At 46.0% G+C, this 120,807-nt stretch overlaps 2 protein-coding genes across 2 annotated transcripts; one reads left to right on the top strand and one right to left on the bottom strand.

Annotated features, from left to right (window-relative positions):
* The first annotated feature begins 2,320 nt into the window (after positions 1-2,320).
* Positions 2,321-102,866, top strand: LOC144955813 (integrin alpha-11-like). The gene is given in 31 exon segments (XM_078886005.1): positions 2,321-2,425; positions 2,427-2,520; positions 13,648-13,771; positions 34,371-34,483; positions 36,046-36,137; positions 41,874-41,988; positions 44,611-44,738; positions 49,473-49,621; positions 58,014-58,164; positions 60,377-60,542; positions 61,182-61,255; positions 62,192-62,336; positions 63,307-63,455; positions 64,849-64,992; positions 66,241-66,444; positions 68,261-68,391; positions 69,739-69,905; positions 78,500-78,645; positions 80,725-80,835; positions 90,092-90,177; positions 91,962-92,103; positions 92,847-92,948; positions 93,896-93,972; positions 95,743-95,832; positions 95,949-96,051; positions 98,550-98,657; positions 99,396-99,506; positions 99,947-100,060; positions 101,311-101,406; positions 102,202-102,315; positions 102,718-102,866. Coding segments are annotated over 31 exon segments (3,732 nt in total). The 3' UTR covers positions 102,799-102,866.
* Positions 102,867-105,630: 2,764 nt separating this feature from the next.
* On the bottom strand, positions 105,631-120,154 carry RNF115 (ring finger protein 115). The gene is made up of 10 exons (XM_078886004.1): positions 120,032-120,154; positions 116,505-116,566; positions 115,936-115,993; positions 113,796-114,061; positions 112,943-113,008; positions 112,668-112,737; positions 111,010-111,103; positions 110,278-110,393; positions 108,684-108,749; positions 105,631-107,791 (listed from the first exon to the last, which is right to left on the bottom strand). Exons 1-10 carry the CDS (start codon positions 120,128-120,130, stop codon positions 107,777-107,779), a joined length of 912 nt encoding a protein of 303 aa, XP_078742130.1. The 5' UTR covers positions 120,131-120,154; the 3' UTR covers positions 105,631-107,776.
* Between the last annotated feature and the right edge of the window lie 653 nt (positions 120,155-120,807).

The following is a 120,807-nucleotide window of genomic DNA, read 5'->3' as shown; positions in this document are numbered from 1 at the left end:
TCATCGTATTCCTCCAGTGTAAATGAATATTCGGAGTCGTATGCACGGGTGGGTTAGAGTAAATGCGTGTAAATTCAGTCAAAGGCAACACACTTATGGCTGTTACAGATATCATATACAAGCTGTTGGTAGCGCAATACAGTAGTGCCTGAAGAAGTCAGCATGTCGTGGCAGTTGTCAACGTTGTCACCGTTTGCTGTGTTTCAACCACCGCGCTATGGCCAGACAGCCCACCATAACATCTCGAACCCCGGCACACGGAATCCAAGTACACAACCCGGCACTCACAACCCACCACCCTTCCTCACTCCACCCCCTGCTCCCCCTCCCACCATTGGCACAGTGGCTACTGCGAATGTGGCAGGCTGCCAGCCGGACATAATATCTGGCAGCCCGAAGAACGTGCCATTTTTTCCCTTTAATTCATTCCTGTTTTTACAATTTTTTTCCTTTATGTTAAAACCCAGCCATATGGAAAGTGAACGTGGGCAGATGGAACGTAGACGTAGGCTGGCTCAGGAGAGTGCATTGTCAAGTCTCTATGATATTAAATATAAAGCAGGCTTTATTATTATTATTATTAAAAGCAAACAATCTCGATGGAGCTGCTGTGGACCAACTAAATTATATGTCGCAGCAGTGTCATGTGGGTTAGGTTAGCTTTCACGAATTACTTCTGCAAATGGATCCGTGGCCATACTTTGTAAATATGCACGTCTAATAAGCCAAGCTTTGTTAGTGGTTAACCTTTGTTGGCCGATGCTCTTGTTTCTGAGTTTGCTTGTTGATGTTGTTGATGTTGTTGTCGAGATTGCACAGCAGTGTTCTCCTTTGAGGGGCTTTCACTTCTTGGAGGCAACGTCAAATTGGATTTTATTAGGGCGAGCGCTTCCAGAGTCCACAAAAAATAATTGTAATGAATAAACCCTTCTCCATATGATCATGACATCACAGGTGTGACACCACATTCTACCTCGTTTATATATTGCTACTGAAATATCGTAAAACATTTATTTAAGGCTGGCAAGTTTATTGACAGCAAATGGGCCTGGGCAGGACACGTCGCAGGAAAAGATTACATCATGACCGGCAGTGAAGATTCACAGCATAGGCCAATCAGTAAAAAAAGGTGTCGGTTTTGTTGCCAGATAGAAGGGTAAAAAAACAATTATCATATTTTTTACTGGCAAATGAGGTTCCAATGGTGAGTTTCAAAGAGGCCAGAAATTATCAGAACATGTTTGTTTGCATGTTCACCACAAGCACTGTGGTTCATGCAAACTTGATTCCTTCCAAAAGGTATCTATTTGTTGTTTGAACATCGCAACACTTGTTTTATTGCCAGAAAGGGTATAACCCATTCTTATTTTTCAGACAGAGTGGCAGCCAAAGACGGGAACACGGTCATGAGATCAGCTCGCGTGATGTATTGTTGCTTCACAGGACTGTGAGAAATGACGACAGCTTGGGCAGACCTTCATCCAGCGATGGATAGATTATAGCTTATGAAAATGATGTAGTTTTGTTTTTTTAAATAAAGGTTAACATCGGCAACAAATAAAGGGTTTGCCGAAACCCATGCATTTGACCCAGAAATAAAACCACACCAACTGTCCTCCCCCTAAACGCCGACGATTACAATGTGACGGGCGAGTTTGGAGAAACTTTAACGCGTTGCTCCTCCGCCGTCCATGCATGAGACCAAGTCGCCGGAAAGACGGAGATTAAAATAACATCATTTGAATGACGCATTATCGATTACACCTTCGTCTTAAGCAGTCGGCCTCGCAGCTGCGACAATCCAGCTGCATCTGGAGGTTTGCACGTGTTCGTGCGATCCTTCTTTGTGTGCATCCCCTAACTCTCCCCCCCCCCCCCATCATTGATGTCTTACTCCTAAGTCTTCATCCCTAATATCTTCATAACACCCGGATTCTTTCTTGCAGAGCTACGCTGGGGGTCGCGGGCTGACAGGGAGAAGCTCAGAGAAGGGGTGGGCCAGGTGGAGAAGTTTTTCTCAGACATTTCTTGTTGCTGTTGCTGTAGAGGTGGAAACAAAGTTGGGGGAGGTTGTAAGTGGGGCGGTGAAGGTGGAGTGGAGGGAGCCGGCTGAGACGCACGGGGAGATTTAGGAATGAAGCCACGGGGTTTCTGCTGCTGCTGTTGCAGTGATTGGGGATTGGTGGACGGTCGAGAGAGGGAGTGGAAACTCGAGCACATGGCTGGCGGGGAAGGGACGTTTGCAAAGCCTCAGCTGTGCAGCAGCGTGCTGCAATTGGCCACCAGAGCCCCCCCCCTACCCCATCTCCTCTCTGGTATTATGGGAGGCACCGATCCAGGCCGGTCTGGCGGCGCGCAGTGTAAACATCGCAGCATTGCGGCTGCTGCAGAGACGAGAACGAGGAAGACCACCGCGCGCGACTCCTGACAAATCTCGGAGAAGTTGGGCACCGGATGATTCGGCCACGATGAAGATGCACGGAGGGAGCGTGGCGATTCGGCTGGCGATGATGATGCAAGGTAAAGGGACGTTTTGCGATCGGCACTTTTATTTTTCTGGCCGCTTCTCAAAAGTGTACTTGTGGAAACAAATGGCAGATCTGGGTCTCCGTGGCTCTTTAATTCCAATGTGGGTCAAATTAGTGAAATATGTTCAAGTAGGAAAAGATAAAAGCCCCCAGTATAATCCGACGTAAGCATTGCTTAATTGTGAGTTACTACGAGCTTTGCGTGACATCCAGTTAGCTGTCGACAAATGAGAACGTAAACAAAGCGTTTTGCTTGGCCCGACATTCGGACACGTATGTGTTCCTGTGACATGCGAGAGTCGGTAGATCTCACGTGTGTAAGAGGAGAGCACGTGAATAATTTAACAATGAAACAAAGTAAAAGTGACCTAATGTCAAAATAAATTTCGTAACTTCATGTTATAATCATAATAAAATGCAATAACGGCATCGGCGTTAGTGGCTACTGATAGACAAAAAGAGAAATTTCAATAAAATTGTAATGCTTTTAACATATTGTTTGATTTTTAACATTTTAACCGTGCCTTTTAAACCTTAAACTCTTAAGATATTGAAGTTACCATGAAAATAACAGGGCCAGCGCCTGAATTGTATTGTTAAATGTCCTAAGTGTTGGTGTTTTAAATGATGGAAAATCAAAACGTTCGCAAGCGATGAATCATAATATATATTTATTTTATTCTGAAAAACAAGTCAAATGCCGGGTTGAGGTTTGCTTACAAGGATGCGGCGGGAATTCAACGTCTAAAAATATTCCCGAATTCTTGGAGTAAACAGAAGAAAGCCGGCTTGGGGCATGAAGCGAGCTGACAAGTGGGACGCCATCTCGCGGGGAAGAGAAGGCAGTGCTGCTCAGCACTTTCAATAGTGGAGGAGTGAAGGGGGGGGGACAAAACAAATATTCAAGAGTGGCTGCTGAGTGGCCCAAGAGGCTAATGCTATGTCCGTGTAAGAGAAGCCTGAGCCAGAAATGTTGAGATCCTGGGTTTAAATCTTCAGGGTCCCCGACCGACACAACACCCAAGTTTCCATGTGAAGCAAGTTCAACTCGTCTCATCATGCCCAGCAGTGTTTGCATTAATAAATAACAAAAATCATCCACGAAAAAATGCAATTATTTCAGTTGGAAGAATAATGCGTCGCAGAGGCAGCGGTAGAAATTGCCGCTCATCTTCACAGCGTATCCTTTGTGTAATCCAGTTGCCAGTAATACCAAACAAAACTTCGATTTTAGACAAATCTGGACAAAGCTTAGAATATTTTCCCAATAGCACGTGTCTCTCTCTACTATTGTATGGCATTCCAGAAAATGAAAAAAAACACTCACCCTTGGCCTAAATGCTGATGACGTGTTTGGGGTATAACTGGTTTAAAAAAATATATGGAAAAGAGTTACACAAACGAAACAACAACTTACTGTGTTGTGTCACCATCATCACCGTGATAAGATGTTCTATTTAATAATCACCATGCCACTATGATGTCTCACGAAGCTTTTGTTATATTAAAACGACATTCGTGACAATAAAGACATTTATAATTGTTGTCAACCGATCATTAGTCAAAAATTGTGATTGTACTGCACTGCCCTCTGACTGCCACCATCGCTCCCGCAACAGCTTATAACACCCAAGCACTTCTAGCCATTGTTATACTGCACTATGCTCTAATGGTTGTGTTCCCCGGCTTCACCAGCCCGGTGATCAAATATGATCAAATAGTGCCCGCGACTGGAATAGCGTAGGTAGGAGGCTCTCATCTAGCAGTGGATTATCGAAACGAGCTGTACGTGTGCAATCTCGACGCGCGTGAAGAACGAACACACGTGCACACGCCATCTGCTGTCGAGTTAAGAGCCGTAACGAGGCCCAAAGACAGGAATTTATAGAATCATTACGTGGAGGCTCCCCCCTTTTCAGCTTAAGAAAGGATTTCATTTTTATTGCCACAAATGCTTTTTTCTCTCTCTCTCTCCCTCTCTCTCCGAACCAAACGCTAAAATCGAGCCTGCTCTCCCACGACCGTCTCCTATTCCGCACGTCGCTCTCAACCCCCCCACCCCAAGCAACTCCTCTTGCGCCGTTTCCTCGACTCTGCTTGGCTCACGACGCCGCGAGCAGTCCTGCACGTGTCTGAGCGTCCGTCTGGCGTTGAATAGGCAGGCATGGCGCGCTCGTTTTAACTCTTTGCAGGCAACGCAGTCAAACTTTTTCTAAGCGCAGGAGAGCGGCCGGCGTATCGTAAAGATCCTAGATTTGAAGCTTTCGTGACTGCAAGGATTCATACTCTTAGGTTTTTTCGGTAAAGTCACTTGATAGAGTAAATCTAGCTGTGACGGTCGTCCCACCTGATGACGGAGACTTGTGTTGCCTCCGAATCGTCGTGATTTATTATTTTATTTTATTTCTATTATTACGTTTATTAATTTTAATTTTAATTTTATTTACCTACGTGACTTTACCGATAAAACCTAAGAGTATGTATCGTAAAAAGTCATCCATTTCCAACAACAACATAAAAAAAACTGGGGCACGCTACAAAAAAATTCCAGGCGGGGGGGGGGTTTCCTAAAATGTAGTCCCTTTAAATTTTAACTACCTCCAGATTTGCCATCGGCTGCAATGGGGTCCCACCTTCACAGGCCGTTAAAGCATCTCGTATTAGTGCTGCTTCAAAGTCTTGTAGATATTAATCTCATGGTAGCAGCCTACATTTTTGAAGTTCAAGAATATGGCAAAGCAGCTTTCAATTTGTTTTTTTGCTCGCCTGACTTACGCAAAAAACAATTGCATCATGGTTTTCTTCGCTCGCTTGTGAAAGTGTTCCTCTGTGTTCGAAGTGAACGAGATTTGTTTCTTGGGAATAGCGATTATAAAATGGGTCACATTTCACCGTTTCATCGCACAGGAGGGAGCAGGCACGACGGACTGCTGAAACCGAAGACAGGCGCCTAACGCAGCGCTCCTTAAAGAGCCCATAGCGGACTCGGCATGCTTTTCTTTTTGAGCCACCTGTCAAATCCATCGACCAGGTTCGTGTGAAAAGAACCACCAACAGCGGTGTCTGCGGTGAAGGCCCAGTGCAATATCACGGTGAGCAGAAGAGCCGAACGCGCCTTTTTTTGTTAGGCTCAACGACTCCCTCCAGGCTTTGACGGTAACGCCCTGACGTGGGACACTTGTTCACATTATCAAGCAGCTCGTATGTGTGAGCAAGGCCAGAGGGCCCACGGAGAATCTGCTGATTGCGTAGAAAGATTCGTTTACAAAAAATACACACACAGGTCGGCAACCGGCGACGTTGCTTCACCGCCTACAGACTATCGCCTACCTCCGCAAGTAGGTGTTTTCTTCGCACGCACGTTACAATATCTGCGCGTGGTCCACCAACCCCCCCCCACCGCCTCCAAGGCGCTCGACCACAGAGACGCTGTGAGGCCTCAAGGAGCACGTCACTTGGACTGCATAAGCCCCGCGATGGTCGGCAAGCTGGCTGTAAATTGCTTGGCAGCCAATAACCTCTGATATATTCCAGTCTCCTAGCGGGCTGCTGGACTGAAAGAAGTTCTCTTTACTGACTGTGCACTCAGCTCTTGACACTCGTCAGTTTGCTTTTGTGGAAGTATGGGCCATTTGGTGCACGGTGAAAGGGTGAAGATACATCATGGCACCACCCAAGACACCTGACGGGTGCCGCTGTGGCTGACAGGGGCCCCACAAGCACCTGCTGGGTGCTGGAGGCGAACCCACTTGGGAATAAAGAGCCCCGACTGCCACTGCCAATCCTTGCATCCAAACAACCGCATTTCTGGCAGGAAGGGGGTTGGGCGGGGATGGTGGCATGCCCTTAAATTACGTATTCTTAGGTTTTTTCCGGTAAAGTCACGCAGGTAAAACATCAAAATCAATGAAAATAAAATAAAAACAAAAACCAAAATCACGACGTTTCGGAGGCAACACAAGTCTCCGTCATCAGGTGGGACCGTCACAGCCGAATTAGCTGCATCAAGTGAGGCAATGATTCAAGAAGTAATCCCTTATAAGCAAGTTGAAGGGGGGAGGAGAGGGGGGGGAGTTCATCAGAATGTGGTAGCCAATGAATGGAACGTATCGGGAGGGAGGGGGGCGGGGCTCAAAGACAGCACGGAGCGCCAAGCACAACGCATCGGGAGGGGGAGGGGGCCAAAACAATGGACGACGGCTTGGACGCGGTTGCCGCTGCACACGCCAACACAATGGACAGAGAGGGGGGAGGGGAGGTCTGTTACACATGATAGACAAAAGAACGAAAATGCCCATGCCTACACCAATGCCGGCTGAACAATGAAGAGAGCACTGCCAAAAACAACTGAGGATGTTAACACTCGGTAAAGTAAAGTAAAATAGTGCCTGTCAGATAAGATGGTCCAAAAAAGTGTAATTAAGTATTTTTTGCGTGGTTGATAACATCTTTCCAATGATTACTAAGTTTGTACCCATCATCACGGTTGAAATTATGTCTGTGTTTGTATATTTGTATGGCTTCGTGTACAAACCTTTGATGGTAGCCGGGAGGTTTGCAGAGAACCTTGGTCTCGGAAAAGACAATTTCATGAGAGCCCACCGAGTTGTAGCAATGATCGGCAACGGCAGAAGAATAATTTCTGCCGTGTTTCAGATCTGACTTGTGCTCGCGGACACGATCAGAAACATGACGTTTCGTTTCTCCAATGTAGCAATCACCACAAATGCAACTACATTTGTAGACTCCAGGATACTGTAAGTCAGGAACGACATCCTTCACAGATGGAATCAGATCACGGATTTTATGCACTGTACTGAATCGGACTTGGATCTTATGTTTGATTAGAATTTTGGAGATCTTTTTGGTCACGCCTGCTATGTATGGTAACGTGATGGTTTTGGTCGGAGTTTCAAGTGGCTGTTTCTGTGTGGTGGGAGAGACAGCTTGGCGGATAGTACGGTCAGAGTATCCGTTCATCCTGAGGGCCCGATGTACATGTCTTAATTCACCGGTCAGGTGGTGTTTGTCAGAAATGCCATGGGCTCTGTGGTATAGCGTTTTGATGAGAGAATTATTTTGAGATGGGTGGTGGTGGGAATCCGGTTTAAAGTAGGAATCTGTGTGGGTGGCTTTCCTGTAGACAGAATGTCCCAAGGATCCGTCAGGCCTCCTCTCAAACAGAATATCCAAGAATGGTAGTTTACCGTCTTTCTCCACTTCCATGGCGAATCTGATGGATGGGTGTCTAGAATTGATGTGGTCCAAGAAGTGGTTCAATGCTGGGAGGCCATGTGGCCAGATGACGAAAGTGTCATCCACATACCTCTTCCACAGGGAAGGACGCAGGGTAGATGTCTGGATGGCGTCTGATTCAAACTTTTCCATGAACATGTTGGCTATAACTGGTGACAAAGGGGAGCCCATAGGGGTACCCTCATTCTGTTTGTAGAAGGTGCCATTCCAGGTAAAATAGGTGTTGGTGAGGCAATGTCTAACCAGCGCAGGTGCATCAGAATTCAAACACAGACATAATTTCAACCGTGATGATGGGTACAAACTTAGTAATCATTGGAAAGATGTTATCAACCACGCAAAAAAGACTTAATTATACTTTTTTGGACCATCTTATCTGACAGGCACTATTTTACTTTACTTTACCGAGTGTTAACATCCCCAGTTGTTTTTTGGCAGTGCTCTCTTCATTGTTCAGCCGGCATTGGTGTAGGCATGGGCATTTTCGTTCTTTTGTCTATCATGTGTATCAGACCTCCCCTCCCCCCTCTCTGTCCATTGTGTTGGCGTGTGCAGCGGCAACCGCGTCCAAGCCGTCGTCCATTGTTTTGGCCCCGCTCCCCCCCCCCTCCCCCTCCCGATGCGTTGTGCTTGGCGCTCCGTGCTGTCTTTGAGCCCCGCCCCCCTTCCTCCCGATACGTTCCATTCATTGGCTACCACATTCTGATGACCCCCCCCCCTCTCCTCCCCCCTTCAACTTCCTCATAAGGGATTACTTCTTGAATCATTGCCTCACTTGATGCAGCTAATTCGGCTGTGACGGTCCCACCTGATGACGGAAACTTGTGTTGCCTCCGAAATGTCGTGATTTTTGTTTTTGTTTTTATTATATTTTCATTGATTTTGATGTTTTACCTGCGTGACTTTACCGAAAAAACCTAAGAATATGATTCCTTGCAGTCACGAAAGCTTCAAATCTAGACTTAAATTACGTGTCGTAATGTTGGCAATTCTTTATAGGTTTCCTTCTGAGCCGTCACAAGGGGGAGGGGAAAATGGGCCAGCTAGCTGCAGACACACGTGGCGGCAACGTAAGTGTTATTTCTGGGATATATCTGGCATCTTGAACTCCAACCTTGACTCTGCTTTCATATCGCCTGCAGCAAAGCAGCGGGCCACGGAGCGTAATGCCACATTTTGGTTTGTTGATATAGCAGATACGCTGAGCTGGCGTTTTGTAAAAGTGCCGCCTCCCCTTCCCTCTCACCAACGGAAGCATGCAAATGTAACACATCCACGGTCGTATTTGCTAAACCGAGGAAACGGCGGGATCTAAAATATCATCTCGGTCTCAAAATAAATAGCGTTTTGGTCGGCGCTACGGAGTCCGTTCGCCTTTTTTTTTCTTGGCGGGACGGTGCGATGGGGGGGGGGGCTGGTCCCCGTGTGAATAGCTGCGGTCAGGGGGAGCATTGGCGCGGCTGCTTGCTTGCAGCTGTGTGTTTAAGAGAGTCTGTGAAGAATTGGTGGCCCGCTAATATCAGCGCTCCCCGTTCTTGTTAGGCTACAACAAAAAGAGACTCTCTGCTTGTACGAGTGGCATAATCACCGCCCTCTCGGCCTCATCACCGTGTGTGAAAAAGGGTCGTCGTCGTGGAACAACAAATGGAACTGTTGATTTCAGGCTTGCGAGGAAGCAAAAAAGGCCCTCTCTCAGCGATTAGCACTTTCACTCCTCCTGCTTTTGTCCATGGGCCATAGCGGAAAATGGTTACCACCTAAGGTAGGAATACTTTAGTTTAACTGGTTTAATTATATGGCAAATCCGAGTGAATTACTTGATAACCCACTCCTTTCAAATGGTTATCACATAATTCACCGGTGGGGGTTGTACACCATCTCGGGTGGTACCGAGCAGTAAAATGTCTGGTTTGGCCTCGAGTATGTTGAACTTCTTTCTCACTGTACGTAGCCAACCGTGATAATTGGAGGACTCACGGGCTACTTTCAGCCCCATTCCCTCGGGCCACGCTGTCAACCAGCCAGGGGTGGACTCTGAAGAGAGCGAGGAAGAGCAGAAGCATCCCCCTGCGATTTCCTGTCCAATGTGTTGCTGCTTGACGGAGCTGACTAAACTAAAAATATTAAACGAAACTTTTGACATCGCTCTTTTTCGAAAGCGACCAGGCCACATATGAGAGCCCAACGCAATTGGCTTATCATCATGTGGACATTTATAGCAGCCACAAATACTCTAAACGCACGTTCATTCTAAATGTGGAGGGAAAAACCGGAGGACCCGGAGAAAAGAACCACGTGACCAACGGGGAGAGATACACGCAAAATCCCAATATACAGGCGTCGAACCCACGACCTCCTTGATTACCAGGCGAGGTAGTTAACATCTCGCCACCGCGGCGCCCATCGACTGATGGGCCGTCAGTTAACCTATCCACGTGACTTTACCGAAAGACCAAAATAATATGAATTCCTGCAGTCACGAAAGCTTTAAGTCACGATGGGCTTGTTTGATGCATCCCCCAAGGAAGTAGCGAGAAGAAAGGGGCGGGGGGGGGAAATAAATGCCAAAGTGCATGCGGCTTGAAAGGACATCAATGGGAGCGTGGGGGGATTGTCAACAAAGCAACGCCTGTCTGTCTGACGGAGGCGCCCAGTAACTCGCGAGAGATTACATTAGGAGAATTAGCAGAAGCACAAAATTCCGCCGAGCCTTGTCCGAGCCAAGGCACGGATGTTGTGTGCTTGCGCGCAAGTTGCGTGGTCAAAGGGCTCTCGGAAATCTGTGAAAGCAGCAATTAGTGCAAGAAAATCGATGATGAAGCCCGCAGCAAAGATGAAAGTCAGCATTCTTTATTTTATGCTTGAGTTAACACATTTTTCTTAGTCGTTGCACGATACATTGATGTCTAAATTTACATAATTATTTTTTATCAATTAGTGCTCTCAACGAACACAGGTTACAATTAAATAGGTTCATACTGCAAGGCACTATGGGCAAAACCCATGATGCATTGCAACCTTGCCAAATCGTGAAAGTTGCGTCGTCATCAGTTTATGTTTCCTAAAGTCCAGTACGGTCGTAAGAGCTGTAAGATTGAAAAACTTAGCGTATGTGGATGAAACTCCCAAGTCCTAAACCAAGACAGATAGAGTGTAACAACAAGCATTAATTCCTCCTCCCCGTGCATTAAATCGGGAGCACGACAGTCTGCATCAAGAGTTTAAAAAATGACATGCAAAGGCGTACATCACTTTTAACACACATTATCGCGTTATTAGATGTGCTGGAATCTTATTTTTGGCACATTTATTTTTTTGGTTGGGGGGGAGGTGGGGAGGTGGAGGGAGATTATAAAATGTTCCACGCCGTCGCTTCTTCGACATCAAAAGTACACCTCAACTCAGGAAGAAGCGCTCGCAAATTGTAAAACCACCGGTGAATAATACTCAACGAAGAGAGGAGAGAGATGAAGTCTTAAAAGTCTCGACAATAATGCCCGGCCGAGAGTTGTGAACCACCAATAAAAGTGAGAAAGTGTCGAAGGGGGGGTGGGGGGGGCGGATTGGATGGACGAGTGGGTGGAGGAGAAGAGGAAGAGGGGACGTGGAAAGCCAATGGTTTGATGGTCTTTGCCAAATCCCATTAAAGTCACCCAACCGCCTCGATATAAAAGTGCCTTCAAAGGGACCAGAGAATTTCAGATCGCAGGCATAACTCGGAAAGAATTCACTCTTGGCATTCCACTTCATATTAATGGCAGTGAATGCTTTGTGTCTGGGCTGTGCAGTCGCTACGTGAATGAAAAGTTTTTGTGATCTCATCTAACTCCAATCGACAAAAAAGACAGAGTGTCGCAATACAAAGGAATTGAATGTGATGAAAATATTTGTTTCAACGTATGAAGGAATCGTCAATCGTGCAAGTTCAATATTCTTGGAAATCGTTTCACAGCAGAGCTGAAACAAACAGAAACGAAACAATCTGGTCTGGGTGCATGCTATTTGTTCTAGACCCTGGGTGATCGCGCCAACTTGTGCATTCCTTGAAACAAATCCCGTCGCTGATTTTACAACGGGCAACAACAATTATCATCATCATCGTTTTCATCGTCACAAATAGCATTGTTACGAAAACATTGACGCCACTGCAATCACATCAGCGCGTGTTGTGTGCCCCCAGGGTAGATGGAATGCCAGGTCCGCTCGTTTAGCTTACCGACTGGGACCGTGGCAAACACTATTGTAAGTGTTGACACGGAAAACAACAACAACAACATGAATAAATAAAAATATCTAGCAATTTGTCAACCGATTCCACGAGCGTGAATTTACGGGAGCAGTGTTTGGCGGCGAGGGCACCTAACAGACTGCTATGAATGTCATTTCTCTCCCCAACGCAGTGGGTCTCAGGGTGAACTGGGTTTCTCAATGAGTTTCACGGGCATCCTTTGTTAATCTGTGCTAGCGCTCGACCAGAGAGACCTGATCTGTTTCTCCAAAATACGCCTGGACAAAGCATACGCATTTTTTTGGAAAAGTGATTATCTGATGATAGCTTTTTAATTTAATGTATACATTGACAGCCGTTTGTAAACCTACTGCTGAATGGAGGCTTCTCCTTGCCATGTCAGCCATGGGGGTTGTCTGACCATATTCCTCCACGCTGGTCAATGCAGATTAGAGATGAAGAGGGCTATATGATGTCGGGTCTGATATCACGTGCCACTGATTGTAGCTGTAGCAGGGAATCGAACCTGACTTACTGAGCACGTGGCTCAGTTCGTGAACCGCTGTGCCACTGCTCTACCCCATTTTACCGTTTACGATTGAGACTTGGGACGCGATGCTAACTGGCACCTAATCCTTCACTCGTGAAAATCACCATGTGACGGAGTGTTTCGTGAGCGCAGTGGATGTGTTATTAGGCAATTTCCCTGCACACATTTCGATGTGGCCGTGGGAAATGGAGTCGCGCGCACTTCGTGGAAATATGGGGCCCGGTGGGAAGCACGCGCACGAGATGCTCCAGCTGCCCGATCGCCGGGCTATCAAATCCACAGGTTCCATGAAAGACGTCCGACGTTTCATTCCGTGTGCTCGGAGCATCTCCGGGCAGCGTTTTGTCGCCACATTAATATTAAAACATCGCCAGATTACGCGGGGCGACCCGTCGGCCGTAACGCCGAGCATCGTTTAAGTACAATTCGAAAAGGCATTGGAGAGCTTTCCAGCAAAGACAAAGACCCCCCGTATAGCCTTACAGACTGTTGGGGCAAGTGCTGTTCGCGAGCACCTATGAAGGCCGGCACGACACACGAGGGGGTTGGTGGCCAGCACCACACCCGGCCGCCTTTGTTTCCCTCGTAACGATGTTTACTACACACCGCACCAGGTACTAATTTTAGGCTGAGTCGACCTAGGGGAGGCCCGGTTCAACTAATCGTCACTGGTGTTGTCCGCGAGCGGGAATCTAACTCGGGTGGCCGGGTTCGTAGGGCAGCGCGCGAACCACAGCGCCACCGCTCCTCGACGAAAGCTTACACAGCACAACCACGAGATCATACGCAGCGGTGAAATCCCAACATTCAGTCCCACGGACCGGTGGCCCCCGGCTGGACAGACCCCTTCCGTCTCGTTTGTGGTTTTACAGTCGAGCACTGTGTGAAGATCAGCATTCCACTCGGGCAGAAAATAAGTATCTCGATGTTTTAAATTATTTACATTTTATTTTGTCATATATGGAGACCATTACAATTTGAAGGCATGTTTAGAAAGAAAAAAAAACACCCGATGTCAACTGCGGTAAAACTCGTGTTATAACTCTTTAACTCTTCTCCCTCCCCGCCCCCCACTCTGACGGCAGGATTTTGCCAGCTTGGCCGGGCGTTCAACGTGGACGTGAAAAATGCGCAGATTTTCTCCGGCTCTGCCGAGACGCAGTTCGGCTACACGGTGAAGCAGCACGTCGACTCCAGCGGGGAGAAATGGTGAGGGGACACGGCACCTCCCCACCACCCTCATATGCGCTCAGTCCCCCCCCCCGACCATTTAAGGCCCCCCCCCCCCGCCCCTCTATTGAAGCCTGCCCGTTGCTTCTGCGCTCACGCGCCACGGATCTCCATTGTAGAATAGCCGGGGCAACTGGCTACATGGGATCCTTGCCCGTGTAACAAATCAAATGAAACTCAGCCTCCTTCCCAATTCTTACGCTCGATATGCAAACTGTCTTTGGTAATTTGAGGGAGCTGGATTTTTGTTGTTGTTGTTACAATTAAGCGATGGGGCGTCGCAGCCTTTCCTTGTTTACATAGAGGGAATGAAGAGCCAGAGCAGAATTCCTGATCGACAAAAGCGGACAGAGTACCAATTGCTAATTCCGTTGAGCGTTTAACACGTGTTCAAAGTCTGTTTGACATTGACGCTGTCGCGCCCGCCTAAGTTTTTGTCCCCCTCCCCCCGAGGTCACGCGACGCGGTTGCCCTTCTCCCACTTTCTCCATTCGGCTTTACCCGTTTGTCCCACTGCGAACGATCACGTCCATTGCTTTGACTATCGTTAATAGCACTGGGTAGTTTAACACGTAGGCTTTCGCGGCCAATATCATCCTTAATATAGGGGTTTTTTTTGGGGGTTAGATGGCGTCAATATCAATGTGTCGTTAAACCCGCCACTACCCGACAGAGACAATTAGTAAGGTTTGTCACGTAAACAGAACGTGCCAATTAGTTGCTACTTAAGCACACCGGTGTGTTGGAGAGCAAATCCACAACATCTGAGCGCGACGTTTCGCCAGTAATTACAACGAGCATCATCAGGCGGACAGCCAAATTTGTTGAGAAATTCTCCTGTTTCGTTCCTTAAACAGAGGGGTAGATGTGATAACGCCACTTGTGAGCCCTTCACGTGCGAATGGGGGTGGGATTAATGAATGCATATAAATTACAATGGGAATCCATTGCCGGCTGGGTTATTTATATGGTAATCAGCGTACATTACGCATGCACATTATGCATGCACATTGTTTTTGTACCTCCTGTCGTTTGCATGCACTGCGTAAAGGTAATCCCCATTGACGTATGGTAACACTGGGTGCCTTGCGCTGTGCATAGGGAGAGGTGTGCATTCGTCTAAGTTTGTCTTGAAGGCATTTAATAATACATTACCACCCAAGATTACATACTTTGCTAACCTTACACGCAACTTAAGACACCCTTCGACATTTGATGGCACCTTCCAGCATGAAGACGAAACTTGGCCAATTTTTACTTCATCTGCGATGCTCCTCGTACACGGAACAATATGGCATCTGCTGTTAATTTAAAAGCCATTTCCTCAGTCAGGTTTTGATGGGCGATTCAAACAAAATGAATACAATAATTTAGGGCTGATACCTCACTTTTTGATATTTAAAATTCAACTTTTAATTAATTCACGAATCATTTGTTTTTGGAAAAGAAATGCAGCCCTATGCTTGCTGTATTACATTTGTTTACTCTGCCATTGCTGTGACCCAGAGGTCCCTTGAACAAAAACAAAACCCATCTGATCTCAATGTGTTCTCTCGCCTGCTTTTTAAATTAAGGTCTCCATCTATTTACCTATGAATATGTCTGGCCGATTCACAATCTCGCCACCCGGTCACCGCACTTCCCACAGGGAGATTTATTTTCATCTTGACCTTCGTTTGCTGCCCTTCCATTTCGCAAGCTTAAAGCTCACCCACGCGGGTTCTAAAGCTGCTTTTTTTGAGACCTTCACTTCAAAGGGACGCGGAACCAAGGCGGTTATTCGAACACAAATGTTTTAAACTATATTTTTTAGGCTCGGAACATTTTATTTGTGTTCAAGGTATGTACGCGTGCACATTTATGATAACGGAATGCAAATCGTTCGTCAATAAAATATAACACCAGTCAGCATTTAAGGTGACTGAATAACAGGTTAAAGTAAAAATAAATACGTCAATAAGTGCGTCACGTAGATGGAAACAAACGAGATGTTGGCATTTTCTGTCAAACAGATCGCTGGAACGGCAACAATTTACGTGTGTTGACCTTTGACCAACGTAAAGCTGCCATTAGAGCAGGAACGTGAGCCGAGCGTTCACCGTGTTATAACTCAGTGCCGTTCGACTGTGTCTGTTAAAATCCGGCGCTGGAAGACTACAGAGTCGGGTTCCATTTGCATGAAACACTCATCTGCATGGGGCTTTTTCCGGTGTCCTCTGATATCCACGCACTTACAAAAGACTCAGAGTGGAATTGGTCAAACGTTAAGAGCAAGACCCTTCTGCAACAACAACAAAATTAACCCGTAAAAACTAAGTTTTTCACTATAAATCCTTTATATGCGTGGCATCGGGGCGGCTAGAGTCCTCTCGTCCTCTGGCTTGAGATGGCTGCCACCTATGGGTCAGATGATTGTCTGCCACCATTAAGAAATTGGTAATTAAATATTTATTTATTTTCCCCCTAAACAGTGTAAAATTTGGGAAAAAAATTTTCACGAAAATTTATTGTCACGCACAACGAGTATGTGTGCAAAATGTCAGCTCGATTGGATCACGGGAAGTGGGTTAAAAAACGACCGAAAGATTTGCACGGTCGTAAGCAAGCAAGCAAGCACGCAAGCAAGCAAGCACGCAAGCAAGCAAGCACGCAAGCAAGCAAGCAAGCGAACTTAATATAAAGGATTTAAAAAATCCCCATTCTCAGCCGGGCATTCTTGAGAAATAAAAAAAGAAAGCTTATTATCTTATATCCCCGAGCCCTGCAGGTGTGCGGCTGCCTCAAGCTGCAGGAAGCCCGAGGCACTTTGCTTCGGTAGAACGTTGAGTTCCAGGCGAGCAGTCTCTCGAGACCAAAGTTTCGAGCCACTGATCCTGAAAAAGTGGCCTCATGTTGCAGGGCTTCAGCTGCTTCCTTGTTACACGATCGCCTCTGAAATACCCACTGCGCCCCCCCCCCTACCACGCCTCGTCTATCGGCTACTTGCCCCCCCCCACCGTCACTCTGGTCTGGTGCCGGATTGACCGGCACCGTTCCCCACCGGCCTCTCCCTCCACCACCGACACAGATGTGTGGCCTGGCATGTGTCTTGCCTTCCGGGTAGCTCGCACCGCCACTGTAAATCTCGCAAGTGAGCGCCACAGCAGCGAGGCCGAATTAAGCGATTGGTTTTGTTGTTGTTGTTGCTAAGGGCAGGCCACCTTTGAATTGAACAACATGAAAAAAATATATATGGACGAAAACTCAGGCACGGGAATGTCACACATCAAAAGATAAGTGTTGGAAAAGAGAGCTTGCTAGCTTCAATTGGCCTTCCCTCGAGATACAAAAACATATATACAAGACCGAAAAAAAGTCATATATCCTGGCAATTAGGTTGTTTGGGACAACAGCAGCAGTGTCACATCCACAAAGCCATTTAAAGAAGTGAAAAGAGAGTCAAAATAATACTGAGGAGATCTCTGCTGCAGGTACCGCTCATTCTAAATATGTATGGGTGGTAACCCTAGATTTTACTAAGGATATGCCGATGCTGATAAGTTACTGTTCGTGGCTTTGCTCGTTTAAAAGTGTTCATTGGAGTCGTAAAGATGCATCGGTTCAAGCATTTTCATATCGATTTCATAAGCTCGTGACGCACACATTGAATTGCACGTCAAATTGGATGTTCGTCGATTATTTTATGTTGTAATGGGTTCACGTGAGCTCTGCAGTGACGAGTGACTGCTACATTCACCGCGATGTTTTAAAAAAAGAATCGATTCCAATATGGAATCGCTGTTCTACATTGTGACGTTTAATTGAATCACGGTTTGGGGGTACTGGGAGGGGAGGTAGAATCGTGACACTTCTATAAACCAAAAATCATAGGCACAATTGCTATTTGTATATGTATGTATGTCGAAATTCTTTCGCACCGTACGTAGTCAACCGTGCTAATCGGAGGTGTGGACCTATTAAAACAGATTCTGTTGAACCAGCATATTCACGTTTGTGTAATTGGTTATAATTTAGCAGAATCTTGAACACAGCTGCGATTTAAAATCCCTTTGAGGTTTTTAACCAATATCCTGGCAGACATTTTTACTTTGTAAAATGGCACGCAGTCTCCCGGCTCCTCGTTTTGGTTGTGAGATGGGGCCAGCGATAGCTCAATTTTCCCATCCAGAATGGTGATGAGACTGCTTTAATCAAAAGCCCCTTTCGGTTGTGGTTAAGATTGGTGTCCCGCTGGATTGCCGCGCGACGCAGGAGTTGTTTTTTGTTTGTTACATTTTATAAATATATCTTTTCATGGTTGATTCACATGGGCAGTTCTCTGGGGCACGGACAAAAACAGGAGCCTGGAATTTTTTTAAATAAATTGCTTACAAATGGTAATTGTAGCCATCAAGGTCCAACAGTGCTCACCCATAGGAGGCCCCAGAGTTTGAGATGGCGGTGATAGGTTTGCTTCTCATTGATGCAGGCCTACGTTTGTTTATTTGCTTGGAGGAGGGTAAGTACATGAGGATTATTCGATTATTGTCCAGGGTAAACGCCAAACCTTCGTAAAATGTGAGAAATCCCTACAGCAGAAGTTATTTTGGGACCGATTACGAGGAATCATCTTGCAACCAATGATGGTTTTGGGAGTAAAAGTCTCAATAAATATTATAATAAAGTTATTTACAGTCATGAAGGCTTTCCTCATACCGTGTCAGTCATGGAGGGTTGTATAGCTATACTTCACCATGCCGGTCAGGGCGGATTGAGGATGGTCGCGGGACCAGTTCATATATCGCTCGCTTCTGATTTTGGCCCTGTCTGAACTGGTCCTGGGCCTCTCCTCGGTCGACTCAGCCTCAAATGAGTACCTGGTGCGATGTGTAAACACCGCCACTGGGGGAGACAAAGGCGGTCGGGGCGTGTGTTGTGCCGGCCTTCATAGGTGCTCGCTAACAGCTCTTGTCCCAAAGTCTGTTAAGGCTTTACGGGGGATCTCTATTGTATTGTATATTGACCAAACTACTGCACCATCACTCCATCATCATCTTCTTCATGAAGATAATTCATTGCAGTGCTATTATTCTTAAAATAAAGTGCTTTGTTAACAATACAATACAGTAAAAGTTTTTGTTAATTTATATTTCCATCATGAAAAAAATAACATGATAGATGGTTCAGTGGGTTGGGAGCGGAATGCCTCCGTCAAACTACTGAGCCGATACCGCTGATATCCGGGCTTCTAATCTCGGCACCCCACGCATGATTAAACCCGCAGGACAAATGGCGTCAGTCGTGTTGCCAATGACCGCACAAAACACGTGACGTAAAGTTCGGTATTTCGCCCGAGACCAGCTTTGGTTTCATATTCATGGACAAGGAGTTGTGGCATAGTGGTTCGCACACTTGGCTTATTGAAACCGGTGACCCGAGGAGTCTCAGCCGTGGCTCGCATCAGTGGCGGGTGATATCTGAATCGTTCCTGCACTGATGAGCACGGAGGAGTGTGGTCGATATACAAAACAAGAGGTCCCCCGTAATGCCTGAACAGGCTGTTGGGGCAAGTGCTGTTCGCGAGGACCTATGAAGGCCAGCATGGCATACGAGGGGGGGTGGGTGGCCAACACCACGCCCCGACTGCCTTGGTCTCCCCCCCAGTGGCGATGTTTACACATCGCACCAGGTACTCATTTGAGGCTGAGTCGACCGAGGAGAGGCCCAGGACCAGTTCAGATAATCGTCATTGGTGTTGGCCGTGAGCGGGTCGCCAGGTTCGTAGCGCAGCGTGCGCACCGCTACACTACCGCTCCCCACTACCATCAATATATACTCTTGACTGACACGGCATGGGGAGACCTTGAAACAGGAGTGGATTTAAAAAAGGGGGTTTACATTAATCTTAAGAATTTGTGTTCGTTACACATAAACATGACATGGCTCCGATAACACAAATGGCATGTATTTTGGCGATAACATCCAATCAACATATGCATGTTTAAAATGCCGAAATAAATCAAATGTTACCATCCTTTACGGGTGTTTTTTGTGTAATATATGAAGTCATGAATTCCCCTAAGTCCCTTCCGTGGAGTCGTTAAAGCAGACATTCATAACACGGGGTAAAACTCTGTAGGCCGAGGGGCGCCAAGATGGGAAGACGATCAACGAACATTCACTGTCAAGGATCCGTGTGCAAGGTTAAGGGAGGCTTATGGAACTCCGCGTTCTCTCTGCGTTCTCCTGAATGTTGTTCAATGATGGGGGCGCAGGGAAACTCGCTCCCTGCCGGATTCAACTTCGCTTTAAACGCTGCTTTTTTATTATTAAGCGGCGAGCGGATTTTAATGTTTGCGAGGATGCTTATGCCAGATTTAGGCTCGTGGAACAAACACAACTGTAGAATAACAGAAACAATTCTAGATTTGAAGCTTTCGTGACTGCAAGGATTCATACTCTTAGGTTTTTTCGGTAAAGTCACGTAGGTAAAAAAATGAAAATAAGTAATAAAAATAATAGAAATAATAATAGAAGTAAAACAATAAATCACGACACTAAAATAATAAATAAAACACAAAATAATAAATAAAACACAAAATAATAAATAAAACACAAGTCCCCGTCATCCGAAACGTCGTGATTTATTATTTTACTTCTATTATTATTTATATTATTTTTATTTTTTACCTACGTGACTTTACCGACAAAACCTAAGAGTAACAGAAACAATGAGAAACACGATATGAATGAGCCTAAAAAAAAGATACATTTCTCGAATCGAACCGTGACAAATTATCGAATCTCCGGCGAGGGATGAATTGTTACACGCCTTGCTCGGTGGAGCACACCACTCGCGTGGAGCAGCGAGTCTCGTTCGGGGCTCGCTGTGGCTTTCTTTTCCCAGTGTCATAAATGTGAGCGTCACATGACTTGCACGCACGCACTGATAAGCAGATGCAACGTTGGGCCGTCCATAAATGACGTCACGCACCTAGGGGGGGGGGGTCAGACATTTGTGACGATGTGAGACGAGGGGGGGGTGAGAAATGTGACATCACATCAAAATGTGAAACTTTAAATAAATATAGACACGTCCTCCTTCATTAAATAGACTTTTTAATAAATGTTTTCTCCTACGACATCAGAGTTTCAGCGCTACATTAAATACCTACTACAATGACAATAGTTGAAAGAGATTTGAAGCACGTTTTATTTTCAAAATGGAAATATGGTTTGGGGGGGGGGGGCAGAGCTTTGTGACGTCATATTTGAGGGGGGGAGTCTGACTTTTTGTGACGCCATGTGACGAGGGGGGGGGGGTCAAAAATCGTCCAAAAATCGCGTGACGTCATTTATGGACGGCCCCTTTATGAGAGACAGGCCGCGGAGAATCACGCGACCACCGCTGCAAGAGTCGAACCGAGTTTCTGTCTCTCTGCGCTCTGTGCGCGTAGTTTTCTCGCTGGAGATCAACACATCTGCAGTAGCTCTTCGCGCGGGTCGCCACGGCAACCGTAGCCGCTTACCAAAATAAAATAATTTCTCGCGGAGTTTTCTCCACTTTCCTCCCCGCCAGCCAAACTCCACCCATTACTCCCCAAATCCCATGTCGCCACCCACGAGCGTGCGTGAGGAAGCCACTCTCATCGGGAGTCCAGCCGATCGCATTATAACGGCCGCCCTCGGACGGATTTGAAATCAACAAACTGGAATCTCAGCGCGCAACGTGAAGCAGATGGGATGATCTTCGAGAATGCCAACGTTAATGATGCCCCTTGATGAGGATGTGTCACGTGCGTGGTGCTACTGTGTGGGTAATATGCAGACAACGCGCGCGCACACGACGACTACATCAAAGCCCTCTCGCCAGCCAACGTTGGCTCACAACGCGATGCGCTTCCTAAGGGGCCGTCCATAAATGACGTCACGCGATTTTGGACGATTTTTTACCCACCCCCTCCTCGTTACACGGCGTCACAAAAAGTCAAACCCCCCCCCTCAAATATGACGTCACAAAGCTCTGCCCCCCCCCCACAAAACCATATTTCCATTTCGAAAAAAAAACTGCTTTACACTATTGTCATTGTAGTGCGTATTTGATGTGGCGCTGCAATCTCATGTTGTAGGAGTGTTGTTATAACAATTCTATATTTATTTAAAGTTGCGTATTTTGATGTGACGTCACATTTCTCAAACCCCCCTCTCCCTCGTCACACATTGTCACAAATGTCTGACCCCCCCACCCCCCCAGGTGAATGACGTCATTTATGGACGGCCCCTAAGTTATTCTAAACCGTGTCGCATGAGACTTGTTCGCCTTCTTCGAAAAAGTTTGAATGATTCAGCAGGAGCGGGCGCTCGATCTCGGCTTGCCATTCCTGCATAAGAATTCGGCATTAAATAATTTCAGGACGCCCACTTTGATGAAAACAACAGATTCGCAGTTTTGTTGTTGTTGAACAATAAAAGAAAAACATTCCAGAGAACATTCATGGAATCTGTTAAGTTGCTTTAGGGAAGGTAAACATTCCTGCACAGATTTTTTTTATAAAAAAAAACTCCAACAAGATATATATATGAAGTACTTTAGTATAGTAAGTATATATATTTTTAGTTTCTTTCTTGCAGGTCTCAGAGCAAGGTCATTATCGGCAGCCGTTAACCTCTCCCACCGGGGGGTTAAAGCACGGGGCGAGTGACCCGTCCTCCGCGTGGGTCACTGAACAAATTATCGGTCGGGGAGGGCACCACGGGGCCCTTGTGACAATGAGGCCATACGGGGGGGGGGGACGTCTCATTAAGAAAGGCCGCTTGCTTTTTGTCCGTGGAATATCTGTGCCCTGCCTACATCCTCTCCCGCCGCCACTCGCACCACCCCATCCTTGTTCGCTCGCCGCTCTGTACCGGGCTCTTGTTCGATACAAAACAAAATAATCCCGCTTTGCTCGTCGGCCGTGTTTTAAGGAATGAAAACATATTGTTTTATTTATAACGAGGCGGTGTTGAAACTAAGCGTTTTAATATTCGGCTAAATCGCAGTATTTAATACCTTTATCTAGGTCTTTCCATTCACCACCTCTCCGACAAAGCAACACAATGGCTAAGTCACTGAGAATTGAATCTCGAGCAGTTTGCTCTTCGTTGCTCGTACGACATCATCATCTCGCTCGCTATTCCGGGAACACGAATTCGAAGCCGTCTCTTTGTCCTCCGTCTTTCTCCCTTTCCCTCTGCCTCATCCCATCATCCCATGTCTCTTCTCTCTTCATCCTCCCATGTCTCTTCTCTCCCCATCATCTGTGCTTCCTCTCCACCCCCGCCGCGGCCGTATCGGTCGCGTGGCCTCCATCGGCCTTTGTTGTTCGACCATACTTCACCGCGACTGTCAATGCGGCTTTTAGCGACGTGGAGGGTCCCAGGAGCAGTTCGGATGTCAAACGCCACCGGTGTTTAGCCGTGGCCGGGAATCAAACTCAGATTGCTGTGTTTATAGCGCGGCGGACTAAGGGGCCGTCCATAAATGACGTCACGTACCTAGGGGGGTGGGGGGGTCAGACATTTGTGACGCCGTGTGACGAGGGGGGGGGGGGTCAAAATCGTCCAAAATCGCGTGACGTCATTTATGGACGGCCCCTAACCTTCGCACCGCTGCTCCACCACCCGACGGCATGAAGCGTTTGCATCATGCGATTGCCAGCATCTTTACTGCCAGGCCACCCTTCGTCAAGACGTTGCCTCAATAGCCTCTCGGGTACACGTGCAGCCCTCTTGTCAATCCACTGCTGGATGAGGGCCTCCCAACGCCGTGGGGTGTCGTGGAGGTTATTCGACCGCCAGTCACGCCGCTGATCAGTGCGTGCTGGCGAACACGGGGAGCACAGAGACCACCTTGAGCATAGAACTCCAACACAACCGTTGGGCTTTGCTGCACTGCCGTCTGCCGCTGCGTCACGAAGTGGGGGCCGTCGATATAATCGCAGGACGAGAATTCGTTGACATCGCAGATTATAACGGACCGAGGGGATATGGGACTCGGGTGTGGGGGGTGTCCCTTGGTTTGATTTTGGATAAACGAGGGGAGGAAACCCAATCAGCTTTTATTTTCGTGATGAGGCCCCAATCACGGGCGGCAAACACAGGGGTCAGAATTTTTTTGAGAAGGAACGCCGGCTTGGTATGCAGTAATTGCCTAGCTGGAGAAGAAACAATTATGGTTTTAGGTTGACGAACGCGCCGAATGGATCTTTCAGAAGTGACGCAGGCAGAGTAGTTCATGCCATCAGAGACAATTATAATGTTACGAGTAACCGGCGAATTTCCTGCTCTTTTCTAGCCTCAATATGCTCCATCCTCTAAAAGGTAAAGGTGCAGCCCTGCAATTACTTACACATGCCACAACTGGCAGAACTGTCTCCACTGAAAGGGAGCAGAATAGACCCCCCCTCTCCCCTACCCATTAGAGGGTATTTGGCCTACTCTTCCACGCTGGCCACTTTACCCTCACCGCACGCGACTTGCTGATCAACTGTAGTGCTCCCATTGAAATGGCTGGGTCGATAGAGGTGGGGGGAGGGGGGGTATAAGAAACCTGCACCGTTGTTTCAGCTGCCATACCGGGTGTCAAACTGGTGGCCTTCTGGATTTAGATTTGTAAGTCCGGTGTGGTAACCATGACACCACGGCAGGCATCTTTCGTTGCCTGCCGAAAATGACTCATTCGCTCTGATAATGGATAGGGTTTGCGTGCTGGCACTTGTCTGATCTCTCCCAGAGAAACGAATGGCTCTTATAATACTTGAGGTTTTGGACAGACATACACAGCCAGCAATGCAGAGTGAAGTCATGCAGCTGTTATTCCCAGCAGAATATTCAGAGCGGTTAACAGGCACAAAAAAAATTACTTCAAGTGAAGAGATTGTTTTGTTTTAAAAGGCCGCGTCTGAGATGGGGTGGCGCGGTGGTGCGCTTATTCACTCATTGTGTTATTGAACCTGACAACCTTGTGTTGTATTCCCGGCCATGGCTAAAATCATTGCAGAGCAATATTTAAACCGATCCCGTGCACCATGCCTCCTTCCCTTCACAGCCGTGGTCAAGTATAGTGAAAACAAGCCCCTTGACCGGCACGGCATGGAGAGCCCTTCAACCAGCATTGAATTAACAAAGCATTGGAGATTTAAAGCTTTCGTGACTGCAGGGATTCATATTCTTGGTTCTTTTGGTAAAGTCACGTAGAAGGGAAATGATAAAATAATATAAATATAAAACAATAAGGGAAATAATACAATAATTTATATTCTCTTATTACTTCCCTTCTACGTGACTTTACCGAAAAAACCAAGAATATAAAGCATTGGAGATTATTATTGTTATTAAACAGGTAATATTTCGTTGAAAGATCATGTTTTCGATGGATTTTCAGGTTACGTAATCCCATGGTGTTTTTCTTAAGTATAATTCGAAAAATATGTTGTTTTCAACATGAACCGTGACAATCCAACAGAAATTCCAGCCATTTCCGTTTTTGTATTGCAAAACGAGATCACGATAAATGTTATTGTCGATGGCTGCGAAGTGTCACCCATTCCTGAGCCCGTGTCTCTTGATCGTAAACAACAACCGTTGTGATGATAATACGCCAAGGTTTGTTCTGACGAAGCGGTTTATATGTTGTTGATGGTTAAAATATTCAGGTCGACCAAAACACTACCCCACCTCCTCCGCAATCCCCCTAAACCACCCCCCAGTCTTCGTGCCAAGCCCATTCTCTCCAAGGGCCTCTCTTCCATGTATTGCCTCCCTCCCTACGTCCACCATTTAACCAGGGAGGACGTCACCTCTGAGTCGAAATGCAGCCCCATCTGTGACCCAATTCAGTGTCCGTGGGAGGAGAAAAATGATGAAACTCGGCATGCGTTTTCACCACCAGGCCACAATCACTATGCGTCTCGCCAAGACCCAGCTGATATGTGCTGTGCCACATGCCGCTTTCTAAGTTGCATTTCGGGATGTCTGTGACTTCCGCTTCTGCGGACCCGTTCAGTAACACAAAGGGTTGCGCTGCTCAGCGAGATGTGCGATTGGTGCTTTGTCTCGCGATGTGATGTCGACTGCACAATCGCACACCGCCGCAGACCGCCGCTCCACCATAACATTTTTAAAGGCTACAAAATGGGACATTTTTGGCAGTATCAGAGTATGAAAAATAAGAATAGGTATTATCCTTTCTGGCAACAAAACAGGTGTTAAGATATTCAAACACCAAATAAAACCTTTTGCACAATCACGTGTGGTTAATGCGAACTTGATTTCTTGCAAAAGGTTTCTATTTGGTATTTGAACATCTTAATATATGTTTTATTGCCAGAAAGGGTAAATTCTAGATTTGAAGCTTTCGTGACTGCAAGGATTCATACTCTTAGGTTTTTTCGGTAAAGTCACGTAGGCAAAAATAAATAATAAAAATAAATAATAAAATGATAGAAATAATAATAGAAATAAAATAATAATAAATCACATTGTTTTTACCTACGTGACTTTACAGAAAAAACCTAAGAGTAAGAAAGGGTAAAACCTATTCTTATTTTATTTTTAAAGGCGTAGAAATTTCATAAGATGGTTCAGCATTGGTGACCATCGGGGAGTTAAGACACATTGACAGGGCCGTGGTTTCAGACGTGCATGGAGCTGTGGTTGCAATGACACCGCAAGCCGAGCCGTGTGGGGAAGCGCCCGGAGGCCTTTAGCCCGTTGGGGCCCTGTGCAGTTGTATCGCCTGCACACTCGACATCTACGCCACCGAGCCGAGCCGAGCGCCTGTAGCAGGGATTTCCAGAAACGCAGGCATGGTTCCGCTCTTTCAACCAGTGCCTTCAGTACGTTGACAAGGGCACGAAAAACAAAACTATTTCAACGAGCTGTTTAAGAGTATAAATAAATGGTACCTTTTACGTGCGTGTTGGGTTGGAAGCAATGGAATTAAAACAAAACCGGATTTTCTCTGCCCAAACCTTGTAAAAAAAGGTGTTACTGAAATAAGCCTCATTTTTCAATGACGGCGGTTTCGCAAGGAAAAACATTTCAACAAATAATGAAGACAAGAGGCATGCTTCTGTAGGCACGCTTCTGCTGCAGTGGTCGGCACTTGTGGTATTTTGGGTAACGCTTTCCCAAGAAGCCAAAGTTGGACCTTTAACACATTTGGTGCATACCGTGTGCTGGAATTGCCTCTTGGAGCAAAGCCCCCATTATTTTCCTAGTGTGCTTGATGAAGCTGGGTTAGAAATATGAAAAAGGAACAAATTCACGGAAACTATGCAAAAATAAACGCTTCACTTCGTGTTTAAGTCAATTTTAATTCCACTGCTTTTATGAGCTGTTTGGCATTTGCTGAACTTTTGCACTGGCATGACTGGCTTGCGTACCCTTTAACTTGTGAAATAAGATAGGTAAAAAGCCATTTGCCTCTCGTCGGGACACAGGGCTCACATAGCACGGAGACCAGTTTCCGGTTTAATATAACATCATGAGTGATGTTTCCCACCCCTCCCTAAATCGCACCTCTGATTAGCACGGTTGGCTATGTATGGTGTGAAAGAAGTTCAACAAATATACATATACCATATTGTATCACAAACGCATAGAAAATGTCACTGAAGGTGTCATACGCAACTGGACACATTCTCCAAAATCATCAATTATTTTAATATTTCCCCCCTGCTTGCATTTAAAATCATGTTATCAATGGGCATGGCATGAGCAGTAAGTAGTGCATCACCTCATGCTAGAAAATGTCCCATTGAAGCAGCTAGAACAGATTATATATTTATAAAAACATTCAATTTTATTTCTCTAGTAAATATAAATACAATGTAAATGTTTATGGTCTCAGGGGCACTCAATAAACAAGATAGGTAGTTTGAATCCGCCCATTTAAGTTATAACCTAGAGGTGCTGGTTGAACTTATCTAAGTGGGGCAGGTTGCCCTGACCAGCTCCAATTTATAAGAAATGTGGAATTTTCATCGAGGACCGCAGTCTTACCGGTGACGCTTGCAATCTGCGTCATTTCGCTCCAATAAAGCCATCTTAAAGACCGAGTCGGAATGATAAGCATCGACTCTGGGAAGAGACGGTGGGGGGGGGGGGAGAGTTTGGACTTGGGGGTGGGTGAGAGTTCTGATCAATCCTGCGTTCACATTTGGGCACGAAAGCAAGCCCTCATTTTATGAGATAATCAACACGCAATGACGTTAACTATCACATTCTCACGAGTAGCTCTCTCGGGCCACTTCTGCAGCCACCTCATTCGCACCTCGAGGTAGCCAGAGACAGAACCGTAGTCAAGAGGTCCAGACCAGACATTTCATTTGGCAGTACCACCTGAGGAGCAGTATGATGAGAACAATCCAGAAAAAGGCCAAACCTATATGGATTGGGCACATTGTCAGATGGGAAAGCTGAATGAAGGAAGGGCGTTCTAGAGTTAAGGAAATTGCACAAGAACCCAAGAGGGAGAAAAATAAAGATGCAACTTGAAGGAACGGGGTTAGTGGAGTGAAATGAAGAGAGCTCAAGATCGGACAAGGATGGAAAGTGTTCGAGCCAAGGAAGTGCCATTTGGCTAGAGTGCTTAAACACATTCCTGCGGGTTGCTCGGTCAATGGCCAGGGCCAACGGCGGCGTGGTGTATTCCGCAAATATGCCCGACTGTGAGGGCGGGCACAAGCCAGCGTGAGTAGGTTAAACGTTGAGTTTTATAAGGGCACCACGGGGTGACCAGCCCCTCCCCACCCAGCCCCACCCCTCCCATCCCCCACCCAGCCCCACCCTCTCCACCCAGCCCCTCCCCACCCCCCCCTCCCCACCCTACTCCTCCCCACCCTCTCCACCCAACCCCACCCCTCCCATTTTTGGATGCACGACGGACGGACACAATAATTCCCTGTGGGCTGGTGGAACCAGGTGGTTCCTACCAGTAGAAGACTGGTAAATAGAGTCATGTAGTGTCATCCTTCCTTCCAGAACTTCATTCTAGAAGCCTTCATCCATGGTAATGTGCCAAATCCACATCCTTTGGATTTTATGGACTGATAAAATTCAACTTCTCTCCTCCGAAACCTGCTCCGGGACTTCCATCGTGCCATTAAAATGAAATTTTCAGCACCTCAAGTTGTTAACGAGTTCCGCTCTGAGCGATGGACTGAGCAGTGGGGCGACGACCGTGCACGATGGAGCAGAGGGGGCGGGTGAGCGAAGGGAAGAGTGGCAGTGAAACGGCACAGGAGAGCGATCACGCAGAGCTTCTCAGCGCAGTAAAAATAACAAACATGTCTTTTTTTTCCAGCGTGAGAGGTAACATTCTTTTATGGACATTACGAGGAGGCTGGCAGTGGTAGAGTTACGCAAAAGGATACGCGGCAAAACAAAAGGCTTTTGACGAAGTTTGCCACCAATATTTTTTCCAGCTGCAAATGTGACCCGAGTTAAGGCACAGTGTGTGTGTGTGGTTGGGGTGAAAATAAAAGGTAGCTTTAATCACGGCTGATTAAGTCGCTCGCCAGCTGAGCCAACGTTTTTACAGTCGGCGGATTTATTCTTACAGCCGTCTGGTAATTACTGCTGAGAATTCGCCACGGAATGCCGTCACTTTGTGACGCCCGTTATCAAACCACCCCGCAAAATGCGCCGCCGCATCTCGCCAGGTCTCAGAAGCTCAGCAGGGTGTGAGCCTGCAACGATGCACAGTTGGCAACGTACGGTGCGAAAGAAGTTCAACATACATGCGTACATACGTGACAGGTGTCATGGGCTATTGATTCTGAGATGGCTGTGGGGTGGGCCGCAGACGATACAGTGCAGCAAAGTACGATGTTTTTCGACTGTGCTTCTGTGCTCCCTCATCTATGGTCACCCACCTTTGCCATCGTGCACAGACAAACTGTGGTCGAAAATGGTGGAATATACCCCACGATCCGCACGGCTTGGGGAGGGAGGCACCTCATCCAGTAGTCGACGGGCAAAGGACTGTTCATGTGCGTTAAATACACTGGGACGTCATCCCATTGACAAGGATGGCACATTGTCGTACGGTGGAACAGCCCGAATCCCAAAATCAGATCACCTCGAGTGATTTCGGACTTTGATTTGTAAAGGAGGCGATGGATTTCAACAGGCTCTCGTCTGGTCAAATAAAGGATGAAAATTGATGGCAAAAACAAGGAAAGAGGTGAATAACAAGGTCATATAATAGCGAGTGTGGAATGAGGAGAGAGAGAGAGTTTGCGCGGAGAATTATTGATAGTTTCCGGAATGTTTTCATTCTTTTATTTTATTTTAAACGGAGTAAATATGGAACACTTGTGCGTGAAGAGAGAACACATGTGCTCTGTTGTGACTGCACCGCTCGGTTCTAGAGCCTCAACTCTGATACCCCGGGGGGGGGAGGGGGGGGAGGTTTACGCAACCGCGGCCGTGTGTGTCTGAGCGGAGAGGCATAATGATGATGGTTACAACAAAAAAAAACGGCGGCACGCAGTCGAGCCCTGGGGTAGCCGCCGACACAGCCGGCACCCACCCACACACACACGTGTTTTTGTGTCTGAGCTCTTCCCCCCCCCCATTTTTTTCGTTACCTGAGTTTTCGAGCATTTCTTTCTTTCGGTGGCAACCATTATTTCATTATTTCCACCGACGACTCCTCACGCACCGTCATTCACACAACCCTCTTCCTCGTGCGCTGTTGGGCATGAAATGTGCGCGCGATGGGGTGGGGGAGGTGGGGCAACATTGACAAAGTAATGTTTTTTTTTTTAAAACGTGGATGTGATACGACTAGGAAAAACCTGATTCACCATGCCACTGCAAAATATCCTTTGTCGATGAACAAAAACACATCTACTTATGCCTGACAGCAATTATTTAGGAGGGGAGGGGAGGGAAGGACAATTACGTTTCGAGACATACCAGACTACTTTGCTATGAATTTAAATAAAGCCACCGCGGGTTTCCTTTCATCGCACGGCAGATGCGGCCATCTTCGGCCTTCACGGAGAATCGAGAGTAGCCCTCAGTGCGACCGTGGTCACCAACCTTAACGCCTCTTGCCACTTGGACCATTCGCTGATGATTATCTGAAATAGCACCCATTTCAGATAACCATCACCAGGCTACTCCCGAAGCCGTCCATCGGCTCACTCGCCAAACCCCGACGCGTACGTACAAACGTCTCCTGATCAACCCCCCGCCGCACGAAGAGAAGATTATTCGCATTACCGTCGGAGGGTGGTTCGCTGCACGTGCCGGTGATACACGCTTGCAATTCAGAAATGTTGTGGGGTGTTGTTCGTGGAACACACACCGGGATGAAAACACTGGTGCATGTGACACAATCACGTGCAGAGCACTGGGGTAGATTTAGGTGAGGGGTGGCCAACCTGTCACAGACCAAGTTCTGCAGGGAGCCAAGCGTGTGTGTATATATGAGTGTATATATACTCTTAGTTCTTTCGGTAAAGTCACGTCGGTAAAAAATGAAATAAAAATTAATAAAAATAAAACAATAAAATCACGACGTTTCGGAAGCAACACAAGTCTCCGTCATCAGGTGGGACCGTCACAGCTAGAATAGCAAATCTGGCGTGATTTTATTGTTTTATTTTTATTAATTTTAATTTCATTTTTTACCTACGTGACTTTACCGAAAGAACTAAGAGTATGAATCCTTGCAGTCACGAAAGCTTCAAATCTAGAATAAGTGTATATATTGACAGTTTTTGGCACAGCATGGGACACATTCACTAACCTTTGCTACTGCGTTAGTACGTTACGACCCTTCGATAGAGCCGCATGTGGCGGAGTAAAGAACCGCGTGCGGATCGGGAGACACCAGTTGGCCACCGGTGATGTAGGGGAACAGCACGGCAAGTAGGTTTTCTGACATGGGTTGCATGTGGGTTTTTTCCTCTGCAGCAAACACTTAGCTTTCTCTTACACAAGCCAAGCGTATGCAAAAACAGGAAGCCAGTAGAGGACACCACAGTAGCAAATTTCGAATTTAACCGTGCGGAACTTTGAGTGTCACCCCCGAGATTCCTCCCAAGCGTCAAACACTCAACCATGGAATGGGGCAAACATCTCGATGCAGGACCCCTTCTGAGACCCACTGAGACTTTGCAGGGTAAATAAAGTTGCTGATGAACATCACTGGCTGCGGGGAGCAGTGGCGCAGTGGTCCATGCACTCCGCTATGAACTCAGTGACCCAAATCTGATTCCAAGTCAAAGCTAATATTCAGTCGTGAATCAAATCTGAACAGCCCCCCGGGACCCACTCCCCCCGCCCGACCCCCCAGACCAATCCACATCACTGATCAATGTGGTGAAGTAGGGGTGAACGACCGATAACAGTTGATTGGTCAGATCCTCTTGAAAGTCTTGAAAGACTTACAAAGGCTCTCATGACCAAAGATGTAAACATACTAAAAACGAGTGCACAGGTCATGATGTCAGCAGGGCAGTTGGTTTCAAAAACCCTCGAAGAGAAAGAATTTTGTAGTTGTAATCGCCAATCATTCAACCCCACCGCAACAATCCATAACCCTTTCATAAGGGCCCCTTGATGCGCAAAACATCAAATCTGCAACCAAACAACTTATTTCTCCATCTTGGCATCCTTCGGTGACGTTTAAAGTGCAGTACTTGCGGATCTATTTGCAACCCATGCAAGCAGGCTCTTAATAGTGGTGCAATGGTGCGTCCATTCGTCTACCGATATCCATTTTCAACGTTTACGATACACAAAGCGTCAACTTGTGCATGCATGTGTAATACATATAAACAAAAAACTATCACGAGGTTTTTTTTTCAATTCATGTGAATTGCGAGCAGGCAATTTGCTCATGTTGCGTTTGGACACGTGTCGCGAACAGAGCTGTAAATTGGAGACGGAATAGAATGGGAAACAATACAAACGAGGCGACAAAACAAGACCAAAGAGAATCGATTCTTCTAACTAATCACAGCCATGAATTTCAACGATATGTGTACGTATGTTGAACTTATTTTGCGCTGTACGTAGCCAACCGTACTAATAGAAGGTGCGGGGGGAAGGACAACAAACTAAACACAAAAATCGGTTATAAAGAAATGAGTTTTTCAATCTAGATTTCAAAGTGCACAGCTTCAGTGACATTCCAAATATTGGAAGGAAGAGTGTTCCAGACGGTCGCTGATGCGCATCTGAAAGCACGTGATGCAGTGATCGCCTTTGTCCGTTGGCTCGTCAAAAGCCGCTGCGAGGGTTACCGGAGTTCGCCGTGGGTGGGTGGTGGTGAATCATAACGCCGCCCCTGATTTCGAATGCATCGTTGAAATTTTGATCGGGCCTGGACTGTGCTTGCGATGCGAAGAAAACTGGAACGAATAGATAAACAGGGTCAAAGGGACATAGGATGCCGTGGGGGAGGTTGAGGGACGAGGGCACGTTATGCCAATCTCTGACAAGGTTAAGGGCAGTGTCAGTCGAGAAGCTCCGGAAACCATCTCGAAGGGTCTAGTAGGTTCGAGAAAGGGGGCGTCAACCAGCCAACATAGCGCAGGTCGGAGATGGGCTGCGTGTTAAGAAGAGGCTGGGTGTAGCCGCGTTATGAAATGTATCGACCTGTGTGCTCTTAATAAATAAGAAGCCTTCAACTAAGACGTGTGTCGGGAAGTCGCTCAACTATATATACAAGACATGTGCATGCACTTGTTCTCCAACCAGCAGTGCTATACTCTTTTGGGATGGAAAACAACTGTCAGATTATTCACCAAGGCACAGCCAAGTAGGGAAAGGCTTGCATTGTGATGCCATTGCTTCGGTCCGATGTCTGGGAAAGCTCCTGGGTCTGGCCTGGCTCAGAGCTGTAACTGGGCAAGCAGCATCCTGCATGAGGTGCCAATCCAGAAATATAAATCTGAATTAATGGAAAACTGGCTTTGCTGTTACCTAATTAAGTTGGCATATGGGCTGGGTGGCTTTTGGGGCCAATGTCCACATCAGACGACTGAGCGCACACTGCCGAGATTTATGTATGTATGTATATTGAACTTAATTTTGCACCATATGTAGCCAACCCTTGCTAATCGGAGGTGTGGGTGGAGGACAACAAACCAAGCACAAAAAGCAGTTCCAAAGAAGTGAGTTTTCAAACTAGATCTAAAATTGCATCGCTCCAGTGACTTCTAATATCGGCAAGGAAACAGAGCGTTCCAGACGGCCACAGAGGCGCACCTGAAAGCGCGCAATGCGGTGACCGTCTTTGTTCGATGGTAAAGCCAAACAAGCCGCTGCTGCGAGGGTGACCGGAGTTCGCGTGGTGGTTTACGCTCCTTGACGAGATCAGCACGCTGTTGTGGTTCATTGGCAGCAAGCACTTTGTGTGTAACGAGTGCAACCTTATTATCCACCGACGATTCAGCCGGTTTCTTAAGTGTCTGCAGATACGCAAAAAAAATCACCGACAAGGAAAATCACTGCCCCGTTTGGCCGATTCACCCCGCAGGCGTTGTGCGTCGGTGGTAACGTTTTCACCTCCCCCCCTTCTCCTCTGTGCCAGGCTGCTGGTGGGTGCACCTTGGGAAGGAACCCCTTACCGGAAGATGGGCGATGTCTACAAGTGTCCTATTCCCGACACCTACCGCAGGGGCTGCGTGCCGCTGCACCTGAGCAGTGAGGGCCCACACACGCACGCACAAATATAACACACGTATTCACCAACACACAAAGACAAAGATGAAGATCCTCCGTATAGCCTGCATAGACTGTTGGGCCAAGTGCTGTTAGCGAGCACCTATGAAGGCCGGCATGGCACACGAGGGTGTGGGTGGCCAACAGCACGCTCGGCCGCCTTTGTCTCCCTAGTGGTAATGTTTACACATCGCACCAGATACTCATTTGAGGCTGAGTCGAACTAGTGGAGACCAAGAACCGGTTCAGATAATCATCACTGGTGTTGGCCATGAGCGGGAATCGAACGCTGGTCGCTGGGTTCGTAGTGCAGCGCGCTAACCGTTGCATTACCGCTCCTGCACACAAATATAAAATGCGTATTCACCAACACGCAGGCATGTATACACACACACACACATGTTAGCACTCAAAACACATGGGCATTCACACAAAGACAAAGTTCGCCCGTGTAGCCTTTAACTGGCTGTTCGGGAAAGTGCTGTAATCGCGAGCACCTATGAAGGACATCATGGTGCACAGGGGATATGTGTGGGGAGCACCATTTAATGATGCTGCCAAATCCTAGGGCAATATTGCAGAGTGGTTAAGGACCATACTCTTTGGTTCTTTCGGTAAAGTCACGTAGGTATAAAATGAAATAAATTAAATCACGATGTTTTGGAAGCAACACAAGCGTCCGTCATCAGGTGGGACAACCACAGCAAGAAACAATTGCTGTAGTGGGCACTTAAGTAAACTTCAGCAATTGTGTCTTGCTGTGGTTGTCCCACCTGATGACGGACGCTTGTGTTGCTTCTGAATCGTCGTGATTTAATTTATTTTATTTTCTATCTACGAGATTGGTTAGGGACCCCTTCTGCACGCTGCTGCACAGTGGGCGACGGTGGAATGCACCCCTGCGTGCGATGCATCCAAATTTGCTATACCACACAGTATGATGCAATTTGAAATTATAAATGGTCGGAATGCGACCATATTTCAAGACGCCTGCACGCAAATATTTATTTTGTATGGAGAGGTAGTCGGTTATAAGCAGAGGAAAAAAAGGAGGTTTTGATCCTGGACTTGAATGGGAGCAGGGAGCCAATAGCACGAATGACTGGGGGGAGGGGGGGGAGCGACACTATGAGGGCAGCAGAGGACATGTAGGCACGTGATGAGACATCGATTAAAATTAATTAAACAATGAATTAAACACTTCTCTAATTAAACACTTCCCTTCAAATATGCACGTGAAAACCACATACATACCATTGCTTAACACAATATGCAAATGTTGCATCAACATTATATTTAGGCTAACGGAGTGCATCAAGTGCATCAAGCTGTACAAAATGGGACAGAAACAAGAAGCGATAAACAGGAGATGGTAGAAAAAAGATGAAAAAGAACCGACCGTTTAAATCGATTTGCGGCCTAGGATTGAGACGATTCGTTGAATCTCTGCGATGGGGGCGAGTGGGGTGTGAACGATCGTGACCCTCGTTTGATGGCTTTCCACATTTCGTGTTTGTATAGGATTATATATTTTTTCTCTCCAGATTCCATCTCCGTCTCCAACGCCACTGAACTGCAGGACAACATGACACTGGGAATGACGCTTGTGAATGACCCAATCAGCAATGGATTTCTGGTGAGAGACGTCAAAACTGCGGCGTGTACAGGACGTGTACATTTTTGTTCAACGGTACAAAGAGGCGAAATAATGGGGAAAGAAAATAAATGTGTTGCCACCACGGTGAATGACACCGGATGGTTCAAAGTTTCAAGCAGTGCTGCTTAGCAATCTTGATTTGAAGCTTTCGTGACTGCAGGAATCCATGCTCTTTGGTTCTTTCGGTAAAGTCACGTAGTTAGAAATAAAATAACTTTACATTATTTTATTTTACTGCTTAGCAATGTTTCATTTAAACTGTGCGGCCTCTTTAAGTTTCAATTGCGATTTTTATTTATTTATTGTAGTCAATTTGCAAGCAAAATACAGGGAAAGATAACTTCCATCTGTAAAAATTCAGCTTCCCGGGCTCCGTGACTCATCGGTTACAACATCAACTTCCGTCACGGTTGGCCTTTGGTATAAAGCAAATAATTCTGCCAAACAAACCTCAAGTTTAAAATTATCCCTTTAAACTCAACCCTCCGCGACAACACATTCTTTTCCTCTCGTGTCTGCCTTGCGGTGACGCAATCGACCGGAAGCATAGATCAGTAGCACCAGAGGGTGAGTTACGGGACCGTGAGTCCGCCTGTGGGTCAGAGGTTTTCTTGACCCTCGCTTCTGGCGGCGGTGTTGAGTTGTGGATGTTGTATCGCACAGCATCCCTTAGCATCACACCGGATATTAAATTCCCCCTTCCTGTTTCACAGTGGACCGCTTCGCCTGTCCTGAAGCTGATTTAATCGCAGATGTCAGAAACCCCAGATATTAAACAAACGGATGTATTGGCGGTACACCGGTGCAGCATAACACACCGGTCCTCATCAAACAGTCTAGAATACAAATTTCAATCAGCAAATCTGTTTATCAGTCTTAAATTGACCCTGTCACCACATTTGACGCGATTTGCAAGTTTGTTCAATCTACTGAGCTAGAAAGGGTCAATATTGACCGTTTATTTGGGTCCGTTGACACGAGGAACCGTCCGACGAAGTCGAGGGCACGAGGAGTGAAATCTGCCTTTGGAACACGGAGCAGTCAATCGCCATCAGGCTGGGTGCTAAACGGTAAAAAAACTGTGAAGCTTCATGTTCAGGTCCTCATAACATTCGTCATCTGACTGCTTTGACATCACGAGAACTGATTTTGTCACACTCCGCGAGGTTTTATGACCGGGATTGTGAATAAGAGAAATAATTATTGCGAAAAATGTGCTTTTTTTATACCGCTAGACGGTGTACCGCCAAGACGTTAAAATGTGGTTCTTCATGTGTCGGTGCCAGGGCCAAATTCCATCTCAATGGGAATAGACTCATGGCTTGTAGGTCGTTTCAATGTGCGCACTTGCCGTGCTCCATGGATTCCTTACACGCGCCCATAAAACTCTGTTATCCAGACCTCTCCACCAGTTACCAGTCGCGTTCTGGATGGACTTCATTGTGATCGCCCTCACAGTTTTCAAGATCTTTTACGGACACGCCCCTGCCAACCTTTCTTCTCTCACCTGATTTTCTTTTTTTCTTTCATGTGCTTCCCACTCCTGCAGAGCAACTCGTCTTCTATAAAAGCCTCCAGTCAACCTTCGTTCTGTTGCACGTCACTCCTCTGCTGTAACCTCTACAATCTGAAATTCCCTCCTTCCAGTGATCGATGATGCCAGCGCCACGCCCCAGTTTAAGTCCAGCCTCAAGACCTTCTCTAACTCTCCCAATGGATTTTTGTCCTTTTTTCTTAAAGAATACGAAGTTTTTTCAGACATGGCTTTTCATAAACATACACCTCTTTTTCCTGGTGAAACATGTCATGGCATTTGCCCAGCATCTTGAGACGCAGCTGCATGCATTCAGACCATCAATAAATCTGTCCTGAGCTATGTTATGGTTTGGAGGTGCACACCTAACTCCGGGACGATGGTCGCGAAATCTAAATCCAAACTCGGACTGTGAAACGAATCCCGGTCTCCCGCTGCATTTCCTGGCACCGCCAGATGAATGGTCGCTGGCGAGGGCAAAAGCGCTCCTGCCAACACCAGTAGCGCAGCACGCATTAGCCTTCACTCAATCTATTATTTGTCCCAAACACAAACGGCGGCTTGCTTCCACAGCGAGAAACGATAAATATCGCGTTTCGTTACGTGGCGGAGGCTCCGAAAAGCAAAAATGGGTTGTGCTCGTGGAGGATGAGAAGATACATTTCAGTGAGTGACGTAAAATGAAAGCAGCGGTTTCGCCAGGAGCACGCTGATCCAGACAGGCGTCTCGCTGATTTGTTCCTTCTTGATTTGAAGCTTTCGTGACTGCAGGAACCCATTAACATGACTAGCCCCTGCCACTTATTTATGACCCTTGAGCTACACCCATTTCAAACCTTTTAAAACAGTCTGCATCAGCAGAAGACCATGCTTTCCCACCTGATGATGGACACTTGTGTTGCGCCCGAAACGTCGTGATTTATTTTATTTTATACCTACGTTACTTTACCGAAAGAACCAAGGAGTATGATTTCTCCTCCTGAGGTTGGGCCTCAGCACCGGTTCACCTCCATCTGCGGCGCTGACCCAGCAGGGCAGTGCCCGCAGTCTGGGGTCGAACTCTGCAACTGCAAAGGACCCCACGGCTGACACTAACGCGATACTGTGAGCCGTATTAATAACTCTAGGAGTGTAAACAATGCAGAGATTCATCGATTAAGATCGGTTATTTTGTATGTCGGTGTAGCGGTGATGCACTGGTTTGCGCCTTGCGTAAAAAAAATTCGGTCACCTGAGTTCGATTTTCAGCCATGGCTAACATCACTTATGAGTAATATCTGATCGGGTTCTGGGCCAACTCCCTTCACTCACCCACACTGACCAGTGTGGTGAAATATGGGAAGGAAGAAACAACAACCCTATAACCGACACGGTGTGGGGAGCAGATTGACAAAGGACTGTGAATTATAATCACGAACTTGCCAAATAGTTCGGATAATAATTGATCGCGATTGATTTATATGCCTCACACGTGACAATTTCCCGTGAGCCTTGTGGCCACTAGAGATGCGACGTTCATCGCGATAAATAAACAAGCATCGATTCTTGAATCGAACGTCCGCCTTGAATTTCAAAGCTAATAAAATATATTCAAACGTCTCTCGGTTGTTCTCGGTGCTGCACTGAAAAATAAAGACACGGGTCATGCTGCATCACACGTGTCTAACCATGTACGCTACATTTACGTTGTATTTGGGGAGACGTGCCTTATCCGACGGGCTTGTGCGCGGTTTCTGTGCTGGCGAGATGTTAACTACTTCGCTTGGTATACAGGAGATCGCGGGTTATTTTGAGTTTTTACATTCTCCCCGTAGCCGCGTGGACTTTTCAACGGGTCCTCTGGTTTTCCCCTCCACATTTAGGAACATGGGTTTAGAGTATTTTGCTTCGATAAATTGCCACGTGATTATCCACGTCACTGGGCTATCATTTGTGGCCAGGTCGCTTCTGAAAAAGAGCTATATAGCTCAGCGGGCTTCATCTGGTAAAATAAAAAGAGATTCATTGGTTTCTAGTTTAAATCGTTTTATTTTCCGGAAATCTGTCCTTTTCTTTGTTTGTCTGTCTTGCTGTCTCTGTGCTTCCTTCGTAAAATATTTGTTTAAGGAAAATGCAACTAACATATTCACGATTTAAAGCTTTCGTGACTGCAGGGATTCATCTTCTTGGTTCTTTCGGTAAAGTCACGTAGAATGGAAATAATAAAATAATAAAAATAAAACATAATAAAATAATTCTCACGACGTTTCGGCCACAACGCAAGTAGCCGTCCTCAGGTGAAGAACAGGTCGGCTGCTTGCGTTGTGGCCGAAACGTCGTGAGAATTGTATTTTATTATGTTTTATTTTTATTATTTTATTATTTCCCTTCTACGTGACTTTACCGAAAGAACCAAGAAGAAGATAAAACGTCATCCAGCACAATTAGATGAGTGTATTATTATGACTGGCAATGATCAGTGTGGATCATACTTCGAATTACAATGAAAAAAACTGAACACGAGATGAAAAGTAAAATAAAGCAAAAAAGTGGTACATGCTTGGAATGTCACTGAGAGACAGGGAGAGGAACACGTGGATTTAGAGGAACATACAGAAGTTGGCCAAATCAACATTGACAATAAGGACAAGCAAGTGGGCTTGAGGCAGAACACATCGTTAGATGGGATGGTGACGGGTGATCGATACTCAGGATGAGAATCTTTATTTAGACTGGAGGAGGAATCTGATGAGCTGTGAAGCTCTTTTAGTTTACGGATATCCAATACTCGGTGTGACGAGTTGCAACCAAAGGAGAAAACATGTCCAAAGGGACGTCCATAGCGTGGAGATGGAACAAGGAGATTAGCTAGCGATGCAGGAACTCGATGGAATCGTTGCGCCGGGAGACCGCGTATGAGGTCGACGGCTCTGGGGAGGCCTTCATCCAGCAGCGGACGGACCAAGGCTGATGATGCGTTCAAACCCACAACTTTTAATCCGTAAAAGTTGTGGGTTTACTCTCCAACACACCGGTGTGCTGAAGTAGCAACTTAATTGCACGTTTTGTTCACGCGGCAAACCTGAACTAATTGGCCGTGTCGGGCGGTGGCGGGTTTAACGACACATTCATATTTACGCGATCCAACCCCAAAAAAACCCTCCTTTATTATGGATAGTCAGTGGCGTTAGCTGTGAGAAAATTGTGGGTCAACCATAGCCTCCTCCAGTAGCACCAGACAGTGGTCACGTAGGAGCTTGGCCCAAAGCTACCGCGCCAGCTTTGGGCCAAGCATCTGGCTGAAATCCCTGCCATGTGCCGCACGCTCACAGCTCCGCACGTGCGCGGCGAGTCCTTTGATCGTACGCAAAGGGCACTTGCGCCCATGGTGCCCATTGTGCTTACCCTCGCCCCTGCCCAGCGGTTTGTGAACGTGGTGCTTCCCTTCATAATTATGCAGCGCCACGCACGTGACTCTCGTAGCGTTGTTATCCATTTAAAGTATCGCATGTCAACAAATCTGTTGTTGTTAAGTTAAATGCTTTGTATTCACGCTCGCTCACTGCGTGTTGCACGTTATGCATTTGCATTCTCTGAATTGTTGTCTGCGCTTGGTAAATAACGTATATCAACCTTTTGGCAACTAACAAAGTTTACATTCGTAACTGGTAGCAATTACTGGCAAATTGGAATTCACAACAAACTCCACTGGCGGCAAATTGCTTCATTCACCGATGATGGTGATCTTTTTTTTTACTGTTTGCAATTTAGGAGTCGAGGCTGACCCTGCTGTCCTGTGCGCCAAACAATTCAACCTCTTGGTTGCAATATTTTTGGTGGCCAAAATAAAAAAAAAAGCCAAACGAAACCCTTTAACATCTGGCAACTAAATAAGCATCGCCATCACTATGTGCACCAAATGTAAGCCTCTTATCCCACCTGCGGCATCATTAAAAATCACATCAGTCACTCAGTCACGATGGTCTATATTTATATAACAGGAACCAGCGTAAAGTGCAGAACTTACTTAAGAAGAAATAAAAGGGGAGAGATAAGAACAACATGAAACAATGCTATTCGACTCTTTCAGATCAGATCTGGCATTTCTCTCTCATCAACAAAAACAACTCCCATTTATCGATGCCTTCCCATCACTACCCCTCTCCGCAACAACCTCTGACCCCTTACCCCTGCTCCCCTAGGCGTGTGGGCCATTGTGGGCCCAGCACTGCGGAAGCTCCTATTTCACGGCCGGTGTTTGTACCAATGTGAGCGCCGACTTCCAAGTGACAAGCACGCTCACGCCCGCCGCACAGCGTGAGTCTGCACACACCAACGATGATGGCGAACACCATTTGCCACAAAAGTGACGGTGGCGTCACCACTGCGCTCGTGCCAGGCAAGGTGCACTTTAAGCATGCGTCAAAGTGACGATGACTCGCTGGCAGGAGGTCACGGAAGAGACCCAGGTAGTATGGGTTAACGGAGATGACTCGCAGTTACACCACCTGTGCTCCCCACTGTGCCAACTTGCTGCGCTTTAGCCGCCTGGCGCTCTGCTCACTGTTGTGCATGTCCCCCACCGTGCATTGTTGTTGGGGGTGATTGCCTCCAACTGCCCAGTAGTAGTCTACACACGCACACAAACACTCACAACACTTATCGTTCACCGCCATCGATAGTGGTGGCGGCGTCACCAGGAGACCTGTGCCAGGCTCGGTGCGCTCTGATGCTACGTAGAAAAGGGAAGGCACGCTGGACAGGAGGTCACGGGGCAGACTCAGACGTTTATAAAATTATGCATACTCAGCGACTGCTGATCCGTGCAATGCAATATTTATTACAACGAAATTTGGATTGATGCACCATCTAATTTCAGCTGTATCAAGGGAAATGGGAAGGTATACATATATATATGAAGACACTGGATGAGAAGAGGAAAATCTTGAGCTAGGAATGGACCAGGGCCAAGAAGTCAACGACAAAGATCCCCCGAATAGCCTTAACAGACTGTTGGGGCAAGTGCTGTTAGTGAGCACCTATGAAAATTGGCACAGTACACGAAGGGGTGGGTGGCCAGCACCAGGCCCAACCGCATTTTTCTCCCCAGTGGCGATGTTTACATACCACAACAGGTACTCATTTGAGTCTGAGTCGACCTAGGGGAGGCCCAGGACCAGTTCAGATATTCGCCACGGGTGTTGGCCTTGAGCGGGAAATGAACTCGGGTCACCGGGTTCGTAGCGCAGCGCGCTAACCGCTACACTACAGCTTCCCATAAATCAACTAACACGCTCATACACGTGCAAAGTGATCCCTCAAGTAGCCCTACAGACTCCTGGAGCCAATGCTATTGGTTAACATCCATCACGGTTGGAATGGAACACACAATGGAGGTGGTGTGGGCAGTGCCACGCATGACCGATTGTCTTAATTTTCCCGGGGGTAATGTTTATACAAGTGTAATGACAAGGTGCCACCTATCGGCCTGAAGGGGTAATCGCAGATATGGGCATGTTACATAATGTCTAATCATGAGGGGCGTATCTGGGGTAAAGGTGAAAGGCGGAGTCAGTCGGGAAGCTCCGGGAACCTGCTCGAAGGTTGTGGAAGGGGGCGTGGCCGGAGGCGGGGCTTAGCCGCGCCAAGGTGTATATAAGGGGGATCGAACCAGAGGTTCGGTGCTGTTGCGGGTCCTGGGTCCAGGCTGCGTCGCCGCTCGCCGTCATCTCTCTTCGTCGTCCGGCCACGTCGCCGATCTTCTGCAAGGCTCTCATCGTCGCCGTCGCTGTGCTAGTCAGACAGCTGTGCAGTTGGACACCGACGATGGGGTTGTGTAGAAGGGTCGGCTATGTGTAGCTACGTAGAAACGTTGCATAGATGTATCGCGCAGTGTTGTGTTTAAAGTGTGAGAATAAACAAGAAGCCTTCTACACGACGTGTCTCGGTAGTCGCTCACTACACGTGTGTTCAGTTTTGGGCATCAACTTAGCAGAAGACCTGGACTCGGCTCACAAACCAGATGCCACGAATGTGCATCACGCCCAAGAATTGAACTTGACCGACCTCAATCGCACACACACACACACATACCGACTGCAACACGCACAAATAATTACGAACATTCCAAAGGACTTAATTATTTAGGCAACCAGTGCATGCTTTGACTCTGCAGACAGCCAATGTACACACACCTCCGCGTAAGCAAGCCATTCGTTTGTTTGAATTATTTTATACATACAGCGGCATGCTTATGTATTTATTCACTAGAGAGCTGCTTTGTGTTTCCGTGTTCATATGCTGGATGTCCTTTCTCTGCTCGGCAGGGTGTGTCCATATTTGTGGCCATTATCGTCATCCTAAATGGTCTAATAGACCGCCAGGGCAAGGCTATATTATGCTTACAGGAGGTGGCCGGGAGGGTCAGTGGTCGTAGTATTGAGTGGGCACCGCCGAGATCCAGGATTCAAATCTGTGATTAAAACGTAATTAAAGCTGTTCTTAATTATACTGGATTCTCACGTGAAGCGAAATGGTGGTTTAAGCCCGTTCATTAATAAATGCGTGATAAAATCCCATTAAATAACATTTAGTTTTTCACTGCATGTGGCATAAATTCCAGCTCTGACATAAAAAAATGGAGAATTTTAGTTTTGACTGCCATGTGATGAAATCTTCTATCGTAGGGCACATGGGAATTTGTAGGACCCCCAGCCTGACTAATATGTTACTTGAATGGATCTCAGAAGTAGTGCTGTGATATCTCCTTCCATGAGCCATTCTTTAAACTTGGGTGATTTAATTCTCTGTAAGAGTTACAAATGGCATGACGCCGACAGTGTAAGTGAAATTAAATTGTGAAAAAGCCAAATGTTCAAATAATGGAACTGATCAGTGTTGTCGCGTTCATGTGCTGGACGTTTGTTCTTTGTGTGACAGGCTGTGGCCTCTTCATGGACATCGTCATCGTCCTGGACGGTTCTAACAGCATCTACCCATGGCAGGAGGTCCAAAACTTTCTCATCAACATTGTCAAGAAGTTTCACATCGGGCCAGGCCAGACACGGGTGAGGGGATGCTCGCGAAGGCCATATTGAAAACCTGACCGCCGTTATTCGTCAATTCTCTCCTACGCACTGATTCTCCACATTCGTGGCTCAAACAAAGTTGGCTCCATTTGAGATGCTGAAGACAATTTCAGAATAAAGAGATTAAAAAATCCAGATTGTAAATCACGAATAAATGTGGTTGTCGTTTGGACAGTGAATCCTGCCGCAGGGTTATGGAATATAGATCTCTGGCTTCGCGCTGCCAAAGCAAATGAGTACTGCTGCGTGTTATTTGAACAAGGATACGCAGCTATGGTTAACGTCGGTGTCAAGTGATATCTGAACAAGTCTTGGGCCCTCCATTCACGAACCAGCACCAACCAGGGTGGTGATGTACAGTCACGCAACCTACATGATCAACGGTGGCTTTCATCCAGCAGTTGATTGACAGGGGGCCGTATATTATCTTTACAATTATGTATGCACTGTAGTCTGCTCAAGCAAGCGAGGGATTATATGTAGGGAAGTGCAACTGCAGTGCCGAAATGACGGCCAAGAAAATGTGTCCTGCGATAAAATTCTGCAAACAAAGAATTAGGTCGAAGCGGCATCGAAAACAGATGCAGCGGTCCAGTGGGATTGCCTCTGGCAACGCAACCACCGCTCATACATGTGAGCGCGTGTGTGCGTGTGTGTGTGCATGAAGCTAGCGTGCGGTGCCCTTGACCAACCGTGACCCCATGACCTTACTGGGAAGACCCTGTGAGGGTCAGGGGCAGCACGGTTGTAGCAGTGACTGTCCCCGAACCCAAGTCGCTGGCAGTAGCGCGGCTCAGGCGACGGTGAGGGTTTGCGCTGGAACGCCAGATGTGGGCCAACTTACGCCAGACCGCGAGTAACTGATTCTGAGTGTTTTTGGCAACGATTCCTAGAGTGCTGCGATTGGCTTTCGCATGTGAATTGATTGGTGGCAGTGCTGCAGTTCTCTGTGAATGAGTCATACGGTGAAAGGCGTCAGTGGCCTGAACAGAACTATTTTCAGTGCTACAAAGCCATAGCCTCTTTTTCCAAAAGACAATGGTCACACATCTGAGAGCAAGGCGATGTTTGTTTTTATCTTTCTTGAAATTAAGCATCAGAGAATGCATCGATTCAATTCGACTTTGACAATCGCGTGTGATAATAGATTTTTCTTTAAATGGTGCTAAATTTACTAAAATGTAGTGAAATGAATCACAATGCCTGATCGTTCATCCGCAGTGGCCATATAGGGTGATTAAATCAGCTGTTGTATGTATGCCTGTTGAACTTCCGCACTTAGCCAACCGTGCTGACCAGAGATGTGTGTGGGGGGGGCTAGATGGATTGTTGTATTGCAAGACAGAGTAATGGCAATGGCTAGGGGAGGCCTTCATCCAGCAGTGGAGAGATAATGGCTCATGATGCAAAGGCAAAAACAGTTTACTTAAGTGGATGGAGAAATAAGGGGCCAGGAGACGCTCGAGGCCTTGTAGACTGGAAACCAAAATGTCAAAGTAAAGGTGTGGGCAGGGGAATCCATGGCGGGGCAAATTCATCGCGAACAGCTGATGTGTGAATCATCGGTGTGCATTTTTGTCTTTCCCAGCAGTTAGGTTTTGCTTGACCCCTTGAGAGAAACAGTGAGCAGTAAAGTACAAAACCTTTACAGTGAACCGCAGAGAATGCTCGCGGTGTTGTGAGGCGTGGCGTAATGGACGGGCTGAAGATTTACCAATACTTGTTAAACAAAGATGAACTAAAAATACAGACTCAGAATATGTATCAGTAAAACCTGTTCGTAAAGTACAATGCTGATATTAGGTTAGTGTGGGTAAAAGGCTTAAATAACTACTGGCCTGTATATAAAAAAAAAAATCTGAACAATTTCGGCTGAATGTCAACTGGCCAGGTTACTGACCCACAAAATATTTTCACAGCAGGAACACCACATCCACCATACCTCTTACTGTGGCAGGGGACACTTAGTCACGCATCTACTCCAGCCTGCCAGTAACACAGAAAATATTCGGTGAGAAAGAATTTTTTGCTGGAAGCTCATCACCCCCCTCACCTCATCAGCCTCCTCGTCTCTTGATGATAGATGCCATAATATTTGTAATTTGAAATATGCACAATTTTAGGAGGATGTGAAATCGGTGGGAAGTGTAGTGCACATCTTGAGGCCGAAGCCTTTCCTTCTGCAGGACGAACGTTCAAATGACAACAATGCATTGTTCACGAACACCGTTTCTCTTCTCTTTTCTGGCAAATGAGATGTCTAAAAAAAATTCTGGAAAAGGTTACGCAACAAGAAAACGTCTTGGCAGCGAGTATCCACTTCCTTTCCTGCTTCATTTTCTTTCTCAAAAAAAAAGTCTTTCGTTTAATTTTGAGATGCTTTATATGTTTGGGGGTCAAAGGTAGAGCCGGAGGAAAGCTTTCCGCGGGGTCAAAGGTTATCCTGTGCTTGTCGTCAAAGAATTATGAAAATGTTGCATCGACCTCCCCACCCTCCCACCCCCCCCCCCCCTTCACGATGGGCCACATCTGGTTTGCGTTTGGCTCAGCTGAACGAAGGCTGCGGCTCTTAAAATCCGAGGGCGTGGAAATGAGCTCGCTGGTCTCCCGTCGCTCCCCGCGTGCATGGCGAGCGGTTACGTCTAAAGGTCATGTTTACATCGGCAGGGCAGCCTGACCATCTGCGAATAGCGGCACCTTCGAGTTGATCTTCACTGCCACCGGGAGCGCGTGCCTCAACGGCGATCTTTAAAAAAACAACGCAGTGCGACTTGTACGCCCCCTGAGCGTGTTGAAGTACAAAGCGAAGTTTGAAAAAGAGGCACAGAAAGTTTCATTCGATTACTTCAATTTGTATGAAAGGCTGTGCAGTTCTATCTGAGTTTTAAGGTCAAGTGAGCATCATGGTCAATGCCATTGATGCTAACGTTGCCGTCACCTCCATCCTTCTGCTAGATCCTGTCGTTGTCCTCTATTACAAATCTCCTACCATCTGCCCCTTGATCATCATCCAATGGGTGCTACTCATAATGCCTCTTCCACGAACCTGCATTTCTCCATTCTCAATATGTGCCAACCCACTGCAACCTCCTTATCCTGACTGCATCTACAATGCTTTCTTTCAACCTTCAATGGCAAACTTTGTTTCAGAAATCCCTGGCATCCTCCACATACACGTGCATCCACGGTCAAATGTCAGTCTCTATTAATGACCTGGAAATTGACCCTTACCCAAAACATTGGCTTGTGAAAACATCATTTAGATATTTAACGCAGCGCTTCTTAATGGCTTGAGTGGTAAAGTATTTTCCGCCCGTCTCTTCGACGACCATAACCAGAGACCACCGGCACCGCCCACACAATTACCATGGCCACCATCACCATCGTGGCTACCACCATCACCACTTTCATATTCCAACTTTAACCGCAATGGTCGCTACTATCACCACTGTCGAAATGCCCGTGACCATCATAACATTGCAGCCACCATCATCACCACCAACTTCCCTGTTATCGCAATCGTGACTATCACGATCACCACCATCATCACTGTGGTATTCCAACATTATCATTACCATCACCGTTGCTACTGGCACCAAACCATAACGGCAAGCAACATTTTCGGCCACCATCAACGCCACCTGTACCGTGACATCGCCAACATCATGGACTTCACAGCCATCACATCTATCGCCATCACTCCCTGGTGCTGTTGAGCCTGAGATGTTTGATGTCAGGAATGAAGTTGGGGCGGGCGGGGGGGAAGCTTTGGGCTCACAGGAAATCTCAACCTCACCAAGGATGGAAAACTGCTTAAAATGTCAACAGTCATTCTGACCATGAACAATTCTTCTGCAAACGAAGTGCACGCAAGGGCACTTGTGAATTATGATATTAATAATAATCACGATATGGTCATTGTGCATTTGAAATATCAAAGTAACAAGCGATGGAGGCAGTTGGTGAGGGAGGGCGAAGAGGAGAGCGGAAACATAAGGGAAACAATTTGTTTTGTTCGTAAATGCTAAGACCAGTGGGCTTTTTTTGTTAACAGAGATTAGGTTTCGCCCTCCTTCGTACCGCTGCTGCATTCGTGATGTGCATCGCAGACTGCCGAGTGAGTAGGCCATGGGAAGGAAACTGGTGCACTTGTGCAGCATGGAGCCTTTGCCAAGACGCCCACCAACAGCACACTGAGTCACCATTGTGAAGACTGCTATTCCCGCACGTAACAGAGCGCGCCACATTGCTGTGTTTATACGATCAACTGCTACTATTATTATTTTATTCCATCCTTTGTCACTGCTGGATTAAGGCGTCGCCATGCCACGTTGATCACAGCTGTTGCGTGGCCATACTTCACTGTGCTGGTCAGTACGGGTGGGTGAAGCAATGGGGGTGGGTCAACCCGCTACGGGTTTGAAAATCACTCGCCATGCAAGTTAGCTGTGTCTGGGAATTGAACTTACGTGGCCAGGTTCGTAGCACAGTGCGTCAACCACTGCACCACCACTCACCCCAACTCCATACCAGTGTCTTTATCCAGGACAATAAATAATTAAACTATAGGTCGGTCTCAAGATTCATTTTCAGGAGAGACTAGCTCAGGATGATCATTATTTTTCCTTGCTCAATAAAGTAAATTTCTCCCATTTCCTTTAAACGAACCCACGGTATCCAGAGAAAACTGCGTTTGTGCGTGGCGGGGTGCAGGTGGGCCTGGTGCAGTACGGGGAGACGGCCGTGCACGAGTTCACTCTCAGCGACTACGAGACCACGGAGCAGGTGGTGCAAGCCGCCAAGTACATCGAGCAGCGCGGGGGCCGAGAAACACGCACTGCCTACGCAGTCAACCACGCCAGGCAAGCCATATCGCGCCACGCATTGCCACGCCATGCTACGCCACACAAAGTCACACCGTGCCGCACCATGCCAAAATGCCGCTCCATGCCGCACCATGCCACTCAGTGCCACACAAAGTGACGCCACATCATGTCACGCCACACCACGCCACACCATAGCATACAACGCCATGCCTCACAATGCCATGCCACGCAAACGTCGTGCCACGCTGCACCATGCCACATGATGTGCAGTGTCACACCACATCACGCCACACGATGCCATGGCATGCTGAGTCACAGAGCCAAAGCACATTTTCTTTTCTTTTTCACATGGGATTTGAAAAATGGACCAAGTTTACAACTGTGTGTTGAGTTTGGAAAGCCATTCATTGGCATTTGGAGATTGCCAGATGGATTACATTTGCACCTCGTGAAAAAGTGTGCAATGATTAGTGATGCGAGTGATGGATTGCATTTTACCACAGTTGCAATTAGTTGACTCCTTAAATCCCCAAATGAGCCATGCCACGTATGCAAGCAACAATTCACTTCACCCACCCCTATTGCAGCATGATCTGATGATTGTTACGATTAGGGGTGAACTATTCTAATAGTTTTATTCGTGCTGTCTCGTTCACACTGTTTGACTCACTTGTGCAGTCTTCTTTATTATATCTCATTTGACCAGCCTAGTTTGCTCCGTTAACGTTCAAGTAAACGTTGCGTATTATTAAAATAATTTGTTACATTGTGTCAAAGCGCACACACGCCAAGCTATGCTGTGCCTTGCCACATTGAGCCATCAGCACGACCGCACATGACCACGCCCTGTCCTATCATTTCACCTGCAACTCAATCACACTGAATGCGTCTGATATCATCAGATGTCGAAAGCCAAGCATGGCTGAGCGTGATTAGGACGAGGATTGGTGACCACCAGGACTTGCCAGGTGTTGTAAGCTTCAGGATATGGAAATGTTTATAGCCGCCCTTTCGTACGCACCGCGGTGGGTTCCCTTCCACATGATGCTGCTGGCCAAACATCCAAAATGCGGAATCCTCCTGAAAAAAGAGTCTAGAGACTCAGCTCGGCTTTTTGTGGGCGAATAATCATCATCATAATCATCATCATCATAATTGGCATTTTTGCCACAGCGAGCTGTGCCTCGGTTTCCCCACGTCGTCGAGCTTTGCCACGCAGTGCCACGTTGCACGCAGCCCCCCCCCCACATCCAGCACTTCCTTACACAGGGCTTGGAGCGAATTTGGCACAACTTGCAAATGCAAAAGCTTCTCCAAAAAAACCTACATGATTAATTATAGTTCACACAACTCCGTACAGTAGATTAGCAGATACTTACATTTGTTTAAAAAAATAAAATAAACGGGCTCCTAACACGCTCCTTGAACATGTTAGCAAGTGCTGAAACATCTAAGTGGCGTGCTTTTTTGTTTAAATATATATAATGGAAGGTGCAAATGTGACAATTGAAGTTCAATGTAGCCAGGGGAAAATTCCCGCTGAGATGAACGCGTCATCCCACAAGGGCGTCAAGCAGACTCGATGTGCTGCTCTTTTTTAAATCCTTTATATTAAGTTCGCTTGCTTGCTTGCTTGCGTGCTTGCGTGCTTGCTTGCTTACGACCGTGCAAATCTTTCGGTCGTTTTTTAACCCACTTCCCGTGATCCAATCGAGCTGGCATTTTCCACACAGACTCGTTGTGCGAGACAATTAATGTTCGTGAAAAAAAATGTCAAAAATTTTACACTTTTTAGGGAAAACAAATTCAATATTTAATTACCAATTGCTTAATACTGGCAGACAATCATCTGACCCATAGGTGGCAGCCATCTCAAGCCAGAGGACGAGAAGACTCTAGCCGCCACGCATATAAAGGATTTATAGTGAAAAACTTTGTTTTCACGGGTTTACTTGTGGGTATGGTCAGGAATGAATTTCGAGCCGGTCTGTCTACCAGCGACCCAGAAAATATCTCGTTGAGAAATTAAGCCGTGTGTGTAATTATCTCAAAGAGCGGTCTTGGCGGCACAAATCCGCTTCACGTTTTCGTCTGCCGTTGGATGCCACATCCGCCCAGCTGCGATGCGTGCAATGCCAATGGGCATCAGCAGCGTCTGACCCATTTGGCATACCACCAGTGGGCACACAACACTGACCAGCATTTTCAAAGCAACAGGGAGTTATGGAACGCGTGAAGCAGCCATCCTTTGGCACTTGATGAAACAGGGGGTTTTTAACCGATGTGAAACGAAGGCTGAATATTTTAAACCGGGCCATGTAGCATTCTATGGTCTAAGTAATGAAATCCACACATTGGAAATCTACAAAACCCATTTTACTCTTTGTTTTAGCAAAGCTATCACGCGAAGCTTTGTTATTCATTGAAGAATGCTTTGGAATGTATTCACTTTTTGAACGTTGGTTATTTATTTTGTGCAGCATTCTGAAGAGCTCTTGGAACACAGGACAGGAAGCCTGCAGAGTGGAACAGTAGCTGCCTTTAGCTCCATCCCAGCTCCAGCCGTGGGCCAGATGCAATGAAGCTCCATCGGAGTCTGTAAAAAACTTTTGCTCAACCGATGAAAACCGCAGCGCGTGTTACCAAGCGGATTTCGAGGGGCGAGGGGCTTATTCTTCTTCTTTTTAAACTACGACTGTCGCTGGTAAATCTAAGTAAAGCATGCTGCGATGAAAAACTGTGGCAGACAATTCCAGACGTGTTTCTGAAGTAAAAAAAAAACTCCCCTGGGTTAATTACAGCGCCACGAAACTCGGCATGGTGGAATTGGCTTGATTTACTTGCACTGCAAACCTGCCCCCCCCACCCCCGCCCAAAACCCCACTGACATTAAATTTACAGCCAGAGCTGCCAATAGCAGCAGGGCCCTGCGTGCGTTGCGTCATTTAATCCACGGGAAATTAATAATGCCAATGGGCGACTGCAACTTTTATGTCCGTGCGTTGATATAATCGATATTAAGCAGAATGAGTCATATAAAGTCTTATTCTGGAGAGTTAAAATGACACAAACAAACTCAAATATTGGTGGCTCTGTACAACTCATCGGTGTTCATCGGTTGTCGCTTCGACTCTGCAAGTGACTGAGGGTCAATGACATTGTAAAATCACCCACTCAAAAATTTGCAATACAGTTTTGGTTTATAAAGCATCTAACAGAACCATATCTCAACATGTTGTTAAACCGAATAGCATTAGAGGTGGCGGTGTGAGGGTGGGTGGAGCGGGGAAGGGATTGTAGGTCAGATTAACAACTAGACTCACCGGCCAAGACATCACCTTGATGATTCACCACATCGTTGGCAATGAAGAGAGTCGCATGCTCTGGGGAAAAGAAATGCGCAAAGGGAAGATTGGTAAGCTGAGGGAATAACGTTTTTTTTGTGAGGAGCTCATTTGATGAAACATGTTCACTGCAGCAACCAGAGGAATTGCAAAAACTGCCGTGGCGAGACATTGCCGCTGCTCCCACTGCCTAGAATTCCATTCTTCTGGTCGTCTGCACCGCTGAGATTCCTTTGCCATTCAAGTGCAGGTTCACAAAAGGCACAATTTTGACAGAATTCAATCTTGAGTTGAAGCTTAACCCCCCCCTCCCCAACCGTTAAATGGGGGTGGGGGGAGATTGGTTAATAGGGGTACTGCAAAAATAAAAATTTAACCTAAGACCAGACTGGATTAACTGATGCCAAAATTCGCATGGCTTATGTAACATCCATGAGCTATTTTTTTTTTTACCATTTTAAAGAGGCCAGGTTGACACAATGCCAAGTGTCTCACACGGGGGGTTGGTCAGAACCCGTTGCGATTTACACACGGTTTATAGTGAGCTCCCATTCGAGACAAATGGAATGTCTTTAAGCAAAAAATAAACAAATTAGATCTCTGTGCAAAAAAAATGTCTGAACGCATCTTGACGTGGTTATATGCTACTGTACAGATATTTTCAGCTAACTATCGTTGAGAAGCAAACATCTGTGTTTGTTGAATTTTATTTAGTTAGGCCAGAGCATCTGTCCTTTCCTTTTCCTTCAAAATCCAAACTGAAGAATGTCCTTCAGGAATTCCTGCGGTGCTAAAGTGGGACGCCGGTAAGGACGGTGGCGTACGGAACCCGACGAGTTCCATTCCCGCTCACGGCCAACGACGATTATCTGAACCGGTCCCTGGGGCTCCCCTGGTGCGAGGTGCGATGTGCAAACATCGCCACTGGGGGAGACAAAGGCGGCCGGGCGTGATGCCGTCCACCCGCCCTCTCGCGTGCCGTGCCGGCCTTCATAGGGCTTGTTGACAGCACTTGCCCCTGCGGTGTGTTAAGCCTATACGGGGGACCTTTGTCTTTGTACAGAACCCCACGCACTCTTGCAGCTTGGCACAAGCTCAGGGAATGTCGATGCATGTTAATGGCTCATATTCCCAGGACACCTCAAATCAGAACATACATTTCTGAGCACGTAATAAAATACACTTGAACTGAAATGTCACTTTGTCTTAGACGCATTGAATCCTCAAATCTGGCAGCAACATTTGGCCAGACCGCTATGACCTCGGAAGCGTCGGGGTACAGTTTAGGAGGATAGATAGGTGGGCATGTGAGCAGGCGAATAAAGAGGTAAGCATGTAGGTGAGTTGGTAGGTGGGTAGGCAGCCAGGCAGGCCGATAGGTAGTAAGATATGAGGATATTTTTCGATTTAAAGCTTTCGTGACTGCAGGGATTCATCTTCTTGGTTCTTTCGGTAAAGTCACGTAGAAGGGAAGTAATAAAATAATAAAAATAAAACATAATAAAATGAAATAATTCTCACGACGTTTCGGCCACAACGCAAGCAGCCGTCCTCAGGCGAGGACGGCTGCTTGAGGACGGCTGCTTGCGTTGTGGCTGAAACGTCGTGAGAATTATTTCATTTTATTATGTTTTATTTTTATTATTTTATTACTTCCCTTCTATGTGACTTTACCGAAAGAACCAAGAAGATATGAGGATATGTTTCGCCCTTTGCCAATCCACTTCTGGGTGAAGGTTTCCACATGCCGTGTCGGTCACGTGGCTTATTTTACCAGACCATACCACATTGGTCAACGCGGGTTCGTGAAGGCTGGGAGTAGAGACATATGGACATAGCACAGTATGCTCATAGATTTGCTCGTCTGCCCTTTGCCAAAGCCTGCAGGTAGTGAGGTGGGTGGTTTTTATTAAAGCCAAGCTACAGCGCCAATGAGGCGTGCCTCTTTTGCGAGTAAAACGTGAGAAAGCAATTTAAGGGAAGAAAAAAAATCACGTGCAAAGAAAGATCGTTACAACGCCAGAAAGACCACGAAGCTCGCGACGGAATGAAGTGCAAAAACTGCAAAACGACCGGACGCTTCCCCGTGTTAAAAACCAAAGTCACGTAAAATAAAACAAATAAACCGACGGCTTGAGACGGTGCACGTGGTGGATATAGGTCGCTGTGTGCAGACACACGGAGAAGGAAACGGGAGAGAGGGTTGGAGTAGTGGGGGTGGTGTGTGTAGGTGTCTGCAAGAGAGAAGGGCGTAGGGGGGGAAGGACAAAGCGTGTGTGCGAGCAGAAAGAAAAAAAAGGAAATATTTAAAAGCACGTCTCCATGTGCGAGCCACGCTCGAAGGCTGTCAAGCACAGAGCACATGCACGCACACAAATATTATGGTCATTAAAGGCTGCAGGCATGCGAATACGATTACTCAACCGCCAAAGCATGAGCTTCGGGCCCAGGGAAAGACACGCACGAGTGAGGGTCCATGCAAACTCTGGAGTGAGGGAGGAGAGTGGTGGGCGAGGGAGGTTAGGGACACAACGATGAGTGGAGGAGATTGCGGTGGGGGCGGTGAAGGTGATGGTGGGAGGGGGCCTCTTTTGGCCGATTTTCTGTACCGATTTTAAGTTATCTGGTGAATTGGCACAGATGGGGCCTCCACATGCGAATGGAACTTGGCCGAAGAGCACACGAATTCTCCTGGTACTGTTACAGAATAAATACATCGGAGGGAGATCGTTTTTTGGAGCATATGGAGAGGCTGCAGCTGTCTGCAAAATTAAAAATAAAACCCGACGTATACAAATGGAGCTTTTGGCGGGGAGGCGGAAAAGGGGGGGAAATACAAAATAAAACCCCCCAGGCGAATTGCATTCTCGGCGGCTCTGTGTTAACGAGGGCACGCTCTTTGTTTGATGGTAGTTCTCGCTTGGACGTCGCTCTCCGAAGATGCCCCTAAAAACAACCATTGGGGGATATGGGTGACAAATATACTGCCCACAAATGGACAGACAAAAGGCGGTCGCTTCATTTATAGATAATGTTTCAGTCCATCGGACAATGGGCGGTTCGTGTCAATATAATTCAGCAGCGTGATTTTTTTAAAGAAAAATCTGGGATTGGTTTTGATCTTCTGAGTCTTATCAGTAGAATCAGAAGTGGTCCAGAGTTCACCCAATTTTATAATTACAGATTTTTTCTCTTCTAATATGCCAATTAGTTGATGGGTTCACATATGTATTTTACTCTTACATGGAGAGACAGCTTTTTGTTTTGTTTATAGGGTACATTTGTTATCCTGATCGTTGTCAGGGAATGTTTAGTTGCTAACACAATCTTTGAAAGTTATTTGACTGCTCAGAGTAACACTAAATATATATTTTATTCCACTCTATGTTAGATTCCAAGTCGTTTGTTTGAAATACAGTATATATAGATTCTGCACACATGCAATGCGTCAGTATGTACGCAATAACGTACACACAAACTGGGTTTGATAAACCCATAATCACGAGCACTGTATCGCAGTAAAACACAAGAAACGTGTTTCTCGCTCGCCCTTCTTCGCGAAAGACGAAGAAACTCGTGGATTTTTTTGGCTCACTGACTTTACTTGCCATCGAACACGTAGACGCCAAACTCTGCTGCCTGAAAACTACTCGTTAATACGAGCCATGTTGTTTCCGTTGGCTTTTAGACAGAGCCAATAACACACGCAGTGATTAAGCCACGTGACAAGAGATGTTTTAGGGATGTTTTTTTCTTTCTCCGTGCCAGGGACCTGGAGCCCTCTTTAATTTGTTGACCTTACCCCGCACCTCCGATTAGCACGGTTGGCTACGTACGGTGCGAAAGAAGTTCAACATACCAGAGGTGGGACAAAGTCATTGTTATGCAAGTCCAAGTCGAGTCGCAAGTCATCAAATTCATGACTCGAGTCTGACTCGAGTCCAAGTCACATGACTCGAGTCCACATCTCATAGGTGGGACAAAGTCATTGTTATGCAAGTCCAAGTCGAGTCGCAAGTCATCAAATTCATGACTCGAGTCTGACTCGAGTCCAAGTCACATGACTCGAGTCCACACCTCTGCAACATACAGTACATAATCGTCTGCAGTGGGTGATTCAGATGGAGGAGACGAGAAGAGGCTGAGGGTAGAGGTTTGTGGGGCTAAAGTGAACGGCGATTCGGCGCTTTTTTTCACGGTTGAAGAAGAAGACTGCACCGGCTCAGAATTCACACCGAAGTTCACGCTCCCACGGCAACCAGGCTTAGCTCCAAACCAGCCCCATGGAGTTACGGACGCAGGCCCCTGGCATTCATTTGTGCAGGAAATCCTTGCCGAGTCTCACTTTTCAAGACAGTCCAGCGTTGGGATGTTTGGACGATGACATTTATTATAGAGTGTGGTAAAGCCCGTGCACCGTGCGAGGAGATTGCACTCAAACCTCCACACGGATCGATTGATGATTCCATTTGCTGCACCGGTATCTCGAATCCCTGGGCAGATGTTGCGGAGTCACCGCAGGATGAGTGCGTTTGGAATGTCACTCGCTTGGCGTGACCTTCCCGGGCCAGACTCGTGTTAAAATAATCCACAATAATGTAGATCTTATCTTCGTCTGACATAGGTTGTTGATTGTGATCTTCCAGATGATTCACAGTTAAACGCTCGTCTAAAATAGACATTTATTTACGGACAATAACAAACGCATGTTTCATGATACTTATCTCCCATGAACATTGCTAACAAGTGACAACAACACAGACGCCTTTCCACACCTCCGTCTGGAACTGATCAGGCCCAGAGGGATCAGGAATCGGAAGCGGTCCTGTACCAGCAGCGTTGCAAGTCTGAAGTCACTTTCTGATCATTTACAAAACGGTTCAATCCCCCCTGCCATAGAGATGGTTTCCTGGCATCTAGGAGTGGGAAAAGCATTTATCGAACGCGCATATGAAGCAGAGTTATCCATGTGATCATATTTATGGAATTTGGTATTTTAATTGGCTTCCATCTCGCATGCCATACCCTTGTACACCGCTACCACCACTACTTACCCACCATCACCAACTCCGTGCCGAGTGCAGGTCGGAGGCCTTCAGCCCGCTGTTTGGGGCGCGCGAAGGCGCCAGCAAGGTGATGATCGTGGTGACGGACGGCGAGTCTCACGACAGCGAGGACCTGACCGAGGCCATCGCCGCGTGCGAGCGCGACAACATCACGCGCTACGCCATCGCCGTGAGTGGCGCGCACAGGGCCGGGCGTCGCCAAAAACGCCGTCGGCCCACGGCGGCACTCGGCGGCTATAAATGTCCATGCGATGGGCCACTCCATTGAGCTGTCGTGTGGCCATGTCGCTTCTGGAAAAAGATAAAAAAAAGTTATACAGCTCAAGTGTGTGTGGGCCCCTTACCTAGTTAAAACAACAAAAGAGTAAAAAAAATGTTGTTCAATAAGTTCACGACGAGATCATGTGGTATTATTGGGTCAAAATTTGATCAATTACTCGCAAGTTCCTTGATTGAGAAGCCACAGCAACATCGCCCCCCTATTGGCAGGCTAATGACCACTTTCTGGCCGGTGCTACGTTCACCTTGTTCCTCGCGGAGACAGCTGCCACCGGGGGAGATGCCCTGCCGAAGGTCACCTCGAGATGTGCTACATGGGGAGTGCATTATGAAATGTTAAGTGATCGTGATGATGGTGGTTTATTGAAAGATGTTTGTTCTATAAGTCTGCCATTTTTATTACAACTCAAGAACCAAATGATCTTACAGGGTTAAGTAAAACATAAACAAATTTTGCAGCAAAATGTTTTATTATTCCCCTTTCCAAAACGTAAGGTTGTCAGTCGAAAGAGCGACACCTGATTTGGCGAGTGGGCACGAACTTTAATGCGGAGGATGAACAACTGGGATACCGCTGCCGCTTCGACTCTCGCGTGCGAGTCGCAATGCAACAGCCATTCAGCAAATATCAGAGAGCGCGACGAAGGGTGCGTTTTTGGATGGGGTAAAACGTGAGTGGGCGTCGCAAGCCCATTCGTCGTGCGTCCGTTGCGGCGCACGAGCGGCAACTGCAGACAGCAGAAGCTAGCACTGCACTGTGTACTGCTGAACAGAGAACGGGCAAATGTTCAGCCTTGAAGAGCAGACGAGCGGAGACGCGATCGTTGGAGATATCTAAAGCATCGACCACTCATAGAACTACATTTGTGCTAACCTATTAATCCGTTACTTACTATTGTTGTTTCAAAGATCTTACACAATTTCCCGAACCTGTTACGTCAGTTACAGGAAATACAAGCCGAGTAGATAGATCAGTATTTTATGAAGAAAGAAAATGTGATTGTGTAGATATGTTTGCGGTGAACGTAAGAGCCAGGAATGCTTTGACAAGATAAGCATCTATCTACTTTATTCTTGCATAACTGATGTAATGTTGGTGAAATTTACCATTTATAAGTGTTCTTTTTCGCAAGAAGCAAACAAAAATTACCATTTTGTATGCTTATTTAACTTCGTAATAAGGAAATGGTATACAAAAATTATTCTGAAAATAATTCCCATAACGGAAACAGTAAAACCTATACAGATTCTGCTGTGGGTTTTTTTGTTTAAGAAACTACAGAAATTCATGAGGACAGATTCAGGAAACTTTTTTGTGGCTCCATAATTCTGAAATACACTTTTCTTTATGTGACTTACGGTTTTTCTGTTTACAAGGAGAACCAGGGATTACAAGGCCTGACCCTCAATATGAAAATACATTGGGTTGTAATTGGTGAATTGAAAAAGATTTGATTCGTTTTTTTGCAAAAAACAAACAAACCTCTCACTGGAATGACACTGAACATTAATAATTAAATGTATTTCACAAATCAATTTAATACAATAGATTTTATTGAACAATCTTAATAAAAAAACATGTATTTGCATTAAATACATTATTCCAATGGTTCAGGCCAGATTGTTCACTTGTTAGTGCCACGTGAACTCCCACAAAATCCAATCAGAACACTGATTACCTTCTAATGCAAACACTAATAATATATATTTTTTCTCATTGCCCACATAAATAGGTACCGTAAAATTTGTCACACCAGGAGGTAGAAATTTCTGCTCTGGCCCATGGACAATGGGCTATTATTCTCACCATAATAGCCGCATTTTCATAGAAATCTTTCATCAGAATTTTGTCAGATGTTGTGAAAAATTTATCCAGGTGTAGCTGTTTTTTTTTTTAAAGAAAAACCTTACAAAATGAACAATCGTCACGATGGGGATGACACCCACATTTGTTAAACTTATAAAAAATATCCAAATTAACCCACGTCAAGCATTCCAAACAACCACACACACACTCATCTCCCATTGTCTCGTCAATGTCCCAATTTCACTGCTCAGCCGCCCACCCTGCTCTTACCTCCACGTGTGCGCTGTTCCTCCAGGTGCTCGGCTATTACAAGCGCAAGAACATCGACCCCTCCAACTTCATCTCGGAGCTGAAGGCCATCTCGAGCGAGCCCGAGGAGAAGCACTTCATCAACGTGGCAGACGAGGCGGCCCTCAACGATATCGTGGGGACGTTAGGCGAGCGGATATTCAGCCTGGAGGGTGAGGAGTGCCGGTTAACTCTTTAAACGTTGTGGTCTTGAAGCACCTCTAGTGGCTGCAGACATCTCACATCAACTAATTGCAAGCATACTCTTTGGTTCTTTCGGTAAAGTCACGTAGGTATAAAATAAAATAAAATAGATCACGACGTTTCGGGCGCAACACAAGCGTCCGTCATCAGGTGGGAAAGCATGTTCGGCTGCTGATGCAGACTGTTTTAAAAGGTTTGAGGGAGAGATAAGACTTTTAAAACAGTCTGCATCAGCAGCAGATCATGCTTTCCCACCTGATGACGGACGCTTGTGTTTCGCCCGAAACGTCGTGATCTATTTTATTTTATACCTACGTGACTTTACCGAAAGAACCAAAGAGTATGGATTCCTGCAGTCATGAAAGCTTCAAATCAAGATTAATTGCAAGCAGTTGCAAATCTCAAACAGTATATATATATCTATGGGACGCTTTTGCCAGGAACAAGATATTAAATTTCTGGCATAATTACAGGAGGTGTTAAGATATCCACACACCAAATACGATGGCATCGAGTCGTCATTAATCACACATACTTGTGGTATTGTGAGCGAGCGATCTTATAATTTCTTACCGCTCACACCACCTTCCCGCATTGCGGCGCGCCAGGGACGGTGACGCAGAACGAAACGTCCTTCGACATGGAGATGTCTCAAGTCGGGTTCTCAGCAGCTGTGGTGAAGGTGGGAACAAAGCAAATGAAACACCGAATTAAAGCGGAGTTGTGACTCATGGCCAATACAATGTTTTTTTAAATTGTTAAATATTACGAACGTAAGCACCGGAATTGTTGAATTACGGGGTCAGATTCACGCGTGAGTTTTTTGGTGAGAACTTTTTTGGTGAGAACTTTTTTGGTGAGAACTTTTTTGGTGAAAACGTTTTTTGGTGAAAATTTTTTTGGTGACAACTCTTTTGGTGAAAACTTTCCATCGCCAACAACGACGCGGATCGCGCCCCACTTTTGGCGATGGGGATGACGTCGTTTGCCACGATGGGATTGGGGCCTCAATACGTTAACGTGCCAACCTCAACACATTGCACGAATATCCCAAAACTATTAGAAAAAAGTGAAGAGAACAAGCCAAAAGTGTACAGCATCTGTGCAGTATGCGAGTGGAAAATGGCTCGAGGGCTCAAGGAATAGTTGTTGAAATCCCGAGCGAGCATTTCGAAGCACCGCTCCATATGCACAGCAGAGAGAGAGAGAGAGAAGACTGCAGATTGTGACTTACATTTAGAGACCATGCTCATTTTATCCTCACAGCGGCTTTTGGCTGGCCATCGCACGCTTTCAGATGTGCTTCTGTGGCCGTCTGGAATGCTCTTCCTTCTGATATTAGGAAGCCACTGGAGCTGTGCACTTTTAACTCTAGATTGAAAATTCACTTCTTTCGAACTGCTTATTGTGTTTCGTTTGTCGTCCTTCCCTCGCACCTCCATTTACCACGGTTGGCTACGTACGGTGCGAAAGAAGTTCAACATACGCAATTACATTTGAACCATGAGACACTATGCCCGTCGATTCAAGCTGCAGAGTGACTCGGCCCCGTGAAACTCATTAGCTCCCGGTCCCCTTTTCCCCACTAACGTCTCCGCTCGTTTCCCCCGTCACTCAGGACGGCATCCTGCTGGGCGCCGTGGGAGCGTACGACTGGGGCGGCTCCGTTGTGCGCAAGAGGGGCACCCACTTCACGGTGCCCGCTCGCTCCGCCTTTGGCAAGGAGGCCCCCGTGGAGCTCCAGAACCACGCCGCATACCTCGGTGAGAGGGGTCCCCACGCTCAGTGTGGGGGGGGAGGGGGGGCGGCCACCGTCGCTACCAGCTGCCGCGTCGGCTTGTTAGGCAGCGTGACGACTCACAGATTTGGCGATTTAATCGATTCGCTTTGGTATGATATTTTTGTTTTTAAGTCACGTTTTACTGAATATAGGCCCAAGGTCCAATGTGACAAGCGGCCGGCAACAGAGAGCACGATTGCATTGAGAGAGGTTCTAAGAACAGGAAAAGAGACAATGGGAGGGAATTTCTAAGTTTAGCAGTTTGAGAGAAGACGCAAAAGGAAAAATAAGTGATCTTAAGGGGTGGATTTTAAACGATGGGGACTGAGAGAGCCTGCCGAGGAGAGAGTTCCATTAGTCTAGTTTGGATGTCAGTATTCGCCAGTACTTGCCCCTTCGCCAGCACGAATCGGCATTTACCGACACACATTGAAAGAGATGGGCAGCATCTATATAAAATATGCAATTCCATTACATTGCATTACATTTGTGATGAGCATCTTACTTCACACGCGACTCATAGCAACTGCTAATTGGTATCTAAGGTACATTTCCCCCCCAGTTACTTTGCCATCTCTAGCGGATACCGTGATGATAGTTCGTTGTCCTGAAAGCGCGTAATGCAGTGACCATCTTTGTTCGATGGCTAGCCATCAATAGCTCGTGATGGTAGCGACGATGGTGTTGAGGGAGATCATGGTGGAACACGAGACCTTCCGAGATTAGGAAGCCACCAGAATTTTGCACTTTTGAATCCAGATTGAAAACTCATTTCTTTACAACCGCTTTTTCTGTTCAGTTTCTTGTCCTTCCCCGCACCTCCAATGAGCACGGTTGGCTACATACGGTGCGAAAGAAGTTCAACATACGTGCGCACGCACACGACCGGGCGACCTCCGTCGCCGACCCCTACTAACGAGGCATCTTTCCCGTGCACCGGCGACCCCTTGCAGGCTACTCGGTGGGGTCGGCCCGGCCGAGCCGCTACGCGGAGCACTACATCGCCGGCGCGCCGCGCTTCAACCACACGGGCAAGGTGCTCATCTTCAGCCTCGACGAGCAGGCTCACGTGACGGTGCACCAGGCCATCCACGGGGACCAGGTGAGACCTGGCCTGGGGGGGCGGGGGGGGGGGGTCCACTGCTACGGTGGTGGGGGAGTGGAGGGCCGCCAATGGGTACAGATGTTTACGTTTCATATCCTGTACAGTGTACGTATTGTGAATCAGCCCTTGAGAAATACAAACCTGTCAACCGCTTATCAGTGCCCTAACTTATTACAGACCAATTCAGATGTTATTGGTCACCCCGTGCCCTTATACATCTCAACGTTCATCCTACAAAGTCCCATCGCATGGGAGAAACACAAACAAATGGACAAGAACAAAACGTTTGCCCATATTGAAACGTCTATACGCTGTATGGACCTGAAGAATACGGGTAAACCGTATGGGTTGACGGGTATGGAAATAACCGGCACGTACACCTTGAACATCAACCAAGGCAAGTGCTGCTGGCGAGCGACCGCCTGTGTGGAAGAAAGAAATGAAGACGTCGTCGTGATCGAAGCCATTGATGCCACCGCAACCTCTGCCCTCCACCAGATCCCACAGCTGACGCACAGTAGACACACAGCGATCTCTAAGATCGGCCCGAACAGAGTATCCCACCATCCGGTCTTAGGTCTTCCCCTAGGGAGCCGCACTTGTGGAGACGACGCCTGTTTCGCGAACCCACCCCTTGCCCGTTCTACAATGCACCCTTTTTTTTGCCGAATCATATCTACCTGTTAAGACCAGCACGCCTCAAGCGATGAGCATTGAGCCTTGTTGGTTGGTGTGTGTGTGTGTTAAAAGCAACTTCACTTGCCACCCGACGCACGCATTATCGCATTAGTCTTCTTGAAAGAAAATAAAAAAATAAATCGCGAACATGTGGCGAAGAGTCCCGTCCCATGCTAAGTCTCTTCCTGCCGCCCTTTAAATTCAAACTGCTTACACGAGGGCGGCAGCTGGAGACCGTTGCTGGGGATCAGGGCGGTAATAGAACCCCCGTGCCACGGCCCTCTGCTCTTGGGCTGTAAATGTAAAACGGATTTGTGCATGACCCGGGGTTCAGCTTTGGAATTTGAAATGATGAAGCATAGTGCATACCGTCTGCTCGTTATTTATTTAAACGGTTCTCTCTTCTGACACGTTTCATTCGGTTGACAATTCTTAAAGGGTTGGGAGCGGTGGTTTTGCGGTGGCGAGCATGCCGCACTGTGAACTTAGCCGCGCAAGTTCCATTAGTGGCCACGGCTAACATCAGTGACAAGTGAAATCGGAACCTCTCCTGGGGCCGCCCTTTCGCCAAAACCACACAGACCAATTCAGTAAAGTATTGTAAGATAACCCCTTGACCCGCACGGCCTCCAGCGGTGGAACGACAAAGGGCTGTTTGTGTACGTGTACACGTGACTGAGAAGTGATACGCGTCTTGATCTCTGTGCGGCAGATCGGTTCGTACTTTGGCAGCGAGGTGCTGTCGGTGGACGTGGACTGCGACGGGGTGAGCGACCTGCTGCTCGTGGGTGCGCCCATGTACCTGGGGCCGGGCAACCGCGAGACAGGCCGCGTCTACGTGTACACCTTGACGCAGGTTGGCTCCCGCGTGCCTCCGCGTGCTTCCGCGTGCCTCCGCGTGCCTCCGCGTGCCTCCACGTGCTCCCACATGCCTCTGCGTGCTACCACGTGCTCCCACGTGCCCCTGCGTGCTCCTGCGTGCCCCCGCATGCCCCAGCGTACCTCCGATTAGCACGGTTGGTTACATGCGGCGCGAAAGAAGTTCGACGTACGTACAAACACTCGTACGCACGCAAGCTCGTTCACCCACACAAACGTAAGACACACACACAAATACATGGGTAGCCGCACTTGTGCAGGTACACACACATATGCAAGCACGGACACGTGCACAAAGGTTAACAAAAACACACGCACAAACATTGCCCATGTAGCCTACACAGAGTGCTGTTGGCAAGAACTCATGGAGGCCAACACAGTGCATCTGAAGGTGGTGTGGCCAGCACCACTCACTCACTCAACAGCTGGCACCCACGACCAGGTGGTGGTGACATCATCACGGTACCCTTGCCAGCCATGGGGCACTCCCGAGGTCACTGCTGACAGGAGAGGGTCGTGGGACGGACCCCGTTGTCGTGGGTTCTCACGCCGGGCTGGCTGGAAATTGTATCTACTTTATCACCACTGTCATCATCACTCATCACACGCTGCACGATCATTCTCTGTGACCAAAACGAATTTACACACAGGTGCAATGCCGCACGCACGACTCGGTTTTAAATCCACTTTCTGCCAAGCTGCGTACCAACGGCATATTGCGGTTGCAGGGAATGAAATGGGGCCTTCCCCATCCGATTTCTCCCTCTCTTTGTTGCCCGATACCTGGGCCTCTTCGTTCGACGGGTCCCAGAACAGAGGCACCGCCTGCACGCTCTGCTGCTGTGCCACTGCCGCGCACACAAGGTGCAAACGTCGATCGTTTAAAATATTGAGTTTCAATTCTAGATTTGAAGCTTTCGTGACTGCAAGGATTCATATTCTTAGGTTTTTTCGGTAAAGTCACGTAAGTAAAGAATTAAAATTAAAATTAATAAAAGTAAAATAAAAAATAAAATAAAAATTACAACTTACTTGATACAGCTATCGTGCTGTGACGGTTCCAACTGAAGACGGAAGCTTGTGTTGCGTCCAAAACGTCGTGATTTTTACTGTATTTTTATTTTACTTTTATTAATTTTAATTTTTTACCTACGTGACTTTACCGAAAAAACCTAAGAATATTGACTTTCAACTTCACTCGCGGTCTCCTCCTCTCTCTACCCAGCGCTCGTTCCGACCGGCCGGCTTCCTCCACGCGGAGGAGCGGCAGCAGGACGCCCGCTTCGGCTCGGCCATCGCGCTGCTGCCCGACATCAACCAGGACGGGCTGGCGGACGTGGTGGTGGGGGCCCCGCTGGAGGACGGCCACCGTGGGGCCCTCTACATCTACCACGGCCGCGGGCGCACCTTGAGGCCGCAGCCCGCACAGGTCTGTGTGTGTGTGTGTGCATGTTGAACTTCTTTTGCACCGTACCTAGCTAACCGTGCTAATTGGAGGTGTGGGTAAGGACAACACACTGAACACAAAAAGTAGTTGCAAAGAAATGAGTTTTCAATCTGGATTCAAAAGTGCTAAATTCCGGTGGCTTCCTAATCTCGGAAGGTCTCGTGTTCCACTATGATCTCCGTCGGCACCACCGTCGCTACCATCACGAGCTATTGATGGCTCGCCATCGAACAAAGATGGTCACTGCATTACGCGCTTTCAGATGCGCTTCTGCAGCCGTCTGGAATGCTCTTCCTTCTGAGCTGTGCCCTGTTAAATCTACATTGAAAATTAATTTCTTTAGATCTGATTTTTGTGTTTAGTTTTTTGCCCTTCCCTTGCACCTCCGATTAGCACGGCTGTCTACGTATGGTGTGAAAGAAGTTCTACATACATACATCACAACCCACGACCGCTATCGACAACATTACAACTACAGCCATTGCCACCACCACCATCACTTCCATCATTACCATCACACCCACGTGCAGAATCAACATCACTTAAACCACCATTGGCGACATCAACTGACCATCACCATCACAATCAATGACTACCAGCGGTACCTCCATGATCGCTGTCATCACCACCTTTACAACCACAATGCCATCAACATCGCTATGACCACCACTATTTCCATAACCACCGCTATTTCCGTAACCACCATCACAGCTAATAGCCACCAATGGTACCAAGGACACCGTCATCACTTGCAGGCGAACACTGTTCGTCACAGCTGTGAACCCGCATACCAAGGGGCTCTCGCATGACATGTTTAGCCTCATAAAAAAGCTCCGCTTACTTGGAAAAATGTTTTTAACTTATGAAGTAAGATCATGAAAAATGTGAGCGTTGTGCTGCGATGGATCCATTTATATTAAAGTCTGCTTGGATTTGCCGCTAGCGTTGGCACGTGGTCAGACTTGTGAACGTTGCTAAAGGCCAGCACAATTGAAAACGATACAAAGCACTTGACCTTCAAGTGTGTACAGAGTAATACGATAGGCACACGGCAGGGTAACAGGGTAAGGGTTTACGTGTGAATAATGTGCACATTTACAGACAGGAAGGTATGTGAATTCTATGCTATATGGATAGTACTGCTTATAGATAGCTTTACTAACATTTAAGCATGATATTTTAGAGAATTGTGTAATTTGCATGATGGGAAACTAACACCATGTGTTAACTACTGGGGGTGGGGAGTGGTGGCGCAGTAATTCTTGGACTGCGCTATGAACCTGACCACCCGAGTTCAATTCCTGGCCATGGCAAACGTCAGTGGTGAGAGATAACAAGTGCTGGGAAGTCCATCAACTCATTGAAACCTACTACTCAGAATGTGAATATTCATTGACACTGGAGCAATCCGATGAGCTATGAAGCTCTTTTTCAAAGATGTCCAGTAGGGGCGGGTCAGAACGTTACAACAACTAACATGGGTACCACCCGGCCACAAGTAGCTCCCCATTGTATCCCGTGTGTAAGGTTGCTTACCCCTGAGATTCCCAGCCTTCGCTAGCTTCTGGCCACCCTGGTCATGCTTGAAAATGAGACCTCTCCTGGTCTCACGAGTTCTCACCTGGTTAAACAATTAAATATGGAACCCCACCTTGTGTGGCTTGCCCGATTAGCTGGCACGCGACACAGCTGGTATGTATGTTGAACTTCTTTCGCACCATACGTAGCCAACCGGGCTAATTGAAGGTGGTGATGAGGAACCGCGTTGTGTGCCCCCTGTCGTTGCCGGTACCCCCAGAGGGTTGCGGCAGTGGACGTGAGCTCCAGCCTGGTCTACTTTGGCCGCTCGGTGGACGCTCGCCTCGACGTGGATGGGAACGGGATCGTGGACCTGAGCGTGGGCGCCCTGGGCAACGCCGTCTTGTTACGGTGAGGTGGCGCGGGACTAAACCCAGATCCTCCGCTCCTCGCTCTCTCGCTCACTTGCGTCGTCCACTCCCACCCAGCGGCGTAGCTGGCCAGTGTGCAGGCGGTGCAGCTGCACCAGGGCTTCAAACGTGGATGGGTCTTGTGAATCTTCTTCTTGGTTTTTTCGGTAAAGTCACGTAGAAGGGAAGTAATAAAATGATACAAATAAAACATAATAAAATAATTCTCACGACGTTTCGGCCACAACGCAAGCAGCTGTCCTCAGGTGAAGACCAGGTCTGTTGGGGAGACAGCGTCTGAATGAAACACCACCACGCTTGGAGCGTATATTTAAGCTGGGTTGGAAGGGGGGAAGGGCGCCTTGACAAAAGAACTTGCATATCAAGAGGAATTTAGCATATTTATGGGAAATACAGGTATGTGATTAGTACTACTTGTGAAATGCGTAGGAGGTGGGCAGGGGGGTTTCAAAGTCATATTATGCCCGTGCATTATGCAGGATTAGCAGCATCAAAGGGAGGGGATAGGGGTAGCATTAATAAAGGGAAGGAATGTTTTGTGAATGTGAATGTTGTAAAAGTTTTGATTTTTGGCGAAGTTTTCTCCTCAGGGCAAAATAACACTGTTCGGATTTAAATGTTTATTGTTTTCATTGAGCTCTTTTTAAATGTCTGTCGTTATGTTGCCAGAAAGTTGTTTCTGTCTGATTCTGAGTGTAGAAATAATGCAAAGGTTACAATTATTTTTGCCAAAAGTCTGCTTATTGAAAACAGCTTCACAATGTGTGTGTTTTTTCTCCCCGGGACATTACAAGTCGGTTATTTTGTCCGTTGGTAAATATTACACCACTAATTACGACGCATTTACTCGTAGACCTCCCCTGTTCTGCTACTTTAGATAGTCCTATTACAGTGATATATCCTTTTTACCTAGGAAAGTAGCAACCTAGCCTTAGCATATTGTTATTTTTATCAACTTGCTTCATTTTCCTCGTACCCTTTACAATGGGCCTGCTCACCTTATCACCCAAACTCCACCCACCCGTAATCCTGACCATCTCTGTTTTTATTATGCATTCACCCCACTGACACACACATTTCTCCGAATGTCCGCTTTTGTGTTTGTTTGCCTCTTTCGCTGGTTGTGGAGTATACTGTGCATTTGTAAATTTAATTTAAAAAAAAATATCGCTCTTTGGAAGGTGGCAACCGTGCCCGGCATTGCTGGTAAATAAACTTGAACATGATGGTAACACGCCGCACCCCTCTTTATAGAACATTTCAAAAATGAATAAAGTTTCCTGCCTAGCGCCGATTAAAATGTCTCTCTCCCGCAACCGCGCTGCAGGTCGCGCAGCATCGTTCACATGAACGCCACGGTGACCTTCAGCCCTCCCAAGGTGATCCTGCTCAACAAGAGCTGCCTGCGCAACGGGAAGGACTCCATCTGCGTGACGGCCACCGTGTGCTTCCACGCGACCGCCCGCTCGCCACTCACCCCCGACTCCGACATCTGTGAGTCGCGCCGGTTTTACGATCGGACCCGTGCACGCGCACACGTGCACGACCTGTACGCCGACTTCGGCTGCCCTGCAGACAGTCTGGCACCCCCGCCATAGGAATGTGGAATTTCCACCGCCAGCTCCGTGCCACCACTGGCAATGAGAGCACTGTTCAGTATTCGCTTGAGCAGAGACACTTTGACACGGCGGTGAGGTTTGTCCGCTTTCCGTTGGCTTTAGTGTCACACCCCCCCATGGGTGTAAAATGTGTTGCTTCGCTGATGATGGAGATTTTATTTGTATTTCAATGTTCGTGTTTAGCACAGAACTTAAGCAATTCACAACTTTAGGATGACCATAACTGATGAGTAAGGTAACAACTCGTTTTTGGAAATCTACAATTACAAGCACTCACAATGATCAATATGTACTGTATCATTCTTAATTGAGAGTGGTCATCTCACCACGCTTGCACCTTGTTCCAGGCTATAAAGTCCCCTTGGACAACTCACTGCGAACGATTTGGCATAAGCCTCATTGTTTTTGTACACTCCATATGTAATTTCCACCAGGTTGACTCGTTTTTGTCCTAATTTTACACCACATTTCTTTCATTTACCGAGGCTGTAATTTAAAATGTGATTTGTATGCTCTTATGAAAGCATCCAGCGGTCGTTGTTACCACTTTAAAGCTAGAGTTGAGTGGTGCTGATCTTTTCTGGCAGTGCCGAGGCCTTCATCTGTGAAAGCAACGGGCTGTCTTGTAGTAAAGCCACATGTCCTTGCCTAAGAAAGCAATGGACAATTCACTTTCTTTTAGCCAGCCTCCTCTCAGTTTCTCCAGAGCACAAACACTTCACACAACCCACCAGGTTGTGCTCATTTTATCCCCAGAGGGATGATGAGCCGCGTTTACCTCAGCGGGGATTTTAACTCGCAAATCATTTCCTTCAGTAGCGCGCCGATCAATCAGCTGCGCTACAGTATGCGCTGACCTTATGTGTGCCCGCTCTGCAGCCTATTTTCAAATGATTTTTAAAGTGAGGCCCCACAATGTTCGAGTGGGGTAATGCCTGTAACATCTAGGCAGCATCAAGGACTTAGGCGGTTGTTCTAGCAGCTACAGATGGTTGGTGGATGCTGAGAAGTTGAAGTCTGCCACGGCTCATGCACTGCACATTTATCAATGTAAAACACTGCCCTTGAGGGTACGTTCCTGAGTGAATAAATGTTATCTGTTTTTTTTTTTAAGTCACTACTAGAACTCAGCACTTTAACAAATTCACAATTCATGTTGCAGTGTTTACATGCAGTGCAAGCCCGAGGTGGCTGTAAGGAGCTTGACTTTTCAATCATTACACCTGAAGGTCATTTCGTAAAAAATGCCATTTGTATATGTTTACATGAGCATCTGAATGCAATCACAAACTCAGGATGCTTACTAAAAAAAGGTAAATAACGGCAGTACATTGGAGCAAAAGGTGGGGCAGGAGCGAGGGGTGGGGGAGGAGATGTCAGGGCATGGAATCACGGGAGAGAAAAGAGAGAGGATTACCACGGCACAGCGTATGATGAAGCAACCTTGGCCCGGAATCGACAAGACCGAGCGCCAGCCAAGGAAGCCAGGGCGGCCTAACAACGAGTCCCGAGGTATCCACTTTCCACGATTGCCACTCACAGCCGATGGCACAATGCAAGCGCAGCAACAAGCCTGCCGGCCACCGCATCAAAATTGTGACCTTATTACTCCCGAAATCACGAAAATATGCCAAACATTTTGGCCACAAATTAGTTGTTTTCCAACGTGACCCGGGTGGTTAGGATTAAATTATTCTCCCGCCCGTGAAAGGCAGCTCATGCCTCAAAATGGCATTGCCGTTAAGAAGCCCCGACGGGGTGGGAGGGGGGTTGTTGACGGGGGGGGGGTGCTCACTTCCTCCAGAGTTGTCCTTCTCTCGCCTCCTCTCAGCTCCCCGTTCTCCCCGCGCGCAACCCAACCCGTGCTCCCACTGCAATGGAACGCCTTGTTTCCATATTCAACTGTGGCATTTGCGTTGCGTGAGCCTCTGGTGAGATCTCGCCATTGTTTATGGTTTCAAAAATTCTTGCCTCGACCTGCACATTAGCCCGCACCATGGGTATTGAAAGCAGGCCTTTCTCCCCGTGTCGGCTGTTTCCAGCCTGGCACTCTTGGTCCCACGGCGCCCGTCTGTGGAAATTCACCGCACGTCAAGAAAGCTGCTGCAAACGTAATTCAACGTCTTTGGAGCACAGCTCGCGGGCCCGAGACTTCGTCTGATGCACAACTGAAGTCCTTCGCCTCGGCAGGCAACAAATCCCAGAGGGGCAACGTTGAGGTTGTTACTTCAGCTTAGATCAGCTTCAAAGGATGACTTTACAGAAGCATCCGATTAAAGTTTGTATCGATACACTTTTTACAGAGCGTGACGGAGCAACCGCTAAGTGTTACGCGGGTTAGGGAGGCTAATTGCGAAGTAACGTAATGATGCATCAATTCATCGCTTAAATTCGATTACTGCACTACAATTAATTAAATTCATGATTGTTGATTGACCTTCTATAAAATGTTTATACGTTATATGCAACTGGTTCCCCTGACCATTGCAGACACGAGAGGGGCTATACATTCGCCCAAATGGCAAAACAAGAAGTTGTTTTTGAGTGGAATTGACATTCCGTTAAACAACGCGAGGATGAATCATTACACGCCGAGTAGTTTCGTGGCATCGTCCTCTGGCATGAAATGAGATTCTCTCCTGTCTGAAAATGTCCAGGAAGGTTGATGTCTCATCACCTCATGACGTGACCATGATGGCAAAGTTGGATATACAGGAGCGATAATATACAACGTTAATACTCATGGGCACCAATGCATCTTGAACACACTTGGGCAGATATTATTGAACACAGACTTGCAACAATAATGAAATTCAAATTATAACACTTCCTGTGATTGCAGGCACAAATGGTATTTAAAAACTCCACGTCATTTTCTTTTAGCTTTATCCATTCTGAGTCTTGACTGTGGGCAGACTTTTCTGTTCCCAGTGAAGATCTCGGATCCATGCTCATGTTGATGTCAGCCTCCGTAGAGGCGTAGGACGATGTTTGAACATCAAAGTATATTTTACCGATGTGGAAGAAAGAGAAAAAAAATAAATTGAGTCAAATATTTTGGCTATTACAGCTGCAAAATAAATAATCTTAGAGTTAGAGACGGGCAGCATTACAGCCATTAAAAAAAAAATTCCTGAATGATTCGGCAATGCAGCCTTCCCTTCGCTGCTGAGGTCATTTTTAGTCAAAAACGCTGCTCAAGTCCCGCGAGGAAAAGAGGCACTCGATGCAAAGCAGAGGGAAAAAATTCAAAGCAGATATATCAGGAAAAGTGGACCGAGACACCCTTCCACACAAAAAAATATGCGTGCAGAGCGCGCAATAGTGCATGGCGCATCGACACGAGGCGAATTGAAGCGGATTGCAAGTGATCCGCACCCCCGATTAGCATGATTGGCTACGTACAGTGCGAAAGAAGTTCCAACATGCTAACGTACGTACACACATCGCGGGCAAGATAAATGAAAACATCGTGTAAAAACGTTCACAACGTCCGCTTTGGTCACTTGCTGGCATACCACCAATGTAATGTCCACTTATGATATCTCTTTTACTTTTAAAAAAATGTATTTTGTTTTGTAGAGAGAGGCAGTGAATCATAGCCAGAGGAAAAAACAGGGAAGGTCTTCAGCCTGGACTTGAACAGGGCCAGGGAGTCAACAGCACAAGGGGCTCCAGGCTGGTGGCAACAACCTACACCAGACATTCAGAAAGTGCGGAGCCCATTCAGGTTGTCTTATTAGGGAGAATTGGGTCACTGCTATTACACAGGAACAATTTTGCGTTCTCAATTTAATCTGCATGTCAGGAGAAACAAACCACGGATCATCTCCTCAGATGCCCTGCAGCACCCACAATGCACTCCTCAAGGCTTGGCAATGCCACCACCAGAGGCGGTGGCCTGTGCATAATATTGGGAAAAGACCCGTATAGGTTGCACAGGAGACATTATATCAGCAGTATTCACACTCGCCACCCATCTCTATTTAGAGGAGGACCGGTTTGCCTCTGCTGCCTGCATGGATGTGGCAGGGAAAAAAAAAGGGGAGAAACAAGCAGTGGGTCACTAGTCACATTGTCATGGAATTCATTGGGACGTCAAGTTTCACAAGTGTGAAAAACACACCAGCCAGATTGATTTCGCAGGTCTGGACATTGCGCAGTCTTCGCAAGTAGGCGTTTGATAGGTCTGTGTTGTGTATTTTGGCCCCAAAAAGTCTTCATTCACGCGCCATCATGAAGACAAAATTGCATTCATAGCTGTTTACCAGCTTGTGAATTGGCAGCCAGCGTCGCTTTTTATTCAGTTTTTTTTCAGTTTCAGTTTCATTAATTAGGTATAACCCTGTGAGCAATGCGGCTCTTGACTCGGGTGCAACCGCAACAAAACAAAAACATGAACAAGAAACATCTTAAAGTGACTACGCGCAACAGAAAAATCCTGGAAAAAACAGCAAAGTCTTCCAGAAAAAACACCGTAATTCAACGCTGTGTGCAAAAATCCCAGTGGGATGCAAGTTGCTCGGGTTGTTGCGGTAAATGGGCAGCGGTGCCACATTTACAGGCTATTAGGAAAGAGTTCAGTTGCTCTAAAATAGCACAGGCCTAGGTGGTATTTGTTCTTACCATGGCTGCCTTTGCTTTAAATTCACGGGAAGTGTATGGCTTGAAAACAGTCATTCTACCTGGTGTGCAAAACACAATTTATTTAAAATTAAAAGTTGAATTCACAAAAAAAACCAAGAGAAATAGCTGACATTACAAATATACTTCGTGTATCTAATACCAGATAGGAGCCTGTTGGGACCAGACGTCTCATTTTTAAAAAGAATTCCGTGTCAGCAAACAATCACGGAGTGCAAAATATGACTATGCTCAGTTAAATTGTATAAACATCGTACAGAACAAAAGGGTTGAGATTTATAAATGAGATGTATTCGTAACCAGGAGAGAGCCCATAGAGACAATATTCACTTTTGCAAAATATCTAAGGTGTTGTAATAATAGGAACGAACTGACCGAACCATGGACATATGGAATTTCCATCACGTGAATGCCATCCTATTAATTTTTTGAGCAGGTCGTGGGAGATAATGATTTTAATATTGATATATTTTTTTAGTTTTGCATGCAGACTATTTACACACATGTAGCAGCTGTATATATACCTTGTTGCACATTGGCAATGAAGCAAATTGAAATTGCTGTGTACCGTATTTAAATACAGCACTGGGTGTTTATTCCCAAAGTGCAGAGTGAAAGATTAGAAGGTGTAACGTTACAGAATATTATGTAATGGTTACTTTCTCCTGCCAAAGAGATGTTCCATAACAAACGAGGACGGGTACTGGCACATGCATATGCACCCTGTACGTGTAACACAAATACATTTGCTCAATAAAAGAAAAATACTCTAAAGAAAGTTCCATTACTGCACAGCGCTTGCAGTGCTGCCAATAGAATGTCCACTTTGTCCCTTGCCAAGACGTGCTACTGCACACTTCAAAGTCTTGAAGACTTTTCGCGAAGTGTAGACCAATCATTGCATTGACAACTGCACTGCCTCAACTGAGATCCCGGGATCAAATCCAGTGAACCGCCCGTGGTTAAACCAGGTTCTCAAGGTCAGTGAGTTGTATGTCTCAGCCCTGTCGACAATGACTGCAGAAATAAACCCGCGGACTATAATTTGGTTCTGTACCGAAAATTGGCTAAATATCCAGCTCTGAGAGTTACAAATATTGGTTTGATTGCCGTGCGATGAATATTACTCTCGCTGGCAGAGTGGGTGGAAAAGTGCTGCCCCCCCCCCCTCGTGTGTATACCAGAGGTCACGTGAAGGGATCCGTGGGCTGATCTCCAGAGGTGGGACAAAGTCATTGTTATGCAAGTCCAAGTCGAGTCGCAAGTCATCAAATTCATGACTCGAGTCTGACTCGAGTCCAAGTCACATGACTCGAGTCCACATCTCATAGGTGGGACAAAGTCATTGTTATGCAAGTCCAAGTCGAGTCGCAAGTCATCAAATTCATGACTCGAGTCTGACTCGAGTCCAAGTCACATGACTCGAGTCCACACCTCTGCTGATCTCTAACACAAAAGGGATGCAACTGCTTTGCGTGCGATCCAAATGTATAATTTTTGGCAAGAGCTAAAAGCATAACTTCATAAAAATTGGAGAAAAAAAAGTACAATGCCTTCATCATTCATTCATCATTTATAATAACAACAACATAAATATATACATATTAAAAATGAGAAGACATTGGGAAGTAATTTTTAAACTCTACAGGGAAATTAAGCACATTTGCAAACAATGTAACAATTTTGATTTGAAGCTTTCATGACTGCAGGAATCCATGCTCTTTGGTTCTTTCGGTAAAGTTGCGTATGTAGAAAAATAAAATTAAACAAAATAAAATAAAACAAAAAGTAATCTATCACCACGAATTCGATCGCAACACAAGTGGTCGTCCTCAGGCGGAAAAAAATAATGCAGCAGTGGAACTGCTGAACCAGCGAGAGAGCTGTTACAACAAGGTTATATATCATACAACAAAGTTATATATCATACAACAAAGTTATATATGATACAACAAGGTTATATATATATGACATATATATATGACATATATATATAACCCTGTTGTAACAGCTCTCTCGCTGGTTCAGCAGTTCCACCCGCTGGATTATTTTTTCCGCATGAGGATGACCGCTTGTGTTGCGATCGAAACGTCGTGATTGATTATTTTTTGATTTATTTTATTTTTCTACCTCCGTGACTTTTCCGAAAGAACCAAAGAGAATGTAACAATTCCCCCATTTGTTTTGTGAAGGAACGACTGATTTTGAAGACTTCTTTTTGCAGAAGGCTCCTTCATAGGGACGTCTTGCCAATTCCATTAATGAGCTTTCGGATTCATGTGGGAAGAAACCGGGGCATCCCGATAAAAGCCCACAACGCTTACTGACACTTTTTGGCCACCTTGGTACCCAGAGCTTACCAAACATATCGTCTTCTCAATCTGGTTCTCATCCGAGCGCTAAATCCCAAAATAAATCAGGCTCGACCCTACCGACCTTTTGGTATCCGAGTGCGGGCGCATTGTGGATAACATGGTCTTAGGATGGAGAGTTCGCATACTTTCGTCGTGACATCTGCCTGTTAGTATGACATCTAATGATTATTAGCGTGGGGCGCAGCGTGCAGGGATTAAGGGTTGACGTGTTTGGGGCATTGGGTGCCTCGGGGGATCAGCTAAATGGGGACCCCCGACATGCAAAGCATTCCTCTCAATTTCCGTTTCGGTTACGATTCAGGTGAGAGGCCGCTGAGATGCGGTTTCTAATTTTCAGGGGAGACCTGAGAAAGCGTGCGAGGAATGGACCGTTGTTACCTTTTCTCTACATTCGTGCACAAGATTTTAATGATATAATTACAGTGCTGTTGATTGATATAAACTTAAGGGGTTTCTAAATGTTTACCTTGCACTGTAGTGCACACTGCACCGCAAGTATGCAATTTTGCTCACTTGCTACTTTCATAGGATTGTTTCCTGAAAGCTCGCGCTTGTATTTCTCAGTGAATTTCCACCGACAGACTCTCCTTGTATCATTGAGCTCTCACCTGGTTTTAATAAAGGCCATGAGCATACCTTCTTAGCTTACAAACACAATTCGAAATAGATTCAACGCGTTCATCATTCACACCGCCTTTTAAACAACACGAACATTTATAATACGCAGATATTTTTCGGGAAATATTTACTGCTTAAGAACATTGGTTATTGCTGTGTAGCCAAGGGCCATCAGTCAAAATATCAGACTATTTCTGTATATGAAGGCAGTTTTAATGAATGTGTCGAGCTTTTGACGTTATTGTGAACCACTTGCAACACTGTCCCATATGTTTTTTGTTTACTTGGCTACTACATATTTCGTTTTCGATCTACTAACTCAATTATATTCGTATCAGATGTTCCACACCCACTCACCTACCTTTGCAACTATGCAACTACCTCAGCAACTACCCAGCCACTTATGTTGCTACCGATCTACCTAGCCAACTGTCTTCTTATACAACGACCTCTCCAACTAGCTACGTAAGTGCCCACCTATGTTTGTGTCGACAATCCTACCACCTACCCACCCACCCACCTACCTGTGCAACTGTCTGCACAACTACCCAGCCACACATCCACGCACCCACATACCTCAATAATGATGAAACGACCTATATTACAGATAATTATAAATAGCAACCTGCGTGTAATTCATTGTACCCAGACGTCTGCATGGGCCCTGAGGCTGCATTTGTACTGACAGATGCTGCTACTTCTGCCGTTGCGTGCCACGCACCCTGACCCCATGCACTCCACCGTTGGCACCGGCGCCACGAACCCCGTTCCCCCACACTCATCCCTCTCGCGCGTGCCTTCGCGGCGGTCCCGTGCGCGTCCCCGCGTGCAGGGCTCGCGTACACGAGCAACGTGGACGCGAGCCGCGTCGCGCCGCGCGCCTTCTTCGACGAGACGGCCGAGCGGACGCTGCAGCGGGAGCTGAGCGTACGGGCGGGCGGACGCTCGTACTGCCAGGACATCGGCCTGCACCTGCACGTGAGTGGCCACAATCACATTGAATGTGCCCGAACATGCCAGATCTCAGAAGCAAAGCTTGCATAGTGCTTGGATCGGCGACTGTATTTTAGAATTTAATCCTACGTGAGTTTTTTTTATTTCCCATGGAAAGTGTGGATGCAGAAACTGGTTTCGTCTTCTAGAGATGGACATCTGAGTGTGAGGGTGGGACCAAATTCCTTCTTGCCAGGACCTACTGACTGCAGTCATTCCGTGGATCTCCCACATTTCGATACTCAATGCCAGTCCTCCAAACACTACTGTTCATGCTGGTTTACTTGAAGTTCCATTGTTTTTACATTGTATCACTGCATATGCCACTGCGAACAGAAGGCCTAACCCAAACCATAACTAAGAATCAACCATTGGATTGCCAAGCAGCTGAGAAGCTCTCCCGTTGGTCTAGACGTGCATCATCCATCTCCTGAAACCCTGCCCTTTGTTTTCAAATTGAACTGGTATGTAACCGAAATTAATGGAACCCAATGGGAAATAAGAAACCACAAAGCGGCTTGCTCGGAGCATTAGTGTTGGATGTATACATTGTAGCCCCAAAACTCGCACGCACACTACCCCCACCGGGCACGCGCCCTCCAAGTAGAATCGCATGCTACCCCCCCCGCCCCCCCCCCCCCCCCAATCTCGGCAGGCTGAGCTTGGCCGACAGTGCTGGCCGCGTGTGGCGTAGAGTCTGCTGTGGGTAGTTACGGGCCCCCTGTTGCTTGAACGTAAAGTCCCCGGTGACTGCCCGTTACACTGACCCCCAGCAAAGGCTCTAAGTGTGCAATGGGAGTAGAGTTCACCGTGGTTCGCCACGCATGCTCTCAATTCAAGCAAAGCCACGACAGCGATTTACAGCACCTCCATCCCACCTTAAATAGTCGCTCCAAGCCTGGGGCTTGTCATTCAGACTCTGTCTCCTCGACAGACCTGTTCTCCACCTGAGGACGGCTACTTGCGTTGTGGCCGAAACGTCGTGAGAATTATTTTATTATGTTTTAATTTTATTATTTTATTATTTCCATTCTACGTGACTTTACCGAAAGAACCAAGAAGATGATTTACAGCACCTTTGACAATCCACTTCTGGATGAAGGCCTCGCCATGCCATGATGTTGATTGGGGTTTGGTGAAACGGAGGCCCAGGGACTGGTTCAGACAACAATTACCACTGGTGTTAGCCGTAGCCAGGAATCGAACGTGGGTCGCCGGGTCTGTGGTGCCGTGCGCGAATCTCTGTGCCACCGCTACACGCTGCTCAAGAGGATCGCAGCCTAAAATGCTTACATCAGTGAGCAGCAATCCAAGTGATGTTTTCTTCAATTACGATGCCAGTAAAGACTTCGGTAATGATGAAAGATTTTGGTAAAATAAACAAATGCTGCCAGAGCTGGGTTCGCATGTGCTATTTTCATAAGACGCATTTTCAAGTTTGCATCATCCATTGTTTTGAGTTTTTTGGAAGGGGTTTTATGACGCCATACACATCTGTTCTCAATAAAATGTCACATTTTTAGCTGGGTTGACCAGGCTGACAAACGCTCATTTGTTTGGTATTTCAGGCCAAGTAGACCTATGATTTGCCTTCGGTTGATGTTGTGACAGTGTGTGAGTGGTGGAAGCCAGTGATCTGTTTGATTCCTGGCCATGCATTACATAATTGTATAATCATCAGCAATTGGGAAGCAAAGTTAGTCATACACGCACAGTGTTGGCCACACACACTACTTACTCCCTTGTCTATCATATATATGCGTGTAATCATTCTGTAACTTAATTTTGCAATTGTATTACAATCAGTCTAAGAACAACAATATAGTGCAATGTGTTCCAATGAAGCTAACGTTGGTTAATGTAATGCTACATGTGGATTATGAAGTTATTTCATGACACCACTGAAATGTTCGCGCATGTGTGAATGTGCACGTGTGCATGTATGCCTGCGTACATGTGCGTAATAAATGCACACGTGTATGACTATGTGTATGGATGTGGACACATGCCCCTCCCTCATTGTCCTGCTCTGATCGCACCTGCCATCTGGTCTCACGGTGCCAGGAGGTGACCGACTTTGTTCGACCAATCAGCCTCCAGCTCGACTTCGCCCTCCAAGACCCCAACTCGGACCCTGTGCTGGACGCGTACTGGCCAATGCACACCGAGGCCCTGGTAAGCTTCAGCACCACCTCATTTTCTTGGTTATTTCGGTAAAGTCACGTAGAAGGGAAATAATAAAATAATAAAAATAAAACAATAAAATACAATTCTCATAAGAGAATTGTATTTTATTGTTTTATTTTCCCTTCTACGTGACCTTAAGAAGATGAATCCCTGCAGTCACGAAAGCTTTAAATCGAAACACCACCTCATTATTATATTTTGGTACTGGCAAAGGAGTCATCATGATGTAAATGCTTACCCCGAATTGTGCGCCTTTTGGCGTCATCTGGTCGAACACCGTATGGAGACTAGGCTCTAAGGAAAGCTGTCTCTGGTGTGGACCAATCAATTTCATGGACAATGCATACATTATCAGTGTGTGTTTTTTTTGCATTCTGACCGCAGGTATTGTGGTTAATGTAAACATGATTCCATGTTAAAAGGTTTCAGTTTTGTTGGCAGAAAAATGGGGAAAAAACCTATTATTATATTTTGGTACTGGCAAAGTAGGCCTTATGATGTAGTTGTAGAATTGTTTTTTTTATATACAGGCTGTCCTTGACTTACGAGCACCTTACTCATGAATACCCGTACTTACGTACCAGCTTCCATGAAACATATATTATTTTAAACATTGCCTTTAAACGCGAACTCGCACTTGCAAATTGAACCGCGGAACTATTTTGTTCAGCTGAGCCATCTTCCGCGAGTTGTCACGAGTCAGCCTGGCACTGGCAGTGTTTGTGTGCACAATTCAGTACATTTTTTTCTTTACATAGCATCGAAATGCCACTGCATCACAAGATGCTGCGCAGAGAAAGAGGCAGTTAGTCATCGTCAGAATAAAAGTGGAAGCTCTTGAGCCTCGACTTGAGCAAGGGAAAGGACCCAACAGCACGGATGGCTGGGGAGGAGGGGGGGGAGTTCCAGACCACGAGGACAGCAGAAGAGAATTAGCCGCCTTTCACTGAGGGGACTTTGATCGGTGGTATTGATTGCCTTGACTGGGCCCTGCTCAATAGATTCCTAACCGTGCAGCCACGACTGCATGTATGTATGTAGAACTTCTTTCGCACCATACATAGTCAATTGGAGGTACGGGGGAAGGACAACAAACTAAACACAAAAAGCAGTTCTAAAGAAATTAGTTTCCAATCTAGATTTAAAGTGCATATCTCCAGTGACTTCCGAATATCAGAAGGAAGAGCGTTCCAGACGGCCGCAGAAGCAGGTGTGGCTTATGCAGAAACCCAAACTGTGCCTGTGGTGTGAGACAGAGCGAGGCGATTGTTGAAAACTGTATCCGCTAACCATGCTTAGCGACGGTCTGAGGACACCACGTTCCGCAAATGATGAAGATGCTGCTTGGCTCGGGCACAAGCATCACGCTAAATGAATAATTGATTTCTGGAGCAGACGGTGCGTGGATGAGTGGGTAGAGTGAGAAGGGAGGGGAGAGGTAGGCCGGAGCGAGTCCGTGGAGGATCTTGTTACTAAACCAGGCGCAAGTCAAATAGCCTTAGTTGGATTGAGGCAGCTATTATTAATACGTTTTTGGCAATTATTTTTAGTTGGGAAAGACTGCAACAGTAGTAATAACTAGAATTGATGTAGTTTTTAAACGACAAAATATCTCCAGATGCTGTACATAGCAACTCACGTAACATAAGCATAAAAACCCAAAACAGAACAAAACATTGCAGGGAAATGTAACAATATATAAATTAAAAAAGACGAGTTGGGAATATGGAGCAACCGCGCGACGCACCACGCAAAAAGTTGGCCGTCTCGAACACTGCCAACCACCAACCCCGGGCCGCACCGACGGTGAAAATTTTGCAAACGTTCAGATTGAGGTTGTGACATTGGCACGGGATCGTTAACATTCACCCGACACCAAGCGGTGCTGCTGCGGTGATGTTCCAGAACAAACTGCCAGGCGAGCCTTGGAAACTCAGCTGTTGCTGCATGCAAGCTAGTCGAGTTGTGGGGACGAATCCATCACGAGAACCAATCCCGTGGACTAAACGTCTACATAAACTGCCTTTGGATACGTTATAGTAATTTACATCGCTTCTGTCAATCCACTGCTGGATAAATGCCTTCAGACACCATTGCAAGTGATGTCATCACATCTAGCACTCTATTTAAGGAACGAAAGAGGAGGATTTCTCCACAAATATGGCTGTCGCCTGATGAAGCTAGTTGTAATTACTGGCGAAACGTCGTACTCAGATTGTAAATGTTGTGCTTTGGCTCTCCATCACACCGGTGTGCTGTACTAGTGACGAATTGGCACGTTCTGTTTACGCGACATACCTTACTAATTGGCTGTGTCGGGTGGTGGCGGGTTTAACGACACATTTATATATTTACGCGATTTAACCCCAAAAAACCTGTATTATGGATAAACAACATTAAATGTATGGGATGGTTTCAGCATACTTCACCCCACTGGTGAGCATAGATTGTTGAGGAGGCAGGGCCAGAACGAGTTAAGATATCGCTCAGCATTGATGTTAGTTGTTGTCGGCACTTGAACTTGGGTCCCCAGGTTCATAGCACAGTACAAAGATCCCCCGTATAGCCTTAACAGACTGTAGGGGCAAGTGCTGTTAGCGAGCACCTATAAAGGCCGCAACGGTACACGAGGGGGTTGGGTGGCCAGCACCACGCCCGACCGCCTTTGTCTCCCCAGTGGCGATGTTTACACACCGTACAAGGTACTTATTTAAGGCTGAGTCGACCTAGGGGAGGCCCAGAACCGGTTCAGCTAATCATCACTGGTATTGGCCGTGAACGGGAATCGAACCCGGGTCGTTGGGTTCATAGCGCAGCACGCTAACCGCTACACTACTGCTGCACTAACACCGCACACACATATACACACATAAAGTGATGTGAATCCCTCAAACATTTGTAAAAAAGAAAAAGATAAAATTAAATTAATGTTGCAATTACCTCTGCAAATCTTTCGTACATGTCAAGTACAAATGCCATTTAATGAATTCGTGGAAAAGAAAAAAACATCACGGAAAGATTAAGATCGCACTTGTAAAAAAGAAAGACTGGTGCGAGATCAGGGCCTGAGATTGTGGAGCCCCTCAGAGGGAGGCTGTATTGCCGAAGACTGCTACTACATGCCGTGCTCAGTATCGCTTTCGGGCTATGTGTGGCTGATAAAATGTTGACCGCACCAACATTGCGGGCATTAACACTGGAAAAAAAGACAATATTTGTTCTAAAATAGCAATACAGCTCTTATTTAAAGTTTAACATGCCTTTCGAATAGAGCGTGTCGTCCATCATCCATCCCCGGGAGGCCCGTATTTTTACGGTGTTTAGAACTGACTACTTAACCTGTCTTTATATGCGGCGTGCGGAGACATGGTTGTCAAAAAATCATTGAAAACAACACAGCAAAAGGGATCATTGAGGGCTCATGTAATGATGTGCCCGCCTCAGTGTTTTGACAAATTGTCATGATTGAGGGTCGTGAATCAGTTCAAGAGTTGATTATTTTTGAGTCGGCCTGGTAACTGGGAGGTCAGTGTACTGAGCAGGCACCGCTGGGATTCTTGTTGAGTTTGAATCTCGGTGTCAGTCGCACGTGATGAAATGGGCTCTCAAGTGTAGTCACAGCCTGGTCACCAATGAATTAAAAAAACGCATTTTAAAAATGCTGTTGATTCTCTCTTCAGCACACCGGTGGGCTAAAGAAGTCAATTAATTTGTCCTTTGAAAACGTGACACATTTTTTACTGTTTGGCCGTGTCGGGTGGTGGAGGGTTACGACACATTTATAAATAACGCGATCTGACCCAAAAACCCTATATTATGAATAATATTGGTCGCGAAAGCCTACGTGTTAAAAAAAACGCATGTTAAATTTGGTATTTAATTTAATTGACAAAATTTCAGCTCTGAAAATAAACAAATATATATTGGTTTGACTGCTATAAAGCTGAGCAGTCGCCACTCCAGTTGGATGCAGAGCGGGGAAATCTTGTCAAAGACTTTAACTTTGTCATCCTCAGGGAAAACCCAAAGAATCACAATTTAGCATGACATCATGCTTTCAAAATCCTGTTGTATCATGGAACAAATTGATACAAGCCCTCTACAAACACTACATGGATCTGATACGATCTGCTCTTTTTCTCCATCACATATACCTTTCAGATGATTTTACTTTTGTGTCAAAACAGATGGAGTCAAAATAAACCACCGAGCATCCAAATCAAAGGGACATGACTAAAAATTCCGTGCGACAAGAATTGACTCCAGATGGCTGACCAGGGCATGCCGATAACAACACGGGCTGCCTGGTTTTGTTTTAGACGCCACGGTTCCGAGTCCATCTGCTTTAGAAACGACGAAGAATGCCGTTCCCTTTTTTTCTGGTCACCGGTAACGTAACGGATTTCCACCTTATGTGGCCTGCGTGAGTTGTTGGGGTTTTTGCCCCAACAACTCACTCAGACCACATTGGGGTGCGTTCGCCTGTGCACTCTGCCGACGCACATTCTGCAGAGTTTGAAAGAAGCGACACTGCGCTCCAAACTCAGCGATCAAAGTTTGATTCTGGGCCACGGCTAACTCCAGTCGTGAATATCTCAACTAGTTCTGGGCCTCCTCAAGGTCAACCCAGCCTTAATGAGAACTTGATGTGGTGTGCACACATCAACACTGGGGAGGCAAAGGATGCTCTTACCAGCCGCGGAAGCATACTTCGAAATCTTGATTTGAAGCTTTCGTGACTGCAGGAATCCATACTCTTTGGTTCTTTCGGTAAAAGTCACGTAGGTATAAAATACCTACGTGACTTTACCGTGACTTTACCGAAACATACTTCGAAACTAGAATATAATTCATACACACAATCAACAGTAGAGTTATCTCTCATATCAACATTGTTTAGCAGAGGCTTGCTTCGGCAATCATGGAAACTTTAGCCACATTTCATATTACAAAATTACCGTATCTTAAAGTGTAATGAGTAATTAATCATTTCTCTTGTCAATAAAAAATGTGCTTGATTTCAAACCATAGCACTCGTCGATGTTTTCCAATGGACATTGTTGAGTTTGGCAAATTGACCCTGGCCTCATGTTTCTAATACACATTAGCAGGCCAAGTATGCTAATGGATACTGTTTTTTATTTTCTTTCATTGAGTGAAAATACATTTATAAAAATGTTTTCGTGTTTCTTCCCCCATTTGTGTTACAACTGCGCTATTGGCATTATGACACAAGACAAATCCATCTGGAAATATCGTAGAGCAGTGAGCCCCATGGGGTGTAGCACAGCTGATTAAGATATGTTTGTTTTACTTTACTGTGTGGGGGTTGCACCTTACCACACACTCTGCGATGAGATTGTTTGTCGGATGACAGTAGAAAAAAAGTGTTTTCGCATTCTCAAATCTGGGGATTTAGCCAAATTAAGTGAAAAACAAATGTTACGAATCTGGTCGGCAGGGTGGCACAAGTGGTAACACTTCTGCCTCACAGCAAAACATCTCCTGGGTTCGATTCCTTACTCGGAATGCCTCTCGGTGTCGATTCTGCATTGAGATTCTGCAATGGGATTCTCCGGTTTCCTTTCATAACCAGAAAAACATGCAATATAATTAATATTGGAAAAAAACATCCCAATGCTGAAACATTACCTCCAAATTACTTAATCGGGATTACACATGCCAACATCACCCTCTGCTGCGAAAACTTGGCAGGACCGTCCTGAGAAATAGTTGAGATGCAGTGAGGCTTTCGTGGGTAAACAAGCGTAGCGATAATAAGCTACCTAAATTTCGATTTAAAGCTTTCGTGACTGCAGGGATTCATCTTCTTGGTTCTTTCGGTAAAGTCGCGTAGAAAGTGACTTTACCGAAAGAACCAAGAAGAATAAGCTACCTGTTAAACATTATTTTAGTGTTTCACGTAAAAAAAGAAACGCAACCGATGTTCGTATTGACAATACGTTATATATGTGTTTGAATATTGAAAAAAGTTATACAACATTTTTAATTGAAGATATTCTCATCATAAACACATCACAAACATGATCATTGTTTTCAGGAACATTAACGTATATATATTTTTCATGGCAAAATGCTGCGATTTCACATTCCCAGAGAGGCCCTTTCAAAGGGCCTTGTGGGGGTGGGGGGGAGCTGCCCGCGATTTTCCCGTTGCCAAAACAGCCACGAGCGCTCGCGTTTATTACAAACACGTGAAACCCACAGCACAGCGCTGTCTAGAAAGCAAACAGGGGTTTTTAAAAAACATGCCTTCCCTGGTTCCAACCCCTTAAACCATTAATCAAACCTTTCGACTAACTTTGTAAACAGACAAATATTGTTGTTAAAACTTTAGAACTTACGGTAGTAAGCCGCGACTATGATCCCTTTGATGCGTTTTGGAGTTGTACCACATGTTGTCCGGCGGCACGACGTCTGACGTTTCGCTCCACACGCTGGCAGCTTTTGTAGGAACTTGCACAGCTCCCTCGGCACGTGCAGACGTAGAAACCGAACGCGACGCGTGGTATAACACGAAAACACATCATGAACAGCGTGACCGTGAAATATTTCAAGTCGCATCGTTCGCCGTTGCTGTTACTTCACGATGATCAAGGATCTTTGCAGATTCACTTGTCCCATTGGCTGACACCTATCAAGGGCATGCTCGGCCATGATCAATCCACTGCTGGATGAAGGCCTTTCCTTAAGCTGTGTTCCTGTGACGTGACAGTCCCGCGAGCGCCTGCACGCGCGGCGATTTCGTCACTCCATCTCCACGGCGGACGTACGTCGTGGGTTTGTTGACTGGCACTTTAAGCTGGTGGTCAAATTATAGGGACAAAGTTTACAAATCAGCTAAATACTATTTGAATGTTTTTTTTTATAATGTTTGCATTCCAGACGTTGACTTCCTTCCCATTTTTAATGACTTCCAGCTGTTCACAGCCACAAGCTGCCAACACGGTCTTTTTTGTCTTTTCATTCTACACACACCACACTTTATATACATTGTGTATTATTTATTAAGAGTTCACAATGTGTTTCTTTGTACGTTTAATATTGTTTTTACGTCGGTTTGTTTATGTTATCAGTTATGTGGATTTAGTTTTTCCCCCCTCCGCTATTATCCTTACCCCTGCTATGTGGGGAGTGAAACCCATTCTTGTCTCACACATGTCTAAATGCACGAGTGTGTATAAACCTCTGGCATTATATATATATACACATTTGTTCTTGTGAAATGTATCAGCCAAAGTAAGCAGATGCAATGAAAACTCCCTTTCCAAGGAACTGCCTTCAAGAAATATACATTTTAATGCAGTCGATAAGTTAATCATATTTCTGCTTTAGGCTGTCACAGCTGGACAGATTCATACCCACGGCATATTTGGGTGAGCTGCACGTGGAGATAGAGTGACACAGTTTTGATTCTATCCCCGCACAGCTAACCCGAATGCACTATTGGTATGAATAACAATATGGGCACTACACACCAAATTCACAATTTCCCCCTTGCATTTATAATATCACGTGTTGAATGAATCCACCCGCAACGTTCACTCGGTAAACCATCATGAAATCGCGAGGCATTTTGTATGTGACAGGAAACCCGATCAGCCGGGAGGACATCTTCTTGGTTCTTTCGGTAAAGTCACGTAGAATACCGAAAGAACCAAGAAGATGAATCCCTGCAGTCACGAAAGCTTTAAATCGAAAGCCGGGAGGACATTTGAACAGTGCTACACAGGCAGCCTGCCAGTAAACATTATCTCTGTACTTTCCAGAAGTGCACAGACAACACCTTAAACAGTACTGACTAATACCAAACCTTGTCTTTTAATGTTGAAATTTTGTTTAAAAAAAACTGTTATTCACTCCAGGACTGTAAATGGTCAATAACAAGTGGAATAACTTGTTAATTGACATGAAATCCAGAGTTTAACACGGAGGCTTTCGCGACCAAAATGATCCATAATACAGGTTTATTGGTGCTCTTAGGTTTTTTCGGTAAAGTCACGTAGGTAAAAAATAAAAATAAAACATTTCTTGCACAGGTCGACGTTGACCAATTTCTCTTGTTGCTCCGTTTTCTTGCTCAGGTTTTTTGGGTTAGATTGGTTGTAATTACTGGTGAAACGTCATACTCAAGATTGTAAATGTAATGGATTTGCTCTCCAACACACCGGTGTGCTGTACTAGTAACGAATTGGCCACGCTCTGTTTACGTGATAAACCTTACTAATTGGCTGTCGGGTGGTGGCGGGTTTAACGACACATTTATATTTACGCGATGTAACCCAAAAAAAACCTGATTTGAAGCTTTCGTAACTGCAGGAATTACTCTTTGGTTCTTTCGGTAAAGTCACGTAGAAATAAAATAAAATAAATAATAAAATACGACGTTTTGATTGCAACACAAGCAACCGTCATCACGTATGAATGAATGAGAAAACAAAGCTAGTAAACTTTGAATTGTAATGCAAGTCAACACAGAGAGTCGGCTAACACAAGAGTTAACACTTTACCTGGTTGATTACGTTCTTCCAAAGATTGCTAAATTTGAGAGAAAGAAAAAAAAACATAGAGAGACACATGCAGAGAGAGAGACACACACACACACACAAACCTGTATTATGGATGGAATCCACAATCCTAAAAACAACAAGTTAATTAAAAAATGGCACTGGTTTTGTTTTACTGTTGCTGAAAGCAAAGAAAGATCTTGACACTTCAGTCAATTGACCCGCTTCAAACAATACTGAGGTCACTATGAGCTCAGGGTCGGATTTAGGTACGTTTACAATGGGACCACCAGACCAAAAGACTCCCCCCTCCCTGCCCCCCTCGTTTTAGTTTATAGTTTTTAATAGTTTTTTTTTGTCTGTGCGTTGTCTGGGCTTCACCAGACACAAATTAACCGCAATACCTTACAGATCTCAAGGAACGTAAACCACCACATGAACTTGGGTCATCCTCGCAGCAGCTTTTAGCTAGCCACAGAACGGGGACGGTATCGCTCACGTTCAGATGCGCTTCCGCGGCCGTCTGGAACGTTCTTTCCTTCCGATATTAGGAATCCACTGGAGCCACGCACCTTTAAATCGAAGACTGAAAACTCATTTCTTTGGAACTGCTTTTTGTGTTTAGTTCGTTGTCCTTTCCCCGCACCTTCGATTATGTACGGTGCGAAGGAAGTACACCATACGTACGACATTCCATGCCGCGTGTCTCCCCGCAGCTTCCCTTCGCCAACGACTGCGGCGACGACGAGGAGTGCGTGTCCGACCTCGTGCTGCACCTGCGCTCCGACGTCCAGGGGTCCAGGTAAGAGGCGCCTGCTCCACATTCCACAGTCGTTGCCCTCAACGGACATGCCAACCTTGCGAGTCTTCCCATTTCTTTTGTGGACATGCTAAGAAAGGCCGTTGTCTACTGATACCACAATGTTTTTTTTTTCTGGATGCCATCAACGTCACTATCACCATGTCATCGATCGTCATTCATCGTCAGCCATGATCAATCCACTGCTCGATAAATGCCTCTTCAAGCTGTCGCCATCGCCCATGGCCAAGCACAGCAACTGTTCATGTTGCTCCTGCACATGAGCTCATCTCATGACTCCATTCCAGAAGCAAGATGCCCTCTCAGGGGTCGTCTGTGCAGGATATCTTTCATTGTAAAAATTTTTCTCATGATGAAATCAAGGATGGCATCATCGAGCGCTCATATTGGGGCGGGCATAGGAGGAAAGGGGGTGAAGCAGTGGAGCGGTGGTGATGTGGTGAGCGCACTGTGCTGTTACTCCCAGATGCCCGAGTTCAATTACCGGCCGTGGCTAACATCGGTAGAAAGTGACATGTGAACCGGTCCTGGGCTTATCCACCTTCACCAACCCACAATGACAATGGTGGAAAAGCATGGTCCAACAACCCTCAACACCGGCACGGCATGGCGATACCTTCATCCAGCAGATGATTGACAATGAAGTGTAAATGATAGGTGTGTTGTGGCTGGGACTGGGCGTATGCATCATACTTCTTCTTTTGTGTGACATGTTGCAGAGATAAGCAACTGATTTTTGGAACACGAATACAATTATATATTATTATTCAATTTGACGTCTAGGCTCTCTGGCCATTCAACTGGTTTCATTGCAGGTTGATGAATCGCTACGGTGCCACGGTTCAGCAGTCTTGATGGGCAGCAGTTCACCGCCTGCTCCGTCGTTTGTTCCGCAGGGCAGTCGCAGGTGGAACTATACGATCAGATTCAGAATATTTATTTAGACTGGAGGTATCCGACGAGCTTTCAAACTCTTTTTCACAGATGCCTAGACGGGGCAGGTCAGAACGTTACAACAACAAACAATACAAAACACTATAGGAGTGCAAAGTATAGGAAAGGTAAACAAATCATGATAAAATCCAAATAACACTAAACTTTTTTTTACTTTACTCGGTAAACCCCAATGAGCTATCAGTTTATTTTTCAGAAGCGACCTGATCGCTGATAGCTTAACGAAGCAGCTTATCATGCAGAAATGTATAGCAGCCAAATCGAAACTACAGAAATAGACAATCCTCGACTTACGGTCACCCGATGTACGAACACCCGCACTTACGAAGCTGAGCGATCCCCCGCGAGATGTGAATGAGTCAGCCTTGCGCTGGGAGCGAGTGTTCGTCTTTAAATCTAGATTTGAAGCTTTCGTGACTGCAAGGATTCATACTCTTAGGTTTTTTCGGTAAAGTCACGTAGGTAAAAAATTAAATTAAAATTAATAAAAATCACGACGTTTCGGAGGCAACACAAGCTTCCACCTGAAGACGGAAGCTTGTGTTGCCTCCGAAACGTCGTGATTTTTATTTTACTTTTATTAATTTTTATTTTATTTTTTACCTACGTGACTTTACCGAAAAAACCTAAGAGTATGTTTGTCTTTAGTACATTACTGCGTTATGACTTACAAATCGTTCGACTTACGAACGGATCTCAGGAACGAATTGTGTTCGTAAGTCGATGGCTGCCCGTACAAGAGAGCAGACACTTATTGGTATGGCGGTGTGTGTGTACGCACGTGTTGCGTTGCATGCGTTTTGTGTGCGCAGCATGGCTCCGTACGTCATCCGCAGTGGGAGGAGGCGCACGTCCGTGTGGGCGACGCTGGAAAACCGTGGCGAGAATGCCTACAACGCGCGGGTCAACGTCTCCTTCTCGCGGAACCTGCGTCTCGCCAGCATCACACCCACCGTGAGGGCGACACAAGCACGCACTCTTGAACCGAGACGAGGATACAATGCAATCTGGATTCATGTAGAATAAAAAAAATTTAACCGCACCCAAAGTCGCTGCGCAGTAAATATGCGACATACGCATGTTTTTTTTTTGGTAAAGTCACGTAGGTAAAAAATAAAATAAATGAAAACTAGATTAAATCACGACGTTTCGGACGCAACACAAGCGTCCTTCTTTAGGTGGGGACAACGTAGCGAAATATTCTTAGGTTTTTTTTCGGTAAAGTCACGTAGGTAAAAAAAATGAAATTAATAAAAGTTAAATAAAAATAAAATAAAATACGTAGCGAAAGCTTAAGTGTGTCTAAGAAAAATAAAACAAAGAGTATGAATCCTTGCAGTCACGAAAGCTTCAAATCTAGAATTCGCATCTATGTCAACTTAAATATATATCAATATACATAGAGAGGTCTTTGAACCTAAATTTGAACATTGGAAGGAGCCGACAGCTTGGATGGCTAGCCAGAGGGAGATCCTAGAGTCTTAGATTGTTGGGGCAAGTTGTGTTCATAAGCACCTCTTCATGCCAACGTGGCACACAAAGCGAGTGTGGATTACAATGTCTCGCCTGAACATTTTCCCAGCAATGGTGTTTCAACCTTGAGGCCGAGTTGACCTCGAGGTATGAGAGGTATGTGGTGTGTGACATCGGTCTGTACTATGCCCCACGTACTCCGTCTCATGATGGGGTACGGACAGGTGGACCAAGGTCTGAAGATGGAGTGCCAATTCTCGCACGAGGAGGCCGATGGAGGCACCACGTGCTCCCTGAGCCCGGCCGTATTCCGCCCAGGAGCAAAGGTCAGGACTGGGGTCAGACGGCAGTTGGGAGGGGTCATAAAGAGTTTGTGGCATTTAAGGGGGTTTTCGATGCCCTACAGGAGGGGGTTAGGCTAACAGACATATACACATGGCCATTATAGGAAACATCATTTGTCCATCTGCGAGTCAGTTAGTCACAGCACACACTCAAGTAATTGCAAGTATACACAGTCAAGTCTGAGCGGAGGGAATCAGCAGTCTATTGGATTGAATACGGCCTATGTGAGAATTGTGATCTTTAACCTACATCAAAAAAATTGCATGCCGAAAATAAAATAACAATGTTCACCATGCTAATCCTATTAGGTTTTTTTAAATGTGTAAACTTTTTTTTCATTTCTACAAGGAGATAAGTTTCTGAAATGTCGATCATAAAAGGATTCATCCTGTGATTGGCTCGTACCTGGTTATACTGACTGTATATATACACGCAAGGAAATACGTATTTAGAATTTACAGCCTTTTTCTACCCACTGCTGGATTAAGGCCATGGCGTATCAGTCATACTTCACCACGCTGGTCAGTGTTGTTTGGTGCAAGGAGAGCCCAGGATTGAATGAGATATCACCCACAACCAATGTTAAGCATGGCCGGGAATCGAACTCAGGTTGCCGAGTTCACAGCGCAGTGCACAAACCACTATGCCACCACTCTCCCCCTGTTATCCAAAACACACATACAATACACATCTCAACACTTCCACTGTATGTGTGCATTCCGCTGAAGAAACCCATAGCTAAAGCCAAGATATCTGGTTCTAATATTCGGAATTATACATATTCTGGTTTTGCTCACTTTGCTGTTAGCATTGCTGGTACTTTAACAAATACGCAGTTTTCCCCACGCTGTAATAATCCCGAACGCTGTTTTACTTGGTATGCTCTTGCCCTCCCCGCTCGCTGCTCGCCTCGCTGGCCGGCACCCAGCTGGTCACGCTTCTGGAGTTCGAGTTCAGTCGCTCCGTCTTCTTGCCGAGCCTGGACATCGGCCTGCGAGCCGAGAGGTGAGACTGTGGGGCACCAGTGGTAACAACAATTGCGATTTAAAAACAAATATAATCGAGACGGCACTCCAGTGGCGGAGTGTCGTTGCCATTTGTCCCAGTGCAAGGAATGATATGGCGGCCCTGTCCAATTAACTTTCACTTGATAGTCTGGAGTCTGGACGCACCCCCCCCCCCAGCTCCTGTCCGCGGAGCCCGGAGGAGTTGCACCGCTTGAACATTCGATAGTTAACGCCGCTGTGACCCTCAAGCATTGGCGCAACAGCCGAGACTCAGAGCCCTCTTCGTGGTGTGCGTGTGCGTGTCAGCCCCACCCCATTCGATTTGCAACTCCCGGTGATAATTTTAAAGATAAATCGATCGGAGCTGCGATTGGGGAAATGCCCCTTTTCTCTGTTGCTGCCCCCTTGTCTGGAATTCTCTTCCCCTGGCCGAACTGCTGAGACCCTGCCCCTGTTCAAGTCCAGACTTAAAACTTTCCCTCTCTCTCTCCAAAATGTCTCCATTCGCACTTCTACCATCACGACATCTCAACTCTATCCCAGGCTCTCTAAATGCCAATATCTTGCCCATCTGTGCAGCCGTTATGAGATGTGATCACATTTGGAGACTTTGTGAATACGAATAGTATTTGTTATCAGGGTAGGGCGCGCAGGGCTGGCGGAAGAATGCGAGCAGGAAGCAGAGTAGAAGTCATCGTTCTGGAGCCGTGCTGCCTTGGCTAGGAGCCCAAAACATTACCACTAATTGCATAGGCCCTACATCGTGATGCTGCAAGTGTTTAATGTGTGCCAGATGCGTGCATGGCTGCACCTTTCCATTTTGGCCACGCTACGGGCCGTCCTTGACTGCAGTAAAACACAAACAAAAACTCTTAATTTTAGATTTGAAGTTTTCGTCACTTATCACTTATTACAGTGAATTTGGCTGTAACGGTTCCACCTGAAGAAGGAAGCTTGTGTTGCCTCCGAAACGTCGTGATTTAATTGTTGTTTTTTTATTTTTTTTATTTTTACCTACGTGACTTTACCGAAAAAACCAGAGTATGAAACAAAAGCTCGTTTCTTTACAACTGCTTTGTGTGTTCAGTTCGTTGTCCTTGCACCGCCGATTAGCACGGTTTGCTCCGTACGGCGCGAAAGAAGTTTAACATGCATACAACCCTGCGGAACAATGCTCAACATGAAATTGCTCCTAAATGGCTGGGTGGCTCAGGTGGCCACAATGCCTGAGCTAGCAACCTGTGAGATGCTGGGTTTGAGTCCCAGTCAGCTTTTTTAATTACAGTACAGTATACAATTTGTATTTATGAAGCATATTAATAAACCGAACCTCATTCCACCAGCACAAGAGGATACGTGTATATGCGAGTAGAAATCACCTTTCAGTTTAATACTTTTGAATGAACCGTTGCGCGCCTACTTGGTTTCAAAGAAAGCCGATGTTCGCTCGTGGGATAGCTTATTTATTGACGGCACACAGCCAATGAATGTATATACATATAGACATCATTGTTTGATTGTTATTTTTTAAGGGGTATCATTAATGTACCCCGGCGAATCGATTAATTGTCACCATTCAGGGTTACGATTCCTTTGAGGAACCAATTATTAGAAATATTGTGCAGGGGTCACGTCGCTCGTGCACGGATCACGAGTTTAGAGAATCAGGGTTAATGGATGACACCGGTGCATCGTTGCACCGCTAATCTAATTTTCTCTGTCGTGCTCACGGGGCCCGGCATTCATGTTTTGTCTTCGCTTCACACAGTGACAGCAAGGAGATGCTGGAGACGCTGCATGACAACGCCGCCTCGTTGTCCATCCCCGTGAGATACGAGGCCGAGATCCTCTTCACCAGGTCAGGCAAACTGTAGCATAAAACGAATACACAAATAACGCTCGTCAATAAAATATTGTCGGCAACGTTCCGGGTGATGTCCCTTGTTCATGACGAATGTTGTGTCTCCGTGACAGGGACTCGAACCTTCACCAGTTTGAGGTGAGCCGAGAGGCAGTGGTGCCGGACGTTATCGAGAGACCAGAGGACATTGGGCCACAGTTCAACTACACGCTGACGGTCAGGAGTCTTCCAGCACACACACAACAAAGATCCCCCATTTAGCTTTAACAGACTATAGGGGCAAGTGCTGTTAGCGAGAAACTATGAAGGCCTGCACGGCACACGAGGTGTCGATGTTTGCACACTGCCCCAGGTACTCAGTTGAGGGGAGTCACCCTAGAGGAGGCCCAGGACCGGTTCGGATAATCGTCACTGGTGTTGGCCATGAGCGGGAATCGATCTCGGGTTTCCCGGTTCGTAGTGCGGCGCGCTAACCACTACACGACCGCTCCCCACCTAATACACCACAGACCCCCACACATGCACTCCTGCGGTACAGAGTCTGGATGGCAGGGCTGCAAGTGTTCACTTTGCAATTACAATAGCGGTTGCGATTTCTCCAGGCAAGTGGGAACAAACGCAACAGGATTCTAATTGCAGGGGTATTCGGTTACTCTACGAGGTAAAGCACTCACCTAGGGTCGTGATTTATTTACCAAAACACCGAAAGCGACAGGAGTCAGAGGCGGCGTTCAAGTAACTTCAATGCGACGGGCTTCAAAAGTTCTTCATTTGTCGTAATAAGTAACTTGCAATCCTTGGCCATCGATTTATCATCTTCAAAATACAAAACCAGATTTTCCGTGCCAGGGCACAAATTCAGATTGAAAACGGGTAAATGGTGAGAAGTAAATGAGATAACATGTTCTCGCAGTAATCAATAATTACAGACTGACAGGCAAATTGCCCTTTTTGCCCAAACCTCCCTACACCCCCCACCCCACCACTACCTTTGGCCAGGCCTGATGACAGCCCAATAGAATAAATCACACAAACCCCCATTCACATTTTTGCTAGAGATGAAGATGTTTTAAATGTGATTTACACGTGGTCAAAGCGCATAATCTGCACCAGATATGGGGTTGCACAGCAGGAAGCTTGTTCTATTTAATCCTGCACGCAAAGTGAACCACCCTGAGGCACCTTTGGAAGACGGGACGCACAGATGTGCGGCTAGGTAGCTCCTGAGAACCTCGCGGAGAAAAATACTCCCCACAGCATCCGTGAGTCCGCGTGGCCAGCCAGCCGCGTCACTGCCTGCTGAGCTCGTTTAGGGGAGTCGCGTTTCAAGGAGCGGCTGCACACACACACACGTGCGTCTTCCTGTTCTCTCCCTTACGTTGCTTCTCCAAGCGCTTGCTTCCCTCCCTCCCTGCCGCTTCAAAATCGCAGAGTTTATTTTTACACCGGCGTTTTCTCACTCCCGACTGCGGTCCACCCAACCGTAGAGTCCGCGACCCAAGCGCCATCGCTCCCCTCCCTTCGCTCGCAGTGCCTCGATCGTGACCTCCTCAAGTTCTCAGAACGCTTGAGCTGGAAGTCACCTGAATCTTCAGTGGTCCCACCGCGCAGCGGTTTTAATCATGAACGCCTGAGGGTCGGCCAACCTTAATCCCTTCACCCCAAACGGTTCTGAGTTTGATGAGATATTGAAATTTATTTTGTGATATGGTGAAAGCGCGTGAGATAAATAACGACCGTTTCATTGTTTTTTTTGCATTGAACACACCGGACTTCCCTGCTGACCTGTGGCAATGTGACAGAGGCAGGCTGCTCTCACTAAACATTGTGCAGTCATTGAGAAAATGTGGTTATAAAATGATACATCCATAGACAAGACTCCGTTTTATCACTGATATTTCCCCCCGGCTTGCGGTGATTCTGGACCGATGTTTTAACGTTTCCAAATTGTTTTCCAGCACAATGGGCCAGATAGTTCATAGGCGAATGAACGAATCTTTTATTTAATATTAATGTAGTAAAACCGACCCTTGTCTCATATTGTATTCTTGATGTTCGGTTGCCCTCAATTTTCGGGGTCCCACAAAATGTGTGGCCGTTTTGTGCCCATTGCAGTAGGACACCTATTGGCTTACAAGGCGATGGCACAGAGTAAATGAATTTCTGTAGAATAAATGACAACAGAGTCTGTTGAAAAGTATGATTCATGAACTATGATTGGTCTGCAGAGCACACAACCTCGGGTCGTCATGGGACCTGTGTCTGTGATTTAATTAGAAATTGCCATCCCAGTTGCCCACTCGGAGGAACAGAAATCTGATTTCTCCAACTTTTACAATGGACAAAAATCTTGACTTAAAGCTTTCGTGACTGCAGGAATTCATATTCTTTGGGTCTTTCGTTAAAGTCACGTAGATAGGTTCTTTGAATATGAATTTTACAATGGAAATCGATGCAGCAAGAATTGCCAGTGAACCCACTGCTTTATTGTGACCTTGCGCATGCCGTGCGGGTGGTGGGTATTTAACCATACTTCACCACGCCGGTGAGTGTCCGCTGGCGAAGGCAGGGGGAGCATGCATGTGCGAGCACTGAAGTACACCAATGATGTTGTCCCCGTGCGTGTGCCATCCCTTGCAATATATTCCGACAATTCCGAAAAACGATTGCCGTCGACGCTAAATATGGCGGCTTGTGCCGGGGTATTCGTACAGGTGCAAAACCTCGGGTTGTTCCCGCTCGCTCGGCTGGAGGTGCTCATCTCCGTGCCGGCAATCACGCCGGGTGGAAACCCCCTGCTCACGCTGTCTCACGTCGAGACGGTGAGCGAGCGCCACGAGGAGCACGACGCACACAGGTTCCTGCACACACGCGGACGTGCGGAGAAATGCAGATGTCTTCTGGCCGAAAAATTAAGTTACGTTTCAGACGTTTGGTGAAAAAGGCAAGATGCTACGATGCTTCAACAATGTGGCCCTTCCTCTGTCGTAGACAAAAATGTTCATCAACAAGTGAATTATATGTTTAGTTATATTATATATTTCTAGACGTTATTTCTTCAACCAACTGTCTCCGCAGTTGTCCCTTTGGTGCCAATCTAAAAACATACGTGACAATGCTTTTAAATTGCTCATAATTATAATGCACAGCAACTGCGATAAAAAAGAACAAGACCATGCATACGCATGGAACACTTTCCAACCCTCATCTCCACAAGTACTTCAATAGGTTAAGTTCCAATAGTAACGAATTTATACTACAGGCTCGTTCATATCACATCGTCTTAATTTGTTTATTAATGTCTTATTTTGCTGGTAGTAGTAGGGTTTTCATTTTATTAGTAGTGGCTGTATATGGGATTTGGCCCTTATATATAAGAACAGCGATAGGGCATGCTGTCAGCATTAACGACGCGATATAAAATTAAAGTATTACTACAAACGCTTTCAATCCGAGTTGAGAGAGATGACTGCTGATTGATTGGGAACATCGGCCGGAATAATGCAGGCCACCGCACGACATTCACCGGCTGCACGTGCGCTGCGTGTGTGGGGTGCCAGGATGTCGGCGTGACGTGCCGCACGAGTCCGGAGACCGACTGGCAGCAGCTGATCAAGAGGGAGGCGACACTGCCAGTCTACGAGGAGGACCTCAGGGCGATGGACGAGCTGGTACGTGGGCACGCGGCACGGGCGAGGCACCTGCAAGGCTGCGGCGTGAAGAGAGGGGCTTTGCTGAGCCATGTGCACGGAACTCACAGCTGTCGGGGGCAATAATGAGCCGACATGTATTACGCAGTGCTTTATGTGTGGGTTTACCACCAAACACTCCGGTTTCTTTCCTCCAAGATGCAAAAACATTTTTGCTCAAAACTGGCCAAGCATCCAAACCAGGATGCTCTTGAAAGAAATTACCCTCGAGGCTCAGTGAGATTGCTCTGGTTAAACAAAGAAGTAATTTTACACATCCAGTAACAAAACATGACTAACAGAGGAGGCGGCAGCAGATGGATACAAGCGGGGCTCGTCAGCCACTCGTGACTTCCTAAGCCTGCTCGGTGAAGCATCCAGGTGAAGTTTCAAAGCGAGTCGCATGTCTTCTCGGCCGACAGAACTGCGCGACGGGTCGCTGCCACAGAGTGGCGTGCGTGGTCGAGACGCTGGAGGTCGGCCAGGAGGAGCTGATCCACATCAAGGGTTGGCTGTGGACTCCGTCACTCACCGTGGTGAGAACACGGTCTACAGATGCACTCGCCAAGTCACTCAATCGATACCTTTGTTCAACACTGTGGTTGCCAGATCGCTCATCCGTACACGAAAGTGAGACCACATCGCCCCAATGCTCGGTCCGTGCCACTGGCCAAACCAAATCCCGAAGGAGTTTTAGGATTTCATTCTCCGTCTTCAAGATCCTCATTGGGCTCGCACCTATCCACCTCTTACACTCTTATCTCTCTAATCTCCTCTCCACAGACTCCTTGCTCCAGCAACCAATGCCCTCCAATGGCAGACTCGTGCCCGATTTCAGGCCAGGTGCCGAGTTACTGTTTTTACTAAAAGGACAGCTGCCACTGGTGGTGCACTTTTAAAATTTTAAAGGCGTTTATTGCATGTAAAGCGCTCTGTGATGCCCCAGCATAAAGGGTGTCCTTCTCAAAAACCCATTATCATGAAAGTCCCCCAGTCAACCTTCGCTCAGTGGTAGGTTGCTATTTTTTCTCTGCTACCCACACATTTTGGAACTCCTTTCCCCAAGCCCTCCGTGCCATCAGCCGCCTGTACCAGTTCAAAGTTCAGACCTTTGTTTACTATTCTGCCTACGATAAATATTCCCACTGTTTCTGCATCGTTTTTGGAGTTACAGTCGCATTTAGACGCAACAGAAATCGTACATAAAGTTGCATTGCCTTGTCAAATTAGGAGAGCCCTGGGTCATGAAAGCAATGCAGTATAGGCAACAAACGGTGAAAAACAACCGTACGAATATGCAAATGTAGACAAAAAGACTTAAATTTACACGTAACATTACAAAAAAAAAATGAACAATTATTTTTAGTAAGATATAAAACAGTGCAGTGGTTAGCTCACTGCGCTCTGATCCCGGTGACCTCATTTGAATTCCTGGCCACGGCCAACATCAGTGGCGAGCGATATCTGGACCTTTCCTGGCCCCTCCTTCACGAACCCACTGACCAGCATGGTGAAGTATGGTCAAAGAACGCACACAATTGACACGGCATGCGAAGGCCTTCATCTGGCAGTAGATTAACAAACGACAGGAACCTATTTTTATACAATTTAAATGAGGTACGAGACCCCGCTCATAAGCACTTATCGTCGATATTATCCAAGCAAGGAATTGTTACCCACCGCCTTGCAAGGTAATGGTTTTTACACATATAAGAGATGCAAGATGACTTTCTCAAGAGTAGTAAATTCCAATTTTTACTGTAATTTTTATTGCTAATTTCCGCAGATGAAATTCAAGAGCTTGAAACTCAACACAACTGCGGAGCTGCAATTAAACCGGTCTCAGCTCATCCTCATGAAGGAGGACAGCCGGTGGAGATACGTAAGTCACAGATGCAGACCCTGGAAGAGGGAAAATGCACTAACTGCCGACATCCTCTCATCCTGACGAGGCCATCACCAATACCGCCAATAACGCAAGCACATACATCACGTGTTTGAGTCTGTGTAACCTCTGAAGGGCAAAGTGGTGATGGAGTGTTTAGCGAACTTTACTACGGATCAGGTTCTATTCTTTCTTTGGCGTGGACCAATCAGTTTCAGAAGGGCCGTCCATAAATGACGTCACGCACCTGGGGGGGGGGTCAGACATTTGTGACGAGGGGGGGTGGTTTGAGAAATATGACGTCACATCAAAATGCACAACTTTAAATAAATATACATTTGTTATAACACTAATTGTTAGAACACTCCTACAACATCAGAGTGCAGCTCCACATTAAATACGCATTACAATGACAATAGTTTAAAGCGATTTGAAGCATGTTTATTTTCAAAATGGAAATATGGTTTTGGAGGGGGGGGGGGACAGAGCTTTGTGACGTCATATTTGAGGGGGGGGGGGTCTGACTTTTTGCGACGCCGTGTCACATATTTGAGGGTGGGGTCAAAAATCGTCCAAAATCGCGTGACGTCATTTATGGACGGCCCCAAAGACAATGCATATATTATCATTTGTTTGCACGTTCACCACAAGTACGTGTTTAATGCAGACAGGATTCCTTGAATAAGGATTCTGTTTGGTGTTTTAGCCTCTTGACAACACCTGTTTTATTGCCAGAAAGGGTCAAACCTATTGTTATAAACCTTCGTGTCTGAACTCTGAACCCCACCCCAGATCGTGATGGAGATCACCAAGGAGCGTGGCTCCTCCGTGCCGCTGTGGATCATCATCGGCAGCGTCCTGGGTGGCCTGCTGCTCCTCGCGCTGCTCATATACATGCTGTGGAAGGTGAGGCGATAACTCACAACTTCAAGACCAGAACCACGTCCATGCTGACCTGGGGACAGTCATCACGGACAAAACCCTGGGGTGCAAGAATGGACGGAAAGCATTTTTACAAGAGTCGAGCGCGATAACGTTGGTCCGTCCATACGCCGTTAGCCCAACGTTGTGTTTACTGGGAAGCAGCAATTGCCCCTCAGGGTTAACCAATGGGAAGTGAGCCACGTGCCAGAGTTACATGCAAGTAGCAAGCCTCGTTTTAGTTTCCTGCAGCAGACCGTCATCATAGCAGATTCCGTAAAGAGATCTTGTAACAAAGTCCAGTATATTCACATGACCCCGATTTTCCCCTCCAAAAAAACATTGCAATGTAAAAGCTCCGTTCCCCCCCCCGCCCACCCCCTACAGATGGGCTTCTTCCGCCGTCACTACCTGCAGCTCATACGCGACAATGACAAGGATGGCCGCGAGAACCTCGTGCAGGGTTGATTGATGACCCCAGCCGAACAGTCCGCTCGTCGCTTCATTTTCTTCGTCCTCTTCCGAATCACCTTGGGGTGGGGGGCCACGGGTGGAGAAAATGTGGTTGGGGAAATGAGGGCGACGAGAGGTGGGTGGGGGAGGGGTGTGTAGTCGAGGATGGCGTCAATTCATCAGGGCAGGCGGCGCAGGACGCCGTTGCACGACACACGCTTGTGTGGCTCCGCAGTAAAAACCGAGCGCTTTGATTGGTCAATTATAACCAGTGGCACGCCAGCTAGCACAAGACAAAAAGGGGCCACTTTTAAAGTTTGGCATACCCCCCCCCCCCTGCTATTGCACACATCCAAGTGAAGTAAAATCCCACTGCTAAAAACCACGCATGCATAACTTAAATCGCCGACTGCATGCTACGAGTTGTCTGCTTGGGAATACTAAAGCACAAACCAGCTTGGACCCATGCCTGATTGACAGAACGACCAAAGATAATCACCTGGTTACAGTGGTTAAATTGTATATGCCGCACAAACACACAACAGCATAGGGGTGGGAGAGAAAAGATTATAGCAGCTGGGCTGCCTGACTTTCACCTTAAGCTATACCACCACGGCAAAGGGTCCATCTCTGTATAGTGTTGTATATTAAAAAGAGAGAAGTGAGCTTTTCTAAGACTAGATGATTTTAAAATATAGACTATATAAATTTTTGTTTCCTCTACTTTCACATATTTTTTTCCAAAGCGCATGCCAGCTCTGAGCAGCAGGATGAAGGCATTCAGTTTACGAGACTCCAGAAATGGGATCCAAGGTGCTGTGCGGTCACGAAACTTTCCTGGTGGTCTCCCGCGAGCTGGGCGGGAGGTGCAAACGGTACACGGTCGCCGCCGTCCACTCGGACACAACACCCCACGTGTTCAGCTTCTTGGTTCTTTCGGTAGTCACGTAAAAGGGAACTAATAAAATAATAAAACATAATAAAATAATTCTCACGACGTTTCGGCCACAACGCAAGCAGCCGTCCTGCGTTGTGGCCGAAACGTCGTGAGAATTATTTATTTTTATAATTTCCCTTTTACGTGACTTTACCGAAAGAACCAAGAAGATGAATCCCTGCAGTCACGAAAGCTTTAAATCGAAATTTAACCCCATGTGTTCTTCAACTGCTTTTTGTTTTACCAACATTTAATCAAAAATTTGCTTGAGCTCATAAATGTTTAAAATGTTTGCACCAGCTTCCATATATTCAAATTACTCAAATCAGGTTAAGTCTACTGACATAGCCCAAATTATGTTAGTGGAAAAGTTATGACTTATTAGGAACCAAGCACAAAAGGGTTGATTGCCGCCAAAAGCAGTCCTGTCCACTTGGGCGTTATTGCAATTTTTCGTAGGCCTCTTCACATGAAAACTGTTTATAAACTAAACTATGTAAAAACGCCGAGTGCAATATCGTTGTAATGCAAAGTGCTGAGATAACCAAAATACGAGAATGTGGCATACCTGTTAAATCAATTCCATTATAGCACGAGTTGACAATCCAGGCGCGCACACACACGCTGCAGTGAGCAAAGTATTACAATCAATGGTTCCGGCAGGCAATTACAAAACCTTAATGGTTGGTGTTTATATCAAGCACAAAAGTGAAAGCTTACTCCAGGATAGGAATTACCAACCGTGAAGATCCAGGCAACAGTAATAGCATCGTTGATGCAATACCAGCTGCACAGGGGCACCGAGGCCATTGGATGTGGTTTGCCTGCAGTCGTCCGGACACAACACTCCTAACAATTTTGGACCACCGTCCAATGCATGATGCAATAAGGAATTAAATATTATGAATTAAACTTGCAACGTCAAACACGATCCAGAGTGCTTAAATAAATGGGCCATCAGATACCACCGGCAGACATTCTTTCAGCCACACGTTGCAACTGCGACTTAAGGCAAGCCCGTAAAGGCTTATTGGATCACACAAAGTAAAACATTTCTAGCAGGCTTATGGAATAGGCGCAGAGCCATTACACGTTTAGGATATCCAAACATTGCAGTACAGCTGCACGCACATTTTGAGAAAGCACGACTCTGCGAGTCAACTGTAGCGGCGTCTAAAAGGGACCAACTGGATATTTGGGAAAAGGAGGGCGCAGGCGATATTAATTTAACCCACCGTGACAAGTGAACTGATGAGGCACAAGCAACTGCAGAGGCGGGAGGGCCGGCCACACGAAACGAATTCTTCACGACCGCACGGAGCTGCTGCAATCGGAACTTTTGCCCAGAATAGAGGCTTCTGCCAAAGTGCTTGTCTGATGAATTCCAGTCTATGAAGCCATCTGGATAATAATCAGTATTTTCAATATCGTACAATAATCCTTCTTTACCGAGTCTGGGAACAGACAATGCCAGCTTTGAGGTTAAACAAAAAAAAATATCCGCAATGCTCTTCGCCTATAAATCACGTTGTGTGGTTTAGGCATTCACTTTATAGCGGATATATTTATTCGATATTGTCCGTGCTCAATTCGAGTCACGTAACTTTCTGAAATATAGAAGCAAAAAAGGGATACTTCATGTAAAATATTAAATAAAATATCTAATCCGTTTGTGCAACAAAAATTCCAATTTAGCTATTACAATAACCATTTCGTCATTAAACAGTTAAAACATAACTTTACACGATAACTTTAATATAAATGCAATGTTTGGTACTTTTAAACAGAATGCACCATATTACCAATGTTTTAATTTCAAGTGTAAAGCAAATTCGCTTGTGCTTATGAAAAATTATAAAGTGTAATAAAAGTAAAGGATAAATGTATTTATTTTGTATGTGATATTCTAGTTTTTATTTTTTACGCTTTTTGTATAACAGTTTACAACAAATTAATGGTGTTACAGACTTTACAGCGGGTTACCAATATTACAAAACAATCTTCCAGAAATGTGCACGTCCGCTAAAAATCACTATTAAATGTTGTGTGCAATGTATGTACATATTCGACTGTAAATATAGTTTTTTTTAATGCTTAACTTTGTATGAAAGCCTTTGACTTGTATTGTCTCAAGTGGGTACGGTGTCACAATAAATACTCGTGACCCAACTCTCATGTGTGCAACATTTCAAAATAAGGTACACCACAATACAGCACTACCTTACAATTTGAAGTATAATTTCTTGGACGGCAGGAGTGTAAGAGCAACGGCTGGGGAAAATGTTCACCACCGTCATGAACTTTCACCACCAACTAGAAATTAAGTGTTTCAGGCAATGACCTTTATTCAGTGTAAAAGGATCCACAACTTTAGCTCATGACCATACATTTACCAAGTTTAAAACGGGATCATTAGTTCATGACGAGGTAAAAGATTTCTTCCAGCTTGTGCAACATGTAAATAGCTGCACGAGTAATTTTTTTCCTAATCGGTGAACACTGTTGGGAAATTATACCGACACAGAAAAAGATAAATGTAAGATCACGGTGTATTTGGTGATGAAAAGATTAAACACTGATGGCTCAATGGCTAAAGGGCCAACAGTCCAATTTGTTTATCATTAATTTTGCTCCTTATATTGACCACGGCACTCATTTAGAGCTTCCAGAGACATCACAGGTGAAATGGGTACTCTTAACTTTCAGCAGCAACGAATCTCCCCGGGAGAAAGCAATACCCTGGCACTTTCCAACACGGCACATTTTTACGGCGTATTTCGTGCACTTTTAGTTAAATGCTGCTGTAAAAGAATAACATTAAATCGATTCGAGTGACAAGACGGAACTGCGCCCACCTGCTGAAAATCTTACCCCGATATATTTCCATTAAGTTCCTCAATCGAAACATCTTAGCATAGTAACAATCTCACCAACGCAAAACTAGCAAAAGGGGGGGGGGGTATAACGACAGTAGAAGTCAGTTATTGCACGATTTACAATAAACCGATACGAGCGGGGGCCTTCTGATAGCACTGTTAACGCGCGCGGGCACTCTCCACAACAACAAAAAAAACCCCACACAGGATTTTGCACAACGGTGGCAGACAAATCACATTGGCGACATACAACACACCCTTACAGTATGTACAGTACATCTTGAGAGAGAGAGAGAAAACGCTGAATGCAAAGTTGAGATTAAAAAAACACAAGTTGGCAAATCATGGTGGGGTGAGAGATGTCCCCCTCGAAGCACTTGCAGTGATTGAGGTTTCTCTGTGAATCGCCGGTTACTTGCATTTATCACAGCCGACGCAATGTGTGTGTGTACTTTATATATACATCGACATTACTACTAATTGAGTGTTTTCTATTAATGGAAAATGAAACCTTGTAGATACACCCCAAGGCTGTGTTCTGTGCTCTCCAACAATGGATGGACAATGTATTAATGAGGAAAAAAATACTTTAAATTTATAATCAGGCATCCTGTTATATCACTGCAAAAATAACGGGACTGATGCCAGAGCGATGTCAATAAATTGCACCCGACCATAACGTTTCATTTATTTTCTTAAACAAAGCTTCAATGGTGTCGGACAACCCGGGGCACATTCAAGGGACATATCTACAAGGCCTGTTTGTTTTTATTGGTTGGATCTTCTACTTTCGAACCAAAAAATGGAGTACAAAAAAAAATGTAAGTTGAAGGTTCCTTGGTGCAGTTCCAAAAAGTGAAAATCAGAGGGAAAATTGTGATAGTAAAATTGTCTATCCCTAGTGCGCCACAAAGTGGGAAATGTTCCCAAATAAACATGCTTTGCTGTCGCAACCTGCACGACACCTCCAACCTCTACAGCGCTATTTAAAAGTAAAAAAAAAAGTATGTATTTTGTACAGATGACAACCAGCTTAAATGCTGTCCACTGTTTACTATGTCACAGGATTGTTTCTGGATGTGCTCAGCCCGATGTAGGTCTCCAGTAACACAAGGGAACGCTGACGTTTTGGATTTGTAGGAAAGGAATGGTCTTCTCTGAAGCACTCACCACTGCCACACTACATAAGCTCCATCTAAAAACGATAACAAGCCAAGTGCACACAAGGGGGTATGGGAAATTTAGGATCCATTTACATACATTATACAGCATCACAACAGCAGATGTAGAGATAAATACAAACTGTTAAACACACACGCAGATGTTAACTTTGTTTCCATTTCTACAGAGTTCACATAAAAGCGAATATAAATGTGTGCCGTTGCATATCACGCACTGACCACCGTTTACAGGCCACGAGATGAAATGTATGGTGTCAACTTCCAAATAAAACTTGGTGTCCTTATCGCTGTACCATGTTGTATTAATATTCTTGAACTTTCCCTTGAGTATCAATGGAAACTGTGAACATTCTGCAACACCATACACATGCATCAGTTAAAATCGTGTAACCACTTAAATGTAACAAGTGAAAAAAAAAACAGCTACCGCAGTTTATATCAAGAACTTGTTCCAACACATTGATGTAATTTGCATGTCTTACAAACGTACAAATACAAAACCCTCCGCGGCAAAACTTAACACATCTTTCAGCCTGATAACCCTTGCAACACACCTTCCCTTCATCAGTTCATCGCAGGCCGCAACGGGAAATGTAGCAGCAACGTGGGAAGCAAAAGGAACCACAGGCCAGATCTAGCACCTTTGGTGACGAGTCACGACAGCTCACGACGGCATTATGATGAGCGAGCCGAAACATGCAATGGCACCAAACACTCAACAGCAGGGGCTCGCTTCCCGTCGGCCGTCGGTGCGTTGGCGGCGCTGCGGGTCCCTACTGTCCTCCTGCTGGCCCCAGCTTTTGAGGGTGGCAGAGCGTTTGACCCCAGGATTTGAGGGAAGAGTGTGGTGCCAGAGCAAGAGCTGGTCGTAGAAGCGACTGACGAGGCGGAGGGAAGGGGTCACACCTGGCTGCTGTCGGTGCTGTCCAGTTCAGAGTTCAAGCCTTTCCTGCACACGGGGCAGCTGTCATGCTGGGCAAGACACCACACACATGCATTTTCAGTCAAAATTGTTCATGTCAGTTCACTTAATTGATGGTCTTTAATTACTCAAGCAACAGAATATTAAATATCACTTAACCAGGTGACAGGCCATTGACTTAAATGAATCACAGGCATCCGTGCTTGGAAATAAATACAAAATGACTCTTTTGTGATGGGTAACTTGCACGCTTTGAATTTGAGCTGACAAGGACATCAAATCAATTACTCTTGCGGAAATGTTACAAGTTTTTTCAATAGCCACTTCACAGTAGAGCTGTGTTAATTCCTTTCAGAAGGCAGCTGCAATAATCAAATAGTTGAGAAGTGCAAAATGAATGAGTGGTGAGCACAAAAACGATAGAGTAAAGAGCTGTCTGAGCTCAGTATTTTAAAATAATGAATGAACATTATAACACCCTCTAAAAGACGTGTATGAAATCACTGACAAATTGCATTTCATACATGGTTGCGTACGCAATTCCATTAGGGGAATTACTGCATAGCTCAGTCTCAAAACACAGACGGCGCAAAAGCTTGCCGAGCCGATGATGCTGGAAAGCTGCAACGCTGCTCACCCAGCTGAGCCATCAAAAAGATTAAAAACTCAACTGTGACTTTGAAACTTTGGCCAGTCTTCAACTATAATATGGCTGTAAACACAAGCCATTTAAAGGCAAATAGTCAGAAGTGTAATTCTTATTTACAAGCCAGGGAACAGATAAAGTGTAATGACATCCCAGTGGGATTTAAATAATATCCGACGTGATATTTGTCAGCCAGCCTATGGAAGCATCCAACGTGGGTCGATTTTTACACGAAGTGCTCAGCCAATCCAACCTCGTTGCCTGTCTCCCGCCAGCAAGGCAATGTCATCACCGTGACCTTCCTCTAACAAAAGTGTGAAGAAGCAGATCTCGTGGGAGGCATGTGAACATATCAATGGCAAGAATCATTTAGATGTACAGCGTCTTAATACTAAGCTCTACTAGACACTGTGAGATAGCAAACGGTAACATACAATAAAAAATGTATGTCTAGATTAACTAATAAAAACAAAACACACGAATCCCATCTGACAAGGAGGAACCTATTTGCCCTCAAGCCATGATCACAACTTGATGCGCGAACACCGTAACGGGTACGGGTGAGCGCTGCTCACCAGAATGAGCAGACGCTCTTCGGCGCAACGGTGGCGAAATGTTAACGACCTCGCCTGGTATACATACGGTCGTGGGTTCGATCCCGACCCTGACACTTGTTGTATATTTGGAGTTTGCATGTTCTCCCCGTGGTCGCGTAGATTTTCCTCCGGGTCCTCCGGTTTGTTCCCTTCCACATTTACAAACATACGTTTCGATAATTGGGCAGCTATAAATTCCCAAATAATAAGCCACTTCGTTGAGCTCTCATTTGTGACGCAGGTCACTTCTGAAAAAAAGCTAAGTAGCTCAGTGGGTCATACCTTGTGAAATTCTTGTTTTTTTTTATAGTTTATAGCTTAGTCAAACATTCTCACCATTTCCAGCCAAGGCACGATGCAGTTGCTGTGGAAGAGGTGAAGGCAGGGGAGTTGACGCACACTCTCGCCTACGCTGTAGTCTTCTTTGCAAACTGCACACTCCATGCTGCAGTCTGAATGCAAGGGGATGCATGCCACGACAATCAACCCTTTTGCATGACAAGAGTTGTCACTTTTAAAGGCAAAATTAACGCCTTGAGTGCAGTTTCCCACATGTACAAATATGGCCTATTTAGCGCCCGCAAAATCCTACGTACAAGGATCGGGAGACAGAGCATTATACTTCAGCGTGAACAATTAATGCTAATGCGACGCCGGAAAGGTGGGAAACGATTAATAAAAGACAAGTTTTACTCACTGGTAAATATAGCACAATGCTTTAAGAGGCATTCCAGAAGACATTGCCAGTCTGCTGAATAAGAGTCAAATGTATTTCACCCTCATAGCAGCTCACCAGCATTACACACCCAAGTGTGAACTGCCAAATCATTTACAGAGCCGTACATATGCGTAAGGAGGTCACAATTTTATTGTGGAGGCCCTCTAATTTGCAGCAATACTGAGCATTACAATACATTAGATAAATTATGTTTCTGTAACATTTAACAAAAAAATATGTACAGTGTATATACTCTGGCCAACAGTGTTTTCAAATCCTAGGGCTCACAGGCACTGGGAGCTGTTAGCGTTTACAGATGGAGCAGATGAGTCATTTTTTAAACACATTACTGAGGTGTTCCTGCGCGATCGTGATCCGCGGGAGGGATGAGATCTTCTCCTTGTCAGCCGGAGGGGGTCCCGTGTTGTCCAACTGTCCCAGCAGCTGGGCAGGGAGGAAATGTGCACAAATCCAGAATTAACACAACCGCCAATGACACAGCTCAGAATATCCAATGCCACATATGGTCGCTTTGGCTTAGTGGGGGGGGGGCTGCGTACTTGGTGTCGAATGTTGGTTAATAATTAACTTGAGTGGAAAATTGGTTGCCTGCATGTTGACCAACGTGAGGCTCATGAAATTCACTTGTAAGCATTTAACAGAGGTGGTTTTAAGAGCAGAGCGTGCTATCTTAAACCAAGCAATTTCCTCATGCAAATATGTTTATACATTTGGCCACGCATAATTGTGCAAGTTTTAAAGATGTTTTGCTGTACCAGCATATTCTTTGTATCTCTTACACTCTTTCAAAGTCTATTTGCACTTGCGTCATATTAAAATGAACGGGCTTCTGTTAGTCCCACCTAATAGTTGAGTACACTTTGTCTCAAGGCCTTTCAGACCATATTGTTATCATGCAGAATTTAAGCAAGTAAACGCTGGACTGATTTGACCTTCCGAGTTTCGTCAGCAGTCCGACTTGTTGCACAAACACTGCTGTGTTTCCAGATGTTACTGGCAAGATGGCTGCAACCTCCGAATACTTAATTATTACTGAACTTTTGTTTTTATCATTATTAGAGCTGTTAAAACCACAGCTTTTTCCTCCTAAACTGCCCCTGAGATTGGCAAGCACCTCTGTTAGATCTGCAAACATTTGGTAGGCACTCACACACTATCATTGTTCCAAGTTTAATTGAATGTGCAAAGTTACTTGACTGTTTGGATGTCGATCTTCAAAATCTGAATCCAGTTCTCTTAAGTTGCTAAACTAAGCTCTGCGACTTGTTCATGAATTTATTAAACATGCCAAATAGCCCACATCATCGCCAAACAAAACAAAGTTCCCCCTATAGTCATACAGACTGTTGGGTGAATTGAAATAATTATGGCCAAGCCACACGAGGTAGTGGTGTGGCCGGAACCATGCCCAACGACCTTCGTCTCCCTAGGACTGATGTTGACACATCTTACCAAGTTTACCTCTGAAGACAAATCAACCTAGAGAAGACCCAGGTTGTTAAAATAGTCGCCACAGAATTTAGCTGTGGTCAGGAGTTTAACTCAGGTTGTCTGTCGGGTTCGTGCAGCAGTGCACCAATAACTGTGTTACCACTCCCCAAAATCAGTGTAACACTTAACATGCATATAAGCATTTAGGCATACACATGAATCGACAAAAAATATGCTCGACATGTATGGATGCACTGCCATCTACAGTTGTACGTGAGAATTGCAGTTCATTATACGCGATGCACGCTTAAATTCACGGTCGGCATCAATCCCTAAGGAAACGACCTTCATACCCAGGCATTTAAAAATGCTGTGCAAGGCAATTCCATAACGGGGAAAATGGTAATCCACGGAAGGAGGTAAGGGACGTCCTTTATGCCCCGTGTTTAAAAATGCTGCGCAAGATGTATCGTTTAACCAGATGTGCCAAGACCCAATCTTGGCAATGGTATTACAAATTATAGGAGATGCCAAACTCTGTACGGCAGTAACACACTTGCGTAATGATGGCGTCCAGACCTCCAGCTCCCCACACGTAATCAGCGGGGCTACTGTGTAACACATCACTAACAAACAGGGAAGACAAAAAACACAGGTTTATTTAATCATCACATTCCTGTCAAACAACACATGCCATAGTCTTTACCTGTTTGGTATACGCATATATAATCCACAGTTTCAAATTTAACTGCTGCATGAAATGCAAGCGTGGCTTTTCTTTGAATGGGTTGTTTTCTCTTTGCTGCATTCACGCCGCAGCAATTTCCTTACAGAGTGAACGGAGGGAAAGGTGATCGTGCAGGGCCCCAGAGTCCACCGAGCATCTGCTGGATAATCCTACAGGGAATACAACACGCCAATTGTAAAAATTAAACAATACAAAACCCACGCACATTCACACATCATTATGGTGGTGCAGCAATTAGTCTGCTTGTTAGCACATCTCCAATTAAACCACAATGCTCCATAAAGAGCCGTCTGTAAATTCAATCAGATAATCACTAGAAATAAACAATTATGAGCTATCTGTCCATCAGTCCATATAATAATCCATAATTGGCTGAAATGAGGTAAACATAGGATGGACTATGTTATTGTTATATGTTTTATTTAAAGTGTATCAAAACTGTGCTACCAGCATCATATGAGACGAAATAAATCCATTTGGGTCTCTCACACAGCAGCGCAACCCTTCGCATTAGAGTGGCTCAGGGAAATGGACATCGCAGAACTGTCTCAAAGATCCCTTCAAGTAACCTCTGGTTAATACAATAGAGGGCATAACTTTCCTACTGCATTCCGACAGAGTGTAATGTTTGTCGCAATTCCAATTCTCATAGTTTTAATTTCACAAAATGCAGTGCAGAACCAAATTTGACGGTTTTTGTCTACAGTCATTGGGGACTGGTCTGGGACCACAAACTCTCTACACTTGACAACGCAGTTTATATCACAGGTCGATTACACTCAGATTCAAATACAGAATCTCATTGGTGTCACCTCAGGCCTTTGCACTTGTGAGCCACCAGGCCCACCTATAGTACATTGCGTTTTTAAACAGGGTGAATGCCTCCGTGAGGTTCCTTTCAGCAGCGACATGGCGAGAGGGGGGCGATGAGCTCACCCCTCGATGGCAGGCGAGCGCTCCACACGGTGACGCCGGAAGCTGTGCCGGGTGCGCGGCAAGCGGTAGCGTCGGTCCCTGGCCTGGCTCTCTCGGTCTCGATCGCGGTCGCGCTCACGCTCGCGGTCTCGCTCAGGATCTCCCCGCAAGCTCTCAGCCACGGGCAGCGACGATGAAGAAGAGCCGGGCCTCTGCGGGTGCATGCGGTTGGGCACCCTGTCCTCGTCGCCATCGGCAAACCACGTCATCACCATGCGCCCCCACAGCTTGCGGCAGAGGACAAACGTTGCTCGCCGTGAGTGGGGGGCACATGTGGCTGGGTAGAGCTGGGCAAACGAACTACACCCTCTTTTGTTCACTCTTGTTAGGAAATATAGCACTATGACTAATTCACAGCCTATGACCAAATAATCCGGAATTTTCCTGATCTTGTCAAGCTGAGCAGGGCTGAGGCTGCAGAGTGTGTGGATGATTGACTGCCACAGATAACAGGCGTTACAGGCTGTGGCGTTACATTGTAGGCGGTGAAAATAATTGTTGCACTCTATTCTTATGCTCCCACATCTATGCGCCCTGCTTTCATCAACCGTACTGACAGCAGGTGGTGAAGTATAGTCAAATAACCCCCTCAACCCGCAACGCGTGGGGAAATCCTCATCCAGCAGGGTACTGACAAAGGGCTGTAAATGATCGGGTACTATTTCATAATAAAAAACCTCTGCAGGCAAAATAATATATTTAATTAACCAGAGATATATTCTTAGCCATAATTAAAAGACAATCAATATTCCCAATGTAATTATACATCTTTCCGAGTTATCTGCCCCAAGAGCAGGTTGGTTCAAGTTCCCTTCATCAAGTCTGATCTTGTGCTTTCTTCTTAATTTCAAACCCGCTCGCCCTCTTCGCTCGGCCGACTGGCGTCATCTGCATTCCACGGCTGACCTGGGCCACGATTTGTGGCCGCTCTTTCAGTCGCGATGTCACTGCCGCCCCCCCTCTGGAATTCCTACCCCTCTGGCTCTCCCTCCTCACTTCGCGTTTTCAAATCAGGAGTAAAAAATTTAATAATTAAAAGTAATTTCGACCCTCCCAAGTGTTCCCTTTCTCCCCCGCTTCGTACCCAATTCTTCCTCTTCGAGATGTTTGGTTTGCGTGATTTAGCGCCTTGCAAATGAAAAGTGTTGTTGCATGCACCGTCCCTTTCTTGAAGTCAGAGCAGCGTCCTCATTTTTCTCCCTCTTTTTCCCCCCCCATTAGCCTTCTGAATCTTCCAGCAGCAAGCGTTAACCTCTGAAAATATGCCAAATCCAGATTAATTTGCCGTCTCTGAATTGTTGTAATGAGATCTTCTTTAATTGTGCAATGTGCCACCTTTGGGTGTGCTAAAATTTATACAAAAATTTGGAATTTTTTTTAAAGCAATGTACTCTTTTTTCCACTCAAGTATTGAATTGCCATGTGTTATGGTTACAATGTATTAAACTATATAATACATTGCTATGATGAACCAATGGACTATATTTATTATGTAAATTGTAGGTGGAACTAAGAAGATAATTCAAGTGATTTTTTTGCATATTATTTAGGTATAAAACATTGTTTATTTATTTATTGTCACTTCTGCTAGAGACGTAAGTAAACGTAGTGATATAAATAGGTTATATATATTCAATTTAACTCGTTTTGAATTTAGATTTGTAGAGTTTGGCTATATTGGTATGCAAAAGCTTACTGACATTCATGAGATCACAAGATTTCCAATGCCCAGTTTATAGCAGATTGTGCTTTTCTGCAGTAAAATGCACACTGCAAACTAGTGACCTTGTGGAGTATGCCTTAAGAGACAGAGGCACTGAAAGACGCTACATCAATATACATCTCTATTGTAATAATATTTTGTGCGTTGTATATGAATTATTTAAAACAACGTAGAAATTTTAGTTACATCTTAGTGTCATTATTTAAAATATTTTTTTTTTCCGAATGAGGGTGGAATTTTTGTTTAATGTATTATAGTGAGCTGGCACGTCCCCAACATACATCCTCACGGAGACACAAGTAGCTAAATCTATTAGACATCAACAGGCCATCCCTACCACTTGGTGTGTCGCCGAGTGCTTTTCCGCAAAACAATTACCTCTGAAAACTGCGCTGAGGGATCCTGGTTCCTGTTGGTGGAGCTGCCATCGCTGGCACTAGGAAACGGAGTGTAAAAACGAGTCAACGTAGGTTCTGACGAGCAGTTTATACGCAACATCGTTGTTGTGCTTTAATCAGTTCCGTGTACTAAACACTGTTTCACGGGCCACATTCACAATGACAACTTTTAATCGAATATATATTTCGACTAGTTCTAACCAAAGAAAGTTAAAATTACACTCTTAACTCCACGACAACTAAATTTCTTAAAATAAGGTAATATTCACAACAACAAAATAGTGCCAATAAACAGTAAAGAAAATATGAAATGTTATATGACCTCATGTAACTGCACTGCATTTGTGCCAGGGACACGTGATAAATGCACAGCGGCAAGTGTTCATCATAACAGATTACTTTAAGATGGATGAAAATTAACGTGAAGAAGATTACATTTTCCCAAGACATATGGTCTCAATCGGAATTAGATCTATTCTTCATTAACCAAAATTACAACATGTGAGGATTCTGAAACCTCAACACAAACAAGATAACCATTCTATGTACCTCGGCTGCTGGTCAGGTAACTCTTCAATGAAGCCAGAGTCGCAACGTGGGCAGGTATATTCCTGTCAAAAAAAGAACACTTATGATACACAATTGCATTTTATCATACAATATTGCATGTATGTGAGATTTACGCAGTTATTGTATTTACAACATTTACAAAGTATGCCTCATCTGTAATGAATTTCGCAATATGTGTCAAGGTTCCTGACAATTCATTTTGTAATACAAATCAGGGAGACAAAACTTATGCACAAACAGTAGGCATCTTAAGTCAGATTTTTTTATATAGCAGCAGAAAAGACAGCGTCCCCGTCATTGGGACGCTGTCTTTCCGACAGCTCTGTTTCTTCACCTGATGACGGCTGCTTGTGTTGTGGCCGAAACGTCGTGATAATTTTTATTTTATCATGTTTTATTTGTATTATTTCTCTTCTATGTGACTTTATTGAAAGAACCAAAAAGATGAATCCCTGCAGTCACGAAAGCTTTAAATTGAAAGGCCCCTATGAGTGCCAACTATTATACATTTTCCAAAGACTATATGAGCTTGTACCTTTACCATGTCTATATATTATGTGTATGTTTGTCGATAATAAAAACACACTCCTGAAAAACAGTTAACACAGTGATCTAGTCACGCATATATTTGCCAATATTACAAGCTTGTAAAATTTTGGCTAAAAGGTGTCATTGCTTCACAAACATTTCTGTACAACTGCTCTTTTAAGAACCTTACTGTGGGTTTTAAATTAAAGACTAGCCATTTGCCCGTCCAAGGACGGGTGTATTTCAGTACATCTGAAACTTGCAAGTGAAAAGCAGACTGCGACGTGATATTCATTGCATCAATTCGTGTACAATTTCGAAGGGCGTGGTGACACAGCCCTATTTCATTTTAAGGTTATAATCCCTTGTTCATCATTTTTACTTTGATGTCTCAATAGCGTTACGGAGATCGCGTGACGTGAGGGTTCTGCCTTTGTAGTGAGGGTTGTAAGTTGACGCTGAGGAGGGGAGAGGAGGCACCTCGCCCCCCCATGTGGAGTGACGTCACCCGCTAATTAATATTAATGGTGGGGGGTGCTACATGTGAAATAACGTCACCCGCTCATGATTATTAATGAGGGGCAAGGGTCCATGTGGAGGACGTCATCTGTTCATGAGTATTAATGAGGGGGGCTGACCGACGTGGAGTGACGTCACGTGTGGGACACACAGACATTATTGGCTCATTATAGCAGTAAATGAGTGGTTTCGCATTACATTTGTATGGGCAGTACTCATATGTTTACATTAATATTGCAGTGGCAAGAATATCCATATAAGAGCTTCTTCTGACTTCCCACAAATCGAAACTCATTCTATCAACTGTGGAATCACAAAGGGCTGGTTCAACTACCAACCGAAATAAGTTCCACCTTCAACGACTGCACCATACAAATGGACGTGAAAGGTGCTTGCTCGACCCTCTGCTGAAGGCTTCACCAAGATATGTCAGCCATGGGGGTTGTTGTTTGACCGTACTTCACCACATAGATAATTGTGGTTTGGTGATAGGGGCACCCTGGATTAGTTCAGATATGATTTGCTACTGACATTGGCTATGGCCAAGAAACAAACCCATGTTCATATAGAAAGAAAAAATGTAATTACTAAATATACACTGCCAGGAAATGCTAACTTTTTGGGATTTTTTTAGGATTATATATTGATGGGAATGACAACATACAAGAAAAAAAACCCAGAAAGTTGCGTGGTAGCCAGTCGCTACATGGATGTGGCGAAGAAGACAGAATGGTTTTTCAATTGCTGAGATGTCAACCATCGTTTTCAATTCTTATTCTTACGCCTGTGTAAATGGCCTGCCCTATTCTCGCACTCGCACATGTGGCTGCTAAATCAGTCCTTCTGTGAACCTTACGTGTATCTATACAATGATATGTTTGTGTGTGCGTCTCGTCTGCTAGTCCCAAACACATTCTTGTGGTCACATCTCTTCGCTAACCCGCGTTTTCAAGTGCGTTCAGTGATAAGCCTTAGCATACAACTAAATTCCACGCAATGATTGCTTATAATAACCATCTGCTTCTGTGTCTTTTGACGAGAAGGCAGTTCCTCGCCAACATCCCACTGGAATTTGAGAATATCCGAGTGAGGTTAAAATTTACCAAATGAGGAGAGAAGGAAAGGATTTTGTGTTGAGAGTTGTGGGTGGCAGGAAGAGATGGGAGATACCGGTGTATGTAATGAGGGGTGACCGCATGGAGGGAGGGAGACCACGATTGAGCAGAGTGGTGGAAGCAAAGGGGAAGGAGGTTGCGAGATAGAGGGGGGGGGTTGAGGAAAGGCAATTATTGAGAGGAATTGGGAGAGGAATCTCGGGTCCGTGGCGATCGTGTGGTGTGGGACCCGGGGAAGTCGGGATAGCATCTGTGGGAGAAGGGGGTACAACAACATCGAGCGAGGCGTTGTGATGAGAAGCCATTAGGACGGTGCGGAGGGAGACCTCTGAGCATTTTAATAATTTAATAACTAAACAACGGTGTTGTACAACAGGGGACAGTGAAGAGTAGGACATGGGGGTTATTTTTTTTTAAATAAAGGTATATGTAGAGCAGCAGTTATTGTGTGGACACGATTGTAGGAGATGCATCATCTTGTGTTTGATTACTGTTCGCAACAATAAATAACTGCTCTACTTATAACTTTCTTTAAAACAAAAAAAAACACATCCAGGTCCTCCCACTCCTCTCCCCTGTTGTATAATAACCCAGTTAATATCGTGAAAGCGAAGCCCCAATCGGTAGTGGTGTGAGAGAGACAATTGAATGCGTTGTTGAGCGGGGCGTAAGGAATGTTGAGAAACGCTACGCGGAGTGCGGAGAGGCTGAGGTGGCAGACTTTGGGGGGGGGGGAATTCGGCGAGGAAGTCGAGGGGCCGTGTTGGGATGGAAGGCGGCGACTCTTTAGTTCGATCTCAAAGGGTCGAGACGAGGCGGGGATAACAAACAGCACGGAGCGCAGCAGAGAGCAACTCCGCGGGAGACGAGGGGGGATTGGAGTCACACAGCTCGAAGCCCCCCACCACCACCACCACCACCACCCACTGTAATAACAAAACACATCAACACAACCGAGACAAATAAGATGAAGGTTTCCCAAACACCCCTCCTCCTCCTCCTCCTCAATCACCAACCAAACCTCAACCACCTCCCCTACCCCCCCGCGCGATCTTTCACATCGAATATAATAACCTTGTTTTACTAAGGTAAACATTCTCGCTCTCCTTTCATTATCGAAAGAAATAAAGAAAGACGCCCTCCCCAAACGAGACAACAACAACACCCAGACAGACAGACACAGCAACAATCAAACCCCAACACGGAGCCGGCCATCATGGAACAGACTCTTCGGCGTTGTATTATCGGCGCAGCAGCACAGCAGCTGCTGTCCCCCGGGTTACGATGAACAAGGAGAAGAAGTGTAGGGGGGTGAGGGTCGTGAGACGGCGCGTTTCTCCTCACGGGCAGCTTGGGGTGAACCTCGCGGGTGCAGCTGTGGCAGAAGAAGCGAGTCGCCTCCTCCTCCTCCTCGACAGCCGTCGCTGCCGCCGCCGCCGCCATCACGGGTCTCCACCCCCCTCTCTCCCACCGAATTGCGTCATAAAGGGGCCGACGTGACGTCACTGCGACTGACGCAATTGGCGGCCATTTTGCCTAGGGGTGGGGGATGGGGTTTGGGGTGGGATGGAGGTTTGGGGTGGGAGGAGGTTTGGGGTGGGATGGAGGTTTGGGGTGGGATGGAGGTTTGGGGTGGGATGGAGGTTTGGGGTGGGATGGAGGTTTGGGGTGGGAGGAGGTTTGGGGTGGGAGGAGGTTTGGGGTGGGAGGAGGTTTGGGGTGGGAGGAGGTTTGGGGTGGGAGGAGGTTTGGGGTGGGAGGAGGTTTGGGGTGGGAGGAGGTTTGGGGTGGGAGGGGGTAAACAAAAGGAGACGTGGGGCCTCCTTTGCTAGGCCCAAAATATGATAATTAGGTTTTTCCCACTTTTTTTGGCAACAAAACAGGTGTTAAGATGTTAAAACACCAAACTGATTTTTTTTACAAGGAATCATGTCTTGCATTGACCACAATGCTTGTGGTCAGAATGCAATAAAAAAAACACATTCTGATAATAAATGCACTATCCTTGAAACTGATTGGTCCACACCAGAGACAGCTTTCTTTTGAGCCTCGTCTCAAAACGGCGTGAGGCCGCATTTATGACGTCACGCGGCGTAGTGGATCCCCCAGCTAAATGGCTG

Source organism: Lampetra fluviatilis, chromosome 3 (genome assembly GCF_964198595.1).
Source record: "Lampetra fluviatilis chromosome 3, kcLamFluv1.1, whole genome shotgun sequence".
Classification (NCBI taxonomy): domain Eukaryota; kingdom Metazoa; phylum Chordata; class Hyperoartia; order Petromyzontiformes; family Petromyzontidae; genus Lampetra; species Lampetra fluviatilis.
Note: the sequence above shows the minus strand (reverse complement) of the source record. Positions and strands in the feature narration are given on the sequence as shown.

Bases quoted from the DNA above. Each gene is read 5' to 3' on its own strand.
- RNF115 (XM_078886004.1), bottom strand. From the start codon at position 120,130: ATGGCGGCGGCGGCGGCAGCGACGGCTGTCGAGGAGGAGGAGGAGGCG. The intron at 112,738-112,942 runs GTAAGGAAATTG...CCTGTTTGTTAG, and splicing joins CCTTTCCCTCCGTTCACTCT to TGATGTGTTACACAGTAGCC. The intron at 111,104-112,667 runs GTGTGTTACTGC...CTCCCTGCCCAG, and splicing joins TGGACGCCATCATTACGCAA to CTGCTGGGACAGTTGGACAA.